Source organism: Conger conger, chromosome 3 (genome assembly GCF_963514075.1).
Source record: "Conger conger chromosome 3, fConCon1.1, whole genome shotgun sequence".
Classification (NCBI taxonomy): Eukaryota; Metazoa; Chordata; class Actinopteri; order Anguilliformes; family Congridae; genus Conger; species Conger conger.
In genome coordinates, this window is record NC_083762.1 from 54,597,606 (window position 1) to 54,741,784 (window position 144,179).

General features: G+C 40.7%; 3 protein-coding genes across 8 annotated transcripts; 1 reads left to right on the plus strand and 2 right to left on the minus strand.

Annotated features, from left to right (window-relative positions):
* Positions 1–8,276: 8,276 nt before the first annotated feature.
* LOC133124503 (DDB1- and CUL4-associated factor 6-like) lies at positions 8,277–47,557 on the plus strand. 6 transcript variants are annotated; one of them, XM_061235767.1, is made up of 19 exons: positions 8,277–8,640; positions 14,757–14,818; positions 24,109–24,201; positions 24,548–24,736; positions 24,987–25,100; positions 26,530–26,665; positions 27,304–27,515; positions 30,515–30,608; positions 32,240–32,356; positions 33,729–34,058; positions 35,740–35,884; positions 37,463–37,542; positions 38,398–38,680; positions 39,559–39,600; positions 41,839–41,977; positions 42,627–42,783; positions 43,331–43,419; positions 43,976–44,081; positions 45,655–47,557. In XM_061235767.1, exons 1-19 carry the CDS (start codon positions 8,553–8,555, stop codon positions 45,711–45,713), a joined length of 2,535 nt encoding a protein of 844 aa, XP_061091751.1. In that variant the 5' UTR covers positions 8,277–8,552; the 3' UTR covers positions 45,714–47,557. The 6 variants fall into 6 exon arrangements, with proteins under 6 accessions (XP_061091751.1, XP_061091754.1, XP_061091753.1 ...); XM_061235770.1 differs by having other exon boundaries at positions 37,469–37,542; XM_061235769.1 differs by having other exon boundaries at positions 35,743–35,884.
* Positions 47,558–48,129: 572 nt separating this feature from the next.
* On the minus strand, positions 48,130–63,199 carry gpr161a (G protein-coupled receptor 161a). The gene is made up of 6 exons (XM_061236524.1): positions 62,989–63,199; positions 60,444–60,849; positions 56,010–56,731; positions 53,156–53,263; positions 48,961–49,086; positions 48,130–48,730 (listed from the first exon to the last, which is right to left on the minus strand). Exons 2-6 carry the CDS (start codon positions 60,803–60,805, stop codon positions 48,432–48,434), a joined length of 1,617 nt encoding a protein of 538 aa, XP_061092508.1. The 5' UTR covers positions 60,806–60,849; positions 62,989–63,199; the 3' UTR covers positions 48,130–48,431.
* Positions 63,200–71,822: 8,623 nt separating this feature from the next.
* Positions 71,823–91,439, minus strand: LOC133124523 (coiled-coil domain-containing protein 80-like). The gene is made up of 7 exons (XM_061235801.1): positions 88,852–91,439; positions 87,717–87,873; positions 83,478–83,614; positions 78,439–78,590; positions 77,371–77,474; positions 74,194–74,277; positions 71,823–72,599 (listed from the first exon to the last, which is right to left on the minus strand). The coding sequence occupies exons 1-7, from the start codon at positions 90,868–90,870 to the stop codon at positions 72,289–72,291; spliced, it is 2,964 nt and encodes a 987-aa protein (XP_061091785.1). The 5' UTR covers positions 90,871–91,439; the 3' UTR covers positions 71,823–72,288.
* Positions 91,440–144,179: the final 52,740 nt, after the last annotated feature.

The window sequence follows — 144,179 nt, forward strand, 5'->3', positions numbered from 1 at the left end:
ACGGCACGAAGTGGCAGAATGGAGGGGTCTTGCTGGTGTATAGGTCTCGATGTCTGTTGTTCAGTGTGCCAGCAGTTTCCAAATGGCTTGCTTTTCTCCCAAAGACAGCTCTCTGGTCTTCATGTTGCTTTATCTTTTCTAACACAAATGCAGTCAAGCAAAATCCAAGGCTAAAACCAGGAGTAGACATTCAGAACTTTTTATTGTTTAACCAATAGATATCTAACAGAACACATCTGGGGAAACAAGAAATGCCTGTCAGTCACATGTTCTAATAATTTGCTCTCCTAAAATGTGGTGGTCTGATACAAAAGGTGATATGTTCTAAGTTGTTTACCAAAACTCAATAAAAATACTAGGAAATAAAAACTGAAATTCGGATCATGTACATCTTTTGACCTTAAACTCAGTTGTCTTCAAAAACAAAGAAATCGACCTTTGAATACCTTTGGAAGGGACTGTGTACTGTGGGGAGCAAGAATTTGGGCACCCCTGATTTAAATGTCTGTTACAATGAATCTGTATGTGATCGAAAGTAAACCTGAACCTGAGCAAACCTTGTGTATATTGATGGGTAAATAAAGACATTTTTTATAGTAAATCTACAACACAATTAAGTGTACAAAAAGTCAAGGGGTCTGAATACTTTCTGAAGCCACTGTATTTCTATGAGGAGAGAATCCGGCACGGATGATGTCACAGATGAAAGAACTCCGACTCTGCTGCGGCACACACTAGCCTTCACAGTGCAACTTGTGATGAGTCATCCTCTGTTACCAGGGCAACCGCCAATGGTGGTTTTGCCTGTTCAATTACCCCTGTCAGGCGATGCCACAGCTCCCTCCCTCTGCTAAAATGAAGGGTGAACACGGAGAACATTAACTATGTTAACGTAGGGAAGTATCATTTTTGTTTCACTTGGAATGACTCTGATTAAATGGATCTACATAGTAATGAGTTTGTAAAACCTGTTCTTGTGGATTCACCTTGTTGTGGATTGATTTTCTCCAAAAGCAAATTCTTGGCTGTATGTATGCTGCTTCTCCATTCCACGGCTTGAATTCCTAGCCATTAAAATAGTAGTATTGCAGTTGTACCAGATTTCCATGTGCATTATTTTTATAAAAGCAAATCAATAAACTCAGAAATGATGATAATAATAATTATGTGGATGTGTGCATTATTTCAATAACCTTCATGAACATTGTGTAAGATTAAGGAGGGCACTATATTTGTAATCAGTGATTTATTTTCATATTTCATAATTATTTCCCTGGGTATTATTCTGTGACAGAGGAAGAAAAGATATTTGAATAATGTTTCTGCCTTGTTTCTGTATTACACATAAAATGTTTGGGCAGGACACCATTACCGTCTTTTCTTTCTGTGGTATTTTCGGACAATAGCGGCCAGAGGCAGTTATGTCCATTTTAGAAACAAATACCTATTTTACAAAATCAAACACATTCGGCAGCATCAAAAAACACAAAGCTGCATGCTGTCTGATGACTTTACTGACTACTATGACATGTTATCCACCTGAGATAATCTTTTGTGACTTACCCATCATGAGGACAAATTAGCAGATAGTTATTTGGTTGGATAATGTGGAATACAAGATTTTTCTCAGAGGTCACCTCAAACGGTATGTGATTTTACCAAATGCTTACTGTGTGCAGTATTCACATCAAATGGAATTTGAGTTAGAACCATATGAAGTTTGTTGTAAAACATGCCTGATTATACTGCATGTTAGTATTCACAATCCAAAGACCATTGCATGATAATTCTGTGTAGAAAGCAATACAGCAGATTTCCCCCTTTGTACAGGGTGTGTAGATTATAGTAGAGTCTCAAGTAGAGTAATTCTACCACCTAGTGGTCTCACCCTAGTATAGACCTGTTGACTGCTATCCAAAGACATGTTAAATTAATGATGTCATTTATTGAACAATACAAATGTTGACAGTGCAGTACATACAATTATGTGTTTTTATTTGTGATAGTTTTCTTAAGATTTTGGTCCATTGCCAGTCCATCGCAGGGCACACACACCATTCACTCATACCCACTCTCCAATCAGCCTAACCTGCATGTCTTTGGACTGTGGGAGGAAACCGGAAACCCACGCGAACACGGGGAGAACATGCAAACTGACTGGGATTGGAACTCAGGACCTGTAATTCAGTGGAAATGAAAGGAAATTAACTTTGAAAGGAGCATACTTTGAGCATACCCAAACCCATCTGCATTTATACTATTCCTGTATATGCTCCCAGTTCTTCAAAAAATAAAAACAGCTCATAGTGATGGATATTGCCATTAGTGTGGTCCAGTCAGTAGGACTGTGTGAGAAACCCAAATTTTATGATTACATAAGACCCAAGATTACCCAGGGTTGTGATGTGGTAAATGACCCTAGCATGGGTTTTAGGAACACTGAGGAAGAGGTTGCCATTCACTTTCGGTAATGTAAGGGATGAACAATGAGGTATGAGGAAATAATTTTTTGACAGGGTGGTGCATTTACCAACCCGAAGGGCGATTATTTCCTCATAAGTAACTTGTTCATATGGTATTGTCCCGCTCATACTATGGCTAACATGCTAAAGTAATGTCATTTTTTAAAAGCTGAAAAAGACAGGAAATTCAACCCAAAAACTATGTTTTAAAGAACAGATAATGATTGGCAAAAGCCAAAAAACACATGAAATTCAAAGAACCGAGACCATTATCTTGACCTTTGCACTGACAAGGCTTCCAACACACAATGCATTAATACCTGTTATGGGTACTGTGACTATGGTGGTCTACTTCAAACAACAGGCTGCTGATGATTCGATCAAATATTATCTTTGAATAAAACCAAATAGATTATTTTCGGAGGAATGCAGGACTTAAAGAGTTCATAAATTTCTAGAAATCAGGTATGTATTTAATTGTATTTAAATATTTAATGTATTTAAGGCGGTAGGTATTTAATTGCTATATGTACTTAAAATGTACCAAATATGTCTTTTTACTTTCTAGTAATTCATGTTCTGTAAAATAAAGTAAAAGAGGTAATCACTACCAAATTACATAAGTACACAGTGTATATCTGAACTAATGGTAGCAGCCATGAAAATCAATGATGTTGAGACAAGAGAACATTTGTTGTAACTTCAGGCATAGTTTATACTTTTAAATTGTATTAGTTTATTTTTTTAAATGTAAAGTTCTATTTTAAATGGTAAATTGTCAGTATTTATAAAGTGCTTTCCAAAGTGCCGTACAATTGATGCTTCCCATTCACCTGTTCACCTATTCACACACACTCACACAGCCAACAGGCTGCCATGCAAGGCACAACTGGGAGCAACTGAGTGTTAGGTGTCTTGCTCAGAGACACATTGACACACCCAGGGTGGGATCAAACCAGCAAACCTATGACTGCCAGATGACTGCTCTTAAGAGGGCAGTCATCAAAATAAGACACGTCTCAATGAGTCCTCCCTGTTTAAATGAATAAATAAAAACAAATTGTATTGTTAGTCACCACAGTAATTGTCCTTTCCCCCCCAGGTTGTGTAAAGTATTTGGGCTCTTGAAAAGTGCATGTAAATAAAATTTTCATTAGTATTATTATGTCTATCATCATTATAACATTATTATATGAGGAAGATATGATTTAGCAGTGCAACCCACATGAATATTTTGTGTGGGCTCACATAGAAACTTCATCATGCAGCAAGACAATGACTCAAAACACGCTGCCAATACATCAAATGACTTCATTAAGGAGAAAATGTGGAAGGTTTTAGACTGGCCAAGTCAATCACCAGACCTTAACCCAATTGAGCATGCATTTCACCTCCTCAAGAGGAGATTGAAGGAAAACATGCTAACAACAACGGAAAGAGGCTACAGTAAAAGCCTGGGTATTAGTTTAGTGATGTCACATGGGTCACAGGCTTGATGCAGTTTTTGCAAGCATATATGCGACGACGTTTCATATATATGAACCAGCCGCCTCCAACCAACTCTCTTCCTTCCTCTCTCAGAATAACCTGCTGGACCCCCACCAGTCCGGCTTCAGACCTGGCCACTCGACAGAGACTGCACTCCTCTCTGTCAACGAGTCCCTTCAGGCTGCACGAGCAACCTCTCTCTCCTCTGTCCTGATCCTTCTTGACCTCTCTGCGGCGTTCGACACGGTCAACCACTCCATCCTCTTAGCCTCCCTGGCATCTACAGGGATCTGTGGCACAGCCTTAGAGTGGATCCAATCTTATCTCTCTGGCCGGTCCTCCCAGGTGTCCTGGGCTGGAGGAGTGTCAAACCCTTGCCCCCTTGTTACAGGAGTCCCCCAGGGCTCAGTCCTCGGACCCCTCCTCTTCTCCATCTACACGAGATCCCTTGGCCCCGTTATCCCTGCTCATGGCATCTTCTATCATTGTTATGCCGATGACACCCAACTCTTTCTCTCCTTCCCCCCATCAGACACACAGGTCTCTACCCGTATCTCCGCCTGCCTGAGAGACATCCAGAGCTGGATGGGCAACCACCATCTAAAGCTCAACCCAGATAAGACGGAGGTGATCTTCATCCCTGCTTTAACCTCTCCCTTCTCTGATTTCTCCATCTCACTAGGGGATACCACAGTGACCTCATCCCCTAGTGCAAGAAACCTTGGAGTGGTGATGGACAACAGGGTATCCTTCTCCAAGAACATCGCTACGGTGACCTGGGCGTGCAGGTTCTTCCTGTACAACATCCGGAGAATCCGACCCTTTCTCACCACCTACTCCACTCAGCTCCTTGTTCAAGCAATGGTCCTGTCCCACCTGGACTATTGCAATTCTCTGCTGGCTGGCCTCCCAGCATCTGCCATCAGACCCCTACAACTCATCCAGAATGCTGAAGCCCATCTGGTATTCAATGTTCCCAGACATTCACATGTCACCCCCCTGCTCAGCAACCTCCACTGGCTGCCTGTTATGGCTCGCATCAAATTTAAAACTTTGGTGCTCGCGTACCAGGCAGTTAAAGGATCAGCCCCTGTGTATATTCAATCCCTTATCAAGACCTATACACCAACAAGACCCCTCCGTTCTCCCACTTTGTGCCGTCTGGCGCCTCCCCCTCGCCACACCTGCACTTCACGCTCACGACTGCTGTCTGTCCTGGTCCCACGGTGGTGGAATGACCTCCCGGTGAATGTCAGAACCTCCTTCAAGCGCAGACTGAAGACCCATCTCTTCAGGCTACACCTTTCCCTCCCCAACTCACAATCACTGTGATTAGCCTTAGACCGTAATGGCACTTATGTATAGATATTGTTACTTGTATAGGTATTGTTGTTTTTATTGGCTGTTGTTGTATTCTAGCTGCCAACAGTGGTATGCTAGTTTGAATGTTGATTGTACTCTTCAAGGGTTCTGAATTTCTGTATGTTTACACTAGGACTCGGAACTGTACTGTCCTCTCAGGTCTACTTTTGCACTTGTTCTTGTGATTGATTTGCACTTTGTTGTACGTCGCTCTGGATAAGAGCGTCTGCTAAATACCACGTAATGTAATGTAATGTAATATGCTACCAAATCTTACAATAGGTAATTTCGGACTCCTAACGGTCAAGAGAGGAACTGCAGCAACAAACAACCTCAAACCACAACACTGTTCCCACAGTCTACAAATATAATAACTTGTAATATAAAGCATTATTATATAGGTCAGTGTTCTTGTGCACTGTTTTGGAAAGCTGACAGTGACAAACGCTACAGAGCCTGCCGTCTTTTTGTAGTGTTCTTTTAAGAAAATGTTCGCCAAACAGGTGACTTTATGAAATCGTGACAATACTATTTATATTTTTTGTCTTTTTTAAGTTTTCACTTTAACTAACCAACTATATTATGAGCAAGCAAGTTCTTTGGCTAGCCGGCTATATCGCTAAGATATGATAGTCTACCACAAACAATGCAACTGTAACGTACAGTTTGAGAGAAGGTTTAGCTAAACACGGATGATTGAACATGTAAAGAGATAAAATGAACGTGTAGCTGCCTAAATTGCACTCCAGACAAGCGATCACTGAAACTCCATATACTATTGCTAGAAAACAATACCAGTTTGCTGTCAGTAACAACAAGAAAATTAGCTACTACTACTAGTTAGCTTCCCAGAATTAACAAATATCTACCTGAGGCACAACGCTTGAGCGCTATGCATCGCTACTATATTCGTATTGCCTAACTAGATATGTAGTTTTCGCTTGGATAATAAGCAATAAAAGCGCCAATTGGCTGCGGCGGTTAGAACCAATTTTCAACCAATGAGCTTGAATTGTTGTACAGCTGTACAATGTTTTGATACAGATTGACGGCCCGACAAATGTACACTTTGAAACCTGAATTTAAAGACTATAAACACAGGCAGAGGGTGATTCAACATGTCAATGAGCCTTTTTCAATAATAGGAAAGGATTGGTCTTGTAACAATGTTTTTTAAATCTTACCTAGTGTACATTTAAGTGTTATTTAGTTTCACTTACTTAAATACTCTTTGTTCCAATACTTTTGCTCACCTACAAATGTGGTGGTCTGATACCAAAGGTGCTATGTTCTAAGTAGCTTAACACATCACAGGTGTAAATACCATGAAATAAAAGCAGAAATTCTGAACTGTACCAAATACAACAACAAAGACGACATTGTCTATCCTGGGATGGCCAGTCTCATGGGACATAGCAACACATGCACGCAAATTGCGCTTGACAATCGATGGGAAACAAACATATCCTCTTTGGAAATCAAGTTTATAAGTTAGAATCATGCCCGATAAGTCAGATTTTTTTAATCGCACAAGTTGGGACAATAAATGAATACGGACACACTGTCGGTGGCATTAGGATGGTCCAGGTGCGAAAATTTTAGGAGTTTTAGGAGAGGGGATCTTGGCAATCCCTTTTTACGCACTGAAATCCCATTGCATTCAGTATATAGCTGTGTACTATAGCTAATGTAAGCTAGACATGAACACTTACTTTTTAAGTAGCCTAACTAACCACTGCATTACACTGTTGTAATGTGTGGTTATTTGCATTATTGTCACTTTCCTGTCAGCTTTGACCAGTCTGGCCATTCTCCTTTGATGTCTCCCATTAACAAGGCATTTCTGGCTGCAGAACTGCTGCTCCCTGGATGTGTTTTGTTTTTTGCACCATTCTTTGTAAATTCTAGAGACTAGTGTCCTTAAAAATCCCAGGAGATCAGCAGTTTCTGAGATACTCAAACCACCCTGTCTGCCACCAACAATCATTCCACAGTGAAAGTCACTTAGATCACATTTATTCCCCATTCTGATGGTTGATGTGAAGAGTAAGTTCCTGACCTGTATCTACATGATTGTATGCATTGCACTGCTACCACACAATTGGATGATTAGATAATCGCATGAATAAGTAGGTGTAATATAATAAAAATGTGCTTGGTGAGAGTATATTAAATTATTAGTCAGTGTGAGAAAAGGCCTCTTCCTGCTTTTGCCACCCCACACAGCTGGTGTGGAACCATTGGGTGCAGAGGTCACAGAAGACTCAGTGGATGTCTATGCCCTGGGTTCACTTTTTGGCAGGTGCAAGAAACTGTTTTGGCCACTGCTGCAGCCATGGGTGACCTGACCACTGACTCTGTCGGCCAGGGTCATCTGGGGGACACCAAACCTCCTGGCTGCCTCTAGCACCTTCAGTCCCGCCTGGCACTCCTCCATGGCCCTCTCCATGTACTCCAGCCTTCACTGGCCTCTTTTTCTTTACATTTGTATTCTTCGAATACAACAGAAATATATTATTATTATTTAGCTATTGTTGTTTTTGTTGTGGTTGTTGTTCATTTTTTTATATTTCTTTATTATAAATAACATAACTTATCTAGCTAATGTTACTTGACAGTACAATTGGAAGTCTGAAATGTATACTAAAAAGTGTACTTGTAAAAATAAAAACAAAATATACAATTTTGTTTTTACAAGTATATATATTTTTTACAAGTACAATTATTTTTTTAATAACCATAATCCATAATTGACGTGCATCGGCTTGCATGTAACAGTTTTTCATTTTGACTTGAATGACTGCTTAGACGTGGAGTGATTGAAATAGAACTGTAAACAAGCATTAGAAGTCATAACAGGTATTTTGTTTTCTTTATCATTGCTATTAACCAATCAGATTGCGAGATTTGTCCTGCCCGTTTTATAACCAGTAGTTTAGACGGCCTCTGGTGGTCATCCAGAATTCATAGAACCAAGTTACATCCGTAACTTGCGTTACTGAGAAATACTGGGCAAACGTTACCTCGCTATAGTTAGTTGGCTTACGATGCGAGTTGGAGCTAGGAGGGGATTTCAGACAGCCGGGTCAAAACAGTGTAGCAATAGCCAAGTGGAACAACATCGGAAAATAAGTAGGCTACCTGTGGAAAAGGCAAAGGATTGGAACCAAATGGATAGCTAACGTAGTAGCCAGTTTAGCTATTGTTTTCAGTGTGATTTTTAAAGAAGAATCAAGCACAATGCCTTGCTCCGGAAAATTGATTTGGGACGTAAGCAATCGCTCCATCGGGTGTAACGAACGAAATGCTGTCCGGAGTAACTATTTGGGTAAGACGAACATATTAAACTAAACAGCCTCCTGCTTGCTGCTGGTTTCTTGGTGGAGCTGAATTAGCTAACACAGAATGGGGTTTCAGCATATTGACAAAAGTCACATTTGAAATGAAGTCCATTATCAGCTACGTGTTTTAGATTATTAAAGTCAGAAACGTTCACCTTTAAGGATGGTCTTTAATACTCAATGGTCTTGGCGTCCCTACTTGTAAATTCGCGTACTTTATGCTAGACATAGGCTAGCTAGCTAGCTAACTTACGCTGTTATTTTGCTGCGCTGGTAAATAGCTAGCTGGTTATTTGAAGTTCTTAGGCTTGTTGGCAACTGTGACTTCGCTTCAGCTACCCTAACTTTGTTTGCCAGAGGCCAGTTTGTTTTCCTTGAGAGCTACGTGGTTAGTTGGCACCTGTTCAAAGTCTTGACAGACCTGGGTCAAAACTCCTGATCATATTCATCGTTCAGCGGTCTACTGTAAGTTAGCTGTAGGGTAGGCCAATATATGCACCCGAATGAGACCATGTTTTTCATCAGGGCAGGCTGCAGCTGTCTAGCAATCTTGGATAAATTATATCCGAATACATTAGCTGCTTAGCTGCCTGGCGTTTTACGAGCCAGCCCTCTATTTCAAAAGTTGAAACGCTTTTGAAATATTATAAGACACTTGACTAGCTAGGCGGTCTGATGAAACGCAGCTTGACCAACGGGGGGAAACGACCCCACGCCTACTAAAGCAAAGGCAGACGTACAAGTACTTGTGGGAGCTCTTTGATTTCGGAAGTATTAAACATTTGGTAGTGAACTATTTCTAGTTTGCTGTGTAGCTTGGTCGACTAACTCAGTCATGAATCCGGTTATTTTCGCCATATGTTACTTGCATAGAATTCATGTGAAGCCCCGGTTATGATGCTGTAGTCGACATAGCCTAATCCACTATACCCGTTTTGTTTACAGACATGTGTGATGCGCGGCCGGAATATAGCCTAGTTAGTCTACTAAATTACCCCACTATATTTCTCAGTATATTGCACCTTGGATCACAAACTCGTATCTGGATCGACAGCATAGCCTACCCTAATGCTTGTAGATCACGCTGTGCTATTTATTTTAAGTTTCAATGTTAACTGTTGGTTTGTTTGGCCAACTTTACACTTGGATGGAACGAGTTACATTTTGGCCTATAGGCAGTAGAGTTGCATGTGAGATAGCTTTGATAGGTTGTGAACTTCTTAGACCAGTGATTCTGCAGCAATGAGAGAATCACTGAGAATAATTGTGTTTGATTTTCACTCATTCATTCATTAATTCATTCATTCATTTATTATCGTAACCCGCTTATCCTGAACAGGGTCGCAGGGGGGCTGGAGCCTATTGGGCGAAAGGCAGGAATACACCCTGGACAGGTCGCCAGTCCATCGCAGGGCACACACACTATTCAATCACACACTCATACTTATGGGCTATTTAGACTCTCCAATCAGCCTAACCTGCATGTCTTTGGACTGTGGGAGGAAACCGGAGTACCCGGAGGAAACCCACGCAAACACGGGAAGAACTTGCAAACTCGAAGCCAGGACCTCCTTGCTGTGACAGGGAGTGATGATGACACGCCTGGAAGTGACTGAGAGGAAGCTGACGCAGTGGTTCACACAGGGCTCATTGATGCGCAAGTCCTTACGAAATTACAGGCCCTGTTCCTCAGCCCTGACCTGCAGGCTACATGTTGCAGTCAAGAATCTAGTAAAACCCTTGATTGCATCTAGTGAAGTCCTTATCTGTGTAGCCTACTAAATATGTTATAGTGGTTGGCACTATGTTTGGAAAAACTGTAAAATGTAACGCTTATTTCACACATTTTTGCAGGCTTTGTTTTTGGCCATAATGGATAGGTAAAGCTGATATAAATATTTTTTTTTGTGATACCATATTTTACATTACATTACATTATTGGCATTTGGCAGACGCTCTTATCCAGAGCTATGTACAGTTGATTAGACTAAGCAGGAGACAGTCCTCCCCTGTAGCAATGTGGGGTTAAGGGCCTTGCTCAAGGGCCCAACGGCTGTGCGGATCTTATTGTGGCTACACCGGGGATCGAACCACCGACCTTGCGGGTCTCAGTCATGTACCTTAACCACTGCGCTACAGGCCGCCCAATTTTCTTAGTGATACCATATTTTTGTATTTCTGAAAATAACTATGTTCCTCACTACTGTACGGCACACTGCATACGACTGTCTGCCAGTTGTCTATTCTGAGACAATGAATACCAAGCCTGACTTATGACCAGTTTTACCTTTTAGCTCAGAATGGATAAGGTTAGAATGTGGAGAGAGGATGTCTGATCCTAGATCAGCACCCATAATCTGAGATGCTTTATGACTACAGGCCCAGAGCTAAGCTCTCTTGCCCATCTGACATTACACAGACTATATCTAGCCTGTCAGTGCTGCATAGCATTACAGCTGTCAGACTTAATTGACGAAAAACACAAAGATGTCTGCAATCATACCAGGGAGATTGTGCTGAGGAATCTAAATTTAGAGTTGGGCCAGTGTGGGGCCCAGTGCTCATGATTTGTCGCCCCCAACAAAGGTTAAACATGTGCCTAACAGAAGGCCTGTCCTGTGGTAGGAATGTGATATTTTCACAACAGCATTCAACACTATGCCTATGTACTTGCTGCTAATTTCCACTTAAATTTGTTAATAAAAAAAAATAAAAAAAGACAAGCACATTTTTTTCCTCTTGAAATAGGCATGGAGCATTGCACACACCTGAATGGATTTCCATACAGAATCCATAAATCTTATCGTAAGTTTTATATGTACAGGTCTACTGCAAACATTAAATGTACTAAACTGCAATGAACTGATGCCTGCATCAAGGTCCTTTAAGGGCCGCTACTTTTCCCACAGTTTTTCGCACCATTCTCTGCAAACTCGTAAGAGACTGTTGTGCGTGAAAATCCCCGGAGATCAGCGCTTTCCAAGATATTCAAACCACCCTGTCTGGCACCAGCTCTGCCTGCGTGCCACCCAGTTTTTTGGTAATTGAACACAGGAGTTCAGTTCCAGTTGGGACCCCAGCCCCCAGCCACATATGCGTGTCAGTATTGCATGTAGTTCACACTTTTTCACATTCATTGCATACAGAGTTTTTCTGCAGAATGTTCTGATCAAATTAAACCAAATTATATTCTGCTCAGCACTGGCTTCTGTCCTTAAAGCTGGGGAAGGCAAATGTGATTCTATGATTATTATTTATAATAATAATAATAATAATTATTATTATTATTATTGGTATTAATTGGCATGCCTGTTTTCAGATTTGTGTGATTGGTGAGTGTATTGCCAAGGGTGGAGGGATTGTGGTCTTTGACAATTGAGGTCTTTTGCTCCTATGTAAAAATGCCTAAATGTCATTTTTAAACCCAGTTCAGGCCATAGATTTACAATGCGACAGGCAGTTGCTACATTTTGCAACATTCTAAAACATGTCACCTGCGATTAAACGTTGAATCGTCAGCAATGGCACTTCGATACTCACAAATGTTCAATCTGTATAATTCTAGAGACTGTTTTGGCCGTTGTAGAACATTTTATGAGCAGTTGATCATTTAATTAATTAATCTTGATTTTGAGGCATTCTTTGGTTCATTGCCTTGCAGAAAGGTCAATTTTTAGCCACTTTCGAGTTCCCCAGGTCAGGTGTGGCAGAGGGAAACCAGGCTGTGTGCTGTCAGGCACACTCAGATGTGCCATTCAATTGTGACAGCCCACCAGTATAATTCATCCCACCTCAGTTTCAGAATGAAGCCAGAATATTTTTTTTACTCTCATAATAAATAAAGTCAATAATACTAAATTATGATTGATTCTCTGGCTATCCTACATCATCTTGATTGTGGTCAATGGTTTAAACATTATTTCCAGCATAAAGTTACTAAAGGTGTCTGTATCCTGAATGTGAAGCCTACTGTTATGTCGATGGACTGCTACTGTCGTTATTGGCACTGGGTCATGAATTAGCCTATTAGCAGCTGGCCAAGTTTGATACAGTAGCTTCCTTCCTGAGGTAAGTCTCCATATTAAAGTTAAAGGCAATATATTCATTTTGTACTGATATTGATAGATCCTGCATTAACGTGTATAGAGTGTATATTGCTGTGATCTCATTCATGCCTACTGTATGTAATTCTGGCTAAAAGTGTAGAAGAAGTAGATAGCCTGCAGTATGTACGTATATGGGCCTATACATAATTATTAATATTTGTCCAAAAATAATTAAAGAGTCATGGCTAACTGCTGTGCATTCAGGCACTCAATGACCGTTACTCACCACCAAAGAAGGTATGTTTGGATAAAAAAGGGTGAAGCCTTTGTAGAGAAGAACACCTTGCCAACTGTACAGGAAATATTTTGCGAGTGGAAGGAAGAAGTCTTAAGAAATCAGTTGTATCGGTTGAATTTATCAAATAAAAATATGCTACCATGTTAATTCTATGAATATAATTGGGTATAAATAAGGCTTGTTCTGCACAAACTGAATATAAGATACAGGGCGATAGCATATTGTCAAATATCTGTGCCGATACCTTGATGGAGAACAGGCTGATCAATTTACTGTCTTTTGAGGCTTTCAGCAAATTCTAATGTTTTTTCTGATGATTTTCCTTACTTTTTTGCACTGAGAGGTTCAATTTAATAGTTGATACGTAATTGTAAATTTGCAAAAAATCCTTGGCTGCGAACTTTCATTAAATGATCTATTTGGCCATTAGCTCATTTTTGCACAAAAAAAGTATTGAATGTTTTATGGTAATTTTTTAAGTGTGTGATATGAAATGGCACATCATAGCAATACCAAAATCAGTAGTAGGCAAGCCCATTGTAGTAGACCTATGAAATAGCATTGAGATTGGTTTCAAAATGGGATATTGAGGGTTCAAAATGTGGGAAACAATCCCATTCATAAAAGCAAAAACATATTTCAGCTCAACTAAAATGCATTATTGCTGAATTCAATCCCCAAAAGAAGCATTCAGGCCTACTGTTCATGTGTAAAATTATTTTATGTCACTCGCTTTTAAGAGTGCTGTGCTTTGAGATTCTGTAAACCTGTGTGCTGTGGAAGTGAGGAAATGCTGCCATAGAACAGTAAATTTGATCACGTGATCACGATTAAAGTACCACCTCTGTGTTATTTTTAGCCAAGAAAAACCCTGACCTGGTATCCTTTCCCCTCCAGGAAACTGAAACTTGGCAGCAAATGAATCATTCTGCCTACATGACAGAAAGGCCTGCACATACATGTCACACCATTTTATCATCATTGGAAGATGTGTTCTAATAGGATCTTCCTTTCCCTTCTCTTACCTGTTGCAATCGATGCATGGAAGTTGCTCAAAGAACAATTCCTTCTTTGTAGGCAATCCTACGTAACAACCCTGTATTTGGATCACCTCACCCCTGCAATTGCCGAATCCTTCATCAGTTCTAACACTGAATTCGTCATCACCTGTCATAGTTCATTCTGCCATGCTGTGAAGCTATTATGTTTTTTGCTCCATCCAGGGTTTTGATCAAAGAAGCATAGCCCAAAAGCACAAGGCCAATCCACTTGTGGGCCTCATGGTTTTGGAAGCAGCCTGTACCGTAGTGGTTTAGGTACATGACTGGGACCCGCAAGGTCGGTGGGTCGATCGCCGGTGTGGCCACAATATGATCCACACAGCTGTGGGGCCCTTGAGCAAGGCCCTTAACCCTGCATTGCAGCAGGGGAGGACTGTCTCCTGCTTAGTCTAATCAACTGTCTGTCGGTCTGGATAAGAGCGTCTGCAAAATGCCATTGATGTAATGTAATGGAAGCTTGTAGCCCAGTTGCAGGCCCTATGGTTTTGGAAGTATACAGACCAGTTGTAGGCCCCTTGGTTTTGGAAGCGTATAAGTGTACAGCCCAGATGTAGGACCCATTGATTGTGTAAAGCCTTTTGGCCTGTCCAATCCAACATTAGGTTTACAGGTGACCCCTTTAGCTCTTATAACTGTGAGACTATATCACCCTTTTATTTGTGCTTTAATAATATTGTTTCTCATCCATTTTATTTCAGGAAGAAGAGAATTTGTTCAAAGACTCAAACTTGAAGCTACACTCAATGTACATGATGGCTGTGTGAGTATTTAAACAACATTGGTTTCCTTTGAACCTGTACTAATCCAGCAATGAACCAGCTAAACATTCCTGAGGGAGACTATATTGTAGGGCTGTTGCGTTTATTTCCTGAGAATGTATACAACATTTCACTTAATTGTCACAGACCAAATGGATTTTGTATATGTGCTAAACTGCTGGTTTATTTGTATTATAGCAGGTATTGTAGGTTGATGAACTCCTCTATATGACACTTTACCATGCATTCAAGACTCATGAATCCAACAAAATGGCCCTCCAGTTCAGATTTCCTAGTTGGAAATTGCCCATAATGTCTGAGCACCAAGTTTCCAACATTCAGAGACAGTCCCCTTCAAAAGAATTGGAACAGCATGAGATGACAAATCCAAATTCTTTCCTAGTATTTTTATCTAGATTTGTTAAACTACTTAGAACATATCACCTTTTGTATCAGACCACCCAATTTTTAGGTGAGCAAAGGTATTGGCACATGTGACTGACAGGTGTTTCTTGTTGCCCATATGTGCCCTGTTAGATTGACTGGTTAAACAAAAAAACGTTTTGAATGTCTACTATTGGTTTTAGCCTTGGGTTTTGCCATTGAAGACATTTGTGTTAGAAAACCAACCAGAGAGCTGTCTTTGGGAGAAAAACAAACCATTTTAAAGCTTATAAAAGAGGGGAAATCATTGGGGATAGCTTGTACAACAACTTGGATTGTCCTGAAAAGGAAAGAAACCGCTAGGAACATTGTGACAGCTGTGAAGAAAAACCCCGAAACATTGGTCAGTGACATCACAAACAGGGGTGAAGGTATCTCAATCAGCCAGCCGTAGAAAGTAGTAGTAGTAGTAGTAGTAGTAGTAAGAATGGGAAGGCGAGGCAATTTGCAAAGATTTGCGATGAGCCACAAAAGCTCTTGAACAAAGTTTTATGGACTGCTGAGACCAAGATTAACCTCTACCAAAGTGATGGAAAGGTGAAGTGTGGATAAAGAGGGATCTGCTCATGATCCAAAACATGCAAGCTCATCTGTGAAGCACGGTGGAGGAAGTGTCATGGCTTGGGCTTGCGTGGCTGCTTCTGGAGTGGGCTCACTAATCTTTATTGATGATGTAACTCATGAGGGTAGCAGCAGGATGAATTCAGAAGTCTAAAAAAAACATTCTGTCTGCCAATTTACAGAGAAAAAAGTTTTAGACTGACCAAGTCAGTCACCAGACCTTAACGCAATTGAGCATGCATTTCACCTCCTGAAGAGCAGATTGAAGGGAAACAAACTACAAAAGTAGACTAGAAGAGCGCAGCTTTTGATACAATTGACCGTACCATTTTAATCAATCGCCTCAAACTGGGTTGGTCTCTCAAAGAATCTGACCAACTGTTGGACTTCTATCAATCAAGATCAAGACTTCGATATTTCTAATTGGACCTCCCTCCCTTCGAACCCTTCTAAACCTAAGTGGGACACTCTTTTTAACAGACTTGGAGACTTAGTAATTTTAGATGCTGATTTAAGTTTTGAAATCAATATCAGCAAAGTGACTGAGACACATTCTTTTATCTGAGAAACATTGCCAAAATGCAGCCATTTTGAACACAGCAGGACGCTGAGAAATTAATGCTTTAATTTCTAGGAGGTTGGATTACTGTTATGCCCTATTCACTGGTCCTCCTACAGTAAATTCAAAAAAGTCAATAGAGACTACAGCTTATTCTGAACAGAGCATATTGCTCCTGTTTTAGCTACCCCACATTGGCTCCCTGATTATTCGTTTTTTATGTTTCTTTTAATAGTATACAAAGCGCTCAATGGTGTATCAGCTTCTTATACAGTGGTGTGAAAAAGTGTTTGCCCCCTTCCTGATTTCTTATTTTTTTGCATGTTTGTCACACTTAAATGTTTCAGATCATCAAACAAATTGAAATATTAGTCAAAGACAACACAAGTAAACACAAAATGCAGTTTTTAAATGAAGGTTTTTATTATTAAGGGAGAAAAAAAATCCAAACCTACATGGCCCTGTGTGAAAAAGTGATTGCCCCCCTGTTGAAACATAACTTAACTGTGGTTTATCAAACCTGAGTTCAATTTCTGTAGCCACGCCCAGGCCTGATTACTGCCACACCTGTTCTCAATCAAGAAATCACTTAAATAGGCTCTGCCTGACAAAGTGAAGTAGACCAAATGATCCTCAAAATCTAGACATCATGCCGAGATCTAAAGAAATTCAGGAACAAATGAGAAAGAAAGTAATTGAGATCTATCAGTCTGGAAAAGGTTATAAAGCCATTTCTAAAGCTTTGGGACTCCAGCGAACCACAGTGAGAGCCATTATCCACAAATGGCGAAAACATGGAACAGTGGTGAACCTTCCCAGGAGTGGCCGGCCGACCAAAATGACCCCAAGAGCGCAGCGACGACTCATCCAAAAGGTCACAAAAGACCCCACAACAACATCCAAAGAACTGCAGGCCTCACTTGCCTCAGTTAAGGTCAGTTTTCATGACTCCACCATAAGAAAGAGACTGGGCAAAAATGGCCTCCATGGCAGAGTTCCAAGACGAAAACCACTGCTGAGCAAAAAGAACATTAAGGCTCGTCTCAATTTTGCCAGAAAACATCTTGATGTTCCCCAAGACTTTTGGGAAAATACTCTGTGGTCTGATGAGACAAAAGTTGAACTTTTTGGAAGGTGTGTGTCCCATTACATCTGGTGTAAAAGTAACAGCGCATTTCAGAAAAAGAACATCATACCAACAGTAAAATATGGTGGTGGTAGTGTGATGGTCTGGGGCTGTTTTGCTGCTTCAGGACCTGGAAGACTTGCTATGATAAATGGAACCATGAATTCTGCTGTCTACCAAAAAATCCTGAAGGAGAATGTCCGGCCATCTGTTCGTGACCTCTGCAACGAACTTGGGTTCTGCAGCAGGACAATGATCCAAAACACACCAGCAAGTCCACCTCTGAATGGCTGAAGAAAAACAAAATGATGACTTTGGAGTGTCAAAGTCCTGACCTGAATCCTATTGAGATGCTGTGGCATGACCTTAAAAAGGCGGTTCATGCTCGATAACCCTCCAATGTGGCTGAATTACAACAATTCTGCAAAGATGAGTGGGCCAAAATTCCTCCACAGTGCTGTAAGAGACTCATTGCAAGTTATTGCAAACGCTTGATTGCAGTTGTTGCTGCTAAGGGTGGCCCAACCAGTTATTAGGTTTAGGGGGCAATCACTTTTTCACACAGGGCCATGTAGGTTTGGATTTTTTTTCTCCCTTAATAATAAAAACCTTCATTTAAAAACTGCATTTTGTGTTTACTTGTGTTGTCTTTGACTAATATTTAAATTTGTTTGATCTGAAACATTTATTGTGACAAAAATGCAAAAAAATAAAAAAAAAGAAATCAGGAAGGGGGCAAACACTTTTTCACACCACTGTATCTCTCTTTCACCCGGCAAGAACCCTTAGGTCTTCTCATGTTAGTTTTTTAAATGTGCCCAGTGTACTTCACAAAAAACCGGAGAAGCAGCTTTTTCCCACTATGCCCCAAAATTGTAGAATACCCTACCAAAGGATTATTATTCTTTTTTTTCATTTTATTATTTTACTCCATTTTATTTTAGTATTTTATATCCTTTATATTATTTTGTTTCACTATATAAAGCACTTTGAGCTGCATCTCTGTATGGAAGTTGCTACACAAATAAAGGTTATTATTACAATAAAATGTAATCATGATAATAATACAAAATGTAACTTTAGTTCATCTCACTCTAAAGGAACTATATTGTGTCATTCCATCACATCCTGTTTCACTAGAGAATGAAAATGAGGTAACAAGGGTGTCTCGGTGGCGCAGCCTGTAGAGCACTGACCGCATGCTCATTGCGAGCCGCGATGTCGGCGGTTCGAATCCGACTGTCTGACATTTGTCGCATGTCTTCCCCTCTCTCTCGCTCCCGCTCTTCCTGTCTCTCTATACTATATACTGTCCAATAAAGCTGAAAAAAGGCCTAAAAAATATATTTAAAAGAAAATGAGGTAACAAGCAAAATCTCTCATTCATCGGCATGGGAAAAGTCAAAGAACTGTCAAATGAAAAGAGCCAGATGGACCTTCATAAATCTGGTAATAGGTACAAAAAAAGGGTTAACATATACCATATGTTATGATTGTGGAAAAAAAAAAAACCCACATTACTTTACACATGTTGGACAATGTTGTTTTTTTTTTTTGTTCTGGACCTTACTGTAAGAACCATGATTGCATTTGTAACAGTTACTAACAACACTTTTCAGTACACTCCAAGCATTTTTTGTGTTCTGTTTTTAAATCTTAATTTGTCAAAAGAGAATGCATGATTTCCTGTCGGAGTATTCTATAGTAGCCATCTTGTGGTCATATGGTAGCTTAACACCTTTTTTTTTTTTTAATGCTCAGTATGTGTAGTTCAGGATGTTTATATAAAAAAATAAAAATAATTTTTTTTTTTTTCAATTCACGGTCACAAATTTGGGCAAAGTGGCAGCTCTACTGTAGTGTGTTTCTATGAGTGTGTGCATGCATGTCTTTCTCCAAATCCCTGTCTACAGTCGCTCAATGATGAGTCTGGCCGGGATGTTGTATTCTCCGTACAGAAAGAAAGCTCCTCCCTCTGTCTCCATCTGCTAGTGGTTCAAAACCAGAGCCCGACAGACTTCTATTGGCACAGAGAGTCCCTGGCCAATTATGCAATTGCCTGCTGGGAATTCCTGGCCTGTCACATGCTCGAGTTCAACCCATGCTAAGAAAGAAATGTCATTGCCAGTTGTGTGCTTGCCATAGAGAAACCCACACCAATCCCACAAAAATGTGCTAGGTAGAGAAGCCCTCTCCAGTCCCAATCTATCCTAAAGAGGAACCTTCATCAGTCACATACGCTGCCATTGAGGAATCCTCACCAACAACATACCTGTACTATATAAACTTTGCTAGGCTACAGTGCTGCCCGTAGGTATTTGGACAGTGATACAATTTCTGCTCTTTTACTCTAGCAAACTGGATTTGAAATTAAATAATGAGGTTAAAGTGCCGACTGTCACCTTTAATTTGAGGGTATTTACATCCATAGCAGGTAATCTGTGTCGGAATTGCATCCCTTTTTATACATAGACCCTCCATTTAGGGGACCAAAAGTAAGTATTCAGACCCCTTCACTTTTTTGAGCACTTTATTGTCTTGTAGAATTAATGGATACAATTGCCATTGTTGCCAACCAATCTACACTCAATAACCCATAATGACATTTTTAAAAATGTATTACATTTTTTTTAACTGGAAACTAATTTACATTAGTATTCAAACCCTTTGCTGTGGTACTCCAAATTGTGGTCAGGTGCATCCTGTTTGCTTTAATTATCCTTGATGTTTCTAGTACTTGGTTGGAGTCCCACTGTGGCAAATTGAATCAATTGAACATAGTTTAAAAAGGCACACACCTGTGTATATAGGGTCCCACAATTCACACCGCATGTCTGGCCAAAAACCAAGCCACAAAGTCAAGGAACTCTGTAGATCACCACAATAAAATTGTGGTGAGGCATAGATCAAGGCAAGGGTATAAAGCTTTGAGTATTCCCAGGAGCACAGTGGCCTCAATAATCGTGAAATGGAAGAAGTTTTGAACCACCAGGCTTCTTCCTAGAGTTGGCTGTCTAGCCAAACTGAGTAACCCGACGAGAAAAGCCTTGATCAGGGAGGTGACCAAGAACCCAACAGTAACTCTAACAGATCCTCTGCAGTGATGGGAGAACCTGCCAGACAGATGACCATCTCAGCAGCACTCCATCAATCAGGCTATTATGGTCAAGTGGCCACTCTTGAGTAAAAGGCATATGAGAGTCCGCTAAACAGCTCTGATGGCATGAGGAAAAAGATTCTTTCATCTCATCTCAGACAAAAATGGAACTCTTTGGGTGGAACTCCAAGCACTATGTTTGGCGAACACCAGGCACTGCTCATCACCTGGCTAATACCATCCCTATGGTGAAGCATGGTGGTGACAGCGTCATGCTATGGGGGTGCTTCTCGGTGCCAGGGACAGGAAGACTGGTCAGAATTGAGGGAGGGATGAATGCAGCCCAATGCAGAGAGATCCTTCAAGAACCTGCTACAGAGTGCTCAGACTGGGGCAACTGTTCAAATTGGGGGGGGGGGTGCTTTGGTTATTGGGCAGATCTGTCCACAAGACCTTTTTATGCAGCAATATAACATAAAATTTAGTCCAAAATGGACTGCACTGTATATTGCACAATCAGTACTCGTTCATTAACTTCTGCCATTTTAGCTCCATGTTATGATGCGGTTGTAAATCATTTCATCCGTCATGCGTCTTTTTCTTCAATTCAATTTTATTTACTTTTGTATAGCTCTTTTCACAGAAGACTGTCAAAAAGATGCTTTACAGAGTAACACAGAAGAAGATAATTAAACATCAGCCCTAAGCCCCCAATAGCATATGAGGTAAACGACTCCCTTAGCGGAGAAAAACCATCAAACAGGGCGAGAACTTCCCGACTGGGAGAAATCTTGGGAGGAACCCGGCTATAGGGGCGTGCCCATCCTCGGCTGGCCTATACGTTTAATGTATGAAACTAAGGTCCATTTGGAGGGATGATGGAGTTCAGAGGGTAGGGGGATGAATTTGTAGCTCCAGGATGTGGTGAGCCATGAGCTGGACCAGGGAGGAGCAGGGCTGCTGCAGTCCACAACCTCAGAGCGGGGTCCAGGGGGCCTGGGGGTGGCAGGAAAAATAAATAAAGGAGGATGTTAGGCGCTGAAATGTATTAGTACGTAGATTAACATTTCCTCATGCACAGAACAGAAAGCATGTACCACACGTATCTACCCGGTGACTAAGGTTGTAGCTAACCTCACTGGCACTGTTAAGGCCTACTCCGTGCCATCGGTCACGTATGGTTTTCTAAGTAACCACTAGCCTCATCCAGCACCCATCTCCAGAACTACAAAGCTATAACTGATTATAAGCCAGATTGTAAAGTTTGTAATCTTGATTTAAATACTTAAATACTCCCTTATACATTTTAGAAGGGTATTCCACAGTAGTGGGGCTCTCTATGAGAAACCGACTGGTGGTAGAGCTCTTTCTTCTCTTCAGAACTGGTAAACACCCTTCCAACAGCCAGCTATCACCTCACTCACAAGAACCATGTGTGCACAACCCTGAAATTTCCAGGCACTTAACGCATCTAATCTGTGGGGCGGCTCTGCTGTTGACCCTCACCTCCAGCGAATGTGATTAAACTGAGGCGGTGGTGTGTTGGAACATTTGTTGTTAACCCCCAGCGGTAAACGGACATGCCCAAGATGGCCGCCTTAAACACTATTGTGGCACGATAGCGCTGCAGCCACTTTACAGGCCTTCGAAGCCTGGACATCCCCAAGGGACACGAAATCAGAGTAGATTGAACATGACAGAGGAGAGAAGCTCTTTACTATTTAGGGCCTTGTCTCTCCGCTTCCCCCACCCAAGACTTTGATAAATTGCAGTGACAGTGACACTTAAATGTTGCTATCTCTGTTGTTTCAGGCTCACAATAACTGTGTTGGTCTAAATTTGAACACACCCAATTGCAGTTTCAAGCACATTTGCGCTATGCGTTCTCTTTAAGCTGTTTAGAAAGACCTATGTAAGCAAGCCTGTCAGGCATTGAATTCTACTACACACAACTCTCATGCGCACATGCACACATACAAAAACATGCAAACTACACACGCTCACATACATGAACATATGTATACATACCGTGATAGTGTCCATTTATTTATTTGCCTCTGTACTCCACAATTCGAGATCTGAATACAAAAATGGTTAAAGTGCACAGTGTCCGATTTTAATAAAGGCCATTTTTATAAATTTTGGTTTCACTATGTAGAAACGACAGCATTTATATATAGTCCCTCCAGTTCAGGGCACTATAATGTTTGGGATCCAATTATGTAAATGAAAGTAGTCATCTTTCGTATTTTCTTGCATATCCTTTGCATGCAATGTGACATACATGAATCACAGAATTCAAGTAATCACCGGTTGCTGGGGGTCTTCTCTGGTGATGCCCTGCTAGACCTGTATTAGAGCCATCTTCAGCTCTTGCTTGTTTTGGGAGCTAGCATATGAATTTTTTAGTTGGCTAGGTAAGCAGTGTTTGGATAATTAACTTTGGTCACTTTTGCTCTGTTTGTTTGTGTCTTTGTTCCAAAATAAAATAAAATAAATAATAATAAAAAAATTGGCCCTCGTCCTTATCTTTGTTGTACAGGTGGCAGTTGAAATTGTACTTCCCTCTAGGGTCTTACAGCGAACTTATCCCTGGTTATGGGTATGCACTTTGTTGTACGTCGCTCTGGATAAGAGCGTCTGCCAAATGCCAATAATTTAATGTAATGTAAAGGCAAGCTCAATTGAGATCAGATCGGGTGATTGATTTTTAGCTTTGATTGGATCTTGGGCAGTACCTTCTTTCCTCTATACTTTGCTCTTGGTCATCCTGTTTTTGTGGCTAGCCCCTGGTTTGCATCTTGCAGTTTAGCCTCCGTATTTCTGTTCATAAAGTCTTCTGCGGACAGTGGTAATTGACAAATCCACACCTGACTCCTGAAGAGTGTTTCTGATCTGTCAGACCGGTGTTTGGGGATTTTTCTTTATTGTGGAGACAATTCTTCTGTGGGCTGTGGAGGTCTTCCTTGTTCTGCCAGTCCCTTTGTAATTAGTAAGCTCATCAGTGCTCTCATTATTCTCAATTATGTTCCAAACTGTAGGTAGGTTGGTTTGGCTGATGTCTTTAACTGTTTTATTCTTGTTTCTCAGTCTCATAATGGCTTCTTTGACTTTTACTTGCACAACTTTGGTCCTCATGTTGATAAACAGCAAAAAATAATTGTTTCTAAAGGTGATTGAAAGACTAGGTGCTGAGAGAGCGCTCTTATACCTGCGTTAAGGAGGCAATTAAACACACTTGAGCAAGCCATGTGTCCCAAACACCGCTGATATTTCTACATGGCGAAACCAACATGTATGAAAATACCCTTTAATAAAATCTGAGAATGTGCACTTTAACAACATTAATTAATTTTGTGGTTCCAAATCTAAAATTGTGGCAAATGAAGACATACTGTGTCTTTGTCCAAAACATTATGGAGGGCACTGGAGAAACACACTGCAAGTAAACCCTTATATATAAACCCAGACAATAACAAACACTTTTCTCCTGTTTCCTTTCTAGGTAAACACAATATGTTGGAATGATACTGGAGAGTACATCCTCTCTGGATCTGACGATACAAATTTAGTCATCTCAAACCCTTACAACAGAAAGGTAAGACTCCTGCTTTACACCATGCAAGATGGTACAGCCACAATTCTATCTGTTCACATATTCAAAATTCAGTAATGCCCCCAGCAAAAATGACAAAATATAATGAATTATATTTTATTAAAATAACTAGCAAGTGGCAATCCATCTCACTTTCCATTCCAAGTAACTACTGTCCCCCCTAGGCCAGAATTTAGGCTTTCAATAGTCTTAAGTAGCCTTACAAGTGTCTACTTGACCATTATTTTTCATAGCTGAGGTTCCCAAAAGCTGAATTCTTGCTTGTGCTGAGAATATCTGGAAGCTTCCACGCAGGTGTCCCTCTGATACTTATCCCCCTTTCACTCAGCAGGTGAAAGCAACCATTCGGTCGGGACACCGGGCAAACATCTTCAGTGCAAAGTTTATGCCGTGCACCAGCGATCAGCAGATAGTGTCCTGCTCAGGAGATGGCGTCATCTACTACACCAACACGGAGAAGAGCTCTGAGCTCAACAAACAGTGCCAATTCACCTGCCACTACGGCACAGCCTATGAGGTGGGCAGACATCGCAGCCATTAGTCTGATGTTGCTGGTGTGGCAAGAGCGGCAGTTTTAGATCAGCTGTTCTCAATCTCAGTCCTGTGGTCGTTTTGTTTATGCTGGTTTTTGTAGCAGGCAGTATCTTGATTGATACTAGGATACTAAGTTTGGCATCGTGGCATCAGTTGGTATCAAGGCGAAGGTATGGGCACAGATAGTAGTTGTGCCCAAGTCATTTAAACCAGTCTCCCTGTTCTATTGGTAGATCATGACCGTGCCGAATGACCCGTACACCTTCCTGTCATGCGGGGAAGATGGCACAGTCCGGTGGTTTGATGTCCGGACGAAAACTAGCTGCACAAAAGAAAACTGCAAAGATGTAAGTGCCGCACTACATATTTTCTTCTTGTGTGTGTATTGGACTCGAATGTAGAGGCAGCCAATGTCGGCTGGCAGTAGGAACATGCCTGTGATTGAATGAGCCAAACTGTGTCCTTTCTGTTAAGTCGAGCAGCCTCCGTAGCCCTGTCTTGTGTGAGCATGCAGAGGCTGCAGGGTGTCCTAAGGAAACCTTTATGTTTATGATGCTTTTACGAGCTGCACTATGACTTTCCACAGGATGTCTTGCACTCCTTCCCGGATGTAGTTACATTTGAGTAGGCATTTAGTAGACTCTGATTTGCAGCCACTGAGTTGCAAGCAAAGTCCCTAACTGCTATACAGTACCATCATCTTTTATGTCCCAGAGCAGGGTCCTCTCCCATACTAAAATGGAATATCGCAATATTATATTACAAAGGTGTTAGTACACTACAATTAAAAGGGGGAATGTATTTATTTACACAACTTGCCACTTTCATGTACTGCAATATATTTTGAAAGAATGCACTGCTGTGAAATACTTTCCAAAATGATTGGCACCCTTGATAAAGGCCTCATAAAATAACAATCCTCAAATAAATTGAAGAAGTATTTTCTTTTGTACTAATGCTTTTGCGTTGGAAGAATTCCTTGCTCTTGCGTTGGAATTAAGTCATTTGACCATAAATGGTCCTGTCCCAAGAAACCTTGAAGGAGCAACTATCGAGGTTAGAAGCAAAGCAGTTGTGCAGCAGATCTCCAAGCTAGTCTAACCTTGCCAAAGCTGCAGAGAGGTCAAGGAGGATTAGAATGGAGGAGAAAGGAGCTGCCTTTGCAGCATGGTGGTCCTCACTGACCACAAGAAGCCAGACTGATATAGGAGGATCTAGGAGGTCATCCTGAGAGGGAAAAGGAGATAATTGGTTTAAAAAGGCACATTCAGGATTTTTGGAGACAGGAATAATGTTCAAACTGCAACCTAAATTTATAAGATATTTTGGTATATTCCATTACCATGAAGGGCTTTGACAAAATTTAGCCATGGTGCAGAACCATCTCTCTCCCTTTGAACTAAACAAGCCTCTGGGATTTGTTTGTGGCTTTTCTTTTTTAAATCCTTGCCAAAATCAGTGTTCAGCATTTTTTCTTACAGTTGGGTGTGTGCATGCCTTACATAAATTGAATACTCTGCTGTATTGAATAAGCTGTGTGGACACTTATGTGAATGTGTGAACAAAATATGATATATACATTTCACAGCAGTGTATTTTTGAAAAAATACGTTACAACATCCAGATAAAATACATGTTTCTTGTTATATAACCAATGTTATGTTGGTGTATTTTATTTCAATATATATTTTCAGTGTATACCCTTTTGGTGATGGTAATCCCCAGGTTAGCTCAGGTTCAGTGAACTTTTCTGCTTTTCTCTATTTCTGAAAAAAGGACATTCTCATCAACTGCCGGCGGGCCGCTACCTCGATATCGATCTGCCCCCTGGTACCCTATTACCTGGCTGTCGGGTGCTCAGACAGCTCGGTGAGAATCTATGACAGACGAATGCTGGGAACCAGAGCAACCGGTAAGGACCAAGCTTTTAAGGTTCTGTCCAAATGCTTTTTATTTTGGTTTAACGCATCTGTTATTTTAGCTTTAGCCTGGTTTTATTGTATTTATTGTATTTTTTTTTATTTTATGTTTTGGCTTTGTTTTTTTTTTTTGGCTTTGATTTTATGGTCTATGGTAGCTTTCATTGTAACTTTAAATAGCTTTCATCATGATTATATTCATCATTAAAGCAAATTGTGTTTATTGTAATACGATTCCCTTCAAGCATTTCACAAGCATCTCACAGACAACACAGACCTTGCAATAAAATGAAAGAGTTTGAGGCAAGGGAATTATCTAAATATGTGTATACACTCTTCCTTAATTTTAAAGGTTTAAAAGATACTTATTCACACTCCAAATTACTCAATACACACACACAACACATTGATTTTGAAATCACAATAAGTTATCAGAGGTATGGTTTTCAGATATCATATGGACTTGTTTGTCATCAAGTAATTTGTCTGAATTTTAGGAGCGCCGCCTAATAAAGGCGGGCATTGTGTGTATCATTCTCTGGGTGTTTTATCTTATCGTCGACATGGTGTCCATTGCCATAAGGGTCTCTGTAATGATCACCCCTAACCCCCACCCCCCCTGGCTGTATAGGGAATTACACAGGGCGCGGGATGATGGGCATGTGCACGCGTTTTGTGCCGACGCACCTGTCCAGCAAGTCTTGTCGCGTAACCTCGCTGTGCTACAGTGGAGACAGCCGGGAGATCCTGGTCAGCTACTCCTCAGACTACATCTACCTGTTCGACCCCAAAGATGACCTGGCCCGGGAGCTCAAGGGACCATCTGAGGAGAGGAGAGAAGAGGTGGGCCATACTTTGTTTTATAACAGAAGTCCTTTATTGAGCGTTCTGCATGGTGCCTTTGGAGCCATCTTGGCATGACTCCTAGGGAGAGGAGCTGCAGTACTAAATCATCTCCATTTATAGACAATTTGTTTAACTGCAGACTGATGAACATCTAAAGGCGTTGAGATTACTTAACCATTTCCAGTTTTGTGCAAATCAAGAATTCAGAGATCTCTTTTTGTGAGGCATGGTTCATATCAGCAGATGCTTCTTGTGAAAAGCAAACTCAAAAGAGGTAGGAATTTTTCCAAAGTAGCTCTAACCCACAAGTCCAATCTTATTTAATTGATTGAACTCCAGGTTTGCAATCTCCTGACTCCAATTAGCGTTTGTTGAAGTCATTAAGGGTTCACATACTTTTTCTAACCTACACTGTGAATGCTTGAATAATATACTGTATACAATATGGACAAGAACAATGCAATAATTATTGTTGATGTTAGTGTTATTAGTTGAAATAGATTGTGTTTTTTCATTAGTGTAACTTTGTTGAAAATCAGACCATATTTTAAGACAAATATCAACATAAATGCAGATAATTCTTTTGGACATATCTTGCTTTTCTTCTCCAAGAAAGGGGGATGCCCTTGTGTAACATGCAGATGTTTTTCTGGCTGGCATTTTCTCCCATTTTTGTTGAGAGCTTTTTTGAGAGGCTGTGTTTAATGTGCTGAATGCCTCTAGGGTGGTTTAGGTGAAAGGGTTGACCTAATGTGGCCTTGAGGAGAGCGCTGTACATCCAGTCTTATTTCCTGCCTAGCATCAGGAATAATAAAATGGCAGTAGGATAGTCACATCAAGGCCTTACGCTTGGACACCTATCACAGAGTGCATAGCTGAGTACTTCTGGATGCCCACAGGGATAGTAAAGTAAAGTTGCTCCTTTTCCTGCTCCTAGTTCTACCCATTTGGAGAGGTTATAAAAACAAGCGAGGTGAAGACAGGGTAATTGACAGATTGTGAAATAGGTGAATGGAATGTCAGTTTGAAGCCATGTCAGTTACAGACGTGGCATGCTTTCCTAAACAAATACTTCCGCAAAGAATGTATTCCTGTTTTCTCCCTGAAAGGAAAGTTTGGGAGTTCCTAACTTGTATTACTAGCTCCTAGAAGGAACATCTAACGTGTTGGACAGTCCTTAAATATGACAACCTCGATCGACTTCTGGGTCAGGAGCAAGGAAAAATACGCAATTGGAATGAGCTCATGGTGTTGTGAGTTGTCAAGAAAGCTCAATTTTCTACTTAAATTCAGTCAATTCAGTCATTTCAGAAAATGAATTGAAATTGAATTTTCAGTTTATTTAGATATGGACATGGGCAATCCTGATGGAAGGAGGACAGCCGGGAAAGGATGAAGGATAGAGACAGGATGAAGGGGGAGATGGCAGGACGTTAAAACCCAGGGTTCATACTTGGAAGGGTGGAATGAGGTCACTATAGCAGGGATACTCCAAGCCTTGGCCCCATAAGACGGCAGAGTGCACATGAGAACTTTTGTGTCAACAGTGCCAACAGTCTTTCTCAGCTGGTGGGGGAAGTTGAAGCATTGGTCTATTTCAGTTGTCTGGTGTGCTTAAGTTCATATTCACTGCCTGATCTCAAAATGGACTTTTTTGACAGAGTGAAGCATCAATTCCCTCTTGTTGTCTGAATCCGCTAAAGCCAGATGCATTGCCTGGCAGGCAATAGAAAGGGTACCTCCAAATGCAACTCCTGCACATGGAGTCTCTCCTCAGTCTCCCTCCCTCCCTAATGACTCAGTGACAGCTGCAACCCCCATGTCGCGTGAGCGAGATGTGGTGGAAAGCTCTGCCCCTCTGACTTCAGCCGGATTGCCCCGGCTCAAGATTCCTTTCCAAAAACAGCTGCGGGCACATTCTGCTCTGTGGACAGGAATAGCCTGACATAGGAAACAACACTTGAGCCAAGGGACACACTCTTAGCACCCCCCCCCCCCCATCCTCCACCCCCCTGTGCACCTGGGCTGATGTGTGCTCACTGTTTATGTAAAATGGCTGCATCACCTGGGCTGATAGTTCAGGACAGATTAGCTCCTTTAGACTTAACTAATTTAGGATCACCGGATAAGAAGTGTAATATAAATGCAATCCACTATTACCCTTATTCACCCTGAGACTGTGTTGAGCAGTCCTGTGCTCACCCTGAAACTGAGAGGGATTGTGATTCTCCAGGTGTTTTCTCTGTCCTTGACTGGAGCTGTTTCTGGTGACTCTGTCCTATGGCTGTGCAGGGGTACTAACAAGATTAATGAGGTCCCATAGCAGACTTGACATCAGTCCACGCACAGGTGGGGAACAGGGACAAATTCCCACTCTGGGTCACGTTTCTCCTGACTGTGGCAAACCACCCCACACCGAATCAGGAGCACGCTCTGTTCCCCAGCCCCATAATGGCCTAATGTGAAATAATGTGTTGTGATGCACAGGACCCTAACCCTCAACCATCGGCTTCTTACACAGAATTAATTCCATCCATTTCAGATTTCAGTTACGGAGTGTCATGAATTTTAGTCTTCACAGATGTAGATGGGAGAATGAAGTACATGAGGTATTTAGAAGTAATTCTGGCAAGAGAGGTTTTAAGTTATGAGAAACATTTGCAGGTGAATCACAGGTGAGAATAGGGCATGATGGTGTAGAAAAGCTCAGAGGTGTGGACTTTGGGAATAGGCGTGACTTGAGCATTAGGGATGTGAGTGGCATATACGTGAGGAAAGGTGCTGTGATTTTTAAGGATGTTTGGTGTGGCTATGACACCACAAGGAAATGTGTGGTGTGGTTGATGAAATGTTGTTTGGCCTAGGTATGGCATTTGTATAAAGGGAGAAGAGGTGCTGGGGTTGACAGGATGTTGTAATTTGGTCTGGCTGTGATGTGTGTGTAAGGAGAGACGGGAAGATTCAGTGACAGGTTGTTGTTTTTTCCCGTTGGTCAGCTGCGTCAGCCGCCTGTTAAACGGCTGAGACTGCGAGGAGACTGGTCTGACACAGGACCCCGAGCTCGGCCCGAGAGCGAGAGAGAGAGAGACGGTAAGCCATGTCCTCATACACACAGATACACAGACACGCGCACACACACACACACACACACACACACACACACACACACACACACACACACACACACACACACACACACACACACACACACACACACACACACACACACACACACACACCCACTCTCATACTGTTTATGTATAGTACTGTGCAAAGGCAAAAAAATTTAAAATATTCATTTCAAGATCACTGAACAGTTAAAAACTAAAACAAATATTTGTTGTGACCATACTTCGCCTTTAAAATCAATTTTGTTGGGTACACTGTCCTCCAGTTTCAGAAGAAAATCAACTGGTAGGTTATACCAAACATGTTTGAGAATGTGCCACAGTTCTTCTGTTGATTTTGTCTGGCTCACTTGCTTCTGGCTCTCAAGGAAATCCCAAACAGCCTTGATCAATTTATCTGAAAAGTGGTTTATTACTTATTATGTTGCTTTATTTAACGAAATCCAAAAATTATGTATTTCTGTAACGTAGATTTTTATATAAAATCTGGGGTGCCTAAGACTTTTCCACAGTACTGTGTATATATAGTGGGAAAAAAGGATGCATATAATAAACAACATGGTTAATTATCTATATTTTATGTTCAAACATACAGGACATGTATGTTATTGGCACCCCTAACAATTATTATAGATAAAATCTAAGTGAAATTGGTAAGACAATTTTACTTTAATTTAGTTAATTTTCTAAATCTAACAAAACTATATTATGTCATTCCATAATTTTCTGTTTCATTAGAGTATAACAAATGAAGTAACAAGCATGGGGAAAAGCTAAAGTACTGTTAATTCAGAAGACGCAGATGGTAATTGACCATCAGAAGTCGGGTAATGGGTACCAAAAAAATACTTACGATTAAACACACCACTTAGCATGTAAGGGAAATAATAAAATGGCGTTAAACATATGGAATGGTTGTAAACTTGCCAGGAAGAGGATGTAAGAGCTTATTATCCTCACGGACCGTAAGGAAGATGGTGTGGGAGGCCATAAGTAACCCAAGTAATGCAGTTTCAGAATTGCAGAGATTGGTTGTGTCTTGGGGTCAACACTCTAAAAATGCCACCAGCATACCAGAAAACTCTTTAGAAGGGTGGCACAAAGACAGCCCTTACTGAGCACAATAAACAAAACCAAGCATCTGGAGTTTTCCAAGCCTCATTGGAATTATGACTGGAAGAGAGTGGTCAGATAAGACCAAAATTTTACGTGTTAGCTATAGACACCTTCGTCAGGTTTGGCGGCAAAATGGAATGCATACAAGGGACTATTTATGATCAATGGCACAATTAATTCAACAGTGTGCTTGGAAATATTCATCTTAATCTCAATGGCCATCTCAGTTTCCAATGAGATCACAAATTATACAAAAAGACTCATGGCTGTCATCTTTGCCTGCGGTGTTTGAACAAAGTATTAAATCAGAGGTGCCAATAATTGCAGAACCTGTTTTTGAATACTGGCATTTAACTAAATTTTCATCTAACCATAAGCAGGATCTTCTGTGCTGTTTTTAAAAATCCTTACCTTTTTATTTGAGCTTCATGAGATCCCTGTCATCGTGTGTCATTGAGCTGTTTTTGTTTCCACCAGGAGAACAAGGTCCCAACGTATCCCTGATGCAGAGAATGTCAGATATGTTGTCTCGCTGGTTTGAGGAGGCCAGCGAAGCCCAGAGCAGCAGGGGCCGTCCGCAAACTCGTCCCAGGGGTAATCCACTTCTTTTTTACTGATCTCACTTCCTGACTGCACGCAACAATAATAAAATAGGGATAGGACAGTAACCACAATCAGAAAGTACACCTGTAATAACCAATAGAACAACATTGATAGTGATTGGTGAATATATTTCTGGGCACCCTGTGGGTATCAGGGAAGTAGTAGCTGCCAGTCACTGTCTGTGTTTTCTTGTTTGTTACCATTGTGATTTGAGGAGTGTCTTTCTATATACTGTAGTAAGGTTATGTCACAGCTGTTTTATCCCAATTTTAATACCATTTCCTACACTCGTGGTTGGATTACCATATTTTATGAGAGTAAAATTAATTGGCAAGACCACACCAGAATAAAAACAAAAAAGAGAGGTTTCAGTTAGTACGCGATGTGCTCCCGAATGCAGACAGTGCAGACAGGAGGCGAGTGTGATATTTTTGTCAGATAATTTATTGAAATGTATTCACATACCATGTGCTCCTGAATTATTGGCAGCCTTAATAAAAAGGGACAAAAAAGGCTATATAAAATATACAACATGGATAATCTATATTTTATGTTGAAACATATGGGAAAATGATATACTTCCATTTCAACTTATGATATACTTTCATGCTTCAAAGTTTCTTAATTAGTAATCTTATTTTTGCTGAAAACATTATTGGCACCTAAATAAAATCTAGCGAAGTGAATACAAAAAGTAGTTATGTCCAGCCCCTACGTTTGTATTCAGTAGGAGTGGTAACCAGTGGCATTGTCTGACACTCGCCCATGGACTGCAAGTACACACCCATTGTAGTCTTTACTAAAGCAGGTACCTGGGGCATACACAGTAGTTTGGGACTATGGATTGTTCTTAATCACGTGACAATTTCCTTGACGATGACATGTTGGAGCATGTCCATAGCAACCCATTCATTTTTGCAGTAATACACAGGGGTTAAGGTAGGCCTCGATGACATGGCCTCCGTTACAAAACATATTATGATGGTGCCCAGTCAACATAATCTTTCATTTAAAGGTTGGATGGTTGACCTGTAACAGAAGAAAACAAATATTTAAGAGGGGAACTTCACTGCTGCTGCAGCCCTCTGCATGCCCTCTGTAGTGCTGGGTTGCACCAAGAAAGCTACTCTTCTACGAATACAATATCAATTTAGGGTAAAATTTAAAAAGTCACATCAGTAAACTTGACCTTGCTCATAAATGTCATGGTAAATATGATGAGCAGCTTGGTGGATTAAACTACTACCAGCTAAGCGGCACTTTCTGCTTTTCCAGAGATAACGTTAGCACCTTACTATTCTCCAAGCCTTTCCACGTGAGACAGAAAACAAGTAACTGAAATCTGGATTATTTTAATTCTCAGGTGCTGCAGTTCCACCAGCAGGGGCTGCCGCTACCCTGGAGCCCACCCCTCAGGAACTCATTCCGCCCACCCTAGGGCCAGTGGAGACGGAGGCTCCTACCGAGCCCCTCCCCAAATCATCATCATCATCATCATCATCATCATCACCACCCTCTGCCTCTGCCTCCACTGCGACCATGACTGCTATGCGCCCCTCCACGTCCTCTTCCTCAGAGAGCTCCGCATCCACCTCCACAACCCAGGAGAACCCCACCTCCTCCTCTTCCCAGTCCTCTGATATCAAAAGCCAGGATGTCTCTTCTGCCACGCCTGCCTCCCAAACGCAGTCTGGTAAGGCCCGGAGAAGACCCGCTGGTCACCTGCTTCACGCTGGTCGATCTCTCTCCCAGCCCCCAGCCTGCCCCCTGACATCTGTAGGGCCTCTTGTGCTGATCAGGTGCTCTCACCTGATATCTGCAGTTTTTATAAACAAAATGAATCCCTGGGATTTTTTTGGAAGTGCAAAAACTTCTGTCCAGATGCACTTCAGCCCAGCTGCTGTTACGATGCAGGGGTGTCAAACTGCAGTCCTGGAGGGCCGCAATGTCTGCGAGTTTTTGTGGTTTCCTTTCAACCAGCAGCCAAATAAGGCCTTGAGAACAAGGTATGTTGACTCTTCCATTCAGCACTCGTGCTGAAACGCACCAAAAACCAGCAGACACTGTGGCCCTCCAGGACTGTCACCCCGATACAACTGAATAGATAATAGATTTGTGCTCAACAGGCAAGACAGTTATCGACAGAACAGCATTTTCCCATGTTAAAGATTCTTATATTTAGTTTGGAGTTATTGCCAAGTGACTGTTACGTGAGGTTAACCCACCATGTCAGCCTGCAGCATGAGTTTATAACAAAGCAGACATCAATGGTTTCAAACGTGCTAATAGTGCCACCTGCTGAGGGATTTTCACACCTCTTTTCAGAGCATTGCACTTGGTGGAAGACAATGTATGTGACGTTTTGCTTTTTTTTTTAGGCAGATTTTAGAACATTTCACTGAGGTGAGATATGTTCTAATTGGATGCAGAACTGTATTTTAGGCCTACACTCTTCAACCAACCTCAGCTCAAATCTTTAGTTTCCAGTATCTGCTACATATTGCTATGCTTAATGGTCAAACCCTCTTTTCTCAGTGTTCTACTGAAATGGGTTAAGTGTCTCTGCACATACACTCAGTAGCCACTTTATTTGTTGTTTATTAGACTATTAGATTTGCTAGACTTTTTTGTACTTATTGGTCTTCTGTTGTAGCCCATCCACTTCGAGGTTCGATGTGTGGTGTGTTCAGAGACGCTGACTGTACAGGTCTACCCAGTAAAGTGGTCCCTGAGTGTATATGAAATGTTACATTGTGTGCGCAGGCTTCTGCATCTCCTGCCATTGTTCATGTGGACACTGAGCCCACAAAGCCCCGGCCATCTCTTTTTCAACATTTTCCGTTTATTATACTCTAATCACCCTTCCTCATTTCACAGGATTCACAAAAAAAAAACTGTGCTGCTTGCAACTTCTCTTTTCATTTAGTTTCCTTTTTAATCTTTCTTTTTTCCTGTCATCTGATGGTACATATTTAGACTTTTTATTTCTTCTCATTTTCTCATTTTTAAACACTGTTATGCAATATATATTCATTTTATCCTCAAACTGAATGTCATGACTATCTGTCTTGATATTGAGCTTCAAAGCATTCACATCCTACACAACATAGATCAAAATGTGTCACCCTAAAATTACTCTATATGTACAATATCAAAATCCTATAAAATTGTGCTATAAACAACATATTTATGACACCAACTCATTTTTGTCAAAAATGTCATGCCTAAGGTCTCGATATATTGTTGTATATTCCACTTCCGTCAGGAAAATTATGTACTTTCGTATTCTTTTTGTGTTCTTTTTTTTTTTTGGTAGTTCTGGGAGGAGGTTGAAGAGGAAGCGGTCATGTGGTGTGATCCTGTGCTTGTTCCAGTAGGTTCTGTGGGTGGGGCAGTGAGCTCTAGCAGTGGGTTGCCGTGCAGCGGGAGGCCCAGTACAGGAGAACCTGTCCTCAGCCTACACTACAGCACAGAGGGAACCACCACCAGCACCATCAAACTGAACTTCACAGATGAATGGTGAGGACTGCCCCCACCATAATGTAGGCCCAAAAACACACCTGTCCATACACAGACTACAGTAGTGTTCCCCAGTCACTCAGGGACCGACACAATCCACTGCAGAGCTGGATCAAATATTAACTGTTTTGGATTAAAATACCACACTGTGCTTGTTTGATCTTGCTTGGTGCAATTGGACCAGAAGGATCAAGGATCCAAGGATCAGAAGGCAGGATTTGCACTTTGTGAGATTTCATAGGTTCCAATGCACCAGACAAGCACCAGAAAAGTATTTGAGTCCAAAACAATTACGTATTTGACCCAGATCCAATCCACTGACCAGAACAGTCTACACTCACTCAGGATCCAGCACACTGACCTCAACCCGTTTTTTATTGGAACAATACGCCATGAATTTTACATGCGCAACTCTGTCATAACATAACGCTCAATAGCCTTCTGTTCAATAGCCACCAATCTTGCCGACCAAAACACTGACCCAAGTACTGTTCATCATCATCTTCAGACAACAAAAGTTGCAAGGTTTAGTTTGGAACTTCAGTGTCATTGTGCTTTTGGAATTTTGGTAATATAATTCACAGCCTAATCCCACAATGAGAAACGTAATGACTAGGACCATGAGCAGCCATTGAATAGTTTGCATTGTTTACTGACCCTTGTGCAATTTATTTCGGTCAAAGATTATACAATAAACAATGTAAGCATGGTATTGGAAACAAACATTGTATTTTTTCAAGAGAAAAGCTTGCCAAGTTTAATAGAGTTTGATTGTTACTTGCAACTGTCACATTAAAACCACCTTTTCCATTTTCTTTCCCACGATTTCAGAATAGAAAGCTAATTTTCTAGCTGAGTAGGGTTTCCCTTAACAGATAATTACCAAATTTGATTAGATTCACTGACAGGAAAAAATGAAAGTCTTCAGTTATTTTGATAAACAAGGAAATTAATTGTTTCTTTAACAAGCTTTTAGCAAAAAGGCCTGACTGCATGCTGACCCCTACATGAAAGGTAAAATGAAATTTAAATCTGAGCAGTGACCCTTCCCTCTTAGGAGATAAGTGGAGCAAAACCATGCCAAGAAAATGGCGGCTCCTGATGGCCCAACACCCAAGAGATTTTTAGTTGTTTTTTTCCTTTAATTAGTCACCAGCCTAGTTTATTTGTATGTGGCAGAAGTGAAAAGCAATTTCCCATCAATTTCATTAAATTATTTTCTTTATTTCGCCAAACTAATTAAATATCTTTGGTTCTTAAAGCGGTCATTTTAAGCCTACTGCAATTCAGACTTCATGCTCTATACAACATTTAATAAAATCTTAAAGGTTGAATTTTTTTATTTGGTCATATATTATTAATTGTGAAATATATATTTCATATGTATGAAAAATGCATTTGTATGTTGTTAAATATTTGTACATTTGCTTGTTTTAACATTTTGATCATTTATTTTTGTTCCAGTGTATTGTCTGTATATTTCATTTGTTTAAGGCTATTGTGGGAGGGTTATGTGAGTGAAGAGCTTTTCTGCATGTGACCCTGTCATGTGACCCTGTCCTCTGTTCTCTCTGAAAGGAGCAGCAGGCCCTCCAGTTCCAGGCCAGCTGAGGTGGGGCCCAGCCAGACACTGCTGGCTCCTGAGAGCTTAGAGCCAGGTAAGGTCGGGCCCAGCCAAACACTGCTGGCTCCAGAGAGCTTAGAGCCAGGTGAGTCCCTGCCTGGGAGATGTGCAGGGAACAGCACCCCCTGGTGGTACAGATTATTTCTGTGAGCTCTGTTGGTACAGGGTCTTATTTGTTTTCCTTTGCAATAACATAATTTTGCTGGCAAACTATTATTTTATTATTTTTTTCCCCTGTAGCTTACTACTACTGTATGTGGTTACATGTGAGCAAATTGTCATGCTCAAATTGTCATGTGAGCAAATTGTCGTCCATCCATCCATCCATTATCTGAACCCGCTTATCCTGATCAGGGTCGCAGGGGGGCTGGAGCCTATCCCAGCATACATTGGGCGAAAGGCAGGAATACACCCTGGACAGGTCGCCAGTCCATCGCAGGGCACACGCACCATTCACTCACACACTCATGCCTACGGGCAATTTAGACTCTCCAATTGGCCTAAGCTGCATGTCTTTGGACTGTGGGAGGAAACCGGAGTACCCGGAGGAAACCCACGCAGACACGGGGAGAACATGCAAACTCCACACAGAGAGGCCCCGGCCGACGGGGATTCGAACCCAGGACCTCCTTGCTGTGAGGCAGCAGTGCTACCCACTGCACCATCCGTGCCGCCACGCAAATTGTCATGTCAATACGTAATTGTTTTGGGTTCAAATACTTTTCTGTGTATTTTGCTTGAAATATTTCTAATACTTACCTTTATGTAAACATAAAATGAACATTTAAATACCTCTGTTGCTTCTTCATCAGGATAGACTGGGAGAGATGCTGTTGTTCCTGATGGGCTGGTATGAGGCTAAATGATTGAACTGTGTGTTTTCCCATAGCTGCGATCTCGTCGGAACCTGTCAGGCAGAGTGGTTCAGGTCAAGAAGGCAGAAGTGTCCAGAGTGGCCAGAGCAGGCCGGTAGAAGCCTCCGGTTCTTTGGCCCAAAATGTGGCCGAGGCCACACCCGCTCCCCACACACCCACACCCACACCCACACCCACTGCGGCGGGCCCCGTGGGAGCCGCTTCAGGGAGTACCCGCACCAACCACGACTCAGACGACAGTGACGACGACCCCATTCTCATACCCGCCACCAGGTACCGCGCAGGACAGGGGCAGAGGTATGTCTCACCGCTGCGGAAGAGCAAAGACACTGAAATAAAGGTTGCTTTTAAAATGCAGCTGCGCCATTCCGTGTCAACTCAAATGAAGTGCACCGCAGCATCTCTTCAATTTAACATTTTTTGTGTGGTGGTAAAAAAAAAAAAAAAAGGGTTATCTTATACAGAGAGTATCTGCTTGAGCCTTCCGGCCTTCATCAGAGGTTTCTTTAGAGATAAAATAGTGATCATGCTATCTCTACCCATCATTACCCTGTTTGACGTGGCTGAACCACACCTATATAACACCTGATATTGTTATACAGTATATTATGCTATGAGTGGCAAGTTCTCCAATATGTTTGGTAAAACCTACCAAGTCGTTTTCTTCTAAAACTGCAGGACAGTGTACCGAAGAGAATTGATGCAGTTTTAAAGGCAAATGGTGATTTTATTTGAGTAATTTTATTTACAATGGTTTCATTATTTTAGAAAGCATCCTTGCTTTACACATTTTTTTATTTTTTTTCCAATAGTTATTATTAATGTTCCATAGTGCCACACTCATAAAAAAATTGACATTATTTCTCTATGACTTAATTATAAGGGGAGACTTTTTACTTGAGTTGTGTAAATATGGTCTCTGCTGGAATCAGGTGCGCTTCTGTTGGAGTTGGCGGGATCTGGGTGTTCTGTGCCCATGGCTGTCCAATTCCTGTGTTCCGTTATTGCAAATTATTGGTCTTAATATGCTAATTTATTTGAAAAATAAAACCAATATATATCTTTTTTTTGTTCAATTACCTATCATTCATTGTATTGTCATTTATTCATAACCTGTGTGTGTTAGTTTTTATTATCTTCTTACCATCATAAGTTCACACTCTGTTCCTCGATAGATTTAATTTCAGAGGATCAGCAGTAGGAGAGAGACTTATAAGGTAACGTTAGCATCTCTGCTACTAAATCATGTTACTAAAACTTAACTGGTAGGAGTGATTTCCGTATTAATCTCTTGAGTAACTAGTCGCATTTGCGACAACCCTGAATTGGCCTGACTTTTTTTTTTTAATGAGCTGGAATCAGCAGTGTGTGCGTTTGTGTGAGTTGTAACGGCACTTAAACAGAACACTTAACTGCAGCATGTGTGACGCAAAGGCAGTCTCAGAAGTTGGAAGCAAAGGAAGCTAGCAAGGCTTGACAGAACCCTGCCACCTACATGCATAAAACAGTACCATACTCCTACAGAACCCTGCCACCTACATGCATAAGACAGTACCATACTCCTACAGAACCCTGCCACCTACATTCATAACACAGTACCATACTCCTACAGAACCTTGCCACCTAGTACATGCATAACACAGTACCATACTCCTACAGAACCCTGCCACCTAGTACATGCATAACACAGTACCATACTCCTACAGAACCCTGCCAGCTACATGCATAACACAGTACCATACTCCTACAGACCCCTGCCACCTACATTCATAACACAGTACCATACTCCTACAGAATCCGGCCACCTACATTCATAACACAGTACCATACTCCTACAGAACCTTGCCTCCTAGTACATGCATAATACAGTACCATACTCCTACAGAACCCTGCCAGCTACATTCATAAGACAGTACCATACTCCTACAGAACCCTGCCACCTACATTCATAACACAGTACCATACTCCTACAGAACCTTGCCACCTAGTACATGCATAACACAGTACCATACTCCTTCAGAACCCTGCCACCTACATTCATAACACAGTACCATACTCCTACAGAACCTTGCCACCTAGTACATGCATAACACAGTACCATACTCCTACAGAACCCTGCCACCTAGTACATGCATAACACAGTACCATACTCCTACAGAACCCTGCCAGCTACATGCATAACACAGTACCATACTCCTACAGACCCCTGCCACCTACATTCATAACACAGTACCATACTCCTACAGAATCCGGCCACCTACATTCATAACACAGTACCATACTCCTACAGAACCTTGCCTCCTAGTACATGCATAATACAGTACCATACTCCTACAGAATCCGGCCACCTACATTCATAACACAGTACCATACTCCTACAGAACCTTGCCTCCTAGTACATGCATAACTCAGTACCGTACTCCTACAGAACCCTGCCAGCTACATGCGTAACACAGTACCATAATAGTAACCATGTTGGTTATGTCATTTTCAGGCTTGTGCTAAGAAAAGGGGTGATACTTAAGAAGTTAAAGCAGTTGATGATGTTGATGGGCCTCCCCTTGTTAGTTTGGTCTGATTTTGGTCTCTAATTGTAAGGTGAAAATAGAATGTTGACAGTTTAAATGTGTAGCTATTGTTGTTTCTCTCAACCAGGCCGAAGCATCCATAATGCAGAATTTCGATGCATTTGATTGGATGAGTGGCAGTGTTTACTTGGTGTATTCACAGTTTTTGGTCCATTGCATGCTGTTATGCTTTCGCATGCTTTCACTAGATCTGACCTTTTGTGCAGACATGAATGTATTTTGGCTTGAGGCCAGAAGACCGAGATTTATTATGATTTTTCTCTGCATGTTGTGTCTTTTCAATTTTGATGTCTCTCATACGTATCTTGCCTTCTGCCATTTAGTTTGACGCAACTGACAGAATTTCACGTTTCTAATTTAAGTTTTCAAGTCTTAAGACTACACACTGCCACTCGAATAGGGCAGACACGTTGTTTCCAGATGCAGTGGTTCAGTTTTCCTTACCTGTTCTTACAAAAGTGAAGTGATCTTTGTGGAGTTGGGGTTTTGTGCTTTGCTTGCCATTACTTTTCCTAAGCAGTGAATCATGTTAGCGCCGCCCCCGTTTTTCCGAACCTCACTGATTCACACCAGACCAGATGAATCTCCTTTGACATTGTATCTCGCCATTTTTGGGAGTGATATAACATAATTGTCAGATATTTTGTGATAAGGGGTCGCCTACCTTTATGCTGGCCCCAGCCACCACTGTCAAATCGGAAAAGAAGTGCGAGCAGAAAATGGAAACGTGAGCAAAAGCAGTTGTGTTTGGATGAGAGGTCCATGGATTGACATTTCCCCCAGAAGCTCGCAAACTCCAGTTGTTATCGGAGCTATTGCAGTTTATTAAGCATCTGGAGCTAAAAAGCTAATTTACTTCCCCCACAGGCGTTCCGCGGCCGCTCGGATCCAGGAGCTTTTCCGCCGGAGAAAAGAGAGGAGGGAGATGGAGGAGAGCGAGACCCAGAACATCCGTAGGCCCTCCATCAAAATGGCCTACAAGGGCCACCGTAACTCTAGGACAATGGTAAACTGCTATGCTACTTCCTCTTTACAGTACATGCTTACAATACATACTTGTATCATTCAATTATAACTAATTAAAACAGTACTGCCTATAGAACAGACGGGCAACATGGCTCAGGCAGTAAGAGCAGTTGTCTGGCAGTCGGAGGGTTGCTGGTTCGATCCCCTGCCCGGGCTGTGTCAAAGTGTCCCTGAGCAAGACACCTAACCCTTCTATGCCATTTTTGGGGTGTCAATTATGCTAATTCACAATTCTCATGCACACTCACTCATTTACAAACATTAATCATGTTTATGTGATCATTTTGGCCAGTCTGATCTCCAAAGCCAAAAACAAAAGCCAAAGTGTATAAAAAAATATGTTTTAATAAAAACTGAGAATGTACACTTTCACCACATGAATTGTTTGATTACAAATCTAAAACTGGCGTACGGAGCCAAATAAAGATTCGTTTTTTTTTTGCACCTGTACCAAACATTATGACGCTCCGTACATTTCCACATGTCACATGCATATCATTATTTGAATTTTACATTTTGTTTCATGTTGCTGTTCATTTCAAGGTCAGGTCTTTGTGGTGCTTTTCGAGAGGAGTAGCATGGGTTTTCTTAGGTGGTGTATACTTCACCCTCTTAATTGTCTGCCGTAGATTAAAGAGTCCTGTTTTTGGGGGGACAACTTTGTCATGAGTGGCTCGGACTGTGGGCACATCTTCATATGGGACCGGCGCACAGCTGAACACCTGATGCTCCTGGAGGCTGACAACCACGTGGTCAACTGTCTGCAACCCCACCCCTATGATCCCAGTGAGTGCTCCCACAATGCACCGCTTCACACCATAAAGGAAAACTTCTAATTCTATACCTTTTGTTGACCCCTCTACTGTTCAATTATTATAATTTATTTTATTTTTAAAATATTTTTGGACATCTTTTGAAAATGTTGTATGCCTCTAAATTTATGGGTGTGCTTTTTGTGAATGGGGTTTGAATATGTGTTTGATAATAAATTAAAGGAAATGGATATCTGGAATGCTTTGATATAAATGTTGATTTTGTAATGTTTTGGCCATATTATCAGTTAACCGATCAGGTTGCTGGGAAAATGTTTTCCGATCTTATAGGGTGAACTTCCCCTTCCTGCCTTAATATTTCCCATTATAACCTTACAAAAGGGAGCTCCAGTTAGCCTGCATCAGAGCATACGTTGTCAATATATTTTAAAGTAGAGTAGTAATTCTTTTAAGGTGAATGCTGTGATGTTTTTAAACCGGCAATGAAGTAGTGCTAGGCCATTTTCACTGTGATACCATTTTTAATCTAATCTTATTTAATTGTTTTTGGTTCATTCCAGTTCTTGCCTCTTCTGGAATAGACTACAATATCAAGATCTGGTCCCCGCTTGAACAGTCACCATCATTTAACAGGGTTCTTGCTGACGAGGTACAGTCCCCTGCCTGGAATATTGATCTCACACTTCAGTTCCCGCTCGGTCAGATTGTGGGGCAACTGCATTCTCAGAAGCGTTCACAAACCACTTGTACTTTATGTGGTTTTTATACATTCAATTAATTTTTATATCCATTTATTCAAACAGATAATTTTTTGTACACCTTAAGGCTACTCTTAAGGCCCATCCACACCAAGAACTATAAGCATAATGATATGGATGTCAGCATCTACACTGATGAACGATAACGTTCTGTAAATGGTCTCAGCTCTGTCATCTGCCATTTCGCATGTGACACCCTGTAAATTTGGTGGGATTTTGATTGGCTGTCAGTGTTTTATCGTTCATGCAGCTGGAAAAAAACGCTCTATAAGTGATCCCAACGATAGCGTTCCTCACTGTCGTTGTCATTATAGTTGTGGTATGGACTCCACCGTCAACTTGAGTTATTTTAAAACTACGTATTTATAGTTATCATTATAGTTATGGTTCTTTGTGTCGATGGGCCTTAAAAGTAATTTATTAAATATTATTTCCTCTGTCTCTCAGGTGATTACACGCAATGAGCTGATGCTAGAGGAGACAAGGAACACAATCACCGTCCCTGCTTCATTCATGCTGCGAATGCTGGCCTCCCTCAATCACATCAGGGCAGGTCAGTGTACCCTCAGCTCCTGCTCCCTGCTCTCTCTTGTCTTCCTGCCAGGCTTCAATCCTAGTTTCAATCCTGGAAAATTGAGTAAAATGACAGGAGCTTCATGTGTTGCATTCAACAAGGGCTCTCCTGTTTGAGCGCGGGTACAGACAGGTTCAGTCTCGCCTTGCCCGAGCGGGGTCACTTGGTCAACTTACCTCAGTCAAAATAACCAAGACGTTGCCCAGCATTGAATCACACAGTGCTCTATTGTAGAAAGACAGCTGCCGGGAGCAAAGGTATGCGTCACGCAGAAGATGTTTCTGCATCCCAAGCAGCAACACAGCAGTGTCTATCTGCCTTTAAGACAGTGTTTATAAAACTTTGGGTCGGGAAAACACACATAAAAGATGTCTATTTTATATCATGCACTTTCAAATGATGTTCACACGCCTTGAAGACACATAGAAGAAATATTGTATAAACATCTGGCAACTTTGGTTACATGGACACCTGCTAATTATTATGTGGGTAGTGGGCTCAAAGTTTGGGAACCACTATATACCACCATATAGCTCACCTTCACCTTCTGCAATTCAGTCAATTTACTGAGATGTGCTGTTTCAGCAGTTGGTGGTGATTCACAGTAATACACTGGACTTTGATTCATCCTGCACTGCATAAGCCTCCCAAAGCTCCCAAGCTTTACTGGTTCAGTGACCCTTTAACAGGCAACGTGACTAGCAATTCACCCTGAGAGAACCTTGAGAGATTTAGCAATGTATGCGCATAAAGCACCCTGGCTGGGTTCGATTCCAATTCAACACATTCCCTTCCCTTGCGGTCTTCCCTTGAGAAGCATTTCCTGATTAAATTTGTGGCGTGCAACAAGCAAACTTAACAGGTGCTCTGTAAGGGAGGGCAGACGATGAACAAACCAAAACCGAACCGAACTGAACCAAACCGCCCTCACATGCTGAATGGGATGTAACCTTGTCTCCGTGCTGAAGTATTTTCTATTTCCCTCAGATAACTTTGGAATGTTCATGAATAATTCATAACGAACACCCTAGCTTATTTTGAGTGATAATAAAACACATAAGCTTGTTTTATTAAACACTAGTGAGGATTTCTTAAATCTCACTTAAAACACAGAAAAATAAATAAAACATGTCAGCTGAAGTATCTGACAAAGTTCAGTTCTCAGTTTTTTATCCCCCCTCCCATTCATCAACATGCGCTTATGTTTTATTCCGAACCTCCGGAACTCCTACAAAAATATTGCCTCTTCTGTTTGGAAGGGCACCGATTTCCTTTCTTGCTGGCAGTGTGCATTTTATACCCTTGCGGGAGGGAGGATAAACGAGGGAGCCAGGGAATATTGCTCCTACCTCTTTCATAACTCGGAACCAAACCCCACTTAGCGTGGCCTCCCGATTTTATCCTGGCATTTTGAAACAAGGGAAGAGTACTTCAGGAAGAAATCGTACAATTTGGAATCGAACCCAGCCCGATTCATAAGTTGATTCAACTGTGCTTTTGCATTTAGCTTTCAGGGCACCTTACCCTAACCCCCCACCTTTTTCCTCTTCAGATCGATTGGAAGGAGATCGCTCGGAAGGTTCCGGACAGGAGAACGAGGACGAGCAGTAGTAAATAGTCTGTCTTTTTATTATTTATTTTGCTATGTCACTTTTTTTCCCCCCCATCTCTTACCATGAGTGCAATTTTTCATGTTTTTTTTTTTATTTTATGGTTTGCATCTGGGACTAATACGTGTGAATGCAATCAAGGCAATATAAAATAATATGGAATGTATGATGCTTCAGGGTGTTCAACGTGCAATATTTTTTTCAAGAGCAAATGTTTTAAACTGGATCAGTGTTAAGGTGCAAGCTTTTTTTCCATGTGAAACTCATGTTTGCATACATGAAGTTATGCTTGTAAACAGGTTTTTCCACTCTGCTTTCAGTAAACATTTTTTTCATTTTGAAACTACTTGCCTGCTTTTTCACAAAGTATGCTTAAAGGTACAATAGGTAATTTCGGACTCCTAATGGTCAAGAGAGGAATTGCAGCAACAAACAACCTCAAACCTATGAATATAACAGGTAATATAAAGCGTTATCATACAGTTCATTGTTCTCGTGCACTGTTTTGGAAAGCTGACAGTGACAAACGCAACAGAGCCTGTTGTCTTTTCATAGTGTTTGCCAAAGAGGTGACTTCATGAAAAGTTGACTTTGGTGTGCTACACAATACTATTTATATTTTTAAGTTTTCACTTTAGCTAACCAACTATATTATGAGCAAGCAAGTTATTTGGCTATGTAACTAGCTGGCTATATAACTAAGATATGATAGTCTACCACCAACGATGCAATTGTAACAGTTTGAGAGAAATACAGGTTTAGCTAAACACGGATGATTGAACACGTAGAGATAAAAGGAATGTGTAGCTGCCCAAATTGCACTCCAGACAAGACTGAAACTCTGTATACTATTGCTTATCAAGTTAGAAAGCAATACCAGTTCGCTATCAGTAACAACAAGCAAATTAGCTATTACTAGCTATAACTTCCCAAATTTACAAATATCCACCTGAGGCACAAAGCTTGTGCTACTATGTTCGTATTGCCTCAGGTGGATATTTGTAAATTTGTCAAGCTAACTATAGCTAATTTGCTTGTCACTACCAATAACGAACTGGCATTGTTTTATGTATATATATGTAGTCTTTGTTTGGATAATAAGCAATGGTATACAGAGTTTCAGTGATCGCTTGTCTGGAGTGCAATTTGGGCAGCTAACAATGAGAATAAGCCCCCACACCATTGGCTGTGGCAGTTAGAACCAATTTTCAACCAATGAGCTTGAATTACTGTACAGCTGTATTGTGTACAGCTGTAATGTTTTGGTACAGAGCGACGGCCCGTATATTTTGAAACCTGAATTTAAGGACTATAAACACAGGCAGAGGGTGAGTCAACATGTCAGTGAGCCTTTTTCCATGACTTGAAGGGATTTACAATGGGGTTGTAACAATATTTTAACACAAAACTCTTACCTATTGTACCTTTACAAAATTCGAATGCGTTTCTGTTACTACAAATACTTTTTCCTGTACCTTTACCCAAATTTCAGGAAATGGTTTTATTTGCATCGTCTTTGACTGTTGACTTTTGGTGATCAGCATTGCTCATCACAACAGAAGATGGCAAACCATTTATAAAGAGTTCTTATCCAGAGCAATTTCCACAATACACATTTTTGTTCATTTATTTTTTTTAACATACAGTCCATTTATACAGATGGATATTTCTCTTAATTTATGTTAAGTACCTTGCTCAAGGGAAATCACACCCGCAACTTTTGATTTGCATGTTCCAAAACCTTTTTACTGCACTGCCAGCCTTACTCCTTGCCAAAGTACCGTATGAGTGAAGAACCGTGATTATATGGACAAATAAAAGGATTGAGTGCTTTGTATTTTTCAAGTGTTTGGACTGCGTGGGTGTGTGCGCCGGTGTCAGTGTGTGTAATACTGTATAAGGCACTTCTGCACCGGTACCTAAAATATTTTAGTACAAAACATTTCAGTGAAAATCCTTACATCAGAAACGTTGTCCTGAACATGAGAAACAAAATGTGAATAGTTCACGGCCTACACTACTGTAGGCAATGTCTGTTTCACAATATATAATGCAGTACTGTGCTTTTAAAAGAGCAAATAAAACTCAAGTATTTGTATTTTGAAACCAGGATTCGCTATTTTGCAATCACTTTAGCCATCAGTCAACGATCAGGCTGTGGGTTTAAATCCGGAGACCTGATCCACAAGGAAATACAGTCATGCAACCTTGAAAATACATCTGTGGAAGAAGGTAGGTACTCGATACCCATTTTGTTTCCTCAAGGATACTATAAAAAAAGACAAACTAGATCCTACACACTGGAGTGCAATTGTAACAATGCACAAATGGGGGAAAATATCTCCCCCCCCCCCCCCCCCTAACTAGCAACATGGATAAACATGTATGCTTGGTCCACCACGACGTTCACAGCCCTCTTTGTCTCGCGAAGGCTACAAGACGATGGCACACCGCAACATTCTGCATAGCACTGTGATGTGCCAATTGGAATACGTTGATCTAGACTAGCAATCACACAATCCATACATTAGTTCTGTGTAGGGTTCACAATCCTAACTGCTACAGCTGAGCCAAAGCTCACTTTCCTGAAATACTTAAGGGTGCTAACCCTGACAGCATGTTCTGCTGCCGATATAGACTCAAGTTTCCTCAGATGGAAGAATAGTTCCAAGGAAACTAATGTTATTACACATTTGCACGCACACAGACGAAACAAAGACTAGGCACAGATTTCTTCAATGTCGTCTTCCTCGTCCTCGTCCTTGTCATCGTTGACTATTCCTTCATCGATGCTCTCCAGCCTCAATCTCTGGCCGTCCAGGTATCGGGGGCCCCTTAGGGGCGCACCTGTGAGTGCCAGAGTGGTCCGTGCTGAAATCAAGGCCCCAGACAGGACCTCCTCCCCGAATAGCTGAACTTTGACATCGCTCTCGATGGCCTTGGCCAAGCAGGATGCAAAACTGTCCAGAGACTTGTGGATCTCCGCCTTCACTTGAATTGTAGAGGAACTACAATTTTCTAATGATAAAAAAAAAACATCAATTATGAATAACAATTTAAAGCTTTCTTTGTTCAGATTGACCAAGGCAAGAAGCCATGCTTCAATCATGTACCTTAGAATACATTCATATGTACCAAAATGTAACTTCAAATGTTAAATTCAGCTACAAATTCATCTCCCAGCAAGTGGAAGTTTCATACTGAGGTCTGACCCTACGCAGAAACTTTGTCCTGATGTTAGTGGGTACCTTTGGAATGCTGGTCCACCTGGTCCTCGAAGGTGACTGAGCTTCTCCTCTTGCCAGTCAAGAGGCTGTAGTGGGGGGCGTGGGAGTTGTCTGAGGAAAAATTCTCCAGAAGCATGACGTCTGTTCCTGCATGCAAGCATCGACAAAGCCCTTAGACCCCTGCCCTCATGGTGTGCAGTACAGGAACATACTCAAACATTACATATTTAGTAGATGTGCATAGACAAACATTGCACAACAAGCAGAGCTCATGGCACGCCATCAGTCTAATTACTGATAGTAGAACAGTCTATAAACAATAACGTTAGGCAATGTTGATGCAAGGGGGTGGTTGAGGTAGTGCTTTAAGTAACAGGTGGGTTTCAGGATAGGGTGTTAGATGAAGCATAGTTACAGCTAGTTACACCAGAATTGATGCTCAGGGGTCGGTGTTAGCCAAGCCAAGAAGCAGTGCAAGCGGTTGCGTTTTCAGTTTGTACCGGAATATTCCAGTGACTTGGCTAAAAAGCAAGGAAGACAGCAGCGAGGAGACAGAGAGCCTGTGCTGTTCTCTCTCTGTTGTTTACATATCAACAATGAGGCCCACTGCACACTTCCCTTGTAACACACCCTGCTAATCGCACCGTGCCAAACATGAGCTGTGCACAAAGAATCCGGGCCGGGTGCCACTGGCGCGGGTGACTGCGCCTGAACATAGGGGCTTGTCCCGTTTTCAGCCGACACTGCTTGTTTTATCGGGACACAGCCACAGTGAATCACGTTTACAAAGGAAGGACTGGACATTTTTGGATTTCAACGTTGCTCTGAAAAGAAAAATATTCAAGGCACTGCCGTTCAATGAATACGTATGGTTTTACTACTGCTTTGCTAATCAGTCATTTTTCAAATGAAATTGTGTCCAGGAAAAGATAGTCTTCCAATTTAGCATTTTAATACAATTCACAAAGTGCTTCACCAACATGACATCACAGAGAGAGACCTTGTAGTGAACTTTTCAAGCTTGAGGCAAGGGAAACATGAAATGGATGCATCTTTCAAGATAAAAGTTTAAAAGATAGGAACAAGATATTGACAGGTCAACTTACAGAGTGCAATTCGGAGTACGAAGTACCTGCATGCGTAGCCTACAGCCTCATTTTGAAATCGTAAACAATGGGAAGTAGCCGCGAGCATGGTTGGTGATACATATAGCCTACTTTTCGTAACACAAGAACAGGGTTCTTCTTGCACATATTATCAGGCATAATAATAATACAATCTTAGCAGCTCCTTTGCACCAAGTATGGAATTACATTCATCACACTCTTGGTGTTTGTATCGTCACATGCAGAAAAGTACATACACATTTTTGTATTATATAATGTAATTAAAGTTTATGTATTACAATTGGGTTCTTCATGCCCCCAAATAAATATTTTATTGTCTTCTAATCTACAAGTGAACCAGCATTGATGTATGCAGCTAATCAGCTTACTGAACCAGGGTAACTAGTGGACACAAATGCCTGCATAAATACCAGGCCTCCAGGACTGCAGTAAAACAACTTAGCAAGTATGCCTCACTCTCTTTCCCCCTACTCTTTCAATGGTATTTAGATGATACACTGAGTCACCGGGTGCCTGAGAAATCACCTCAGGCAAGTTGAGGCATGTGTCTCACAGATGCTCATGACGATGATGAACTCAATACAGCTGCTCCTGTCTATCTGTGAAAAGGCTCCTCTAACCTCTGAGGGCTCTGGAGCAGAGGTCAGAGGTCACTGACCAGTGTGGACTGAGAAGCCTGGTTTAACAGCTTCATTTTAATTCTGCACAGGTCACTTAAAATTGTATATTTTTTTAACTTAAAAATGGCTGCACATGCGCAGATGATTGTTTTAAATCTCAGAATTAATTACAAGTCACTGAAAACATGACTGCTAATGTTTCTTTAATGTTTAGGGAATGTTATCATAAGGCCTTTTCACACATGGAACCTGCAATATTGCCCAGTTCAATTATCCGGGTTAGTTGTTTTTCCCCAGTTCCATCTAGGGCTCCTATATGGAAAGGTTCCGTGTCGAGTCTGTTTAAAAATGATATGACCATTCTGGATATAATGGCAAGGCAGTACATTATGTATAATTAATCACAAAAATGTTTTATGTTAAATATTTGCATTTGCTGAAAGCCTCAAAAATCTTTTAATTGATTAGCTCTAATGCTAGCATCAGCCAGCTCTCCATCAAGATATCAGCACAGATCTCTGACAACTGACAAATCAACCTTAAAGTTTTGCAATATGCATGAAATTAGCCAAAGTTATTGAGAAAATAAATAAATGTTGTAAAGAAAATCTATTCTTCAAGTCCTTCCTCCCCATTTATTATCGGTGAATGCAATCTACTGGCAAAAAGTTTTTTTGCCATTCATCTTGCTTAGTAAAATCGCACGTTCTTTCATGTGTAATGAGAAATATTCTGTATCAGCCAGTCAGCTAGGTAGCAAGGTAGAACTACTTTTAAAAGCCTAACTATAGGGTAGCTAGCTAGTTAACAAGCTGGCATTACCGCTGATACAATGTTACTATTAGTATTTTTTTCAAGAAGGTATTTGTAGATTCCCTTGAAAACAAATTCTCATTAGCATGTCAAGGATAAAGATAACAAATAAATAATTTTGGCCCTTGCATGGGAGTGGGATAAGCTGGTGAAGGTATTGGGCTTTTCACACCTCTATCATTCATGTCCATGGTCATTAAAATTTCAGAATAGGTGCACAGGAGCTTGTAAAAAGCAGAATTACTGAGTATAATAACTGCACTGAGTAGGCTAAAACTCGAAACCCTCCCAAACATGGGCTGAAGTAAAAAGGTTGTACTCCGTACAGTTATCCAGCAATATGTATGCTTATATTGATTTATAATTCTGCATTTTAACACAGCCAATTGCCAAATGTTGGGAGACAATGTAGCCTTAATCCAAAGCGATTTATAAGTGCATAGGTTCTTCCACAAGTTAAAGCATCACATCCATTTTTTTAATAAATTTTTTTTGGGATTAGACAAGAGGGATATCGAAAGGAGTGATTAAGGATTGTATGTAAGGTGGGGCAGTCCCCTTAGCAGCCTGAAATGCCAACACTAGGGCCTTGAAACAGATACGTGCGGCAAGGGAGGACAGCAAGGGAAGGGAATGTGTTTTAGTGCAACTGAATCCAGCCATCGTTAATTTAAAGCATAGATACAAGGTGTTGATACCGTACACACCTTGTAACTTGTAAAAAATATGGACCAAGTGCCTGTTACGTCACCCACTGATGTAACGAAAAAGCGTTTTGAAGCCTGGGGAATCAAGTTTACCGGCGGCATGTTGTACAATTTGGAGACTGTGCAGGAGGGAAGCCGATGCGGCTCCTCCACTAAACGTGTGAGAATGACGTAATCTGTTCCTGAAGAGTATTGCTGTATTCTCCTAATAACACAATAACTTAAAGAAAATTGGCACATGGGGAGGCATTAGAAGAAGAAAAAACTGATTGCGACTACATTTTCTGACTAAATTATTGACTTTGTATTTTGACCGCAATTGTACCATTGACTTTGCATTGAAAACAGGCGAATGGCCTATACTATAGTGAGCACCGTCTCTCAGCATGACCATTACATTACATTATTGGCATTTGGCAGATGCTCTTATCCAGAGCGACGTAGTTGATTAGACTAAGCAGGAGACAATCCTCCCCTGGAGCAATGCAGGGTTAAGGGCCTTGCTCAAGGGCCCAACGGCTGTGTGGATTTTATTATGGAAGAAAAAGAAGAAAAGCAGCTCATAATCTCCTCATAACGACTTTAGCTAGCTTCAAAGAGCCTAGATAAAATTGTCTCAAATTAGCAGTAATCGGACAACTGAGGAGACATTTTTCCATTTCAGTTCAAGAGTGGAAGGAATTTTTCCATCCATCCCAATAAACATCAAATCCAGGATTGTGTGTGTGTGTGTGTGTGTGTGTGTGTGTGTGTGTGTGTGTGTGTGCGCGGTGTGCGCGGTGTGTGAGTGTGTGTGTGTCGGTGGGTGTGTGTGTGTGCGTGTGAGTGTGTGTTTGTGTGTGCGTGTGTGTGTGGTGTGTGTGTGTGTGCGTGCGGTGTGTGAGTGTGTGTGTGTGTGTCGGTGGGTGTGTGTGTGTGTGTGTGTGTAGGTGGTAGTGCATGAACCCACCAGAGTCTTGCGAGAAGCTGAACCCGGTGTCTCCTGTGCTGCTGCTGTGGCCCAGGAGCTGACCTCCACCTGCCAGTATCGCCGTCAGGTGTGGAGACATACCCAAATCTACAAGACAAAATCACAGTCAGCCACATACCAAGACACACTCAAGTTACATAGGACATGACAGACGCAGTCAATCACATAACACAACACGCTCAACCAAATAAACAGCCACAGTCAGGTCGAGACTGCGTCTGCGTCGATGTAACGAACTGTGAGGCTAACGTGACGCCTGAATGACACCAGATGCATCCCGTACGCGTACACGAAGGGAAACAACACGTCCCAGGGATTTTGTCACAAAACAAGCATTCTTCAACACTCAGTCCACCAGTGTTTTCTCGAGGTAAACTGTCTTTAGAGACATGGTTTGCAATCCAGCCACATAACACAACACACTCAGCCAGAAACAGCTATAACCAGACGGGCAAGACAATATAAGAGTCCATCAGCCAGACCGCTACATGCCATTATGGATAGCAGTCAGTCAGACAACTCTAGCTTTGGGCAGTATCCAGATTTTCACACAGATTTTCGCTCAGGTATAGGCTAGATATTCCATTCCAAGTCATATACTTCAGTGACATGCTCCTTGCATAGTGTGTATTGGAACCACATTGTACAACTGTTTCCGTAGAAACATTATCACAATAAGGGGGGGCCCTACACAATGCACTCAATGCCTGCACAAACTCAGATGTACACAGTGGTAAAATGTGTCCATTTAGCAACGTAAACAGCTGTCCTGGAAGGCGCCAGCTGTACCTTGTTTATGCAAAAAAGAGAAACAAACCTTAAAAAGGCAGATATGATAAAACATGCACTGACTTTAAATACAAGGCTAAAGTTAGCATATTGCTAACGTAAAATGAGGGCTTCATATTCTATCAAAAAAAAAATGCGATGCAATATATTGCAAATGTGTAGACTTTTTTGTAAAATACATTTCAGTGCAAGTTTTAAAAATATACATTTCTGAAAGCAGCATCTGCAATATTGCTTTCAAAATTGAATTGGAAACTACACCCAGGATGGATCAATGGATGGTTACACTAAATTCTGACCATCTGAATGTCGCAGCAGAGTAAGCAATGTTTTTTCTTCAACTGTCCAGTTTTGGTGAGGATTGATGGATTGTGTGTTCAGAGATATAACTCTTCTGCATACCACTGTTGTCCTGCGTGGTTATCTCAGTTACTTCTGTGAGCTTGAACCAGTTTAGTCATTCTCCTCGGACCTCTCTCGGACGCCATTTTCGCCGCTCCTGTTGCACATCCAGTCCTTTTTTTTTTTTTTTTGCATTCTGGGTAAAGTCTGGAACCAACAATCATTCCACTGTCAAAGTCACAATTGACCATATCTGCTTTTATGCATTGAATTGTTGCCACATGATTGCCACATGATTGGCTGATTAGATATTTGCATCAATGCGACCTTTCCCCAGGAAAAAAAAAACACTCAGTGAGCACTTTATTAGGTAGACCTTTACACCAGCTTGTTAATTTAATCAGCCAATCATGTGGCAGAAATGCCTTGTTAATGAGAGAGGTCATAGGAGGGCCAGACTGGTCAAAGTTGACAGGAAGGTGACAGTAACGTAAATAGCCATGCATTACAACAGTGGTATGCAGAAGAGAATCTCTTAACACACAACGTGTCAAACCTATGCTTTAGGCTACAGCAGCAGAAGACTTAATAAGTCTAAAAAACCTCTAAAGTCTAAACTCTAATAAATACCCAAGTGCTCACTGATTGTATATATCATTTAAATTACACTGTTTCCCACTCCCACCGCAATATAGTCCACAGCACATGTCATCACCATATGATGACCTAATGTGTTTTTCAAACGCGTCTGTTTGTCATTGTCAGCATCTGCAGAGGTCTCATTCAGCAAAAAAACATTTCAATGGAGCTCAGAACAAACACTGAAACTACCTAAATCCTTTTAGGACAATGGCAGGACTTAAAAGACTGGACTGAATGACTGGACCTGGAAAAACTAGGTCAACATGTGGTGTTTTGCATGTCGACACAGCAAATTGGCTCCACCAATTACTTATTTTAAATTTTAACGGAGGAAAAAGTAAATTAATGTCAGGACAGGGCGACAGCTGCCTTATGTTCTCAGGAATGCTAGATGATTGTCACTGGGGGCTTTTGTTTGCTTGCTTTTTTTGGGGCCAAGGAATATTTTTGCCTTTCAGGCTTTTATGGGGCCTACACAAAAATGCCATTCATCCGCATTCCTTTGATGTGGTTTCCCCTGGAAGTTAAGACTTCTCAGGGCAGGAATTCTCAAATAGCTTCGAAACAACAGTAGGCTGAGGGGACCCTTGCTGATAAATGCAAGTTAAGAAAAGTTTTTCAGTTAAGAAAATCTAAATAGTCCACAAAATTTTCACAGGTGGACCGCTTTATTTTCTCAGAAGAAAAAAAACAATTTTGGTCCCTGTTTAAATTATGGCCTTCCCTTCTAGTCTTGTCTGTCTAAGACCGTTCCCTTCCGGCACTTCACTCTAATTATCCAGCCATTATACCCAAGCAGATGGCAGGCGAGACAAATTCACACCCATCTCTGTGATGCACAAAGTTGGTCGAAGAGAAAATGGCTCCACTCTGCTAAACAGATCAGGATCCATTTAGTTTTAATTCAGTCATTGCAGGGAATTACCTTAAATTCAGCAATTTAATAATCCCACTGGAACATTACTCCGATATTAATTCATTGAATTAAAAACTGAAAACGGAATTGAGTCCAACCCTTACCACACGTCTCGGACTAACACCGGCCTGACCCCCATCTCACCTGTGATGCGGTTGGATATGCTGAACAGCCGTGACGTCCGGTGCCTCGTGACGAAGGACTCGCGGTAGTAGCGGTCTCCAAAGCACATGCCCAGGAGCTCCTTCCGCACAGTCTTGTTCCACAGCCCGTATATGAGCGGGTGGCAGATGGCGCTGGTGAATGACAGCCAGGTCACCAGGGTCTCCAGGCGGGGCGAGACGCTGCCCTTCCCCCAAAGGGCCTCGGTGCTAATGACGGCCACGTAGGGGCCCCACGTCACCAGGAACGTCCCCAGGACCACCAGGATGGTGACGAAGGCCTTGCACTGGCTGCCCGAATACACCAGGCTTTTCCTGCTGCTGTTGGACGAGGTGGAAGTGTTGGAGTTCTTGCGGCCATTCTTCTGGGCCCCGCCCGACTCCTCTTGGGCCACCACCACCGTGCCACAGTGGACCTTGCGGGCCTTGACCCGGGCCACCCGGAAGATGACCGCGTAGCAGACCAGCATGGCGCCGAAGGGCAGCAGGCTGCACCAGGCTACCCAGAAGGCCGTGTAGCTGGCCTCGCGGTGCCAGGCGGCCGTGCACGTCCGCTTGAAGCGGTCAAACTCGAAGGCCGACCAGCCGAAGAGCGGGGGCAGGCAGCCAACCAGGGAGTGCAGCCAAACGTAGACGATGGCGACCGCCGCCCGGTTTCCAGTGATCTTCATGGGGTAGACCATGGGGTACAGCACAGCGTAGTACCTACCCAAACACAAAACTGAACTGAAGGCTTTTCAACAGCAGTTAAAAGCAGACACAAAGACATGATTTATATTCTATACTGATTCAAGTAAAACAACTGCAGGTTTGGTAGAAGTATGCATATTTTAGGGTATAGCTGTTTGTAAAAATTTCCCACGTGACATGATCTATGTTCTTGCATAATCATCGGATGACATTGCTAAATGTTAACACAGAGAGCTAACTGCAGGAGATGGAGGGGGGAGGGGAATTGGGCTCTGGGGGCAGGGTTAGGGAATTTTCAAAAAACCTGTGTGACTGGTCTTTGCAAATGTTTTTGGCCATTCTATAAACTAAAACCAGGAAGAGGACACTGATGCGTGTGGGCCTTTAATATGCAGTGAGTTTACATAGTTCCTTTACAGTATAAATACTGTGATAAATGCTTCATTTATTACTACATTTTTAATTCAAGAGTTAATCCAACATTTTAACATACACTTGGGTCTACACGAATGTATTTGCTTATAAAGTTGGTTGTGTGTTCAGAAAGTCTGGGAACAAACTCCAAACAGACATACACATATAGTACCTGAGGACAGCAATGGCTTTCAGCAATGGCTGATAGCACATGGTCTACCAGAGCTGTCAATCATTCTGGCAGCTAAGAAGCAAACCAGCATTCCTAAAGAGAAGATTACAGTTTCCTCACAAACAAGGGGAAATTCTAGCTTTTACTAAGCAGAGTAGGGGCCAGTTTCATGGACACATGTTCAGCATAGTCTTAGACTAATATAATTTCTGAATGGATTTTCTCCTTACTCAATGAGTCCAGGACTACGCTTAATCTTTGTTTGTGAAAGTGGCCCGTAAGTGTTCTCAGTCTGTAAAGTGTATGTTAAACAAATACATAAATTCACGATCACATTTGCACAACCTACTATATTATTTCATGCAGCAAATTCATTTGCATCATGAGTTTGATTCCAGGTGGATGAGGATTTATTTTAATTGTTCCACCAAGGGAGATTTTCCCTGCAATTGTTGCCCTTGTCCTGCTTTGGTGGAAAGCTTATTGGGAAAATGTTTTGTGAAAAATGATCTAAACAAATACATTTTACTTGATTTTATAAAGGGGAAAGAGAAATGCAATTACTCAATGTATCATGTGGTGAACAGACTTCTTGTAGTGCCAATATTACATATAATGGTAAATGGCAGGCATTTATATAGCGCCTTTATCCAAGGCACTGTACAATTGATGCTTCTCCATTCACCCATTCATACACACACTCACACACCAACAGCGATTGGCTGCCATGCAAGGCCCCGACCAGCTCGTCAGGAGCATTTGGGGGTTAGGTGTCTTGCTCAGGGACACTTTGACACAGACCGGGCGGGGGATCGAACCAGCAACCCTCCGACTGCCAGACGACTGCTCTTACTGCCTGAGCCATGTCACCATGTTCAACAAGCAAACTGTTTTAAATTGATATCTATTAAAAATTTGCAGCTCAGTGGTTTCTTTGGATAAAGTTATGTACCAACTAAACTCACGTAATAACCAATAACCAGATTAAGTGAAAAGTCTATTGTGGTCATTAGTTCATTAAACGTGAGCTCTCAAAGAGCTCCCAAAATTTTTTAAATAGCATACCCAATACAGTACAATTGACAAGATAAGCAATCTATTGTTTGTAAGGAGTCTTCACTCCTGCTGTAGAACGCTAGGATGTACATCCAGAATGTGAACGGTGGTTTCATTAAAATGGAGAAAAACAAAAAGAAATTAAATAAGCTTAAAAACACCCCATTGTAGATCAGTGCTTAAAAACAATTTCCATTGAAAGTACTACCCCTAGAGGAAAAATGCAAGCTACAAATGTAACAATGGTTCTATGAATTCTGGATGACCGCCAGAGGAAGTCTGAACTACTGGATATATTCCACCTTGTGCCGTGCACAGGTCGAGTAACGTATACCAACAAAGTCACGTATGACGTGGGGTGACCTGTACTGCGTAACGTGCCCCACAAAATCCCAGGTTGCCCTGACTATACAATTTTCCCGCCCAAGATTCTGAGTGACAGAAAACTCTGGCGGTCATCCACAATTTATGGAACCATGGTTACATCCGTAAATTGCATTCAGCCAGAGGCAGTCTAAACTCTAGGATGACTCATACCAGTAAGGTCATGAAGAAGCAGCACACGCCTAAGATAAGGCTGTCAGAATTACAGCCCCCACAGCACGTGAAGAATATGTGGGTGCATCTGGGGAACACGTATGGTGACGGCCAGGTAGCTGCAGCATGTGGGGCCCCTTTGGAGATGGCCCATGACGTGAAATACTCCTATGAAGGCAAGGAGAAACCCTTGCTCCTATTTCAGAGATCATATCCACTATTCAGTTTGGAGAGTGTAAGGCCCTCTCTGGATCCACTATAGCAGAGGAAGGGCTGGTCAGCCTTCCGTAGCCTAAAGTTGTACTTATGCAGCACTTGAGTGCTTTAATCGATATGATAAACCATTTCATCATCCATGTTACATAAAGGAGGATGGTCGCTATCTCAACAGCCTGTTTGACGTGGCTAGCCAATAGAAACTTAGGAAGGAATGCCGGGTGGAGTGTCACTCCTGAACCCTCTGGAATCCACCGCAACCACCTTTGGTCCCCTGATAAGACATGGGGTTTGGCAACACGCTTAGCAGTGGTAATAGCAGGAAATTATCTTGGGTGACAACCATTGAGATTCATCCTTGACATGGGCTCAAATGAGGTACACAGAAAATCAAGTGGTGAGGGAAGCCTGACGACATCATTTTTTTATTTCTTATTAGCCAGTGGTCGGATGGGGAACAAACACACTCTAGGCTGACCGCAACACTGATGCTGGTAGCTAGCTAGGTAGCTGCAATGGCTGTAACTGAAGAGGACTGCTTACTGGTCACTTTTGCTCTGTTGTTTGTTTCGTTTCTTTGTTAAAAAAAAAATAAAAAAAATTGGCCTTATCTTTGTTGTACAGGTAGCAGTTGAAATTGTACTTCCCTCTAGGGTCTTTCAGCGAACTTATCCCTGGTTATGGGTATGCACTTTGTTGTACGTCGCTCTGGATAAGAGCGTCTGCCAAATGCCAATCATGTAATGTAATGTAGTTGTCTTAAAACAGCTAGCAATGAGAGAATGGAGAGGGTAGGTGTTCGCAATTGCAGCTCCAACAGCAGTTGTGAAGCTGTAGTCAAAGTTTATCAGACAGAGATCTAGTGGAAGACCTGTGAGTAGAAACCACGAGTACTGAAAAGGAGCAGAAGGTGGAGCGACCTGGGCCTTTGTGGGGTATGTTACGTACATCCACATTCCCAGACCAGAAGTTGTAAATGTATAATCACAAAAGCCCTACAAGTAAGTTAACTATACTGATCTAGAACCATAGCATAATGTAATTGTACATCCTTAACCCTTTCAGTCCTAACAGAGCCATATGGTAGTCTCAGCCTTTTAAACCAACCAGAATGACTGCTATACTATTATTTTTAGCCCCTATTAAAACCCTACTAAATTTTCTCTACTTTCTCAACCAAAGCCAAAACCCCTTCATTGGGCTTGGGACTGTAAGGGTTAAAGACATCCATATAGCCAGATACAGAAAAATATCAGATGCCAAAAGAAAAACCTGAATTGGGGATGCAAGCATCAGTGTGAAAAGGTGTGCTGCTCGCGACCCGCCCCATACCTGTCTATGGCGATGGCCCCCAGGGTGAGCATGCTGGCCGAACTGATGAGCAGGTAGAGCAGGGCGGTGAAGTTACACCACACCACCCCGAACATCCACTCGCGCCGCACCGAGCTGGCGGCCACGAAGGGCAGGACCAGCACCGAGAGCAGGAGGTTGGACAGCGTCAGGCTGAAGACAAACTTGTTGCTGGGCGTCAGCAGGTAGGGCTTTTTGTACAGGGTCACCACGATGAGCAGGTTGCCCAGGCACACGAGGAGGGCGATAGCCACGATGAAGACGGACTCCACCACCGCTTCGTTGCCGTCGGTGACGCCCGCCGAGACATTCCCCGCCGACGTCCCATTCCTGCTGCCGTTCATTGTGGGAGACCGGGACTCCGGAGCCAGGGGGACGTGCTGGGCATCTGGCAAGGGATGGCGAACAAGAAGCACTCCCATGTCATTTAGGGAACTTTTATCCAATAGCCACATAACAGCTCGTAGTTGTTACCTACAATCCATGTATACACCTGGAGATATTGCTTAAGTAATTCAAGTTAGGTGCCTTGCATAAGGGTACAACCCCACCTGCTAACCTTGCAAACCTTCAATCAGTTATTATTATCCCTATAAAATGTCAGACAATCACAACCCACCTACACACTGATGAGGGTGTTCCATTAGCACACCTGCTTGCAATATGCAATAACATGTAGTGGAAAAACTGAGGGTATATTTGCAGACGTCTGGACAATGGCTAATATTGTGGGAGCCATACAGAGGCACTTGCTGACCTAATATGTTCCATTACAGAGTTTGCTTGAAATTCTCCAATGGAATACAATGCAGCCACTTTTCACATCAATGCTTCTTTAGCCCTACCAAGATCAAAGGATTCAAAAGAAAGAAAAAGGGTATTTTTCCAAACTTTAGGTATTTTCATCCACAAAAACTAGTACAGCAAAGACCTTCAGTGTCACCAGTCTTCCTCAGTCACAACCCTATCATTGCCTACTTTGATGTTAAATTCCCTAATTAGGGAACACCACTTCCTGTGTACAGACAGCTAATAATTAAAACAGCTACACTTATTTATCAGAAAATTAAGTATCTGTGTGATTGAAAACAAATATATAAACTATATGGTTACTACGTCTCAAAGTTAACTCAAACAAAGTTTTTGCCTTGGTCTCTTTGGGTGTGGTCTAATTTCACTTTGTACAAATTCCCTTCATGTGTATGCAAAAAACAAGGATGGTAATGTTGCACTCAGTCTCTACTATTTTTTCTAGATGCAGTTTGTTCCTATACGTTTCATTTTATTGTTCAATTCCTTCATAATATAGTACCGGCAAATTTTCTGTATTATTCCTTGGTGGTGCAATTGGTTGAACACTGCCGTTTAAATGATAATTTTGGAGATTAGCCTCCAATGAATCACATGACTGGCAATGTCTACAGATTCTACACTGTATAGGTGTGTACATATTACATAGGTTACAGGCCTAATCAACTGCTTCTGAATAAAATGTAGTTCGACTTGTCAAGCCTGTGATAAGCCGCTAATATAAACACGTAAACTTGTATACAGTTGTCTAGGCTTGTATTTTAAATAGGCTACAATTTATTTGGGTTGAGGATTTAAATGGCAATAATAGTAATAGTATAATAATAATAGTAATAATAGTATCAAAAATAATTTGGCCACAAAACTATGTAGTATGTTGTGAACTGGTTTGTACGCGAATTTATTTTGAAGTATGTGTTTGTTACTGGAATTCTGCGTTCATTCTATAGGTTGGCGTCATGGCATTCTTGCCCTAAGGATTTCACAAATTGTCAGCTACTATATTTGGAAGTCGATTATCTATTTTACCCGACAGTTCTCCCTAAATGTTGCAGGGCCTCATTTTTTTAATGGCCCGGGGATTTCCTGAAGTCTCGCCAACCGATTCCTCTGAAACCGATACAAATAAACTGAACAGAGAAAGTCTTCCCCCTTTCAAATAAATGGCTATGAACTGGAATATTACGGTTACGGTAGGCCTACCTTTGGTAGGCTATTTAAATGTTTTGAACTTATACACACGTGTTTGATGTATTTACCACGATTTTTGTTTACGATAACCTACGTGCTAACAACATGTGGCATTTAACAGTAGACTGCCCTTACCCATTCAATAACATATAAAACAATTAAAGATCAATAAATAAATACAAATGTATAAAGAAATACAATGTACAGTCACAGCATTCGTGTTTGAATTACGAGACTGAGGAATTTATATTCGGTGAAACATTAATCCTATTTGAGTCGAGTGTGAACAAACATGCAATGTTAACGTACGGGTTTCACACAATACACTCCGTTATCCAACTGTCAGTGTTAAATTTCGCTCGGGAAAAGTAATGTTTATATGCAACTTATGTATCCTAGTTTAAAACGTATTTAGCCCGATTCAATGCCCACATTTATTAGTTCAGAGCGAAAACGTGGATCACTTGCAAAAACTTTCCCTTCTTTGTCCGCACGATAGCCATCCTCTTTTCCACAGTTCACTTACCTCGTACGCGCTGTAGCAAACTTGCATCTCCTCTCGAACAAGACTTATACAAGCTGGCTTATTTTAATTCCTTAGTGGCTCTGCGCTATTAGAATATACATTTATTTTGTTCATGTACAGCAAACTCTATATTTTAATGCGCTGATTTAAATCAAGACAGGCTGCTCCTAGCAACAATGGCGTCCGAGTCTCAACTCCGTCTCCCTTTCAGTTCTCCCTCCTAGGCGAGTTCCCCCATCTCAACGACGCGCAGCTAGTGGGTGGTCTGGTATGGCTGCAGCAAACTAGCAAGAAAGCTATCTGATTTGCCCCGGGGTACCAAGACAAACAGGCCATTCCATAGGAAGCGTGCTTTGAAATGTCCCGTTAGAGGTAAGGCATTATTATGTCACTTAGTTAAGGTTAACCACGTTATAGGTACTTTAGCTACTTGGGCTATTCCGCAATTTATTTAATCATGGATAAAACACTAGCGATTGTGCTTAAGTTTAATTTTTATTTAAATATTATATTGACCAGTGCGTGCGATTGCATGTTTAAATCAACTTCAATAATGTTATAGTTACAAGTTTTAGTTACAACCTCGGAGGCAAGTAGTAGTTTCAGCACTCTGGACCACCAGGATAGATCAAACGTTCCCGCAGTAAACTTTACCCTTGTCACGTGCATTTATCTCAACCTATCAGATATAAGAATATAAATAGTTTTTCTCATCGCAGACAATCCGCACTCGTTGTTGATTGGCTTTGACTGTAATTTCTCGCAAGCAGGCTAATCATGAGTACGTTGTGTATTCGAAGAGTTTTACGAATTTAACGACTGCTAAAGGGTATGCCCGCGATCATTTTTCTTACTTCAAAATTATGTTTAATTCAGATATACTCTTACTGATCACTTTATTAGGAACACCTGTACGCCTACCTATTCATGCGATTATGTAATCAGCTAATCGTGTGGCAGCAGTGCAATGCATAAAATCATGCAGATACGGGTCAGGAGTTAATGTTTCCATCGTAAATGGAAACCGGCAATCTACTGGGATTTTCAAGCATAACAGTCTCTACAGTTTATTCAGAATGCTGCGAAAAACGAAAAAAAATTCGTTTCGGCGGCAGTTCTGCGGATGGAAATGCTTTGTTGGAGGTCAATGGAGAATGGCCAGACTGGTTCGAGCTGACAGAAATGCTATGTTATCTCAAATAACTACTCTGTACAGGTGAGCAGACAAGCATCTCAGAATGCACAACACATCAAACCTTGAGGCGGATGGGCTACAGCAGAAGACCACATTGCGTTCCACTTCTGTCAGCCAAGAACAGAAAGTTGAGACTACAGTGGGCACAGGCTCACCAAAACTGGACAGATCAAGCCTGGAAAAACGTAGTGTGGTCTGATGAATCTCCGTTTATGCTGAGGCATACAGATGGTAGGGTCAGAATTTGGCACCAACAGCATGAATCCTGGGACCCAACCTGCCTTGTTTTCTTGGCCTTCCCAGTCACCGGATCTGAATCCAATTGAACACCTTTGGGATGTGGTACAATAGCAGCATGAATGTGCAGCTGACAAATCTGCAAACATGTCAACATGCAGCAGAATCTCAAAGGAATGTTTTCAGCATCTTGTGGAATCCATGTCACAAAGAATTGAGGCTGTTCTGAGAGCACAGGGAGACCCTACGCAGTATTAGAATATTGTACCTAATAAAGTGATCTGTGAGTGTATACTGAGCTACTGAGTGTATACTAACTACTTACTCTGAGTGTATATTAACTACGTCATTCATTAATCAGGATTCCAGTCTATTAATTTCTGCTTTAATATTAAGCTTATAAGACAAATATTAATTCATTCATTCATTATCCTTACCCACTTATCCTGAACAGGGTCGCTGGAGCCTATCCCAGCATACATTGGGCGAAAGGCAGGAATACACCCTGGACAGGTCGCCAGTCCATCGCAGGGCACACACACCATTCACTGACACACTCATACACTCATACCTACGGGCAATTTAGACTCTCCAATCCACCTAACCTGCATGTCTTTGGACAGTGGGAAGAAACCGGAGTACCCGGAGGAAACCCACGCAGACATGGGGAGAACATGCAAACTCCACACAGAGAGGCCCCAGCCAACGGGGATTCGAACCCAGGACCTCCTTGCTACCCATTGCACCATCCGCCGCCTTAGACAAATATGACAAGGAAATATTGTACACATGCATTTATTTCCTGATATGAAAAAACATAATCATGCATAGTATATATTGGTGATACATACATCATGTAATAACATAACATAACAAGGCATTCAGCCCACCAACAGTCTTTTCCTACCATTTCGTACCAACTGCTTAGTGGTGCAGTATGTAAAATATAAACAGGGCAGCTGTAAGGGGGGAATGAGATACTATTGTCCAAGGCTCCGGAAAGAATATCATGATGTTGTCCCAGGCCTGGCAATTTCACTAAGTAGCCCTGCGTATAATGCCACGATATGTCATGTAGTATTGATTCAGGTCTTTGCTATTGGTATGTGAAAACTGGTAGGAATCACAAAGAAACTATTGCTCCAAAATAAAAATTGATACACAACTTTGGTAAAAATAACGGCATACAAAATAATTTAGTAAATTATTTAGCTATATAAAATAAAAACTCAGATTCCATACCACAATTTTATTTAAATTCAATACAAGCACAGCTCATCATCCAAAATACAGAAATGACCACAACATGAATGGAATCAATCTTTCTTAGGCAGGCAGTGTCTGCTTTACATATCTATTATTTTATCTACTATGTAAGGACTTATCATTATAGATTAAACCACAATATGGCATGTGCCCCTACAGCTTTAAAGGCCCACTCCGTAATTTTGGTTGCTCAGAAAATGGCTTACCACGAGCAAAAAGACAAAAATATGGCACAATAGTATAGAATTATATCTCCTAATAAAAATAACGGTAAAGATCTTCATAAAAAACAGTTCAGAAGGATGTAAAATCGAATCAATGTAATATGTTAAATAAGTGTCAACACTATTTCCTTGTTTATCTTCTGTCTTCCAAGTTTTTTTGATGTATTTTCTTTATTTTATTTGCACACTTTTGGAAACTGATAACGAGGAGAGTGCAGGGTAGATAAGAAACCTAAGAGGGCTTATCCAGTTATGTCCCGTGTTGTATAACAAATCATTATAAGCAAGGACTTTTGTATCTAGCAGAGTAAGGAAAGCAAACAATTGACTAACTAATAAGTAGTAAGGAAACCAGAAAATTATTCAAATAAAAAATATACATATATACCCTCAGCTATCACTTTATTCGGTAGACCTGTACACTAGCTTGGTAATACAAATATTTAATCAGCCAATCATGTTGCAGCAACTAAATGCATAAAAGCATGCTGACGTGGTCAAGAGCTTCAGCTGTTTTTCTGACCAAATGTCAGAATGGGAAAGAAAATGTGTTCTAAGTGACTTAGACCGTGGAATGTTGGTGCCAGACCGGGTGGTTTGAGTATCTCTGAAACTGCTCATCTCCTGGGATTTTTCACGCACAACAGTCTCTAGAGTTTGCAGAGAATGGTGCAAAAAACAGAAACATCCAGTGAGCAGCAGTTCTGCGGGCAGAAATGCGTTGTTAATGAGAGAGGTCAGAAGAGAAGGGGCAGAGTGGTCGAAGCTGACAGGAAGGTGAGAGTAATGCAAATAACCACACATTACAACAGTGGAATGCAGAAGAGCATCTCTGAACACACAACGCATCAAACCTCTAAGTGGATAGACTACAGCAGCAGAAGACTTAATAAGTCAAAAAAAATAAGTGTAATAAATACCTAATAAAGTTCTAACTGAGTGTATATACACCCCCAGTAAAAACTTTGAAATCACCTTGCCCTTTTCTGCTTTTTCTGATTTAATATTTTATTTTCTCTGTTTGTGATAAAACAATTCACACTTGCTCCAAGTGCAGGCTCAGGTCTTTATTTTAGGGTATTCTTATACATTTTGGTTTCACCATGCAGTAATTACCGCAAATGTTATATATACAGTAGTCCCTAATTTAAATGTTTGAGACAAATTAAAGTAATAAAAGAGTAAAAAAGCTTTGTATTTGGTTGCATATCCTTTGCATGCCATGACTTCCTGATGCCCATGACCTATCAATATCATCAGAGTCTGGATGTTTTATTTTCAGGTTGTCCTACATGTGATACAAAACTATTTTCATTTGAATGGATCTCTATGGGAATTGGGTGGTGGGAATAGATTCAGCTCTAAATTACACTGATACAGTATGGAACACATTTGTTGTCAAAAGAGCTTTAAGTCATCAAGGTATCAAATGAGCCTCAAACGATCATGCTGCTGCCAGATATGCAGTAGATACTATAATTGTAGATTCTAACTCCCCTGTTGAGCTCAGTGGAAGAAATATTCAAGAGAAACAACCCTCGATGAAACAACCCACTGAAAATCAGAAAAAGCTGAAAAGGGCAAGGTGATTCCAAACTTTTGACCGGGGGTGTATATGCAGCACCAACTGAATACCCCACTGACAGGATTTTGGCAAAGCTCTCAAAAGTTCTTCTTGTGATAATTGTGCGCCTTTTGACGTGCCCTGAACCGAGAGAACATGCCAGCCACCAGACACTCCCACCTTTTTGCGAGGGAACCACATATGCCTCTGGCCACTTAAAGAAGTAGTCCATGGCCACCAGCACATAACAGTTCTCTCTGCCCATGACCGGGAATGGATCCAGGATGTCTACCAACACCATCACCATCACGCTCCACTACACTGCTGCTAGAGTGGCTTCTTTGCTGTGCAGGCCTAGCAGTAGTGGCAGTAGCTTTCCATGTCCCTCCTGCTCCAGCCCCAGTAGAACGGCTGGTGGAGCCAGTGCAGGGTCTTATTCACCCCAAAGTGGCCAACCCCAGGCTCCCCATGGACACACTGCAGCACTCTGGACTGGTGGCACCACGGCTGCAGCCAGTCAATACCCATTATTTTGTAGCATGTGGGGTGGCAAAACAAGCATGGGAGGGCCTCACCTTCTCTGCCTTTTGGAAATCCACAGGTGAACAAATCAGGGTAAATTCAGTATTAGTTTCACAGCAAGGGTCCAGTGAACCAAAACCATATTTTAGAATTCCAAAAACATATCAGAAATGATAGAATGCCCATTGTTTACTTAGAATTTCTCAATTTTTGTCTGGTTCGCCATTGCTTACTTGTACAAAAGTATTTACTGTATGCATAGGAATGTTTGCATAGGAATGCTACAATCTATGTTTTGTATAGGCTCTCTGAAACACGATTAGCCTACCTCTGACCACTGCGCTGCTTGTACTACTGCGAGTGCCATGGTGGTGGAGCCATAAGACTGCTCAACTCACACACTTCTGCAATCAAACTATGAGAGGAAAAGCAACAAAGTCTGTGTACCACTTTTATTAGTAAGTTGAACAGGATAACTGAATCAAATACAGAGTTTCTAAGTGCCACCATTGCAGGTGAGTTAACAAGCACCCCAGGCCCAGTCTCATGTGCGACTACTGTGACACATTGGACAATAGTGTCTGTCTACAAGCATGAAATCAAGGACACTTACAAACTTTTCACCACCAAAAATGTATATTCTGTCATAGCAATGAGATAAAGCCAAACAGTGACTGAAGGTATTCCAATACAGCTACAACAGGGTTGTTCCATTCATGTATAGATTAGCTTGGTAGGAAAATTGAGGACCAATCGAGATCAAATGAGCAAGATGCAAATAATTTTTCAGGTTGGAACAGGGCCAAAGTTGAAGCTCCACTTCTGACACCAATGTAATGATTTTGGCAAAAGACAAGCCCAGAGGATCCCTTCTTTGAACGCATGACAGATAAAACCTAACTGGCTATTTCACAGTCCAATCCCAGTACGAACTACATCGATACAAGGAAGTAATTTATGATCAAACTACACAATAAGTGGCAGCTAGCAGGTCAACCAGCTGCTATTACAATGCATTACATGTCAACATGAAATTGGGAAATGGCAATGACCGTTCTGGCCATTCTGTTGCATGTTTGATTGATGAGGTGCAAGTGCCCTTACTGCACAGAACAACCATGGGATCCTAAGGCAGCTGGTTGGCTCATCCCATTAATTAGAATGAGAATTGTCCTTTAAATATTGCATGAATTATGAATTTCCCTTCTGCTTAATGTTCATAACAAGTATTAACAAGTATTAAAGATGTCACACCAACATAAAAGTCTCTGCATAATATTTCCTGGTCACTACTCCGTACTGCGTCCTCATTTCCAAGTCCCTGATTAGTCCATTTTTGAGGAAGGAGATTGTGGAGGGAACAAGTGATCATCAGAAGGCAGCCTTCAGCCGACATAAAATCAAATTAAATTTGCTGTGAAGGTTTGTAGGAGTTTGATTACATGAGTGTGATATTTGTTAAGATGTTATGTGCGAGACTTGGAGTCTTTAAATAGGATTGTCACTGTCTCAGTAATGTGTACAGTATATGGTTGTGCCAGGGCGGCACGGATGGTGCAGTGGGTAGCACTGCCGCCTCACAGCAAGGAGGTCCTGGGTTCGAATCCCCGTCGGCCAGGGCCTCTCTGTGTGGAGTTTGCATGTTCTCCCCGTGTCTGCGTGGGTTTCCTCTGGGTACTCCGGTTTCCTCCCACAGTCCAAAGACATGCATGTTAGGCTGATTGGAGAGTCTAAATTGCCCGTAGGTATGAGTGTGTGAGTGAATGGAGTGTGTGCCCTGCGATGGACTGGCAACCTGTCCAGGGTGTATTCCTGCCTTTCGCCCAATGTATGCTGGGATAGGCTCCAGCCCCCCTGCGACCCTGTTCAGGATAAGCAGGTTCGGATAATGGATGGATGGATATGGTTGTGCCTTGCCTACACATATTAGCGATGACACTCCTAACTGTAATGGCATTCCTGTGTTCAGCGCCTCCAATTCTTTTAGTCAGCATAGGTATTTTTATTGTACAGTAGATTAAAAATCTAACAGATTAGCATATTCAGACATCTGCCTACTCAGGGTCATTAATCTGATGTGTGTACAACAAGGTGAACATTAGCTATTGTTATATACTGGCAGCGTGAACAGGCAGCATGCGGTGAAACAAAATGGTTCCAATAATATGCAGAGTGAACAAGTTCACAATCATTTGGCTGATATTCATTCATTTTAATGTATGTATTTAATGTATTTAATGTAAATGTTCCTAACTTTAGAAAAAACCCTTGGGTAATCCTTGAATCTTAAATCAACTTCACTCAGTAAACAAAATGAAAAACAGATTGAAATCTTTGAGAAGTGTAAAAACTGTTACAGTTGTATACGTAGGAACAGAAAATATTTTAAATATTGGTCAATTGAAAATATTGGTAAATAGTCCTGAATGATCTTCTTCTGGTTTGTGCACTAATGTGGAACTCTCCAGGAGGCACATATATAGGCACATATATAAAATGGCAACCATATACAGTATATTCAGTAAGCTCCATAATGTTTGGGGCAAATACATAATTTAAAATGTACAATTTTAGATTTAGAATCAACACATGGTTAAAGTGCAGCTTATTAAATGTTAGAAGATCTCTACAGTTCTTCTACCCTGAATATCCAAAGAAGTACCCAAACACCTGTCCAACAGATCAGAAACACTCTTCAGGAGGTAGGTGTGAATGCAAGCCAATAGTACCTAAATAGTAGTACCTAAAACAGCCTGTAGAGTTCTGGAAAAAGGTCTTGTGGACAGCCAAAGGAACTGTCTTGAAACTGCGGAGGCCTACAATCCAAAGGCACACCCGTCATCTGTGAAACATGGTGGTTTGGGTATTATATTTTGGGCATGTATGGCTGCTTCAGGTACTGGTTAACTTGTCTTCACTGATGATGTAACTGCTGAGAGCAGCAGCACAAATTCTGAAGTGAATAGAAGCACCACATTTGCTCAAGTTGAACTAAATGCCTCCAAACTCATTAGATGGCATTTTCTACTACAGCACGACAATGATCCTGAACTAAAACAAGAAAGGAGTTTTTCAAAGCCAAAAACTGGAAGATTCTTGACTGGCCCAGTCATGCATAATTGAACACACTCAATATTTTGTGTATATGTGAACTCATAAAGTCATAAGAATTATAATTCACATGAATGTATTAGAAAAATATATTGCAATATGTGAAAGTGAAGTGTGTATCTTTTCTGATCCTGAGAATATATTTTAACATATTCTATTAGTGATTGATTAATTAATGCTACTCAATTCAAATTAAATTCATATTCTGTTTGCACATACTGTTGCAATCCTTCCTGTGACATCTGGATTGTTGGCACTAACATTTGTTAAAATTGAGGTTGAAATGAATTACATAAAGCCATTTGCAGTCACAATTAGTATATTAAATCCTTTTCAATGCCTAAATAATACACCTAAATAGCAATTAAATGTAAATGTTGACATTTTTGATTGGATAATGCCTGCATATATTTTGAAATAAATCCTGTGTTTATGCTAAACTTGCAGAATACACTTATAAATACACCAGGGGGCAGTGTTGCATACAAAGTGTGCAACTCACTTCAAGATTCACCAGTACAATTCAGAGAGTATTTGTCTGGACCTCATAAATCCTAACAAACATTTTGTGAAATGTACAGTGGCAGTGCCTAGATTATTATATTTAATCAATTCCCTCATTATTTCTATGCATGAGTACCTGAAATCACCAAAAATAACTGAAAAACATATATAATAAGCAGTAGTTTATGTAGTTTAGTAAAATGTAGTTTATTTGTCATATATCAGAACTGTATGTATATAAATAAGAACATAAGCAGCAACAGTGACCTTAAAGTAAACAGAAACATTTTCATGTTGTATTTTGGTTCCAACAATATCTATCCGGTGACAAAGCTGGTTCTGATTCCCAAATTAAATTGCTTCAGGTGAAGCAGATAACCAATAAATACATTATGCAATATAAAAAGGAAGATGTCCAAACAAAATCTCATTTATCTACAATAGGAATTCCTGTTAAAATAGCCACTTTTAGGCTTGGAATGAACAAAGAAATCAATTAAAACAACAACAATCCATTCCCAAGTTCAAACAACTTACTGCCAGATTGGTACTGACAAATGAGAAAGGAAATAATGGAATAATTTCAGCCCTGTTCATATCTTAACTGAACATACAAAAAAAAATCACAAGGTGTAGGGAGAGGAGAGAAGCTTTGGGTAAATGTTATACCTTTCCCCTCAGTAACCGTATCCTTGACGATAGCCTTCGTGGTAGCCATGGTGATGGTAACCGTAGCCGCCGTACTCATCCTCCGGGCAGCGCATGCCCAGCGATTGCTGGATGGCCATCTCCTGTCTGCGCAGCTGCATGGAGTCCACCAGGTCGTAGATGATGGCCATAGAATACATGGGGGAAGGGTACCAAGACTTGACGTTCCCGTCCTTCCCCACCAGAAGCATGGAGAAGTACTCCGGGCTGATCTGAAAGTAGTTCCTGATGTCCCTCACCAGAGCGGCAGAAAGACCTTCACGGTCCACCGTCGAGCTTCCTGCATGAGCAAGCAGAAATGTTATATCGAGAGATACAACTTTTTTCCCCCTGCTTAGAGTATTCGTGCCCCATGGAGCTATGGATAGCTGGGGTTCAGGAGCAGTACCACACCTCAGTCACCCCCTGAGCCATTTCTTTCAGGAAAAAAAGCAATAACAGATACTGAATCTGCAGCTATCTATCTGCTCTCACGGGAGCTTACAGTCTTCTGAGTGATAGCAGCTGCTAAGTATCTGAGTACTTTCTACTAGGGATTTTCCACCAAAACATTACATGAATATCTTAAAACAGAAACATAACTGTATGAACAATGGAGATAATCATTGCCTTTAGAAACCTTTCGCTCTTTGCAATATGAAACCCCACCACCAACGTTCAGAGGAAATATTCCAGACCTTAGATACCACAACTCATCTTTTGTTGCAAAACATTCAGTGAGCTTCCTGTTCAGTAGATGGAACATTCTAAATGTAACAGAATTGATGAAATCAGAATGCTTGTAAACAAAGGTTGCTAAGATACTTCCGGGTGGCCACTCAGCTGTGGAATGAAGTAACGTCACTTAAAAATGGACTGAAACAGAGCTGTGTAGAAACAGTTAGCCAGTTAACTTTGCTGAAATTTTATTGTGTTTGGGACTGTAATGCCAAATGTAATCTGGCACACGGTAGGTTGGGCTTTTTCCGATTATTAATGTCGGAAAGGGAGGATAACCGAGATCCTACAGTCCGTTTACAGGGCGGCCTCAGGTGCTTGGCACAGTCAATGACAGTTGACACAGAGACGCCCAACATAAGTTTCAAAGTGTTAGAAACATAGGGGAAAAAACAAAAAACAAAACCGGAACTAATTGTATTGTTCATGTCCTTCACAAACGTTGTTGGCAGCTGACTTTAGCTAATAAACACCAGATACTCATCGGCACAGAGAAACACTGGGATGATAACTTTACAAACATGAAACAATGAAACGTTAAAATCGGCCTTGCCTGTTGTAAAACGAGTTAGCTAGTTTTGGTGGTAATGTTATAGTAGGAGGGTTTCCAATAACACTATCTTGCTAGTTTATTCATGTTAATGATATTGGCTAACTAATGTTAGGGGGTAAATGGTAAATGGCAGGCATTTATATAGCGCCTTTATCCAAAGCGCTGTACAATTGATGCTTCTCATTCACCCATTCATACACACACTCACACACCGACGGCAATTGGCTGCCATGCAAGGCACCGACCAGCTCGTCAGGAGCATTTGGGGGTTAGGGGTCTTGCTCAGGGACACTTCGACACAGCCCGGGCAGGGGATGGAACCAGCAACCCTCCGACTGCCAGACAACTGCTCTTGTTGCCCCAGGGGGGGAGGCTGACATCTAACATTAACGTTACATTTTTACTTTTATATTACAACATTGACTTTATGTGTTTGTACCTTGGTTAAATGACACAGAAAACGCTGTCTGCTATTCACATTCCTCAACCTTATCCACCCAGAACTAAGTTCTTTGCTGTTGTGACGTCATGGTGAGTTCATCTATATTCTGCCTTTCGAACAAGCCCAAGGTTCTACCCAATCACGAGATCACAGAACTCTTACCGTTGATTGGATAGAGCTCCAGGACTCCTCCCATGTCCACTGTGTCCACACCAACCAGCTTCAGAACTGAAATGTGGCGCAGGCCTGTAAATAATGATGGGAATGAGCACCCCACAACAATCAGGACAGACAAGTCTTACCAAAGACTTCCACCTGAAAAGTCAATTATAACTACATACAAACCTTGAACTATGAGTATTTATTCTGGAGTAAATATCGTCAACACACACTACATTTATGCTACACTATTCCCTCAAATCCAGCTGTTACACGAAACAAAAAAAAATATATACAATTATTGCTCCAAACTATGTATGTTTGTAGGTTTATATAATGACTCATGATGTTTGTAGCAATACTTGAATTCCTCTGTTCTGTGCTTAAACTGTATCTGAACACTTCTCTCACTGTGGACATGAGCATCTGCCAAATCACTAAACTTCAGTGGTAACACACAAATCTCAGAACAGCCACAGAAGTTCATCTTAATTTGCATGGTGTTGTGTTCTATGAAGAACTCAGTGATGGTTGGTAGTCAGCTTTCAATTTCCATTGTTTCATTCTTTGGTCCTCGTATAACCACACCGCTGATTATAATAATTGTGTTATTCGGTATGTCCGGACCCATGTTGAGAAACCTGTTTTTTATCAGGAAAACTCAACATAATTATAAACAACTATTTTCATTTGGCTGCAAGCCAATAATACGTTTCAGCAGCCCACCAGGCTTGAAAACAGAATTTTCCTCCCATATATTTAACCGCTTTGACTGTTTTCTTTTTCTTTTTTTTTTGCACCATTCTCTGAGACTTGTGTGTGAAAATCCTAGGAGATCAGCAGTTTCTGAGATACTCAAACCACCCAATCTGGCACTAACTATCATCCCATGGTCAAAGTCACTTGGATCACATTTCTTCCCCATTCTGATGTTTGGTCTGAACAACAACTGAACCTCTTGAACATGTATACATGCTTTTAAGCACCGAGGTGTTGAAGCATGATAGACAGCCAATTAGATATTTACAAATAAATCATTAATATTTACTTATTTATTAACAAGCTTGTGTACAGGTCAACGTAATAAAGCGGTAACTAATGTTGCACCTTTCATTCAATCAATGTGCAGTATTTGTTTTTTAAGAACGCATCTCGGCTCAGCTGAGTTGCTTAAGCACAAACATTCCTATGCACCACTTTAATGCTGTTTAACAACAGATGCTAAAAAGATTATTCAAGAAGTGGTCAGTTGGACACATGCTGTTACCGTTGGAAAGCTGTGTGAACACTTTGACGGTGACAGCCTGTCTGTTAAGAGAGATAAATGGCAAAGCAGTGGAAAGCCCAGGACAGACGGAATAAGAAGCAGTGTTTGGGTTGAAAGATCCCCTGATCTTTTCCAAATGGGAGAAGAATTTCTAGAATACTTTCGCACTTGGCTTCTGACCCCTGAACAGGAAAACAAGTGCTTGGACTAAGGTGTGGCTGCATGGTGGAAGTTAGAGCTGGGAACAAAACCATCCCAAACTGGGTGTGGTGCATGCAAGACAAACACTTCATAATCGCTGCCATGAATTCTTTATAAAATGTGGGCTGAATGCTGAATTTAGACACAGTTTAGCACACATTTTTCCATGTGTCTAATTTGTATTGGCAAAGGATTGCACATATTTGGTCCTTTTTAATGGTAGGTGGTTGAATTAACAAAATGACTAGCAATAAAAACTACAATTGGAAAGGTTTTTTTTTGTATATCGCAGGCCTGGCTGAAATCCAGCACTGACATCAAGGTCAGAAGCAGTAAGCAGCTTTGTTTCTCCCTACCCCGGGTTGCTACATGAACTGAGAAAACTATTAAGAAATGTACTGTAGCTGACACCTTTGTATGTTTGGACTTTAAGATTTAAATTATTCAAACACTGTAAATGCATACAGCCAGTTTGTGCCAATAGAAAGAGGTACTGGTACCCACGTTTGCATGTCTCACTCTCCTCCACGCTATTCACCAATTGAGTGACTTTGATATTGCTTTGATATGAATTGCTCAATCAAAAGAAATCAAAACTAATTTTGCACATGTATTCACAAAAAATTCTTTCATTGGAATCGTGTGATGAAGTTACATAATTTAGGGCAGGATGAGTAACTGTGAATGCTGTATATGCACTCACAGAGCACTTTATTAGGAACATTTTTACTTTATTACACCTACTTATTCATGCGATTATCAAAACAGCCAATTGTGTGGCAGCAGTGCAATGCATATAATCATGTACATACGGGTCAGGAGCTTCAGTTAATGTGATCTTAGTGACTTTGACCGCAGAATGACTGTTGATGGCAGACAGGGTGGTTTGAGTATCTCAGAAACTCCTGATCTCCTAGGATTTTCACGCACACTAGTCTCTAGAGTTTGCAAATAATGGTGCAAAAAAACAAAAAATCCAGGGAGCAGCAGTTCTGCAGACAGAATGCCTTGTTAATGAGAGACGTCAGACCTGACAGGAAGGTAACAGGAAGGTAACACAAAATGGTAACACAAATAACCGCACATCACAACAGTGGTATGCAGAAGAGCATCTCTGAACACACAACGCATCATAACTCTTAAGTGGATAGGCTACAGCAGTAGTGCTGCTAAAAAGTGTAATAAATACCTAATAAAGTGCTCACTGAGTGTATACATGAATGACAGGTTTATAACTCTGCAAAGATAACGCCTCTAACTTATTTTCAGTTTTTCACTGAAATGGAGACAGCGTAAACTGAATAGACTATATGAAATGCGTGAAATGTAACTGATGAAAGCAGTCTGAACCGATGAGAGCAGCTCGCACAAGTAATCGAAGCCTTCTTTGTGGAATTGATGTTTAATAGGAGACATATGCGTGAGAAAAAGTGCACTGTGCTAAATGGAGAAACAGAGGAAATGGAGAAGCATGCTGAATTCATTGCGAGTGATTAGGTTACTTTAAAAAAATATATTGCACTTTGTGTTTCTTTAAATATATTCTCTGTTGCACTTTTCCCAGCATGTTTAATATGCCTTAATATGCATTTTCCCTACAGCAAAACAGAACCAAAATAAATCGATTCAGTTGTGTAAAACAAATGAAATACAGCGTATTTGAAGTGTGTTTGAAGACAATAAACATTTCATAGTATATTGCACGAACTCACCTAGGTTGCAGGCCTGACTGGTCAGGGCATAAAGCTGCTGCTGATAGGCCCATTCTTCATCGTTGGGAGCAGATATAACGAATATCCTGCGTCTCCAGCGGAACCTGAATGCACACAGTCCAATCAGAGAGCGGAGCACCATCACAACCAATGAAAATGTGACATGCCTTCATTGCAGGCTGCTGTATTGCATTATACAAGATTACCCTGAGCTACTGCTGCAATTGATTAGCCATTTGAGAACATTTTATGCTCAGTCACAACCTATCTATCATACAGGATAATAGTAAAAATGGGAATAACAACCTAAATACATAGCCATTTGAGGCATTCTAGGTTTTTCCATAAAGCGAGTTAGAAGTGGTTTCAAGTCAGTGGACTACCTGCTTCTAGTAAAAGCTTAAACATCATGCATGCAGTGTGTTATTCCATAACTGTAGATGACAGATGAGTCAGGTTTAGGAGTTTGGAAGGAGATCAATTAAGTGCTCTACCCTTTTTGAGATTATGGTACAAATATGTCTAGACCAGAACGTGCCACTCATGACATATATATCTAGAGTTTATAACGCACGTGCCACTCATGACAGCTCACTGACATCTCTTTAACTGTAATGGGTTACTACATCTGGTTTAATTCTGGCTCCTCTCACCCTCATGCACGTCAATATCAAACCCAGTTTTAGCTCCTTGGGTTCCAGCCACTGACCTCCAGAAAATCATAACTCCCTTGCTTATTGGCAAACCAGACATTCCAGTTGGCTCAGGCTTTGTCTTGATAAAGTTTTGCACCCAACTTATCCGTACAGCCAGAAATATGTCTGTATTGCTTGATCATTTCTAAGGGTGTAGAGGTGGTTATCAGGAGAGCCACAGTGTTGTTTAAATTCCACTTTAAATTCACAGGGACTGCAGAGAATTATCTCCTCAAAACCTGACATAGACCACCTGAGCCTTGATGCTAACAAGCTTTGCCAATTCATAGCTAGTAGTTGCCCAGAAGGCTGGCAGTCATATAACAGTCCACTCCCGTAGTACTGCAAGGTACTGTAGTTTCTTTTGCAGTACCTTGACAAGAAGTTTTCCAGAGATCTGGGCTTATCTTCTTTCTTGCAGGACACGCCATCTCTCTTCTGTTGCTCCATCTCTTTGATGCGTGATGAGAACGTGTCAATATAATCAAACACGGCCTTCATGGCTATGGGCACTTCATAGTATTGCTGCAAAGAACAAATAATATATAATATATAAATAATATAAAGGTATGACCAGCACTTAATATTCCTTACACCTTTTTCTTGCAATCTTTTTCGTTTGTTATTCTTGCTCTGTACTCCTACACATTGAATTTGAAATGAAACAAAGAATATGAGGTTAAGGTACAGACTGACAGCTTTAATTTGCAGGTACATACATTCCATAATTGGTGAACTATGAAGGAACCGCAGCAATTTATATAGATAGTCCTCCCATTTTTGGGGGACCAAAAGTAACTGGGAAATTGGCTGCTCAGTGGTTTCCTGGCGATATATGTGTTGGATCATTAGACCATGCACAACAAAACTAAGAAAAGCTCTAGAGTTGATTCCAGGTGTGGAGTTTGCATTTTGATTTTGTTTCTGTTGTCTCTTAACATGAGGTTCAAAGAAGCATCAATGCCAGTAAAGCAGACCATCGTGGGGTGAAAAAGTCTAAATAAACCTGGTAGAATATGGAAGACCACTGCAGTGGATGACTAAAAAATACTTGTGTCAAAGATTAAAACAAAGAGAAGACTACACCAGCATCACCTAGGAGGGTTCACTGCGCGATGCAAACCACTGATAATCCTTAAGAACAGTAAGTGTAAGAAATCGGTCTCTGATGCAAATATGTCTGCTGGCCACACGCTCCCTGGATCATATCATAATTACAATACAGTTGGTACACACTGATTAATGGTAGTATAGTGGCTGGGCGTAAGAGACTAAGAACTACTCAAGTCAACAGACATGCTACAATCACCACAGGATTGAATACAGCCTACTTGATAGTTTTTGCAGATTCACTACATCCTTTCTATTCTTGTGTAAAATAGCATTCCTGATCAATGCTGGGAATGCGATAAAAAGTAATCTCTGCAAAAGTTCTGGGCTCAGACTGACTCTGCTGAATCCAGAATATGTTTAATGTATTTCTGACAACTGCTGTTACAGTAAATCAACATCATTTTAATCATGTTCGGGAGACCATCCTGTTTTTCTTAAAGAAGGTTAGAGTTTGCTAAAATGTACATTAAAACAGTTGAATTCAAACAAACTCTTATGAGATGAGTATGAACATTTACCAGAGTGATTGAAAAAGAAGGATGGAGAAAATACCCCTTTTCAAAGAAAGAGGCACCCCCTCAGGCTTGGGCATGTAGGACTGCCACTAAATCTGGCTCGCTTGTGTTTATTATTGATTACAGCAGCAGGATGAATTCTGAAGTGTAACATTTTATCTGCTCAGATGTAACCAAATGCCTCAAAACTCATTGGATTGGACTTTGCCTTGCAGCAGGACAATGCCGGACCCTAACATACTGCTAAAGCTATTTCAAGGGCCAAAAAATGTAATGATCTTAACTGCCCAAGTCAATCCCCTAACCTGAATCCAAGTGAACGTGTTTCACTTGTTGAAGGCTGAAGGTAAAAATTGTCAAGAAGATATGTAGTGTCTGGTGAGGTCTATGGGTTGCAGACTTCAGGCAGTCATAGAATGCAAAGTATTTGCTGCCGAGTACTAAATATGCTGACTTTATTTTAAATGATGTTAAATTACTTTCAGCTCCCAAAAATGAAGGGACTATGTATACAAGGGCTGTAATTCCTACTAGTACAATCCTACAACTTTCATTTCAAATCCAATGTGTTGGAGTATAGAGACAAAACCCAAAAATTGTATCACTGTCCAAATATTTAGTGGATCACACCTGACAACACCGCCACTCCCGCTGCCCTCTCATCCTCCTTCTCCTTCTCGCACACTCCCCGGCCTTCCGGCCGTGGCGGTGGTACTGGTCTTTTAATTTCCCCCTCGTGGAAATTTTCTGTTCTCCCCCTCTCTGACCTGTCCATATCCACTTTTGAATTCCATTCTGTTGCAGTATCCTACCCTACTAACCTTTTCATTGCAGTTATCTACCGTCCTCCAGGGCCCCTGGGAAACTTCCTTGATGAGCTAGACACCCTTCTCAGCTCCTTCCCTGAGGATGGCACCCCACTGATTCTCCTTGGAGACTTCAACATCCACCTAGAAGCCTCCCAGTCTGCCGCCTTCCTACCGCTAATCCACTCCTTCGGCCTCTCCCTGCAACACTCTCCTCCAACCCACAAGGCGGGCAATGTCCTAGACCTTGTCTTTGTAAGGAACTGCTCATGCTCCGATTTCACGGTTACCCCTCTGCATACATCTGATCACCACTTCATCTCATTCTCCCTCCCTCTTCCTCCCCATCCTCCTCCCCCTCCTCCCACCCACACTTCCTCAGCCCGCCGTAACCTCCGCTCCCTCTCACCCTCTTCCTTTGCCAGCACCATCACCGCCTCACTCCCCCCTCCCGAATCCTTCTCCAAACTCCCCGCTGACTCTGCATCTGCCACCCTCCTTTCATCTCTCTCCTCCGCCTTTGACTCTCTCTGTCCCCCTGTCTCAAAACCACCTCGCACATCCCCTCCCAGTCCTTGGATATCTGACACCCTCCGTACCTCCAGGGCCAGCCTCCGCGCAGCGGAGAGGAAGTGGGGGAAATCCAGAGACGCTTCCGACCTCATGACTTACCAGTCTCTCCTGGCGGCATTCTCTTCCGATGTCACTGCCGCCAAAGCAAAATACTATCAAACGCAAATTCAGAACTCTGCTTCTAACCCCCGGAAACTTTTCTCCATTTTCTCCTCTCTCCTCAACGCACCGCCTCCTCCTCCTCAGTCCTCCTTCGCTGCTGATGACTTTGCTGATTTCTTCGATGAGAAGGTCACAGTCATCCGCAGATCATTTACAACCACCGCCCCCCTCACTGTGCCCTTCCCCCCCTCTAGGCCCATCCCTTCCTTTTCCACTTTCTCCCCCCTTACGGACTCTGATGTTTCTCAACTCCTGCTCTGCCACCGCCCTACAACCTGTGCCCATGACCCTATCCCCTCTTCTCTTCTCCAAACTATCACACCTGACATTCTCCCATTTGTCACCTCCCTTGTCAACTCCTCCCTGTCTTCCGGCTGTTTTCCGGCATACTCCAAGAGGGCCCACATCACTCCGCTGCTAAAAAAGCCTACCCTGGATCCCTCCATCATCCAGAACTACCGCCCGGTATCTCTTCTTCCTTTCCTTTCTAAAACTATAGAACGAGCCGCTTCTACTCAACTTTCTTCCTTCTTTTCTAACAACAACCTGCTAGACCCCCATCAGTCTGGCTTCAGATCGGGCCACTCGACAGAGACTGCGCTCCTCTCCGTCAGTGAGTCACTTCATGCCGCACGAGCAGCCTCCCTCTCCTCTATCCTCATTCTTCTAGATCTCTCTGCTGCCTTCGACACTGTGGATCACTCCATCCTCCTGTCTGCCCTGTCGGCAACGGGCATCTGTGGCACAGCCCTGGACTGGATTGAGTCCTACCTCTCTGGTCGCTCCTTCCAGGTTGCCTGGGCTGGTTCGGTATCGACACCTCGGCCCCTCGCCACAGGACTTCCCCAGGGCTCAGTCCTTCGCCCAATTCTTTTTTCTCTCTACACTCGCTCCCTTGGCCCTGTGATCACTGCACATGGGCTATCCTACCACTGCTATGCGGACGATACCCAACTCTTCGTCTCGTTCCCGCCATCTGATACGCAGGTTTCAGCCCGTATCTCTGCTTGCCTGAGGGACATCCAGAGCTGGATGGACAACCACCATCTAAAGCTCAACCCAGGTAAAACTGAAATGATATTCATCCCTGCTAATACCTCTCCCCCTCTGGATCTCTCCATTTCTCTCGGGGATACCACACTCACGCCGTCACCCAGTGCAAGGAACCTCGGTGTGGTGATGGACAGCAGACTGTCCCTTTCCGAGAACATTGCGGCGGTGACCCGGTCTTGCAGGTTCTTCCTATACAACATACGGAGAATCCGCCCCTTTCTCACCCCCTACTCGACCCAGCTCCTGGTCCAAGCGATGGTTCTGTCCCGCCTGGACTACTGCAATTCCCTCTTGGCTGGCCTCCCAGCGTCCGCCATCAGACCCCTCCAACTCATCCAGAACGCAGCAGCTCGTCTGGTCTTCAACCTTCCCAAATACTCACACGTCACCCCCCTGCTTACTTCCCTCCACTGGCTGCCTGTCATGGCTCGCATCAAATTCAAAACATTGGTGCTAGCCTTCCAAGCAGTTAAAGGGTCTTCCCCAGCTTATCTGCAAAAAATCATCAGACCCTACACCCCTGCCAGACCTCTTCGTTCAGCCTCCACAGGCCGCTTGGCACCTCCCCCTCTCAGAACCTCCACCTCACGCTCACGACTACTGTCTGTTCTGGCTCCACGGTGGTGGAACGAACTCCCCGTTGAGGTCAGAACTATAGAATCTCTCCCCACCTTCAAGCGCAAGCTGAAGACGCACCTCTTCAAGCAGCACCTCTCCCCATCCCTCCCTACCTCCCTGTGAACCTTAATTGTTGTCTCTGTGACTTGCTTTGTGTATCGGTATTTTTAGTTGGCTAGGTAAGCAGTGTTTGGATAGTTAACTTTGGTGACTTTTGCTCTGTTTTGTTTGTTTGTTCAAAAAAAAAAAAAAAAAAAAAAAAAAAAATGTCCTTATCTTTGTTGTACAGGTAGCAGTTGAAATTGTACTTACCTCTAGGGTCTTTCAGCGAACTTATCCCTGGTTATGGGTAAGCACTTTGTTGTACGTCGCTCTGGATAAGAGCGTCTGCCAAATGCCAATAATGTAATGTAATGTAATGTAGTGACTGCACTGTTTAACCCAGGTACCTTTTCAAATTAATTTCCCTGCATATTCACTGATCCACTAAGAATCCTTCAAATATTCACAAATGAGACAACACAATGCCCTGAGATTCAGAAGAAGGAGACCAAAGCTGGGAAAGGACCAACCTTCACTTTCATGTCGAAGTCAGTCAGCACCATGAAAAACTCATCATACGTCATCCCAAATTCCTTCCGCAGTTCGACAATCAGGTCCTGGTTCATCAAGTCCTCCTGCCGCAAGCCTTTCATTGGTTTGTCATTCTCTAGGAAGTAGGAAAAAAAGAGAGAGCTTCAAAGTCATCCAAACATTAATATTCCACAAAATGTGAAACTCATCCGTGTCGTGACCCTTGGCCAATCAAAGATGTGTGTTTTTTTGGGGGGAAAGTGCGTTCTACTCTGAATAAGAAACTGCAGTCTAACTTCTTAAGACTGCTGTAGAAAATGGGAGGGGTTGCACCCAGTCCTATCAGCATTGTTCAGCCCCCCTCAGTCACCCCACTCCCAATGCTAAGAATTTCTCACAGCGAACCCTAATGGACATGCCTGATACAGACAGGAAGTAATGACAGGAAATACCATTTCAAAATGATCTTGGAAAAAAGTAAAACACGTTTTTTTTAATCTAAAGTAAATCTGAAGTAAATCTGAAGGTGGTCTGTCTGGATTGCATCCATTACCACTTGCCAGGGCTCCTCCGCTGTCTGGTGTTATGACCGTCTAAGTGTCTGCTGAACCTTAGGCCTGTGTCTCTATTTTTTGCCTGGGTCATCATGACTTAAAATTACAGCTTTCATGTGAGTCTAACATGCTTCAGAAAATATGCAACTACCAGATAAGCAGACAACTATAAAAACTATTCATTAGGGCTGTCTACATGCAATGTAGTGGAAAGAGGATTTCTATGGAAATTGGCGGCTGGTGATACTAGCGGGTAAGACAGATTACTTTGATAATTGTACTGAATCTTCTTTTTAGAGTTTTGTATCATTAAAGTGAGCCTCAATTAAAAAAACCTCAAAATACAGAGAATGGTAATTGAATAATATCTCTCATTTGGTTCCCATTTGAAATTGGTTACATTTTATGTTCTGTGCAGGTCAAAATGGCTGAGGCCTTTGTTTACAAAGGGTTCTCTGGCTGGTTCTCTGGCTCTTCACTGCATGTACAGTATGAGAGTGTTACTGTTGCAAGCTTAGCATGAAATTACATAACCACAGTTACATTGAAAAGAATGAGACTGAAATAAATCTCTGATCTTATTTAATCAAATTATTTAATGTTGAGAAATATCCTGAATGTAATTTAATGAGTTTATATGGTATTTGTCTCATACACTCACTGATCACTTTATTAGGAACACCAGTACACCTACTTATTCATGCGATTATCTAATCAGCGAATCGCATGGTAGCAGTGCAATGCATAAAATCATGCAGATACGGGTCAGGAGCTTCAGTTAATGTTCACATAAACTATCATAATGGGGAAAATTGATTTAAGTGACTTTGACTGTGGAATGATTATTGATGCCAGAAAGGGTGGTTTGAGTATCTCTGAAACTACTAATCTCCAGGGATTTTCACGCACAAGAGTGTCTAGCAGAGAAAAACAGAAAACATCAAGTGAGAGTAATGCAAATAACCACACATTACAACAGTGGTATGCAAAAGAGAATCTCTGAACATACAACGCGTGAAACCTCTAAGTGGATAGGCTACAGCAGCAGAAGACTTAATAAGTCTTATTAAAAACTAAGTCTAATAAATACCTAATAAAGTGCTCACTGAGTGTATTTCTGCTTGCAAGCCACGAAGAGACATTCAATATAAACCCTAGTGTTTATACACAAACAATGCACCTATCCAACCCATCTTGACTGTATAATGCATGGGTATAATGACTGTATCATTAGTACGAGGTAATCACAGTACTAACTTTCATAATTCTGATACTGTGGGCCCACTGTACTGTAGTCACTGACCAACAGTCCAAATTAAGCCCCCAGAATGCAAAATGAGCCAGGGATAGCTATCATTAGTTCCCCTGAGACCAGCCAAATTTCTCAACCAATCATGGCTCTCTTTTTTCAGATGATGTGAGAGACTATACTGTTTCACTCCTTCCATTGCTGCAACACTGGACCTCCCGCATTTCAGAATATGTGACTCATACCCGTGTGTGTCTGAAGAATACTTTTTTAGACTTTTTTCATATTAAAATATTTTCCATCATTCTAACGCAGTCAGAGGTATTCTTATATATGGATCCCCATGGAATGATGAGTTTTCAAATATTCCTAAGTAATTGGGCTCTAAGCAAATACAACTTTTACATTTAACATTTTTTCATACTTTTACACAGTATTTTTGTATAATACTTCAGACATGTATCTAGTGCATAAACATATTTATGGCAACTTATTTTTTAAAACTCAATTTTAAATAGGACATAAAAAAATGTCAGTTAGAACCTTCTAATTCTTAGCTCATCATACTGGAAAATATAATTCCAAAACAACTGACTCCAACATAACAATGCAATTCATCGGTTGAATATATTCTTCTGATAACTTTCAATTATATTATCCAGGTTTAATAACACAAGAAAAATAAACTACCAACAAACAAAAGACGATATTATATTAGAAACATCTGGAAACTCCACCACAGGCCGCTTGGCACCTCCCCCTCTCAGAACCTCCACCTCACGCTCACGACTACTGTCTGTTCTGGCTCCACGGTGGTGGAACGAACTCCCCGTTGAGGTCAGAACTATAGAATCTCTCCCCACCTTCAAGCGCAAGCTGAAGACACACCTCTTCAAGCAGCACCTCTCCCCATCCCTCCCTATCTCCCTGTGAACCTTAATTGTTGTCTCTGTGACTTGCTTTGTGTATCGGTATTTTTAGTTGGCTAGGTAAGCAGTGTTTGGATAGTTAACTTTGGTCACTTTTGCTCTGTTTGTTTGTTTGTTTGTTCAAAAAAAAAAAAAAAAAAAAAAATGGCCCTTGTCCTTATCTTTGTTGTACAGGTAGCAGTTGAAATTGTACTTCCCTCTAGGGTCTTTCAGCGAACTTATCCCTGGTTATGGGTATGCACTTTGTTGTACGTCGCTCTGGATAAGAGCGTCTGCCAAATGCCAATAATGTAATGTAATGTAATGTAATGTAATGAAACTACAATGAGGAGAAATGGGTTTGCCATTCAAATCAAATATGCCCCAGCTATGAGACCTATTTGGAAAGTAAAGTCTAAGATCTACTGTTTACCTACTACTTTGTCTGTTGGAAGCACAACTATTTCCTTCCAGTATGATGAACTGGCAAGGTAATTCTGCTAAGCTCTTTTTCCCCTCAGTTTCAAGTCAGGCATCTTGCCTGGACACTTGGTAGACAGTGTGATTCATTTCAGGCTGTGCTGTAATGCTAGCATCACTATGTCATTGTCTGCATGCCTTCAGGGGGCAATGCCAACTCTCAGGTCAACCAACTCTTCCTGCTCTATATGTGAATTATATTATCCTCCCCCTGTCACCCTGAACACATCTGTGGGAGGGTGGGGCTGGATTTCTCCCTGCAGTGATATGAAGATCTACCTCAGTCAGAAGACCAAGTGATCTGGGAAGGCTAAATACACTATACTATTTACTATGGGGGGTTGTAGTATTAGCGGGTCTGGATCTTGTTAAATAAAGAAAATAAATCAAGATGTATAGGGTCTATTTTGACAATCTGTAGATGATAATACCTAGCAACTCTGATGTTTCTGTGCAATTTGTCCCTGATATTATAGCGGGGAACCACTCAATCATCAATATAAAAAGACTATGCTAACTGGAATTCATGCTCTTGGTTTCACGGAATTGCATTATAATGCTAATCGGATGACTGGTTTTCTGATCACTATCTGGTAAACCTACACTTTTATTACTGGTACTTTTGTAACTTAGACAAACAAATAAATCTATACTGTAATAGGTTAGTTTACTACCATGATAAACATAAGCAAAATAATATCAATTGAACTAGTTATAGTGGATTTTATAAATAGAAAAGTAAATGATTGCACATAGAAATTACTTTTCCGATTTCGAGCAGAGCTGCTTGAATATTAGTCCAGCAGTCTAGTGGCTAGTTTCATACAGATTAAATTTAGTCCCGGATTAAATTGAGTTTTGTATGGAGAATCTCCATTCAGAATTGAATTGAGTTATTTAGGACGAGACGTGATCTGTATCTGGGAAACTGGCCCCAAAGATGTTGCAGAGTGAGTCACGGTTAAAGAAAATCTATCTAAAAAATCTTTCAAAAATCCACAAATACATAAAGCGTCACAGAACTTGAAAATATCAGATCACTCTTACCCAATTGGTAATGGTCGATTTTCATGGTGCTGTTGGTAAAGGTGCCGAAAATGGTGATGATGGAGACTTTCCTGATGGCCATCTCACACACATGCTCCAGGTATTCATCCCTCTGCTGTGCGTACATGCCATTCTCGTCCTGAGGAGTGGTGATCACCTGAAGGAAAAGCTTTGGGTCAGACACACTGAGAAAGCCATGAACTATAACTTAAACTAGCAGTATACTCTCAGAAAAAGTGGTCCCAAAAGGCTTGAACCCAATATAATACAAGGATTCATTGTTGGGCAGAATGGTTTTCACACTGAAAATGTCACACTTTTCACACCTAACATACAGGTTTCCATAAATAAGTAAAGAGGGTTCCCCTATGGAGACAAGCCAAAGAACTGAGTGTAGTCATGGGATAATGCTTTCACAAAGAAAACAAAAAGACAGAAAATATCAATAACTGACAGGTTTGAACCAATCATTGCATCATTACTTTGGTGTAGAGAGCAATACCTCTTCATTAGTTAAAACTGATCAGGCTCACTCACTGACTACTCATTATAGAGAACAGAAAAACCCCCATCAGTAGTGAATGGCAGTGGGGTTTGGGGTTCATTTGATTCAGGAAATGACCTGCCATTTTAATCACAATTTAAAAAATGCTCACAAAGGTAAATTATATATAATATAATATCCTGAATTGAATGAAATGGAGTTGAATCCACCCCGATACTAGTTTATTGTGTGCCACATCTGAAGATCATAAGAAGAAAAGTGAAGGGCCAACATTTAACATAGGATGGTGACAAAATGGAGATTGTCTCCTGGCACAGTACATTCAGGGACAATGTTTTCTATACGAAATGAGGCAAACCAGATAACATTGGTGGACACTGTAGTACAGAACAGTATAATATTAAGTGGAAGCTCATGTCACACACTTTCCATTTAAAAACCACATAATATCCTCTAACATAATAGTTGCTACGAAACGCTTTTGCATGTTTGCATGTGCATGTTTTCTAACTACAAAAAGGTATTGGTAGGTTTACAAATGTAGTTATCAAATGCTAAATATGTGAAATGGGCTTTTATAAATTAATATCTTCCAACATACTGAACCACAACAAAAGAAAAAAAACTTACAATAAGCCGTCTTCTGTTTTCAAAATAGTTGAGAAAGGAGGCCAAAGCTCCCATGGAGGTCGGCAGCTTCTTTGACGGCTCCTGGAACTCGTCTTTACCCTGGTTCTTCTTGGAGGTCTTTTTGTTGCGCCCGTCTCCCTTCCCCTCTTTAGCCTTCTTCTCTGCTTTATCCCTTTTGGTCGCCTTGTCAGGCTTCTTCTTCTTCTTTTCGGCTTTGTCATGTCTACCCTTGCCCCTCCTTGTTGGCAGAACCTCTGCCTCTGTGTCCTCCAGGGTTGCCTCTGTGGGCAGTTCTACTTCATACCTGTCCTCATACTCATTTGTGAGAACTTTCTCTCCTTTCCTCTTTGTTGGCTTTTCTTTGGGCTGTCTGGGCCGTGCCACAGAATCGCCTGATGATTTATGTCCATCATCTTTTTTGTCAGTGTGGTTTTCTACATAGATCCCGGTGTAGGTCTGGGTATGGTACACAGAGGTGGGGTAGGGGGTCGTTTTTTGCTTCTGTCTTCCTCTACCTTGATTGTGGTGATGAGGCTGAGCTGTGGATTTTGGGGCAGGTGCCCAGTAGGGTTCTGTCTGGGCTCTGGTAGGCATCTGGGAGGTAGTGGAAGCAGTGGTGGTGGCTGCTGTTGTTGTCGTGGGACGAGTAGTGGTGGTTGTTGGGCGTGTTGTTGTGGTTGGGCGTGTAGTAGTGGTGGTTTGCTTTGTTGTTGTTGTTGTGGTTGTGGTGGTAGTTGTTGGCTTTGTTGTTGTTGTGGTTGTGGTGGTAGTCGTTGGTCTTGTTGTCGTGGTTGTGGTTGTGGTGGTAGTTGTTGGCCTTGTTGTCATGGTTGTGGTGGTAGTTGTTGGCCTTGTTGTCGTGGTTGTGGTAGTCGTAGGCTTTGTTGTTGTGGTGGTTGTTTTAATAGTAGTTGTGGTGGTCGGCCTTGTAGTTGTGGTGGTGGTTGGCCTAACTGTGGTGGTTGAGACAGGGGCGATTTGAACAGGCCGACGGATAGGCTTACGGAACCCTTTTCTTTCTGGCCTCCTCTCCACTGGTGTTTCCATTTGTGGATTTGATGCAAAAGTTTCGGTTTCTGTCCCAGAACCATTACTGTCCACCACCTGGCCCTCTACACCAGCCCCCTTGCACTTCTGTATAAACCCCTTTTGCCTGTTCTTCTCCACCTTACGCATGGGTGCCTGGTCAATCCTCTCATACATGGCCTCCAGCCTGACTGGGTATGGGTATCGTTCCTCCACCTGCAGTGTCTTCTTCAGCAGCACCATCCCAAACTTCCCCTTCTCCAACTTGAGAAAGTTCATCAGCCTTGGGATCAGCACAGTGTCCAGAGGCTCCTCCACCACCTTCCCTTCCTCTGTGATACGTCTCACTTTTCCTCCCATTTCTCCCACCTGATGGAACATGACAATTTGCTGCACATGCCTCTCAGCTAACTCACAGTACACATCTGGTTTCAGCAGGCTCATCATCAGCCGGTAGTAACCATCAGACTCGTGTGGAGCAGAGATGATTAGCACACGGTTTTTCCCTGCAAAGCTTGCTAAGAGGCTGGGTGAACCAGTACCACCTGCTACACGGCCTGGCCTTGGTTGACCCCCAACAACACCATCAGCCTGAACCATGGCAGTCTGACTCTGGTGCCTTTGCAGATTCGGTCTCCTGCCTGTCAACATCCGTCTAGGCTGGCCAATTAATAAAGAACCTGAACTCTGATCTTGCTGCATTTCTTTTGCTCTTTCTAAATTCCTGGAGGTGGTCAAGGAAAGCAATGAATGAGCTTCTCCACTCTCCGTTAGAATTGGTGTGAGAGAATGTGATTGGTCTTTGTTTACCCTGGCGCTACGAATGGCCAGCCGTCTAGGTTTTGAGCGCATGTCAGGCGAACCCTTTTCAGCTGCATCTCCTGTCCAAGTTAGCAAAAGCAGCGCTACACCCAGCGCTAATATCTGCTTCATTTTCAGTGTTGTCTCAGGGAAAACTCCACCGCAGAAGAATAAAATCCAATCGTGGTTCATACGTTTGAGCTTTAAAAAAACATATTGAGCGCAAAAAAGTAAAAATAAAAAAAAAGCGGTAATTCCACAGTAGAAGTAGAATGGCTTTGCGGCAAAACACTATTCTATATTCTTGTTATTACAACGTGACATGTCGATGCAAACACTAGCTTATAGCAAATAATGACCCACCAGAAACAGCCTAAATTTAGGTTATGGCATAAGACAACAATACAACAAGGATGTCAGTTCAATTCCAAAAAACGAGTTATCCAGGAACGTAAATAATTTTACAATGAAAACTCACAGCCAATTAAGTTATCAGCGGCAACATTTGGAAATCATGTTCCTTTTAAAAGTTGCACAAAACAATAGATATCAATTGCATTCAAGTTCATGCTTGAAAAATTAAACTGCAGTCAATTCTCACTTCACTGTCGACCGTAACCGTTTTAGTCCAAAACAAATTTGCCCAGTCAAGTTCTTGTACTTATTAGACATTAATTCCTTGAATAAGAGAGCATAGTTCCGCTTGTTTTTCGAGCAGAGATATACATTGTCTCCAAAGCGAAATCAATCCTGGGGGAAAGACGGTAGAGTCTCCGATCCTTTTCCTCTGCCACTGGAAGCAAGCCCATACGCGTCAGGGAAACCACAGCCACTGGAACTTTTGCCGAGCAGAAGTACAGACCAACCACTGGAGAGAATTGGTAGAGAAAACCCCGGCATTGCGCATCTCACCAAGTTCGACACCGCCTCTTTTAGTTTGTAAAGTGTCCTCGGGGATTTGTGTTCATACACAGAAATCTCGCAAGATACAAATTACATACAGACAACTGTATGCGCCTCGTTTCTGGTAATGACTACCTGGGATTTAAATACAAAAGAATGTATATAGGCCTATATTTTCTTAGAAAAGAGGTCAAACTATTTATTTAGATTCTAAAGATAAAATAGTAGGTATGTTATAGCCTATCTGGAGTTTCATATTACAAACTTTAGCAGTCTGATTTATTACTAAAATAACGCAATGCAATAGTGCAATTTCATTATTTTAGGAATGAAACAAAGAAATGGAAAAATGCATTTTACACACATATATAGTGGGCTGCAGAATGATATTTTTGTAGTACTGTACTGTACTGGGCGGCACGGATGGCGCAGTGGGTAGCACTGCCGCCTCACAGCAAGGAGGTCCTGGGTTCGAATCCCCGTCGGCCGGGGCCTCTCTGTGCGGAGTTTGCATGTTCTCCCCGTGTCTGCGTGGGTTTCCTCCGGGTACTCCGGTTTCCTCCCACAGTCCAAAGACATGCAGGTTAGGCTGATTGGAGAGTCTAAATTGCCCGTAGGTATGAGTGTGTGAGTGAATGGTGTGTGTGCCCTGCGATGGACTGGCGACCTGTCCAGGGTGTATTCCTGCCTTTCGCCCAATGTATGCTGGGATAGGCTCCAGCCCCCCTGCAACCCTGATCAGGATAAGCGGGTTCAGATAATGGATGGATGGATGGATGGATGTATTAAAAATAAAAGTGTATAGTTTTCCTATATGTTTGAACATAACATATAGATTATTATCTGTGTTGTTTACAGCCTTTTTCCTTCATTTTTATCAAGGGTGCCAATAATGAAGCCTACTATATATATATAGCAGCCGCTTCCCTGAGTTAAGGTAAATTGATTAACTTAAACTTGGCTCTTAACCTTGAGCGCTCCTCTACAGTTCCCAAGGTGGAGAATAAATTAACTGGGAGAAGCACACTGAAATACATAAGCAGATTTGAACTACTGCTACAACTTTTTGCATTTTTTTGCATTTTTTGCACTGAAAAGCATTTTCCCCTATCATGCATTGCATGTATGAAAACAATTTAATTATTTGGCACATCGAACATTTGGTTTGGGGATAATATTTTGCTAGTATGCACAAGCTTGGAGCGATGGGGTCATCCCTCCTCATGTTTTCTTTTTTTTTTTGAGCAAGAGAGAGCGAGATTCTTAGATACAACAAAGATGGGGCAGCTGGAAGTAATGAAAATACCTCATCTGTCCCCACCATTGATGCTGAAATAATTAAAACACTCCTTGGGAACATTGCGTTTAATGCCAGCTTCCAACCAGCACCCTAGGATGACACTTACAAACATTTGGAAGTAGCCTAAGTTATATAACTGGAATAAATAGGGATAATGTGCATTGTCCTAAAATGGTCCAATAGTCCAATACAATATCCTATGCTTGCAGTTGGATATATTAGGCTATCAGTTATTAAAATCATGTACAAAGCTAATCTTTTCCTAGCTGGGCGGATAGAACCTCTCTACTGATCATATTTACACTGTACATGTAGACAGGAAGCACAATTTCCTTGCAAGGGAAAAAATGATTACATTAGTTTCTGTCATCTCATCTAAACACAAGTACTGATTCAGATCCAGAAACCGGAATCAGGTTATCTGCGCACCAACACTGGATACATTCTTTATAAATGAGTGTTTATCATCATGGGAGTTTAATGTTGGAAAAGGCATGTAGACAGCTGGTCTGGGATTTCAAGGTTCTGACGGAGATATGTGAGACAGAATTAGTATAAAAGGTGACAGACAGTCATTAGTAGACCAAATGTTTGTTCTCTCTCCCTCTTTCACTTTCTCTCTGTCTCTCTCTGTCTCTCTCTCTCAGTGGTTGTATGCATGTGTATTGTGCAATTGTTTTTCAAAAAGTATGTTTAATATTACTTTCAGTTGAAACTCATTTCCTTTGGCCATGCAACCTCCTCCACTCAAGGAAATTGTAGCCTGATAGCCTCAGCGTTACTAAATGGGTCCTTGGGAGTGAATACACAGTGTAAAATGAATGTGTTAATATAGCATACCTTTGCTGTATAAACTGCTTTGGAATTACTTGATGTGTATTTTCTTGCTCTAGACAACAAACCCCCAAATGCGATACCTGCCATTAGAAAGCCAGCAGGTCACCAGTGACTCGTGTATCTAAAATATCCTTTTGCAGACACTGTAAAGGCCAATAAAAAATTTACACTGAAAATAAAATAATATCTAAATACTCCAGAAAGTGAACTATCCCTTTAAATAAATTCTGATAGAGAGCAATTAGCTTATATAATACATTGTTATGCCTTGTGGATTCATAAACACTATTCACAATGAGCATTATTTTAATAGATGGTACCTATGGCAACATGAGACATTACATTTTATTACAATTGTGCTAATATGCTCCACTAAAACATTTGAGAAAGAACCATTTAGTCAAGACACCAAAGTTAAAAAAAATAGCTAAATAAAGAAGACCAATACAAACTGAAATTCTTTATTCAAAGTAATACAAGGGTATTGCTACGGGAAACATTTGAACCATAGGGGGTTAGGGGGCTGTATATCTTATTAAATGTGTTTTTCTCTGCCAGTAACTCCCTTTTGCAAAAGTGGACTGCTCTCTCCGTTTTACTTCAGCTGAACTCTGCCCCCTCCCCCCGTCACCAGGGAGTTGTATTCCTACATGCAGTGTTTTTTGTTAGACTGCACCCCCTGCCTTTTTCTACATCAGTTTAATTTTGGACATTGGATATCAAATTGGAGATGGGCCATTCCCTGTCTGTTGGCAACTTGCTCTATGCTGAATTGATCTATTTGGCAGATTTGCAAACAAATTGCATTATTTGGAAAATATAGTAGCAGCAGTGTACGTTCTTGCAATCCTGCAATATCTGAAACCGGAAAGTGGAGATTTGTAGATTTGCCCAGAAATTGTGAAATGTTACAATATTGTGATGATGTATTTAAATGCAATATATTCTTCGTATGTTCTATTCCCATGAGGAATGAGTCTGTGCCACTGCACTGTAGGCTACTACTGAACGGTATGGATTAGAGCTAATAAACAGTTAAATGGGAGCAGTGGTTTGGCAGCGATTGTGATTATTCCTACAGTATAGAGCTCAGCCTGCTTCACCAGCTGGCTCTCTTCAGATGTTTTATTTCATATGCTATTCTGAAATTTAAATAAATAGTTCCTGTTGATTTCAGAATGATCCAAGCATTGTGTTAGGCAGTGTGACAGTGTGAGAAACCATAATTATCTGTATTTGAATGTTTTATGTATTTGTGGCAAGACCTTTGCTCTGATGTGCTCCTTATGTTACTCTGGTCCTAATTTACTATATATGTAGAGCAGAAAGATGTATAATAAAGTTCTTCAGCCCATTTGGTTTCAATAGCAAGGAAGATCATACATGCAGAATCAGTAGACAGCCACAAAAAGTTTCATAGATTCAAAATCTTAAGGACATTAAGATCTCCACATGCACAGTGTCAAGCTATCTTTTTTCTTTTGAAGATATAAGATGTATCATGCCTGGTTAAAAAAACTGTTTACTTCAAAACTGTCAGCATAGACAGCAGTAGAAATTGTTTTAATTTCATTATAAAATGGTGTTGTCAGGAACCCGGGGAGGGGGAACCAAACACAGACTCAAGGGTGACAAAAACCCAAAATGGAGTCAAATCCAGGCAGAAAAACTAAAACCAAAAGATCATAATCAGGGAGCAGAAAAACAAAAATTGGGAAGCTTGAAGGCAAGAAACCAAAAAGAGAGTGAAATCCAGGCAGAAAAACAAAACCCAAACAGAAAAACATGGTGGCAAAAAGAAAGAATCGTGAAACCAGGATACAAGAGAAGACTCAGGAAACTGGAGAAGACAACCTCGCAATGAGAAGCTGAAAAGGACAGGTATAAATACAAAACTGATTGAACAGACAACGAGAAACAGGTGAGAGGCAAGATAGAAAGACAGGAAGGAAATCTATATAAGGAATGGGATGCGGAGACACTAAATGAAGAACAGGTGAGATGGAAATGCATGGGAAGACAGATTATGGTGGTCACAGAGGGAAAGAAGGAATGAAAACACTAAGATACAGAAACATAGAACCTGACAGGTGTAGGAATAACCTAGATGAAGAGACTGAGTGAGACGGGTGCGTGGGGGTTGGACCCAAAATGCACGACTCAGAAACAATGGGTAGATAAAGTCCCGTCAGGGCTTTATTCGGGACGAATCCCAGGAGAGTGGTCAAAACAAGCAAAGTCCATACACGAAGATCCAGCCAAACAAATAGTAAACAAACAAAAAGCACGGTGCCGAGGGAAGAGGCGAACTCGTAGTCGGTAGAGGTGCAGGGAGGTCCGGTAGCAGGAGAGCTGTCAGCGAGGCAGAAGTACAGGCGGACGGCAGGCAGAGGCGTAGTCGAAGGTGAAGCAGAAGTCGAAACCATAAAACAAACATCGAGGCAAAGGTACAAAATCGGTAGGGGAGGATGTGGTAAAAAACAAACGATGGTCAGCAAAACAGAAATCAATAATCGGTGGTCGGTAAACAGGCTTGGATCGTAACGTGTAATCAATAACGGTAAATGCTCAAGAGTTGCGTAGATAAACCAGAGGCAGACAATTTCGCGAAGAGCAGTAGTGCGACTGGGGTATAAATGCGGGTGTAGACAGGTGTAGACAATTAGTTAGAGAGCAGCAAGGAAATGAAAAACAGATGCGATAGATGACAAGTTTAACAAGGTAATTAGTAATCATTAGTAATAAACCTATCCTGCCCTAGCATTAGTAAATTAGTAAATGACATGCACGAGAACCGTAAGGTAACATGAACACATGATTAGTTTGTTAGTTCTACCCAATCCTGATCTAGCATTAGTAGTTTTAGTAAATAGACAAATGGAAACAATTAGGGTGTGAATGACAGAAAGAGAGAGAGAGAAAAGGCGGAACGCAAGGTTTGCGGAAAGACATGTGAAAGTGTATGTTTAACAGTAACCAGTCGAAACATGCCACAAAACGAAACTAAGACGATAACCACTCAACATAACAAGGTAATAAAATCGTAACGAAACATAACTAGACATGACGAGAAAATAAATCGTAACAAGAAATAAACTAAACAACATGACGAACCTAGACTAACATAATACATGATAAGACAATACGAGACTCAGACAAAATGAATAAACATAAAACATGGCAAGACAGACCTGAAACGTGACACGGGTCTCTATTTAATCAACATTCTGTAAATAAGAACTAAATATAATTGTGGCTTTTATCTTCACAAACCCTTTGGCAAGTTAATTTTTTTACAGGAACTTGAGACGCAACAGATATACACACTGATCATATAGAATGATCAGTTATGAGCAGGCAAAACAAAGGAAAGGTGACAGAGGTTGTTGGAGCCATGGTCTTCACCTCTTCACACCATACCGTGACTCCCCTGCGGGAGTACCCTAGAGATCTATTGCCACTTATTTCACCTGTTTCAATCTTTTAGCCCCTTGTTGTACTTCGCAGTTGAATCTAGGACAGTTGCAGGTGTATTTGTATTAATATTGTATTTGCATTTGTATCTATCTTGGTATTGTAGGTGCTAACCTAATCTTTAACTGATTTGGCATATTTGCCATGTGGACTAGATTTATTATTCATGGCTGTACAACTGATTCTATGTAAATTGCATCTTATCCAACCTGTTATGTAGTTTGTCCTTAGTATGCACTTGTTTTCTATGTTGCTGTGGATATGAGCGTCAGCTAAATAAAATGTAATGTAATGTTAGCATTGTGGAACAGATCCTGTGAGCCTTGAGCAGAATAAAGTATTAAATCGACTCTGCTATTGTAAACAGAACATTTGATTTGATCTCTGTTAGACTTGTACACAGTAAACACTGCTTGAGTTGAATACTGAAGGTTTTATTCTATAGCCAATGTGTCAAAATAGATTTACGGCTTTTGAAAGGCTGGCAGACACATTTGGAAAAGAGAAGGAATCCTGTAGGCCACCCTGTTATAAATTATTAATTGTAGTGGTGTGGTAAATTAACAGAAACACTACACTACAGTTACATAATTATCCCCTACAGTTACATAATTATGTATTTCAGCTTATTATGGCATGGTAGCATAATGTACCCGCAGTGCACGCTAAAATATCCATCCATCCATCCATTATCTTAACCCGGTTATCCTGAACAGGGTCGCAGGGGGGCTGGAGCCTATCCCAGCATACATTGGGCGAAAGGCAGGAATACACCCTGGACAGGTCACCAGTCACTGCAGGGCACACACACCATTCACTCACACATACATGGGCAATTTAGACTCTCCAATCAGCCTAACCTGCATGTCTTTGGACTGTGGGAGGAAATCGGAGTACCTGGAGGAAACCCACACGAACACGGGGAGAACATGCAAACTCCACACAGAGGCCCCGGCCGACTGGGATTTGAACCCAGTACCTCCTTCCTGTGAGGCGGCAGTGCTACCCACTGCACCAACCGTGCTGTCCAACAATAAAATATTCAGTGTTAAATACAATAAAAGAGTTGGGGAGACTGAGAACCAACCAAACACTTTTAGGTTTTCGCCTAGTTAAAAAAAAATATACACACATAATACATGTCTTTGCTATGACTACAGATCATCAGTACATTTCTTGGACAGTCCTAGAGATTACAGTTCAGTTCGAAAGCAACGGGACTGGAACTGATCTAACGTGCCCCGGCTATGGGGCAAGTTGAAACAGTTCCGGGGCAAGTTGAAATAGCTTCCAAGCAACAACTTTAGCAAGTGCTAAATCGGACTGAATAAATGCATGGTCTATGTGCAATATACAACATTCCATTAAAAGTTATTGTAGCTGATGCATTTATGTTGGAACACTGTGTTTCAACGTTCCCCTGGCTGTGCCAGTTGTACTCCATGTGTCAAAACCATACATACTTATAACCCACAAGACAGTGAGTTAAATTACGCATATTTGGAGTCTGCGGTGGTCACAGATCATCAGTTATTCTAAAAATATTTACTGGAAAAACATTACTTTCATGGTGTTAAAACACAGATTTATTCATTACTCTAGATTAAGTTTTCAAATTGTCCAGCCGCTCACACATGAGAAGTGCGTTGCTATAATACAGCAGTGAAAATGACCCCATCATTCTTGCGCAAATGCAACTATGCAACTATGCAAAATGTTTAAACATGTCCCGTTTTCGGTCATCATGCAGATGTGGTCAAGAGGTTCAGCTGTTTTTCAGACCAAATGTCAGAATGGGGAAGACATGTGATCTAAGTGACTTTGACTGTGGAATGATTGTTGGTGCCATACAAGGTAGTTTTAGTATCTCAAAAATTCTCTGTTCTCCTGGGATTTCCATGCACAACAGTCTCTAGAGGTCGCAGAGAATTCTGCGAAAAGCGAAAAACATCCAGTGAGCAGGAGTTCTGCAGGCAGAAACGCATTATTAATAAGGGAGGTCAGAGGAGAAGGGCCAGACTGGTCGAAGTTGACAGGAAGCTGACAGTAATGCAAATAACCACCCAGAAGAGCATCTCTGAAAACAAAACTTGTCAAACCCACAAGTGGATAGGCAACAGCAACAGAAGACATAAGATAATAAGTCTAAAAATAAGTCTAAATAAATACCTAATAAAGTGCTCACAGAATGTATGTTAGAGTTAAATGAACTCTGGGCATTTCACTGTTGGAACCTTGGCATCAAAGCTACAGGTAATTTTATTGTCATTATTAGAATGGAAAGTAAGTACAACACAATGCAGAGGCTTGTTATGAAAACTTGAAAATGAAAGCACAATGCTTTAGAACACCAGAGGCTCCATAGACTGCACTGAGATTATTTTACTGTGACAACCTCATCAGTGAACACATACTGTGACTTTTCTTGGTTAATCATAGTCTCTTCTGTTCATGTTTATTGAGTCTGAGGTGAAATCAATTGAATTAACATGGGAAAATGCACTGATGGCCAGTTCGACTTAACTCGATTGATCATATTCACTGATCTGTGTCTCCCCTCTGCTTTAGAAAGGTCAGAATGAGGGGACATGACTTGTAATACAATCAAAAAGGGGCGGTCTGGAACTGTTCAAAGTCAAACATTGGAATGGAATTCCTGTCTAAAACTGCTAATGTGCAACAGACTGCTCAGTAAATCTCTAAAAATGTGGTATCAAAGCATTTGTTCTCAACTTTTTTGGTCAGTTTAATTCTCATAAGACTCCATATGTATAGTCTGATCCAGTACTCTTATTATCATAAACTGGAAATGTGATGAAATCAATAATATTCTAATAATCTATCCCTGACAATGTTTTGTTTTGTGCATGTCTGTGTGTATTTATTTTGAGGAGTTGGACTCACTTTGGCAACGACATCTGTAGAGTAAAAGAAACAAAAAAGTTAGTGTTGATATTGCTAAGGGTTAAGCAAAATGTAATGGAAAACTATTTGTGACAAAATATAATTAGCAAGGAAAAGTATTTACCTTAAAAGTTAGCTTAATATTTAGCATTAGTACTGATCCATTATTGAAATTCAGAAAATAAATCACTGACTCAAAGTCAAAGTATTGAGTCAGTTTCAATTATGTCAATTCACAAAATCAATTAAAGTTAAATCATTCAAATAAATAATTGAATAATTACAGTGTGAGTTGAAATTTGTAAATGTATGGCCCTCCTGTAAAACAATGCTGGGACTGAGAGCAACAACTAATCTATTGAAGTGAATTTACATTCTGCCCTTCTACTCGCAACAGTAGCTATACGTAAGGATTCAAGTAGGCCAGCCTTTCACTGCAAAATTAATTATTTTAAAAAAAGCTAGAATTCTATAACAATGTATCTCTTGATGAATAAGAAATAAAAGTTTGTAGCACACATGATGTCCTATTCCCATAAACTGCACTGAGAAGACATGAGATAGCCTGGCCAATGCAAAATGCTGCGTGGTGAATGAACACACCGTGTATAATAAAAATGAACACGAATGCATGTGGAATGTGCATTATCTGGCATCTGGCCCGGAGGGTACAATCCCTGGCACTCACACACTAATGTCCCTGCAAGGCTGTGAAATTCCTACCTCACAATGTCAGTTCAGTCTCCCCAAACTGGAATAAAAGAGAGGAGTGAACAGGCCCCGTTTAATTTGAAACATGTTTGTAGGGGAGTTGGGAAAACATACACAGTTTATATTTCACCACATAGCTCAGAAGCTTGTTCTGGCAAATAGCCGAGGTAAGGTCTAAATGCTCTCAAAGATTGCAGTAGCTAAATCTGAGCTCATGCAGAAGTTCCAGGACTCACTAGTTAATTTTCTCTAGGTTTTCTTACAAGGCTCATCACACATCCCAGTTTCCATTGCATCACAACAGAAAAGGTTAATTAATTCTGAAATGAGTGGATTTAGAAAAACAACTGCGTCCAAATAAGTCCAACTCTGCTCCAGTTACTGGTAACTTGCTTTCTTGCCAGGTAACGTAAAGTAACTGGAAATGACTTTTCTTTTTTCACATTGTCTCCCTTTTTCTTATAGTCCCCCTAAACAAATGCGTTGTATCATCACGGAAGTCAGAGTGTAAGGTCAGCCATACGACAGTACCCCTGGAGCCATTATGGGATTCAGTGCCCAATATACCCTCCAGACCATGCCTGGGGCTGAACCAGTTGTCAGTCAGCCTCTCTACCTCTACCCATTGTTATACTGTAATACTCATAAGCAAGGACATAGTTTAGTATAAAGTTGTGGTTTATTGAAAATGAAAATTGGCTGAGCGTATTACTGTTTTCAAAGTTGATCGTGGGGCTCATGGAACCTCCCTCTCCAATCACTGGAGCACCCAACGGAGATGATTATTCTTGATGCTCCACTCCGTTTTGGTTTGAACTCTGGCTATGAACAGTTAACAGAACCTAGCTCTCTTTGGATCTTAGGCACAACTGCTGTTGTGACAGGAAGTGATGTCATGAAAGAAATGTGTGGGGGAAAGGAAGTTACAGCAACGGGCAGCAAATTCTGTTAATTATCAGACAATGGAGACATAAGCCAAGATGACCAAAGAGGGTGTTTTTCAAGTATAGTTGACATCTGCATTTCATTGTGTGGTGAACACGTGGATTCTCAGCTCTGCACAGCCTCTAAGTCGACACATCTGGGAGTAGCATTTAGGTCACTGGACAAAACTGGATGGATTTAAGATCCATTCCCAGCCAGGAAACTGCTGTTTGTATCTCACCATCATACAATGTAGCTCATCTTAATCATCACTGGACACATTTCCACTGAACACAAACTGTGCATCTGAATATCACAGCATTACCAAGCTTCGTTCATTTTAGCAGATGAAGAAACATGCAAAATAAATGAATAATAACAACGAGGCTCAAGCCCACAGGAGAGTATCCAACATTTGTGTAGCATTCCAAGCCCCACCAGTTTATTTTAATCACATGACACATTCTGGGGCTCTGTGTGATGTTCCCTTCCAGCAGAACATGCAAGGATATATCTGAGACAATGTTGATATGACTGAAAACAATGTTGGTAAAACAACAGAAAGTTAATATCACCAGTCACTGTGAGATGTTTTTCTTCCCAAAAGAGCTTCTGATAACATTGTGATGAGGTTTTGCACAGGCTGGTGTATTATTGATTATGAGGGCCCTTTCCTTCTCTGGAATTTTAAAGGTTGGCATCTCTCCTACTCAGCCATTTTAGCCTTTTCTAGCTTTAATATTTTTACCGAACAATATATTAAATACAAAACAGGAGTAATCTGTGCTTTAAGAAACAGGAGGTTTCCTTTCTTGGTATATCTAAATCTGTGGTCATGAGTATACCTACTAGTTTCAAGTTTTGTATTGCTTTATTATTTCTTATCAACATCACTGAATGCTTTATACAGTTCCCTCCAAAAGTATTGGAACAACAAAGCAAATTCCTTTGTGTTTGCAATACACAGAATACATTTGGGGTTGAGATAAAAAGATGAACACGAGACAAGAATTCCGAATTTCAGCTTTAATTTCCTGGTATTGGAACAGAGAGTATTTAAGTAAATGAAAGTAAATAACACTTTCATGACCCATTAACATCACCAAACTGTTGCAGTCTTCTTTTGTGATGCTTTTTGCAGGCTTTTTTTTCAACCTCAGTTGTTATTTGTATCAGGGGGTTTTCCCTTCAATATCCTCTTCAGAAGGTAAAATACATGCTCAATAGGGTTATGGTCTGGTGATTGACTTGGCCAGTCTAAAACCTTCTACTTTTTCACCCTAATGAAGTCCTTTGTTGTGTTGGCAGTGTGTTTTGGTTCATTGTCTTGCTGCATGATGAAGTTCCTTGGATGCCTTTTCTGTAAGTTGGCAGACTTTTGAATTCATCCTGCTGCTACCATCATGAGTTACATTATCAATAAAGATTAGCAAGCCCGAGCCATGACACTTCCTCCACCATGCGTCACAGGTGAGCTGAGTATGTTTCTTAGTTTCTTTCTCCACACTTTGGCCTTTCAATCACTTTGGGAGAGGTTCATCTTGGTGTCATCAGTCCATAAAACTATGTTCCAGAACCTTTGTGGCACACTTCTGCAAATTGTAATTTCGCGTTCTGATTCTTACTACTGATGAGTAGCCAGTCAATGTCTGTTGCTCAGTACACCAGCAGTTTCATACTTTTTGAGGACATTCCAAACTGTAGCACAAGCTATCCGAAATGCTTGAGCAATGGCTCTGATCGATTTCACCTCTTTTCTAAGCTTCAAAATGGCTTGCTTTACTCCCACAGACAGCACTCTGGTCTTCATGTTGGTTTATCTTTTCTAACGCAGTCTTCACAGGCAAAACAGTGGGATGACATGCAGGTATGTGTGCCAGAGTGGGGTGACATGCAGGTATGTGTGTGTGTGTGTGTGTGTGTGTGTGTGCGTTTGAGTGAATTCAACATTTTACATTCATTTAATTATTGGGCTTATTTCTCCAATTCACAGACACATGTTCTATTTCCTTTACCGTTAAGACCACAATTGAGTCTTTTCACAGCAAACAGCCAAAGCTAATATTGAGATAGCCTCAGTGGGATGGAGGCCCAGTCATTCAGTTCAAAGAGACCTGCACTAAGCCAACCTCAAGCATTCAGGAAACAATTGATGTTCCATCAAATTAAGTTTCATATACCTTGTGCTTGTGTTGAGCCCTGTACAGTTACACATAACATTGAGCTTTGTGGCATTTCTTTTTTTCAAAATGATCCTTACAGTGCAGAAATGAAACCACCATTTCAAAGAGGGACATCCACCAGATATGTACAAGGTAACTGGCCCTGCCAATCTGGTCAGAACCTGTGTCTTCTGTTTTTCTTTTGTTACAGACATGAATATAATGCTGAAATCATGGCTGTACAAACTTATAAAAACTATTCATGCTGAATGCTTTTAAGACTATATATACTGTATCATCTGAAGTCACAATGTACTTTTTAATTTGAATGTTTTGTTGAGGGACAAATCATGTTTATTTGCATTTTGTCCCATCAAGAACAATGACTAAATGCAATAATGTGAACACCACCATCGGCACCCACAGGCAGAGTTTTGAATGCACCATAATGCTTTGACTTTCAAAGATTAATTGTGGGATTCCACTGTTTAGACTGTGTCAGTTAGGCGTTTCCTGTGTGCACAAAGGAACATTGTTGTGACTTTTAGACGGAAACAAGTGAGGGGTTTAGACTAAAACATGTCTCTTGAGAATGCAGGGATTAGATTCAGTCTCTTAACTCAAGCATTGCATGGCTAGTCATGAACAGAGGTGGGTAGTAACATGTTACATTTACTCTGTTAGATTTACTTAGGTATCAGGGGCAAGGCCACTTAGCCTTTGCTGGGGCCAATTTTTTGAGGTCACATGCCAGGGCAGAAAAGCCAAAAAAACATGATTTATTTCTTTTTCATTTTAAATAATAATTTATTGTTGTTTCATATATGTTTAGTCATTCAGTACAAATTGTATGCATAAAAAACCAAAAAAAAACCAGACTAATCAGAGTCACTGGAGTCACCGCTACTTTTTTGGCATGGTTTCTAAAAGAAAAGTAATGCTGTTGTGAACTTTCAGTGGGTTAAAATCCTGCCCTTTACTATGCTTTTGCCTATCTATAGGGGTGGGTTATATAGACTACTGACTATATTTTGACTTATTCATATTTATATATATAGTAGTGCGCAAAAGTTTTGGGCAGGTGTGAAGAAATGCTCTAAAATAGGAATGCTTTCCAACAGAGAAATGTTAACAGTTTAATTTTATCAATTAACAAAATGCATAAACAGAAGAAGTGAATGAACAGGAGAAAAATCTAAATCAAATCAATATTTGGTGTGACCACCCTTTGCCTTCAAAACAGCATCAATTCTTCTCGGCAGGTAGGTTGTTCCAAACATCTTGGAGAACTAGCCACAGTTCTTCACTTTGCATCTTGTTAATTGTTAAAAGTAATTCTTACAAAGCATTCTTACTTTACAGCATTTTTTCACACCTGCCTAAAACTTTTGCACAGTACTGTATATTTTGGTTATACATTAAGTTGACTTATTTAAGATACAGTGGCCAATAAATGTATTTCTAATTCATTGAGATTAAGAAACACCTTTTCTCATGTTCTATGAGACACCCTACATTATATCAACTGGTTTTATGGAATGCACTGTGTTTACACTTACTTAGTTGACATAGCAACGCCTCAGCCTCTCACCATCTGGATTTGTGTTGAAGGTGGCGCTAGTGTTGCTGTTTAAGTTACGTAAATCCAATTCATTTCCGTCTCAATATTCATGAAATAAACTTAACACACATTCCAGATACATTCTATAATTTCAATAGCATTTATATAACACTGATATTATGAATCGATTACATGTTAACTAGCTAACTTACAACCATCAGTAAATCTAGCTAATGTTAGCTAACGATTAGACTTGCAAAATAGATTAAAGCTAGCTGATGAATAATTATTATTCACACAAAAATTACAATTGCCCAACGTTAGTTAGAGCTATGTCTGTTGCGGCTGCTGGTGAAATTACTGCCTAAACATTCTTTATTTGAGTTTTGAGGCTGAAAGTTAGCAGAACCTTTTGACACAGTTTTAGCCAGTCACTAATGTTTCATAAGATGTATTCTTACTGTAAAAAGTCCCGACTTTTGTGAAGGACAACATTGCTGTAGTTGCTGCTATGGTAAGCAGTTTTTTCACTAATGTCAGCTAACTATAACTTAGCTATCACCACAAAAAATGTATGATCAGTCCTTGTAATATTGTTTGCTAAAATCTAAAACCTAGGACTTCATTGTCTAATTAAAATAAACATGTCACAATTGTAATAGTACATTTTTTAATCTGCGAGCTCTTTGTTAGGACTGGCTTGCACCAGTTGTTTCAGTTCAAACGTAGCCTAGTTATAACTTCATTTCCTACTAAGTTCTGATTTACGCATTGCTAAAATAAAAGGAAATACACCACGGCCTCCCCGTGTTCACGTGGGTTTCCTCCAGGTACTCTGGTTTCCTCCCACAGTCCAAAGACATGCAGGATAGGCTGATTGGAGAGACTAAATTGCCCGTAGTGGGGGAGTGAATGGTGTGTGTGCCCTGCCTTTTGCCCAATGTATGCTGGGATAGGCTCCAGCCCCCCTGCGATCCTGTTCAGGATAAGTGGGTTAAGATAATGGCTGGATGGATGGAATAAGCTAATAATGTAACAACTAAATAGCCTACACTCAGCTGGTGTAATATAGTCACTCACTAATGGTAATACAGAATAAACATCATTTATTTTCCGCACACAGCATTTTTCAGAAACACCATGCCACCATTTTTCAACTCGGTAATCAAGTAGTGCTTTCATGGATATGATATTACAGTGGCAATCTAGCCAACTAGCTACGATGCCAACAGCAGTCGGTAACTTCACCGCGAGGAGAGAAAGTTTTCATTATTGATAATCCACTCGTCTTAGTAATGACCTTACCTCCAAACCAGCAGTTAGGATGTAATCTATGTAATCATGGTGCCAAAACATTTATTAGGTGATGTTGGAAGTTGGAACTAGATGAGTTGTATGAGAGAATGTACAGGTAAACCTCGATTTAAGAACGTTCTAATGACAAATTTTCACATTAACGAACACAACATTTTAGGGACATTTTTTTCATTAAACGAATGGACTGCTCACTTTAACTAAATTTAACATGGAGAAAAACTTGCTACATTGCAAATGTACCCAACTCAATGCTGCCCTCTAGGGCTTGAAACGTTTTTACTGGAATTAAATGGTAGTCTAATTAGCAGTTCCAGGATTTACTCAATTTAACAGTTACTCCAGCCAAAAAGCAGAAGTCACCTCAATATGAAAATGGAGATTACATTTAAGCATGGAAGAGAGGTAGACTTCATTTGCAAACTGAATATTAATTCTGCCTGTGTATTGAGCAACTAGCTCGCTAAGCAGATGTTTAAATTCCTACTTTCCAGTCGTTGCGATTGCACTGATCATTTCATTTCTATACAGTGACGGGTGGCTGAGAGGAACGTCACAATAGCCGACATCCATGCACATTGCCGGCCATAGGCACAACGTTGGCAGCCATTTTTTGGTTACAAACTTAAAATGTGTTTTTTAAACAGAATTTGCAGTTTCAGTCATTACTTTAATTTAATAACCACACTAATGTTCCGATGGTTTACCAATGAATGAAAATAGGCCTAAAGATTATTGTTATTATTATTTTTCTTTATTGTTATCAACTGTTATCAACTGCCCGGAACGTATCCCTATTAAATCAATGATAAATGCTGTTTGGTTTCCCAGGAATGTAACCCCTTTGTGAATCGAGGTATACCTGTATTAATAATGAAATATATGCTGTTGGAATACCCTGCTCAGCCTGTGGTGAGTGACTCCAAGTGAGAGCTTTTCTAACTTAGCTACTTAATAGGGTAGAGCCTAAGCCCTTGGTGCCCCATTGCTAGCTGAACCACTCTGTAGGAGTCCTCATGGAGGACTTTCATTGACTGAGCCACGCTTTAGGGCCCAGGCTGAAAGCTGTCCGGACTAGCCTGCTATGTTGTGTCGCTTTACTGGATGAGCCTCGTCAGTCTATTGTGTATCACAGCAAAAAGATCAGGTTACTCTTAATTACTCTTAATTAATCCAGGCATCTCACTGGCCTCCCTTCAGACACTCTCACTGTGTCAGTGAAAACCGAGAGCCACTCAACGTTCCAGGAACAGAAAGTGCTACTTGCATTTCACAGGAGCCTTTTTCGCACCTTGTCTGAAACAGTGCCGTGGTTTTAGCACTTGCTGCATAACATCATCTGCTATCCCAGAGATCTGGAACCGGCATACTCTTTTCCTCCTCAACCCACTTCCTCACTGTTTCTCACAGAGGTACCAACTATCACAAACAAAAAGTGTCAAAAAAAATGTTTTTCTACGATCTGCAAACGATCATGCAAACAGCAATGCACAAAATGTGTAAAATGAACCAGCATTCATTCATTTTTTTCAGGGTGCAATTTTGAATCACTATGGTAACAGGATATACCGTTTGAAAGCATGAAAACTCACGGTTCTATCTGTATAACCTATTTTAACATGCCATTACTTTAGTGACAACAGTTCCTTATTTTTCATAACATGTGGGTGGTAAAACAAGTGTGGGGGGACCTCACCTTCTCTGCATTTGGGAAATCCACAGACTACAATAAATAAGGTAATGTCACTGTCCTTTTCACGACAAGTGTCCAGCGGACCAAATGCATAATAGTTTCTCATTCGAAAAACAGTTTTTGAGATTTTATGCCAAAAAAGGTTGACATTTTACAACAAAAATTTTTATTTTGCGATGCCTACATCTAAATAGAGGACTCCCTTTGGAGCATGTGCTGTTCCCCAAGGAATCTCTCATTTGAGTGAATATTTATGAGGAAGACATTGGAAACACCATTGACAACACAATAGAGGGCATTTTAAGTGATGCGACCCCATTTTATATGGGTGAGCATCTAAATTCATTCTCAAAATATGTTATTATTGTTCAGAATGCTTATAAATAAAGAGCCAGCCTGCTTTTAAATAATAAATAGTGTGAAATTACGGAATGTATTTGACTTGTTAATGGGGGTTGGGTATTTGACAAACACGTCAATCAATGGGCCTCAATGAATATATTAGTATACAAGATGGTATTATTGCGAGTATTGTAATTTATTTTTTTATCTTCTCGACCTTTTGCTATCTGACGATAGCTGCAAGGAGAGGAAATGCTCATCCTCATTTTTGGTGATTGTCTTCAAATTTGAAAGTATTCAAATTCAAATTTGAGTATTGTGACTTATTGTGCTCTATTGTGTGCACCAGCCACATCTACAACAATCTGTATCCAGCCAAAAGCAGAATATCTTTTCAGTGAGAAAAAAAGCTTTCACTGTGTTTCACTTGAGCTTCTGTAACTTCGCTTTAGTAATATTTTGAGTAATTCTGACCAAAAAAAATTAAATAAGGATTTGGGTTCAAGAATTGTAACCATTTTATTTTGGGTATGTCATTTTTAAGCTTGTGTCAAGAAAAGGGGCATACTTAAGGGGTTAAAGTGATTATCATATGCCATATTTGCTGCAGCAGCATTTACAACAAAACAAATACAACAATATGTTAGATATAATAGAACTCTATAGAACGCTCACCTCGAATAGGTTAATATTGTATGGTACTTATAACTTGGTCAAAAACGGACAACATTCACAACAGCTTCTAGGTCTCTAGCTACTGTCTAAATAAATTCTTCCTGAATGAGGTATTTCGATCAGGGATCAGGACAGCCACTCCCAATCTCAGTGTAGTAGTGTTTTGCATGCGGAATGTGGTGATATATTCAGAAACCGCAAATTTTATTTTACCTCCCAACCGTGCGTGTCAATCATTAAATGCAATAACACTGAATTAGGGTCTACGACCCCTTCAATAATAAAAGTAAGCGTCATACCACTATAACATCAAATAGCTATGTTATCGATAGACATTTCAAAAGGTTATAGGGTAAGACCATTCCAGAGGGTAATATTGGGGTCCAATACCAAAATACCAAACGGCAATTTTTTTGGAGAGAGTTCCCCTTTAAATCGTGTTTCACTTTGTGTCTGTTTTTGTTAAGCACAAACATGTGGAGTCCTTCGTTTTAATGTGACTTCTGGGTTAGGTCAGGTATCTCAGGAAAATGCAAAGAATGCCCCAGGGTCTTCAACTGCATTGCTGGAACATCATGAAAGTCGTTAATAAAATAACACAACTCTTGCACATTAATATGAACTACATTAGCCATTCGGATGGTACAAACATTTACATGTATTGGTAAACATACAGTAGAAATCAATATCCTGAAGCCTCTGCCCATTTGGCTAGGTTTTACACTGAACTTCATTTCACCTGAACAGAAATGAAAAATGAGGATTTATTCTAGTGAATTTGAGATGACCTGTGACATATTCGTTGGCAGTTTATAACGACTGTTTCCCTCTGTTGATAACGGCTTTCAGTATCTATTTTTAACTGTGTATCAACAAAGTTTCAGTGAAAGGTTTATCATAGCTCCCTCTTCCCTGACATTGAAGCCTTGCAAAACCATCCTGATGTCATGGTTTTTATATTCGACTTGTTTATTTGAAGGCTATTTCAGATAAAATACATTGAAGTCTTCAGGTAATGGTTTTTGAATGCTTTCATAAGACATTTTGAACTCAGTGTAAACCAATGCATTTCAGAATATTTGGAAACAGCTTGCAGCAGTCTCCAAGGTTTGATGCATCAAATTGTGAGTCCAGAGTTAATAGCAAGACTAATCTGATCAACCAACCCATAGCCATTGTTACCCATCCTAACTGCTGCTCATGTAGACAAAAACTCTAAAAACCATTCTGTGGAGGCATGGTGTAATATATTGAAAGCTAGAAAAATATGCTGCAAGTGGTTTGGCCTCCTAATCATTCTTACTGGCTACACAGTGTCTAACATTACCTATACACTTTGATTCCACTGGTTGTTACTGGCATAAAATACTTGAGCTCTTGGTTCACCTACAGTATGTGGTTAAATCAATATTTTAAAAGGAAGTCTCTTTCAACCAATCAACATTGGTTTGCTGTAATTCATTTAAGAATCAAGGAATCCTGCTTCCTGGGTTTGAGTTTTTACAGGAAGTTAATTCTGGCCTGATTTCAGTAAACGTGCTGAAATTTTTAGTCGCATTCAATAGCAGGTTTTCACCAGAATAACTTATTATTTAGCATATTGACCAATCATCTGAATTAACCTGGCAGACTATTTTTGAAAAGAAAAAAAATTCAATTAACTGGAAGGAAAAGTAATGTTGATTGATTGGCACTCAATATACCTACTTTTAATCACATGCACTAGTTAAGTGTGCAGTGTGTGATGTGAATACCAGTCAGCTTTTCCATTCAGTTTCTCCTTTTTATACCACAAATATAAAGAGTTTGCCAGCAGGCACAGTGTCAACATCTAAGACTGACACGATTTGCTGACTTGTAATGTGGATGTAACTGAAAACAAGCCACGTTCATTCACTTGAAAGAATAATGTGAGAGCCAGTCTGGGTCCAAGCTACATGCCTGGTTCTGATATAAAACAGCTTTTTTTAGCTGTCTGATCTTGAACATGAAAGATGTGTGAATTCAATATGTTTTTTAGATTTTTTGGTCTCAGAAAAGGTAAGCTTTAATAAGCAACCTCACTCTAAATGTATTCTTCATTTTTATTTAAAATAGAATTATACCAGTGTATGCTATTTAATGCAGGTTGTTTAGCAATTTAATGAAACATTCTCTAACAGCCTTAATTTGTGAGGCCCAAAGCACAAAAGACCAAAACCTAATCTTTTAGCTATTACAGGATAGTTGGCAACCCTACTGAGGAGTCTGTCGACTCTGGCAGTTCTTCCAATAAGCAAGTACAGGCTGTCCATTACCATTAAAAGAGGTTTTAGGAAAGCCTCAGAGGCTGTGCAGAAGTAATTTGTGGTGCTCTACAAGGCCTTTTTCAACACTGACCAGAATGACCAAACTCAGTGTTTTGAGAGACTGGGGGGAAGGGTAACAACTGCCAGGTTTACTGTGAGGGGGTGTGAGCAATAATGCAAATGCTCTGACAGCTTTTTAGGGACAGAGGAGTTATAAATGGGCTTTTTTGGGATGCAATGTTTCAATATTCCATTTTCCAGATCAGATTGAATATTGTGCATACTTCTGTACATACAGGGGCAAATATATGTATGTATACATTGAAATGGCTCAAGAGTGGATTTAACCAACCGGAACATTTTCTAAAAAATTGTTCTGTGATTGGGAAGTAAATCACACCCTAAAATGTTGGTATGAGACATCCTACATCTTGGCTGTGGGACAGTATGCTTGGCAGAGCTGTAAGAGCTTCTGTACATGTACATTATTGGAAACAATATTGTTATATATGTGCCTGGCAGTGACACATTTTCTGGCCATATTACATTGCCTACATTTTGTACATCTACAATTAAGCAATATAGTGAAGAGGAAAACAGTATTGTACAGTTTCATTTTATGTTATTGGATTTTATTGAACACAGCATAGTTGGAACATAGAAAAAAACATTTTCATCTTACTGTGTGTTTCATCTGTATCATGTCTGACTCAGCTCTGCATTGCTACTACAGTATATTGAGAGTGCTTTAACTGCACAGTGATGAGAAACAGATTGCTCAAGGATGAGAGAAGGGAAATATCTAGAAGATTTCCATGTTGTTATTGGCATTATTTATTTTTACAAACGGGCCAATCTACCATTAAAAATGGTTTCAAGTTCCTCTTGAAAGGAACTTGAAACTTGAATCCTTGAAGATTTTACAAAGAGGCAGATGCAGGGAAATATTTAGAAGATTGGCATGTTTTAATGTCAAGCTTTTTTTCAGGTCAGTTTACAAAAAAGCTTCAGGTGTAGTTCCTATTTAACATACAGTATACTGAATAAATTAAAGTACCTTTCTTTAAGGTATGGGAGCATATCGCCACAGAATCAGAATGAAACCAACTGTGACTGAGGTCAAAATACAAGCTTGCACACTGCAGCTAGAAGCCTTAGAAGTATGAAGATCTGTTAAACACTATTCCAGAACCAAGGTATGCAAAATCAAGAATGCATGAAAATGTGCTCTTTTATACTTTGGAGAACAGAAACCAATAGTGCTATAATTTATTCATACTTTTCTTTTCCAGAATTTCTTTCCGATGAAGAAGAAAACAGTAACCACATATTTTTTAGGTTCAAATATTATCCTCATCAGTTATTAATGTCATCAGTTAATACATAATAGGTTAAAATGGGGGCGACATGGCTCAGGCAGTAAGAGCAGTTGTCTGGCAGTCGGAGGGTTGCCGGTTCGATCCCCCGGCTCAGGCAGTAAGAGCAGTTGTCTGGCAGTCGGAGGGTTGCCGGTTCGATCCCCCGCCCGGGCTGTGTCGAAGTGTCCCTGAGCAAGACACCTAACCCCCAAATGCTCCTGACGAGCTGGGTGGCGCCTTGCATGGCAGCCAATCGCCGTCGGTATGTCGGTGTGTCGGTGTGTCGGTGTGTGAGTGTGTGTATGAATGGGTGAATGAGAAGCATCAATTGTACAGCGCTTTGGATAAAGGTGCTATATAAATGGTAACCATTTACCATACATATTTTGTTTTTCTCTGCATTCAGCAAGCATGAATAAATAACAAACAACTTGCTAGCCTTTTATGCAATACAGTAGTATATGAAGGCTGATAAATGATACTTAGCACACATACTAAGTGTATAGGTAAAAATTTATGCCAAGATAATTACGTCACGGTGTGTTCCATATAAACAAGTATGCAAGGCTGTACCAAGTGGAGTATGTATAGCATGTAGTGTGCTTGATTACAAAAGTACAGTGCCATCTACTGTAGCTGGAACCATGGAAATAAATTATCATGACCATGTACAGTACCTTGTGACAACTTCTGTCATAAGTGTTGCATCACATTTGCATATCTCTGTAGCTCAGAGACATCTGGTCTTTTGTTACCCTAAAATATAGGGTGTATTTGCAGTTTTTTTACTTTCACTTTGATTGGCAACCATGGAACACTAAATTCTGTAGAATTGTTGATACTCATATATATTGAGGAGGATTTTGAGATGGTTTATATCCTCTCACAACCTCATGCCATGGTTTAAATGCTATCCATCCAATTTGGTTCAAGTTTGCCCTATTGATCTAGCATCTGCTATCCATCCAGCAGCCATACCATCATGCACTGTGCTAATGCTGAATGGCTGAAGCTGAGTGTGGGCCTCGACTCACTCACACATGCATGCAATATGAGTGACACAAGCAATGGTTGGCAAACTTTTGCCAACTTCAGCAAACTTCATAAACATCCCTGTATATTTACTCAGACCCCCAGAGTCCTGATATTTCTCTGTGTCGTACTTTTTTTTTTTTTTTACAGCTGGTCACTAGGGCAACGCACAATTTATTTACGCCACAGTTCAAGGAGACCCTCAACAGTTCTGAGGTATCCCTCGTGGTGAGAGAGCTCTGTGGTTCTTCTCTACTGTGGGAATACATCTCTCCCTGCCTGTAATATACAGATTGCTGCCTACTGGGCCTGTGTCTTTGAGGAGCCTGGTTAGGAGGAACCGCTACATTTGGCCTGTGTTCAGTTAAACAGGCTGGAAGTCCGCCAAGGCAATTCAATGAGTGAATCCAGCATACAGACCCTGGAAAGTACTTGCTTATTTGGCAGAGCACCAGGCAATATGATGCTTGGCCTTTTGAAAGCAAACCCAGCACTGCTTGTGAGTATTAGGCTACTTGCAAAAACTAGATATCACAGCATGTGTTGTTTTTCTCTTGGTTTTTTTTTACATTTGGTAATGAATCTGCAACTTATCGTGAACATTAGTTTAAAGAACAATAACATTCATGTTCGTTCAGAAACCAAATCCGATGTGATCATATGGATCAGGCAAGGGCACCTGTGTGCTCTGTGCAAAATGCATGTCTTATGCAGTAGCAACCTGGCATCATCATGATTCAGCTCTAGCATAAAATCCCTGCAAGGGTCAAAATCAATGTAAAACACAGGCAAAGACCTCACAGTGAATACATTTACCACCTTAAATACTGTATGTCTCCTCCCAGACTGTACAGCAGACCTTTGTCAGGAAAGTGCCAGCTCTCTGAGGTACAAACAGGTTTTTACTTGGACAGTGGTGAACAGTAATGTTCAGCCAATGGTTGTACTAGAATTTTCCATTGCCATGGATACAGAACAAAGGCTGGCTTTTTCTCCAGGAGCTTGGCAGAACAGCTCTGCAAATTTTAATAGTTGTACTTTAAATTAGTCTCCATTTTAATAAAATGGGGTAAAATATTCCATGTCTCTCATGAATTAGCTCTTGTGAATCTCAGCTGTTGAAAATGCTAGATTGTGTCCATTGGCATGATATAGGTCTCTAAATCACCTCATAATCTGTTGTCTTGTGTGCTTAAAATACAATGAGCATTTAAGCTTTAATCAAATCTGTAGTAGCCTAATGCTGATCTAAGAAATTAGAAACGGCCACAGATAAGAAAGAAATTGGAACTGCGAAAGCAAAAAACCAACAAACAAAAAACCTGACCGTTCACCCTGAGGCTCAAATGCTGTCTCAGGTTATAGCCTGGTTCAAAACATCTGTTTACTGCTACGGTACGATGCACAGTCAGGGGTCAGTGGGGTGCAAAAATTTGGACACCCCTGGTTTAAATGTCTATTACAATGAATCTGTATGTGAGTTAAACATGAGACCTTTGTGTCATTTTTAAAGCAAGATTGATTTTTATTTTCATTTTTTACTGTTTATAAATGATTTTAAAAAAAGGAAAAAGCTGAGCTAGAGGTGTTCTGCCAGGAAGAATGGGGAAAAATTCCAAAAGCGAGAATTGAAAGACTCTTAGCTGGCTACAGGAAGCATTTATAAGCTGTTATAGTTGCCTGAGGAGGAGTTACAAAGTACTAACTGACAGGTTCCCAAATTTTTGCACAGGTCCTTTTTACTAAAAATTTTTTTTTATTTTGAAACTGTAAAAACATTAAATAAAAAGTAATCTTGCTTTAAAATTTGAAGTCAGGTTTGCCATGGGTGCTCAAATTTTTGCACACCACTGTACGGTACATGCTTATTCTACTGTATTTCACATGTGGTGGTGAGCCTCACAGGACACAATCTTGAAATGCCTCTGTGAATCTTAAAACCCCTGATCCTGAAAGACTGCCCTGAGCCTCCTCTCCCACACTGGGTGGCATTTGTTTTCAGAAAGCCTCAGAGGCTAAGCTGGAGTGTTTTGCATGCTACACAAGGCCCTTTTCAACGCTGACCAGATGTACCGTGTCAGCTGACTGACGTAATGGTGCTACATCAGGATACATTTTACATTTTGTGTGAGACATTTTGAGCACACTACCAAATTATTTTTGTTCTCCCTCATCTTGACTTCCAATTGTTCTACTGTATATAAACTGTGTGGGAGTTGATTTAACTCACATCATTTTTGCTGTGTACTTCAGTTAATTTAGTGATGGCCATCCCTGCTGACTAAATCCCTCCCTTCCCTGGGTAATGCTACGGCCAATAATGCATTGTAGCGTGATGATTGGCCACAATCAGCATTGGTGTGGTTAGTCAGCACCTTCCATGATCTCACCATTTCTCATAACCAGTGTCTTAATGTACGACTTGTCTGCTTCACAAACGCTAGATGCCAATTGCCATGCCCAAGCATATGCTTTCCTCTTGTAGGCATTTTCTTTATTCTTTATTTTTGTTAGCAATGTATTTATTTAAGGCAACACCTACTGCATTTTAGTGGTCCGGCTGTGTGAATTGGGATGATGGGATAAAGTGTAATTTTGAACACCCAAGTGTTTTGATTGGGCAAAGACCTTTGTGTGAAGAGATTAAAGAAGAATGGAAGAAGATGGTGGGGAATCTCTCGAACGACTGAGGAGGATGATGCGGTTGCTGAGTTCTCTGTACCTCTGTACTCTGTTCTCTGTACCTTTCTTGGGCTATGCTCTTTCATTATCCCATTGTATCTATCCTTTTTTATTTGTTTCCATCTTTTTTCATGTGTACTGTATGACACTAATGAGTTTTGCACGCTTGAACTTTAGCAGATAGGATGTGTCTATACACTTCAGAATTCAATTCATTCATTTTTGCAGTTATATCATCAATGTAGATAAGTGAACAAGTACCTTCAATAGCCATACATGCCTAGGCCATAACACCCCCACCATATGTTTCACAGATGAGGTGGTATGCTTTGGATCTTGGGCAGTTCCTTCTCTCCTCCATACTTTGCTCTTTCCATCACTCTGATATAAGTTCATCTTTGTATCCTCTGTCCACAAGACTTTTTCCAGAACTGTGGTTGCTCTTTTAGGTACTTCTTGGCAAACTAACCATTGTGTTTTTGCAGCTAACCAGTGGTTTGCACCTTGCAGTGCAGCCTCTGTATTTATGTTCATGAAGTCTTCTGCGGACAGTGGTCATTGACAAATCCTCAGGTGTTTGGGGATTTTTCTTTATTATGGAGAGAATTCTGTCATCTGTCATCAGCTGTGGCGGTCTTCCTTGGCATGCCAGTTATTGTGCGACTTTCATTGGCACAACTTTGGTTTTCATGTTCATAAACAGCAATAATAGTTTCGAAAGGTGATAAAAAGACTAGAGGCGCTGAGAGGTCTCTTATACCTGCATAAAGAGGCAATTAAACACACCTGAGAAATTAGAAACACCTGTGAAGCCATGTGTCCCAAACAGTATGGTGCCCTGAAATGGGGGAACTATGTATAAAAAATGCTGTCAGGTGAAACCAAACCATGTAATAAAAGTAGAGAATCTGCACCCTAAGCACATATGCATTGTTTGATTACAAATCTGATTACAAATTTTGGAATTCAGAACCAAATCAAGAAAAAGTCTTTGTCCCAAACATTATGCAGCAGACTGTTTTTTGTATGGTCATTTCAATCCCGCAGCCACCTTGGAACCGTAGTCATAACTCATAGACAGCATAACAGAATTAAATGTGCAAAAGTCCATGAAATGAAAAGGCCACAAAACGTACTCAAAAAGGCCATCATCGCTGACCTCATTTTCAAAGATTTACAACCATTGGTGAACCATTACTCAAGCAAAATAATTGTACTGCTAACTGTCACAATACTATTAATGCTGGAATAACCTAGAGGAGCCAGAAACAAAAGTTCCACAGGAAATAAAGCAAGATCCAGACCATTTTCAGTGTCCAAATCCTCCTTGGGTCTCACTGTCAGATTCAGGTGACCTTGGGAGCAGATAAATCAGTATTAAAATATGAGAAGTTGAGAAGTTTTGGACTCAGCTATCTGGCTACGATGTCTATCTCTTTCTCTGTTATATACCAGCTTTTTGGGTTGGGAACTGGCAGATTACTCAATTATTACTTCACCACTTAGTCTTTACATGCCAGAGGAAGCATGCTTTGGAGTGGCTCGCCGCTTCCGTTTTTCCACAACTGAAATAAATGTATGCAGGAGATTTCACTTCTGCTGACATCGATCAGATTTTTTCTTCAATTCAACTACAGTTTTAAATAAATTCTCACCTCTCTGTCCTTCCAGTCAAAGCTCCAGCACTTTGGCAGTCACATGGAACCCTAAAACCCAGAGAGAGGACTTTAACCAAATGGCGCACGGGATTAGGTTATTCCAGCGTTTTGTTATTTCCTATGTTTTCATCTGAGTTTACCCCCTCAGCGGCGTGTCTTTCGGTATCGCACTGGAAATCTGAGAACTTTATTATCCCGGAGCAGCAGCCCGACCTCACAGTGCCTCCCAACAAAAAAAAAAGAGTCAGGGAATAAGCAGATTTCTGGAGCCTTACCTCATCTTAAAGAAATCGCTGCAGCTGGACTAACAAGCCAAGCTTCAGATGATGTTCTCTGATTGCATTATTAATGGGATTATTAATTTCAGTTATCGCCGTATCTCATATAATCAACAGGCCAAGCTCGGTGATGTCATTTTGCTGTTTAAGCAACTCAACATTAACTGCATATGAATGACTGATTTCAAGATTGCATTTATTTATTTTAGCATGTGCTTAATCATTAATTTAATTAAAAACAGAATTATAGATTACATTACATTAATTTTGCAGATGATCATAGCCATATCCACTTCAGTAATATGAGCAACAGAGCTGGCTAGCAACATTCCCAGACAAGCTAGTGTACATGCAACATCACCAAAACCATTAAATCAAGCTTACCTAAATGCTAACCTAGGACCATAGCTAACTGTGTACCATCATAGGCTGTGCCCATTATCATGTATACACTCACCAAGCACTTTGCCTTTTACATTATTACTTTATTACACCTACTTATTAATGTGATTATCAGCCAATTGTGTGGCAGCAGTGCAATGCAAACAATCATGTAAATACGGATCAGGAGCTTCAGTTAATGTTCACATCAACCATCCGAATGGGGTAAAAATCTGATCTCAGTGACTTTGACTGTGGAATGTGCCAGGCAGGGTGGTATGAGTATCTCAGAAACTGCTGATCACCTGGGATTTTCATGCACAACAGTCTCTAGAGTTTGCAGAGAATGGTGTGAAAAACAAAAAACACCCAGTGTATGCGGGGAGAAACACCTTGTTTTCGAGAGAAGTCAGATGTTATGTTCCTGTGTTCTGTCTGTTAGTTTATTATCGTTATTCTTGTAATTTATTATTTTTCATATTCATGTCTGGTGTTCTGTTTATATTCATTAGTCTTTGTACTCGTCTTTCCCTGTGATGTCTCAGTCTGAATGTTTACGAGCCCAGTCACTCCCCTGTCTGCGTGCCCCACTATTACGGTGTTTACGGTAGTTCCGGGGTTCAACCTTCCTTCCAATCTTGCATTCCTTATTTCCTGCTTTCTCTCCAGTTCATATTTGTACATAGCACTAATATCCTAATCCCAACTAACATATAATTTGTACAGTACTAATTATACTAACACACTAATATGTTCGTCAAACTAACAAACTAACATTCAATAGTTTTGGGTATTTGTAATTTAAATCACTTAACTAACTTACTAACGAATCTCATGTTTCAATTCTGTTCTGTAACTTCGTCTCCCTATTCTATCACTGATTACTGGCTTAGTTTCAGCGAAGTATCCGCATCTGTCTCTCCATATCTCTGCATCTCCAGATTCTGTGCAATTGTCTACTCTCTAGTCCGGAGCCGTTTGTATTACGTGTCTTTGTGAATCCAGTCCATGTCTTTGTTTCCTCCTCGTTACTGTGCTATTACCCTTTCATGTGTCTCACCTGATGTTTATTTGTTAGACTGCCCTCACTCCCATGCCCTGCCTAGTTTACCTCATTCCCCTGTGTATTTATAGTCCCAAGCCCTTTTCTCCCATCCCCCAGTTCTAGCCTCCTTGTTCCCGAGCCCTTGTTCCCTAGCCCTTGTTCCTGAGTCCTTGCCCTTGTGGCATTCCGCCTTGTATATCTGTATTTCCTGTTTTGACCCCTGCCTGCTTCCCTGGACTCTTCTTTGGTTGTTGTGAATATCTGTACTGCTGCCTTGTTGGACTGACCCCCTGGTTTTTGACCTTGGCCTGTTTTTTGACTCTGCTCTGTCTGCCCCTGCTTTTGCAATTAAACCTGCCATTTTTTCTGCACCTCGTCTGCTTTTAGTTCTTCTGTTCCCGCCGGCGTAACATCAGAAGAGAATGGCCGGACTGGTCAAAGATGACAGGAAGGTAACAGTTATGCAAATAACTACACATTGTAATAGTGGTATGCAGAAGAGCATCTCTGAACACACAGTGCGTCAAACCTCTAAGTCAGGAGTGTCAAACTCCAGTCCTTGAGGGCCGCAGTGTCTGCTGGTTTTTGGTGTGTTTCAGCATCAGTGATAAATGTAAGTCTTTCATTGGCTAAAGAGTCCACACACGTTGTTCTCAAGGCCTTAATTGGCTGCTGATTGAAAGGAAACTAAGGAAACCTGCAGACACTGCGGCCCTCCAGGACTGGATGTTGACACCCCTGCTCTTAGTGGGTAGGCTACAGTGGCAGAAGTATTAATAAGTCAAATAATAAGTCTGATAAATACCTAACACATTTTTTTAATGTTTTTATTTTGGGGAGGGGGCTCTAGATAGAAAAAAGATACACATTTTATCTTTTCTTTCCTTTGCCCATCATTTGATAGTGACTTGGTAATGGTAAAAGTATCTCAATTAAGTACTGTTGTCTTCATCTGTGAGACTTTCAGCAGATGAAACACAGTCAGTCCTTAAATGAAAACAGCTTGTTCAGGGCTGGCTTCAGCCTGAGTGAGTAGGGAATAATCTCTCAGGTTTTGGCAGTTACAGTTATGTGGAAATCCACTGTGCTGTAACCACTCATGTTTGTATGCTTGAAGTTCAACTATGGCAGGATGTTGCTTTTTTCTTTCTTAAACACACATGCACACACAAACACAATCAAACAAATAAAACTTCTTGCGTCATATACATGTTCCATTATTCTTAAAAATGGAACATGCATATCCTGCCCACTTGTGTGCTTGTGTTACTGCCCAGTACACATCTCGAAGGTTAGCAGACAAGTAGATGTTGCAAAAAAGTTGATAACTCAAAATGTAAGCTTATATATGTCAACCCAAATGGCTGCAATATTAAATATTCAAACTCCATGTAAAGTGCCAATGTCCTTAATTCCTTAAACTGCCAGGTCAGTACATGATGCTAATGATTTTCAGACTTCAGTCTGTCAGTCATAGGCATTGTTTAATTTCAAATTCAATGTATACGTAAATTGTGTCACTGTCCAAATAGTTATGGACTGCACTATATTACTCATTCCGCTCAGATTGAAATCCTGCCAAAATGTATAAATAGATCATGAATGTCAAATTATTTTTTTAATTCAAGCATCTATAAATGACCATGATAAATCTGTAGAATAACAGAGAATTAGAAATGTAGGACCTCAGGTTGCGTTAATGTATTATAGTGTTTTGATATTGGGGTGGGAATTCGACATGCTCAGCCCCACATTGGATGCCAATGTGAAGCCTAGCCCATGATTCCTCTTCTTTTGTGTGCATCCACAAACAACATTTCCTAGAAAAGAACTTGCTTTATAACAGGAAATTTAAGCTCCATGTGAATTGTGTGATATGGTTGAAATACAAAGTTGTGGTTATCGCCTAGAATCACCTTTCTGACCTAAGTTTTCCATTCAACTGCATGCTTAACATTTGATTTACATTTCTTCCTGTAAAGGTCTTAAAACCACACAGCCAACATTTTTGGATGCACAGATTTCTATTGCATTTTCTGGCTCTGCACATGTAGGAAGAGGCATGCTGTTTTACCCTGAGAGAGGCATAAAATGGTTTCCTTGCAGTGGTGGACTGGGAAAGATGGTTGATGACATCACCACTGTTCACTACAGCAACAACTGAAGCCTTTTAAACCATTACTTTTTCCTTTGAAAAAGGCACTAATGCCTTTCAGCCGAGGACTTTGTCAAAGGTTGTGTAAACACAGGCTCGTGACTGCGAAACGTCTGAAATAGGGATGGGGTCTCTGAATGAGACTCCCTCACTCTAAGCTCTGTTCCAGACTGATAAAGACCCCCTCCCCACCTCCTGTGTGACCTTAGCTGGCCCCTTATGTTGAGCTAGACTGTCTCCTCTCGTATATCTCTCTGCCTGTATATCTATATCTTATGTAAACAGGCCTCTCGCATGCCATTCCCTCCTGGCATCTAGTTCCTATACTGCTCCTATACTTAATCCCCTCGGCACTGTATGGCCACCATGCTGCCAGACCAAATGCTTAACCTTACAGATGTGGCAAAAGAAGACGTGACTCTGCTTCTGACTTAGCAATGAGGCATGTTTCTGTGTTCTTAGTTTCTGCAAAAGTTGAAAATGAGAAAAAAAGCCACTGGAATTCCTCTCTGTGTGCGATCCATTTCCTGTATGTGAAGTTAGAACCAATGGGAGAGGGTTTGGGGAAGAGAGGGACTCACATACAGTGTTCTAAAAAAGCCTCACAAACAAAAAAGCTTAATTTCAATGAGGTTTTCTCTGAAGTCTGTTCTCTTTGCATGTTGAATAATGACTGGGGAACAACACTTTTTAGGCTTTTGCTTAATTAAAAAATATATACATATTAGAGCAAATATTTGTCATTCAGAAGGAAGATGCATGTCTTGATCACCGGTACAGTTCCAGGACATTCCTGGTGATTCTAATTCGTAATTAAAATGAAAGGATTGTTAAAATTGCATTATGCTATTCTTTTGTTAAAGATGGATGTACGAAAAAGAAACACAGTGGTGTGAAAAAGTGTTTGCCCCCTTCCTGATTTCTTATTTTTTTGCATGTTTGTCACACTTAAATGTTTCAGATCATCAAACAAATTTAAATATTAGTCAAAGACAACACAAGTAAACACAAAATGCAGTTTTTAAATGAAGGTTTTTATTATTAAGGGAGAAAAAAAATCCAAACCTATATGGCCCTGTGTGAAAAAGTGATTGCCCCCTAAACCTAATAACTGGTTGGGCCACCCTTAGCAGCAACAACTGCAATCAAGCGTTTGCGATAACTTGCAATGAGTCTCTTACAGCGCTGTGGAGGAATTTTGGCCCACACATCTTTGCAGAATTGTTGTAATTCAGCCACATTGGAGGGTTTTCGAGCATGAACTGCCTTTTTAAGGTCATGCCACAGCATCTCAATAGGATTCAGGTCAGGACTTTGACTAGGCCACTCCAAAGTCTTCATTTTGTTTTTCTTCAGCCATTCAGAGGTGGACTTGCTGGTGTGTTTTGGATCATTGTCCTGCTGCAGAACCCAAGTTCGTTTCAGCTTGAGGTCACGAACAGTTGGCCGGACATTCTCCTTCAGGATTTTTTGGTAGACAGCAGAATTCATGGTTCCATTTATCACAGCAAGTCTTCCAGGTCCTGAAGCAGCAAAACAGCCCCAGACCATCACACTACCACCACCATATTTTACTGTTGGTATGATGTTCTTTTTCTGAAATGCGGTGTTACTGTTACGCCAGATGTAATGGGACACACACCTTCCAAAAAGTTCAACTTTTGTCTCGTCAGACCACAGAGTATTTTCCCAAAAGTCTTGGGGATCATCAAGATGTTTTCTGGCAAAATTGAGACGAGCCTTAGTGTTCTTTTTGCTCAGCAGTGGTTTTCGTCTTGGAACTCTGCCATGCAGGCCATTTTTGCCCAGTCTCTTTCTTATGGTGGAGTCATGAACACTGACCTTAACTTAGGCAAGTGAGGCCTGCAGTTCTTTGGATGTTGTTGTGGGGTCTTTTGTGACCTCTTGGATGAGTCGTCACTGCGCTCTTGGGGTAATTTTGGTCGGCCGGCCACTCCTGGGAAGGTTCACCACTGTTCCATGTTTTCGCCTTTTGTGGATAATGCCTCTCACTGTGGTTCGCTGGAGTCCCAAAGCTTTATAAATGGCTTTATAACCTTTTCCAGACTGATAGATCTCAATTACTTTCTTTCTCATTTGTTCCTGAATTTCTTTAGATCTCGGCATGATGTCTAGCTTTTGAGGATCATTTGGTCTACTTCACTTTGTCAGGCAGGTCCTATTTAAGTGATTTCTTGATTGAGAACAGGTATGGCAGTAATCAGGCCTGGGTGTGGCTAGAGAAATTGAACTCAGGTTTGATAAACCACAGTTAAGTTAAGTTAAGTGCAATCACTTTTTCACACAGGGCCATGTAGGTTTGGATTTTTTTTTCTCCCTTAATAATAAAAACCTTCATTTAAAAACTGCATTTTGTGTTTACTTGTGTTGTCTTTGACTAATATTTAAATTTGTTTGATGATCTGAAACATTTAAGTGTGAGAAACATGCAAAAAAAAAAAAAAGAAATCAGGAAGGGGGCAAACACTTTTTCACACCACTGTAAATGCCATACCAGAGGAATCACAGTCTACAATGAGAATAGCCGCAAACAATAAAAAACTAAAATAAATACAGGAATTGAAATTATAAAGAAAAGAAAAACAACAATTGAACAATACAATGTAAGTGATTAATTTTCCTGCTTGTGGGATTTATATCAAAGACAAGCTGAACAGCATACGATCCACAAAAACTGTTACTTGGATTTTGAGTAGGCTGATCATGCGCACATAGCATGATAATTGTGAAAGCCCAGGAAAATAAGAACTCGGCAATGCCATAGACTGGGCTGTGACTTGGGCCTTAGTCCTGGGTTAAGCAGGTTGGTGACGAAAGGGTGAAATGCGGGTGGGTGAAAATGTTAAACCAAAATGGCAATGAGCTGCTTGAACTTAACTGACAACTCAAGCAGCAGCTCTCCTTCCCACTTCAGCATGCAGCGAGTCCCAAAATTACGGCCCTTAGTCTTTAGACGGGTACTTCACAATATGGTCAGAACTTGCCAACTGCAGTATGCTAATCTATAGATGTACCTTGCGATAAGAGCCCAGCGAAATACAATAACATCAAATTTCTGTTTAGTTTCCTTTAAAATGTAAATTCCCAAGTTAAACAATACAACATTAGCATAAGTCCCCAGAAACACTGCATGAAATCACTATGTAATGTGATAGCAGACTTTTTGCTGACCTTTGTCTCTTCTTTTAAAAAACCAGCATAAGACTTCCAGTAACAACTGCAAACCCCAGTCAGTTCATTGGGGAATAAACTGATGAAACTTGATGTAGTCATCCTCCTCCATATGAGGGCCCAGTCTATGATTCACACACAGACAGACACAAACAAACACACACTGGCACACACACATTTCTGAAAATGGAACATTCTGCCCAGGAGAAGGATGTCTGGTTCACATAAAGAGACTCCTGTAAAACAAAAATAGATGGGTGATTTCAGACTTTTAATTGAATCATGTAACCTATAAAACTGCCCCATAAACCCTTCAATGCAAAAGTGCTAAAACAGTCATAGTTGAAAAATAAACTATATCTGATTCATGATGTTAAACCCAAGACCATACATCTACAAGACATGAGACCTGAAAAAAATATTTTGCAAAGGAAAAATATCTGTTTATGTAATAACTGTAGAACTCAGTCTTTTTCTGAAGCACACACAAACATACAGACTCAACAATATAAAAACGACATAACAAATGTGCAAGTTTGTAAAAAAAAGACAGAAAGTGAATGTTTCATGTTATATTTCTATGTATAATGACACCATTGTTTGGCAAAGTGCCTCCTATACCTTCAGAATGTGGCAAAGAAATGCTCAGCTGTCTTGGCCTGTGTGCCTGTCCTTATTCCTGATTAGTTCATTTCCCAGTTTCTCCTTTTCTATGTATTCTGTGTTTCATGTTTTCCCTTTCTCCTGGTCGTGTGTCTCCATCCCTCGCACCTGATATGTTACCTCATGTGTTATCGTCTCACCTGTTTCTCGTGGTTTCGTCTTTAGTGTTGTATACAAACCTACCTATTTTTTTTTTTACCCTGCCAGTTCCGGATTCCCTTCCTGTTACCTGCCTGCTCCTCCATCCTGCCCCGGATTCGACCCTCGTCGGCTCTGGACCTCATTCTCTGCCCTGGACTTTGTTCACTGCCCTGCACTCCTGCCTGCCTTACCAATCTCCTGCCCTTCATATTCTGTGCCCTGTTTGTTTGGACTCTGACCCGTTGCTGTATTTGACCTGTTTCTGTGGAACTCTTACTAAAATCTGCCGTTTACTACATCCCTGGGTCTGCGATTGGTTCCGATCGGTTCCCCTGTAACTTACAACTAAGTTTTACAGGTCTCTGTATTAATGGGTTACATTGGATTCCCTGTTCAAGTTAACAAAGAGTGGAAAGTTGTTGTTTTTTTGCAATACCCATGTGAAACAGGGTTTTTCAGACAGGTCTTGTCTGAAAAAAATTATCCTATACATTTTTATGCACTAGTCTAAGACTAAGCGACTTCACATCTTCTTTCTGCCCATGCATTATTGTTAATCATCATGTTCGGAACAAAAACTCTTGATCAGGTTATGAAGCCAGCGGCTATATAGAGGAGCATATATAAAACGGGCAAAGCCCGATCTTCTGCTTATCTATTGTGCCGAGATGAAGCAGTCTGTCAGAGATGCGGCCCTGGTTTGAGTTCTCTGGCTCCCAGACAATTACAGATTTTTATCCAAAATATTCTAGCCCAGTCTCCACTGTAATGAGAACATCAACTATGATTACAACCCAGCCTGGCCAAACATCACAACAGTATTTACCTGTGGATTGAGACAAGAGTAAAAGTATACAATATATCTGCAACTCAGTGATGGCCTTGAATTGTCAGTGACTGCTTACTTCACAGCTATTCATTCAGTCCTTCAGTGACGAGATGCCAGTATCACTTTCTCATGACAACCTGTTGACTGCTGAGCATTAAGACAACATGAAAACCTATTGTGTTTTTCTGGAATCTAAGAGCATGGGCCAAACCGTGACTTGAAAGTCACCCTCCCCCCAACACTAATACATTCTGTCACATTTGTGGTGTGAAACAGAAGCCAGCTTCACAAAAGAAGGAAAAGGAAGAGGAAGGCAGGACTGTCCGGAGATTAGAGCCGAGCTACTGCCGACTGGAAGGTGGGCAGGTACCCGAAACTCTGAAAGCAAGGTGGCATCTGGAAGCGAATCATCATCTGGAAGCTGGGCGCTCACATTGAAGTGATATCAGCAGACAGATACCAGCGATGTGGCTCCTGCTTCAGGAAATCTGCAGCTGCCCCCAAAGGGCAGAGCCAGGGGGCGGCGCTCACGGCAGCATAGTGCTGCTTTCTCATGTTTCGCGGTAAACCTCCACGGAAAACAGTCGCTGCACATGCCGGAGCATATGGTGTTGAGTGGAATGAACTTTCACCCTGAACTGGTAGAGATCACAAGGGCCTCATTGCAGTGTTTTTAAGTGTCAGTGTTTTTTGTTTTAAATAAGATTTTTAGTACACTAAATATACTATGTAGTCCTCTCGAGATTGTATGGTGAGTTGGTTAAGGTTTACAAAACCACTCTTTTGTCCCAAATACTTCCTCATATGTGTTGATTTCATGCAAGAAAAGAGACAAACATGTCAAGACATCAACAAAATAGCCATAGACAGTAATGTTCTGTTCACACATTTTGTCCGTGTATATCTATATGCGTGAGAGTGTCATACAGACCTTTATAGGTCTATTACTGGACTTCTCTATAAAGTTAACAGACTGAGTAGACATATCTAGCTTTGTATACAGCTATATGAAATTCTTGATTCTGTCTGTTTTTTATTGTATTGATGCAGCTGAGATGGAAGGAGGTGTGTCGCTCGTGTCAGCTTGAAGTAGGAAATGAGTCTCTGGAAACAGGAAATATGGCTCTAAGGGTTGGCAGGTCAGTGCAAGCAATTGTACTGCAGTGCCCTCTCATGGTTACATACAGAATAGCTGAAGTGTGTTAATACCAGCAACTTCACTCACATCAAATCATAATCAATCAATGCGTAATTATATTTTTAAAAATTATCAGTTTTAATATAGGAAAACAATAAGTCATTAGTGTATATACCTGATAATTACATTAGTAAAGCATATTATACATTATTGCATGCAGTTGGATTCAGATTCTTCTTGGGGAAGAATTTCTCCATAGCCCCCAAAAGGTGACTATGTAAATATGCTTAAAGGAACCTTTACATTTGAAGTAAGGTTGAAGCTAATTTGAAGCCAGATATTACACAAAAGTACTACTGTCTTTCCTACTGTGGCAAATTTTGTGTTCTGGAAAATTGTGCTGACAGAATATAGAAAGCTGTCTGAACAAGTGAGTAGATGAGCCTTGCGAAAAGACTTGCTGAATTCCTCCTCAACTGTGTGATGTTAAGAGCTGAGATCATGTTCCTTGAAGGATCAGAAGCTCCCACCGGGGACCCATTTTCCCATATCTGTGTTCCATAGTGGTACTGAATGTTATTTGTTGCAAATTATTTCACCGAATATAGCTAAACAGCTGTACATATAACTGCTGTATTGATAGAGAAAGATTACTTTCTTTGATTTTATGGCTCACTGTCACTCTCCTCTTCCATAGAATCAGGACAGAGCATCACAGTTGGTGCCATCAATATTCATTCTAGCACTTGACCAGATAGCAAGTGACTCTAGACTGCATCTGCCCCAAAGTCAGCCCTTGCTATCTGGGACTCTCTTGTTGTAACATTGGTAACACTTTTTTTTGCGCTCAGTTTCTGCTAAGTCATTGAAAATCTTTGTATGAGTTTGTACATCTTTATATAACTGTATAACTTGTAGCTAGCTGACTGAATATACAGTATAACTAGCATACAGTCATACAGTTAGCACACAGGCTACCAGACAAGCTGATGGTCAATTTAACAACTTGATCTGTATCTTGTGTGCACAAGATAAAAATATACTGAAATATATGAAACCAAATTATATTACAAAGATATTTTAACATTTCATAATATATCGGCAATTGATGTGAAATGCAGTATCATTATACATTTGGAAAGGTCCATACAAATTGCAATACATTACAATTCCACAAGGAATCCTCAACTTGCATGTTTTTTCTACATGTTTTTAATGCCATATTACGGTCTAGGGGCCAAATGCATGGTGGTTTGATTAAGAACGCCCTCTTCCACCAGTGGGGGGCAGTGTGGTATGCTCTGCCCTGGTGCATGACAAATAACAATGACCTGACCCCATTGAGGGTTTAGGTCCTACAGAGAGATGCCTTCATAAGTGAAAGCTTCCTTAAATTGCAGGTTGTCACAGGCACCTTAGTGGTGGTCATCAGGAAAAAAGAAAAGTAAATTTTAATCACCCCTTCTCCTGTCATCCTGAAAACTGCCTGGTTCTTGCTCCGACTCGCCCACACACAAAGCATAATCGCTTATACAACAGCTCTAAAAATGTGCAGAACCAGACTGATGTGTGTGAACCAGCTGAAAAAATGTTAGGAGCTTCTTCGGAAGATTCTCAGTGTCCTAAATTCCTATCAAATTCCTAACCTGGTTTTGCCAAACCAGCCATCCGATCCTCCCCTTCCTCACGACTTTCCACTCCATCTCTGTTGATGTGTGTGATGTTCTTTCTGACAGAAAATGGCTGCTGTGAATCACCTGCTGGTGATCAGTGGAGTGGGTCACCATTTGCTATTTTTTTGTATTCAGCTTGAGATCAGCAAGGAAATGAGACCCAAGAAACTAGGAGAAGTGAGTTAACTGTGAATCTACTGATTTAATTGATCAGTTATATGTTGATTAACAAATAAAAGCAAATGTTTTATATAAAAAAAACATTATAGAAATGGCATCCATCACCATTACCCAGCAAAGTAGTATTATTTTACATTTGGTTGCAAAGATTTTCTCTCTAAAATATTTATTTTTCCCTGAATTACAGTGCAGATGTAACCTGAGAAACATTTTCTGATAAAAGTATTGAAACATTTCATAAGCAGACTGAGGGTGGTGTTGTTGTTCATTGTAGCTTTTCTGCCGTGGCAAAAGAAAAGAGGTTTGGCCCCTGCTAGAATTCCCGATTATGATTTACTATGTGTGGAGAGATACAGTATACAGTATACAAATATTAAGAAGCATTACATTTAAATATTTGTACAAAGTATGAGATCACATTTTTAACTTTAATTATTAATACCATAATATATGATTAAAGGGTTAATTTTTCAGACTGGTTTTTTGATATTTTGCAACCGATTTGTTCAGACTGTTTCTATGACAACTTTCAGGGACTTGCTGCTCCTTCAGACTCATTTTTATTCAGAATCTCTGACTCACTGGATAAGAATTCAAAGCCAGAATTCAAATACATTTCACACGAAAGATTGCCCACAATGACTTTGCAAATCAATGTTAAGTCTGTGTAAACAGGAAGATACAGATACCATGACATTTTAACTTCTTAGTCACTAAGTACTGTTTAATGCCAAACAGCATTCAGTCTAAACTGTAAAAGTGAATCAATATCCAGTACTTATACTGTATCTATTCCCTATGCCTTCATAATTTGTTACAAATAATAATTATTTATCACTGGACATCAAACATATCCTGCTTTCTTTTAAGCTAATCAGGAGGAACACATTTCTGTGGGAAATACACTGTATTTCCTTGTAATAGTGCAGATAAAGGTTCTTACAAAAACAAGACAACTCATTTTCACAATGAAGGTCTTATTGACAATATCAACAGCAAATGATGAAAAAATGACTAATCTTTTGATTGTGCATTATTATCCAGTTGGCACCGCTAGCCAGTCATTTGATCAGCTGCTTTCCACAGTAATTGTTTATGAACTTACCACCTGATGAAAGCTCTGATATTTTCAACTTTGGGAGCTGCTTTGGCTAACATTTTCTGTCAAGCGTCAATGATGCAATGTAATCATTAATTACTTTAGTACATAATATGTAATAATAAGTTTACAAAACTTGAGAAATATGACATTTGACAATATTTACAATAATTTGTCTGTACTAACCACAGTCATAGCAAAAGTCATTTTATTTATTGCTTGCTAATCTCACAAAGCTTGAAAAGGAGTAACTACCATCATAACATAACATAAGAAACACCTCTCTTACCTCTTTCAACCAAAGTTACAATGAAGCCGTTCGAAGCTGAAGTTTGTGATTAAGTTTGTGCATAAAGTCTTTACTAGGTCCTTAGTTACCATGAGGGAACCAGGGATTGCCATTCTCCAAGAAGCTTGCAAACACCAGTGGCAACTTGGGGTATTGCAGTTGAGTAAGCATCTGGTGCCAAAAAGAAAATTGACCCATTGAATACCATTCAATACCACAAAGTAATATTATTTTGGGCAGTGCTTTTAAATTCTAAAATGTCTTTGTGCTGAACGAATTACTCTCCAAGGACCGTTTTCTTGCTGAGAAGAACATATCAAATGTATTTCATTCCAATTTGGTCTGCATGGTTTTACGACATAGTGCGCCCCATTTATCAAACATGAGCCAAACATAAATCCTTTGGATATACATTCACACAAATAATGTGGGACTTATCAACGTTTTCCGATTTTTTAATGGGATCCGAACGGACTTCACGAGTGCCCTCAGCTGTTCGTATTGTGTGCGGAACTGAAAGTGAATGATTGTAAAGCTTGATTTGTGCTTTTATCATTATTCAGATCATACATAAATTTGCACACAGATTTACAAAAATATTGAGAAATGAGGCCCAATGTATTCTTCAAAGGAATTCCCTGAGTCTTCTTCTAACTCTTCTATCCAATCCAGCATAGTCATGTTGTTACTCACAGGTTTGCAGTGATGTGGAAGCCTTGCTTGCTAGTTTTCCAAACTAACCATCTAAATTCCAAACATGTTCCGCAGCTCAGGTAAAACTGCTCTGTACGTTCGTCGTCTAGTGAGGGAGACACTAGTTACTTCAGGAGAACCTTTACTGAACACAACTTTACTGAACCCAGCACACATGTATACACATAATGTTGGCTCCCAATTGCACACTCATTTACTTCCTGCTTCTGATAAGTGCTCTTAATTCTTAATGTTTTGATAGGAATGAAGGCAGGATTATAATTCTATGTGTCATTGCAGAGACAGTTTTCTATCTTAAACAGAAGGGGGGTGAGTCATTGCAAGAATTTTCTTTGGCACTAATGGACCAAGTGGTGACTAGTGCTGTTCTCAACACTAAAGTGGTGTTCTATGATCATTTTGCGAAGGGGTTTGAGATCATACAATATATTATGGAGGGAACTAGTGAGGGAGACAGTACCCCTGGTCATCATTGCTGGATCTCCGTAAAAAGGCCATTCAGTGGGTTGAAAAAGGGCAACACTCTAGAGATCGCTACAGTATGTATGTACTAGTCCCCGAGTATGTGAAGCTCAAGCAGTTAGCTGAACTTAAGAAGCTGGTGAGCGATGTTACAACATTGAGGCCCAGTTGGATATGATTACAACTAACATGGAACTACCAGGGACAAACAACTAACAGGATAAGGGGCACACGTCAAGGGAACAGGTTCAGATGCACTTCTGATGGGTAGACAATTTATTTAAGCTGTAACTAACCTGGACATATAGCCTGCTGCTGACAGCAAAGTACTCCAGTCAGTCAGCCAATTCGCAGCTGAAGTGCCCTACTAGGGAACAGTCAAGCCAGACAGAAAACTAGACCCTTACCCTGTAATGCAGACACACCAGGAAATATGTATCTATCATTTGGTTGGGTCTTGTCCAGCCAGTCCTTAATAGAAGGTATTCACGTCCCATGTCTTATGGTCACCACAGTCACAGTGTTTCTTTAACAGCCATTTTTCTCTACTGAGTGGATGAGTGGTGTATCATTGTAGTTGACTTAGGTATAAGGTGCCAATGGGCTGGATATATATGTGGGACAAATGGAAATGACAGTAATGCAAATGTTTTTGTTACACAGGTTCAAAATTGGGCCATTTTGATTGTGAAAGATCTCCCCAATTCCTGTTTTCAGAGCCAGAAGAGAAATATTCTGTACGTGAACACAATTATGAACTGTAATCATGGCTTGTTTTCACAGCATGGAGCTGAGCTTTTTCAGACCTCACTATGCAGTCAGCTAGCCGGGCCTGGAAACATGCACTTTTTTTGTTGAAAATATATTGGCTTATGAAGTAAGAGTCCAACTTAGATGACACTCTTCCTGAGGGGTTCTTGATTTCTCCCTCCCTGGTTGCTCCAGAGAGTGTTATTAACCCGGACACCAATGGTAGCACTGATGTTGCCTCGTAGAGTAATTGGATTGGTGCTATAAAGCCCCTCACCAGCCATGGTCCCCACGCAGACCTTTTTTTTAGCCCCCTGGGTTGGGAGCTTCAATGGCGAATCTCGACAAGGTGAAATGAATGAAATTAACTTTTGTTTCTATTTGGATGATTAAGTTCTCAAGATTTTATCATACAGACACAACAAAAATATTGACAGTGCAACTTCTCTGTCTGTTTGAGGGAATATTCAGTAATGTGCACCCTCATAAATTCTGACACTGTTCTGAATTTAGAAAGAAATATAAGCTACGATTCTCACCCTTGCAGCTCAAAATAGTAGCCTACTTCTCTGTGTCTGTTTGTATTAGTAGTAGGCTAGTAGGTAGAGGCATTCTCAGTTTGTACATATTGTAAATATGTCACATTTCCTAACAATTTTGGTTTTATTTTATTTAGAGATAAAGATGCTGAACAGGAAATACTGAATATTTCACCATTAGCTGAGGATCAAATTCAAGTGTTGGCTATTTTATATGATCCTCTTGGCATTATGCATGCTGTGTAGTAGTGTAGCCAGGATTGCAAAAAAAAATATTGAGTGAGATCACACGGTTAGCAAAGTCACTTGAGATCTAACCCTGGGTTTCCTGTACTACAAAGCTAAGTTACTTTAAATGTGGTTATATCGCCAGGCAACGCCTGCTGTGCTAAGCGGCTAACCTGGTTTGGGGCAGGTTAAATTCAGGCTGTTGGCTTGAAACAAAACAAAAGCACCGCGTTTTGACCAAGAAACTCCATGGACATCTCTCCAGGACATTCCCATAGAGCTTGTGGTGCCTTCGTTGGGTGGGGACCAAATTCATCAGCTGTCTTTCTCTCTGGTTACACTGTATAAAAAATATAAGCTAGATTCTCAATGAAGAGAATACAGTAGCCGACATAATGAAAGCTTCTTGTGCCCTGCCCGTCAATATCTACTTCCTTTAGAGATTCTTAAGTTTAAGAATGAAACAATATGGCACAAGATGTTTTTGTATGGGGAATGCAGTCACGGTTAAAGGGTGTGGTTAGGCACGACGCGAAGCGGAGTGATCTTGAGAAAACCGCATTTAATATTCTGAGATAACACTGATTCATTTGTGATGTCGGTGGGGAAAATAATAGAATCAGAATTTTACAGAAGTGCAACTGTAAAATTGTACTTCTTGACAGGAATAGGCTGTCATGCAACGTAACAATTTAGTTGATCATCGTATTTTATTGGAATCATGGAATCATTTATTGTGTTGTTGTGTTCATAGCTATTTAGCTATGTTATGAAATATTGATTTGATGAACTATTGATCATAGAGATTTACAATGTACATGCCCACTTGGAAAGGGCTTTTGTTTGTGACAGTCCAACACTCCTTGTGCTGTTGAACTGTATCTGCAAGGTTTTTTCTCAAGATACACTTGGTCTGGTCTGTCTTTTCTCATGCTCGTTAACTCTCGTTTAACTCGTTTAAGGCTATCTAGTCTTTTTTAAATGTCAGCCTATAAGAATTACAGACACATTTTGTCCCACCTGCTTCATTTGCATCCTTGCAAACATGTGCTGTATTGGCAACTAGTTTACTAGTGGGCTGTACCCTGTGCACTCCACATGTTAACATGTTACATAAAAAGATTCAACTAGTTCACTAGTTACGTAGTACAACAGCAAGTTTTCCTTACACGTTCACTAGTTCAAGGCAGTTTTTCCAACTAGTTCCATTCCATTCTGAATGTTGATATTTAAGTGTACGTGGTCATGAGTTGCACTTCTCCGTAATATGATGTGCCTAGTTCAGAATTAGTTGCACACTTTGCATAACTATTATGAAACTAGTTCCAGTGCGCATTTTTGATAACAAGCATTTTATGTTCACTAGTTAGAGGTGATTGCGTGAGTATGGCATTATCTGTATCTGTATCCGTATCTGTTCAACCAACTAAATTATCCTTATCTGTACTCAGAAGTGGGTGTGATGTAACCTGGAAGTGGTTCCAGGTCCAGGAACAGTCCCCCGTACTACATTGCGATTTGCAGTAATTGTAAACATTGTAAAGCCTTTATCCGGTTAATCTTAACAGTAATTAAAAACCGAAACCATCTATATAAAACAATGCTCATGTGCTTGAACAAATTTAGAAGGAACACTTTTGGCTGAGCCTGTCCGTTCGTATCAGCACCGCTATCTGCATTGCCGTCGAATTTCAAATTTCAGTCTTGGTAGTAATATTAGCCTAGAAGGGAGTATTTTTCACGAATGAGAGAGCTGTGTACTGTGTGTTTGTGTGTGTGTGTGTGCGTGCATGTCTGTATGTGTGACTGCATGCAAGGCTCAAGCTGAGGTAGGCTAACAATTAACATAACAGAACATAAGGTAATGCAGAGGTCAGGCCATTCCGCCCAGCATGCTCCTACCCCTAAGTGCACCGACTGCCTAGTTTGCCCAAAAGCTAAATATAATCTAACACCGTATCAAGCCTAGTCTTGAAAACCCCCAGTGTTTCTGCCTCCACTACATGTACTGGCAAGCTATTCCACACATTGACCACTCGCTGTGTGAAAGAATACTTCCAAATATCTGCATGGTATTTCTCCTTTGCCAATTTCCATCCTAGGTCTATCTTCATAACTATTATCTTTTATACGTGGAATCAATCTGGTTACCCTTCTCTGAACCTTTTTCTAGTGCCTCTATATCTTTCTTATAGTGCGGTCCCCAGAACTGCACACAGTACTCTAAGTGTGGTATAACAAAAGTATTGTATAAGGTGAGTATAACTTCCTTGGACTTATGCTCAATACTCCTGGCAATATATTCTAGCATCCTATTGGCCTTTTTTTACAGCTACCGCACATTGACTAGAACCAGAAAAGCTTTGGTCAGCTATGAACCCCAAGTCTTTTTCAACTTCAGCACTATGTAATTTTGTACGCCCCGTAAAATAATCCTGCCTTATAATTTTATTTCCGACGTGTATAACTTTACATTTAGTTGTATTGAATTTAATTTGCCAGGTTTCCGCCAACTTCTGGATTCTGTTTAAATCTTCCTGGATTACTTTAGATTACTTTATTTTAGACTCCACACTGTTAGCAAAACCACCTAATTTTGTGTAAATAAATCTTGAAATTTAACTAAATTACTTTCAATACCTACGTCAAGGTGTTATGACTAGGAATTACACCCACTGACATTCCTTGTTTTCTTTTAGTTTTCCCCTTATTTTGTTTTGGCACTTGTTGCTGTGATGTCAGGCAGCGGGACACACCCCTGATCCACATGTGATTTAGGTTGGACTCCTAAGTTATGTGAGGACGGTGAACGCAATCAGAGATTGGGTTTTGGTGAAGACAGTTCAATATCCTGCTTAGGAAAAAAAAAAACAATTGATGGTTGCAGCACGTCGTCAGCGAATTAGAGGCAAGAATTCCGCATGTTGTATCACGTGGACATCATCCGCGCCCAATGATTTTGTTTTGCTTGGTTTTTATTTTGTCTCTTTTATATTCACTACAACTTCAAAAATGTAACTATCTGCGAAAGCACCCAGAGAGCACGGCAAGAATAAGAGGGCCGTTTTCCAACAGAACAGAGTTACCTGTGGAAATAGTGTATGTGTCCCGTGCCCTTTTGTTTTATTCTTTTTCCTGTAGGCCCACAGCACACACCTTAGGTTAGGAATCTCTCGGTAATTAAGTCTAATGAGAAGCATTACAGTTTGGCCTGCACCTTATAGGCTTAATTTGATTAATATGTTTCTCAATAGAGAGGGATTCGTAAACACACAGTCATTTATGTAAATGAGCACCGATCCCTATGGGACTCCACTTCCCACAATACCCTGCTCGGATAAAGCCCCTCCTACTACTACTCTTTGTGTTCTATCCTGTAGCCAATTAGGAACCCACTTTGAAATGGCTCCTATAATTTTTTACCGTCCTCATTTTGAAAATTATTTTATCATGTGCTACCTTATCAAATGCTTTTTGGAAATCTAGATATACAATAACATAAGCTGCTATCATCAACTTCCTCAAAGAATGCCAAATGGTTTGTCAGGCATGACCTACCCTTTCAAAAACCATGCTGGCTATCCCTTAGAATGTTATTATTTTCAATAAATAATTCCAGTTTGTCCCTAATGTCCAGTATTTTACATGTGATACAGTCCCCTTTCTTATATATTGGTATTATATTAACTTCATTATTCATCTGGTATTTCTCCAGTTCCAAAATACTGTCTAAAAATACTTCAAAATTATCTCACTTAACTCTTTGAGTACCCTTGAGAATATGCCATCTGGGCCTGCTGCCTTATTTGTCTTTAGTTTATGTAATTTATCCAGTGTTTCTTTATCTCAATATTGGCTAAGACATTCTTAGTATTGAGTATGCCTTCCGGCCTACTTGTAACCTCCTCTCTGATAGAACTCTCAACAAAGTAGCCAATTAAGGCATCTGCAGTATCTTTATTCTTATACAGCAGTTATTTTCAGTTATATTTGTTATTCTTAATGTACTTGACCTCCTCTATAATTTTCCTTTTCCCACGACAGTATTGAAAGAAGCGTTTGGGATTGCATTTTGCATCATCTGAGATTTGCCTTTCACATTGCCTTTTGGCTAACCATTGCACGCATATTACAATATTCAGCTTTATTACTCTCAGTGCTGTCCTTTTTATATATCTTATACAGTTTTTTTCAGTTTATATATGGCTGTATTCATCCACTTTTCTCAACTTACTTTTCTGCACCTTGGGAATTAATTTATGCTGTGCATCAAGTATAACTCTTTTGAACCTGCTCCACTTTTTATTCACAGTCATGCAATCAAGAACTTGCTCCCAGTCCACATTCCTTAAATTTGATCGCATCTTTTTTAAAGTTGGTACGCCTAAAATGAAAAATCCTGGACTTGGAGGTGCCCCTCTTAATTTGTCAAAATACTTCTAAACTTATTGTGGAATGGTCACTTGTTCCAAGTGGATCCATTACCTCTATCCTGCAAATTCTGTCTGAATCATTATATATCATTAGATCTAAAATCGATTGCCCTCTTGTAGGCTGACTGACCTACTATGTCAAAAAAAGGTCATTTATAACATCAAAAAATTCCTCCTCGCTTTTCCCTGTCCAGTCACCAAATTCCAGTTAATGTTTGGGTCTCCCATGATAATATTTTTAAAGAGCTTTGTATTCAAACTACTATATGAGGCTGGCGGTCAGTAACACACTCCAATGACCCTCATCTTCCTCCCCAATAAACTTAATACAAATCTCCACAGATAAATTTTCCTTTAGCCAACTGCCAAATCAGTGCTGCTGACAAATGATAACTGTCGACAACTGATGAACAATACACAAAATAAAAAATCATCAAGTATGATGCTATGACAAGATACTAGTTAAGTAGTTACATCCTTAATCTACAATTGGAACAAGTTCACACAGCACTCTTTTTACATGCACAAGTGAGAAGTGAGGAAAATGCCAGCAGGCAGTCATTTTGACTTATCTAAGCGGGAGGAACCAGGGAGGAACTGGGGCGACATTGGCTCAGGCGGTAAGAGCAGTTGCCTGGCAGGTGGCTGGTTCATACCCGTCCTGGGTGGGTCAAAGTGTCCCTGAGCAAGGTTGGTACCTTGCATGACAGCCAATCGCCATTGGTGTGTGAGTGTGTGGATGAATAGGTGAGTGAGAAGCATCAATTGTACAGCACTTTGGATGAAGGCACTATATAAATGCAAACAATTTACCATTTATTTTGTTATGCATGTATGTATAGCTACTGCCACCAATGTAAAAAATAAATAAAGCAGGCCAATTCCCTGATCACAGATAATGATTCCATTACTTGTACAACACTCGTACTCGGACAAAAGTCAATAATCATTACGGGTACTTGTCTAAAACAAGTACTCGACTCACCCCTACCACTAGTTGCCATGTATTGCTTACTAGTTGCACAAAAATGATTACTAGCGAACAAATATTATCAACAAGTTGAGTAGTGCATTTTCATGCAAGTGTACTAGTGGAATTGTGTACTCAACTAGTTAACTTGTTTACTAGTGAGCATTTTGCGTACCGAAGCAAAAAATGGCAACTAATGGGCATAAAATGCTTGATTCACTGGAACTCATTTCATAATTGTCTAACTACTTACGAAAAGTGTGCAGAGGCAAAATACGTTATGGAAAAGTGCGACTAGTGGCCAAAATACTTAACAGGCAAAATACTTAACTTAACTGTCACAATGGAATGTAAATAGTTGGAAAAACTGCCTTGAACTAGTGAACCTGAAAGGAAAACATATCTTATCACTCGTAAACTATTTGCCAATGCAGCACAACGTGTTAGCTAGGATGCAAATGAAAAAATGAAAAAAATTTGTCTCAAATTCTTATAGGCTGTCATTTAAAATTCGGCTAGGCAGCCTTAAAATGCTCATTTTGGATGGTAATTATTCCATTTAAGTTTGAAAATATATTATCACGATCAAGTGAGTGTAACATCAAGCGAGTGTTCATCATAACCAATATTAGCTTAGCTAAATAGTTACAATCACTACAACACAATAAATACTTCCAATAAAATGTGATAATCAACTAAATTGTTACACTGCACGACAACCTATTCCTGTGAAAAAGAATTCTACCGAGTTGCACTATTTTCCCCACCGACATCACAAATTAATCATTGCATTATCATGGGATATTAAACAGGGTTTTCCTCAGGATCATGGCATGGGATTTCTGCCGAAGTTTGATATTGATTAGGCTCGTTAAATCTATAATAGCTTAGACTCTATCCAATATCTACAATCCAATTTTTGCCTGTATTGGATTTTGACTAAAATAATCTGAGATGACCAACCAGGATTGACACTATAGGGCTAGGATGACCTCAATGGCAATCCTCCCACCATAAAAAAATGGAATTTATTTTGATGGGTTAATTTGTAATATTGAGAAAGTGTGAGAAAATCCCTTGAATTTAGCATGCCAAAAACTTCATCCAATCATATTAAAATAGGAAACTTCCTTATACACCCCTTATACATAACGCAACTAGTTGCACACATTTCTCGCAACTAGTTAACTCATGAGCACGTGGGTTAGAAGCCTATGTTCCTTTCTAAATTCAGAACAGTGTACATTACTGAATATTCCCTCAAACACACAGAGGAGTTGGCAAAAAAACAATATTTTAATTGTGTTTTTAATTATGATAAAATCTTGCGAACTTCAGCATTCAAATAGAAATAAAAGTTAATTTCATTAATCTCACCTTTTGCCAGTGAAACTCCCGACCTAGGGGGTTAAATAAAAGCTCTACGTGGGGACCATGACTGGTGAGGGGCTTTACAGCACAGATCCAATTACTCTACGGGGCAACATCAGTGCTACCATTGGTGTCTGGGTTAATAACACTGTCTGGAGCAACCAGGGAGGGAGAAATCAAGAACCCCTCAGGAAGAGTGCCATCTGAGTTGGACTCGTACTTCATATGCCATCAAGGAGTTCACAGCCTGAACAAAGTGCATGTTTCCAGGCCCGGCTAGCTGACTGCATAGAGAGGTCTGAAAAAGCTCAGCTCCATGCTGTGAAAACAAGCCATGATTACAGTTCATAATTGTGTTCACACACAGAATATTTCTCTTCAGGCTCTGAAAACAGGAATTGGGGAGATCTTTCACAATCAAAATGGCCCAATTTTGAACCTGTGTAACAAAAACATTTGCAATACTGTAATTTCCATTTGTCCCACATATATATCCAGCCCATTGGCACCTTATACCCGAGTCAACTACAATGATAGGCCACTCATCCACTCAGAGGAGAAAAATGGCTGTTAAAGAAACACTGTGACTGTGGTGACCATAGACCCTGTGTACAGTGGCCCACAGACAACATCTCAGAAAAACGGTTCTTGAAAAACACGGGAAGCGGCTGTCGGTTGAAGGAAAACATCCCTTGATCTACGGAAAAAGGCCCTTGTCTATGGAAAATGGCCCTCAATCGATGGAAAAAGTCCTTTGATGTACTTTCAACTGTTAAAATAACTAAAATTACTTAATTTAACCATCTGTTGCCTACAACAGTAGCCCCGTTGGCAAGCTAGCTAGCTAACGTTAGCCACATTAATGTTATTGTAGCAGTGGCTATTGTGTGCACGTTCAATACTATAGCTGTTGCTATTTTGTGGCTAGTTAGCTAGCCACCATTATCTTCGTGGGCACCGCAATGTTTCTTTACAATTCAGAGACATTCCCTCGAGAGTGACCCGGAACCGGAAGTAACCAACAATTTGAAGTCACATTCAGTCACGTTACAATTCAGTAAATATGGACATTCCTGAGATATGTATTCAAGTATGTCAAGTAGGCCACGTTAATGTTGCAGTTTCCGCTCACGGAAATTCAGTTTTTTTTGGGTTTAAGCACCTAGTTGAAGCTTAACCATGGTGTCCACGACAGTGGATAGATATTTAGAAGCCATTTGTAATTATTTAATGTTTACATGCCCAAACCACTAGTGGATGTACTCCCTCCTGAAAAAAAAACAGCTCAAGCTAGGTATTTAAACAGCTGGTAGCTGGTTGACCAGTTCAGACCAGCTTCCAGCTCGACGTGGTTTCCCTAGTTGACCAGTTCAGACCAACTCCCAGCTTGACATGGTATGACCAGCAAAAGCTATGTTTTGAAACAGCTGGTTGACCAGCTACCAGCTGTTTAAAAACCTAGCTTAACCCTTTCATGCATGAATTATTAAAACAGAACGTTCACATTTCTATATTATAAATCCTTTTTTGATTGACCAGCAAAAGCTATGTTTTGAAACAGCTGGTTGACCAGCTACCAGCTGTTTAAAAACCTAGCTTAACCCTTTCATGCATGAATTATTAAAACAGAACGTTCACATTTCTATATTATAAATCCTTTTTTGATTGGTCTTATGTGATATTCTAATATTTTGAGATACTGGATTTTTGATTTTCATGAAATGTAAGCTGTAATCATTAAGATTAAAACAAAACCAGGCTTGGAATATTTCCCTTTATGTGTAATGAATCTAGAATATATGAAAGTTCCACTTTTTGAATTAAATTACGGGAAAAAAACTTTTCCACGATATTCTAATTTTTTTAGATGCACCTGTAATATCCATCCATCCATCCATTATCTGAACCCGCTTATCCTGATCAGGGTCGCAGGGGGGCTGGAGCCTATCCCAGCATACATTGGGCAAAAGGCAGGAATACACCCTGGACAGGTCGCCAGTCCATCGCAGGGCACACACACCATTCACTCACACACTCATACACTCATACCTACGGGCAATTTAGACTCTCCAATCAGCCTAACCTGCATGTCTTTGGACTGTGGGAGGAAACCGGCGTACCCGGAGGAAACCCACGCAGACACGGGGAGAACATGCAAACTCCGCACAGAGAGGCCCCGGCCGACGGGGATTCGAACCTAGGACCTCCTTGCTGTGAGGCAGCAGTGCTACCCACTGCACCATCCGTGCCGCCTCACCTGTAATATATGAACACTTTATAACTGTACAGTTGAACCCAATCAAATGACTAACACAGTATATGTTTGTTTAAATAAAACATCTAAGTGAAGAAGTATCACTATTTTGAGTAAAACCTGCTAAATATATACTCAGTGAGCACTTTATTAGGTATTTATTAGACTTATTTTTTAGACTTCAACTGCTGTAGTCTATTCAATGAGAGTTATTATGCATTGTGTGTTCAGAGATGTTCTTCTGCATGCCACTGTTGTAATGTGTGGTTCCTGTCAGTTTTGACCAGTCTGGCCATTCTCCTCTGATGTCTCTCATTAACAAAGCTTTTCTGTCTGCAGACCTGCGGCTCACTGGAATTGTTTTGTTTTTTTGCACCATTCTTTGCAAACTCTAGAGACTAGTGTGCTTGAAAATACCAGGAGATCAGCAGTTTCTGAGATACTCAAACCACCCTGTCTGCCACCAACAATCAGTCCATGGTCAAAGTCACTTAGATCCCATTTTTCCCTATTCTGATGGTTGCACTGCACTGCTGCCACACAATTAATCACATGAATAAGTATGTGTAATAAAGCAAAAAAGGTTCCTAATAAAGTGCTGATGCTTGAATATACAGTGCCGTTTAATGCATGGTGTCCAGTATAGCAATTTCGATGAAAGTATTTGTTACGTATTAACTGATTCTTACCTATCTGGGTATCTTAAAATAAAAGCATTTAACAGATATAACTGAGTTGTAAACAAATATTGTGGTGCCTACGAAGATTACAGTGGACAGCTAACTGGCCACAAAATAGCAACAGCTATACTAATGAACTCGCACACAATAGACACTGCTGCAATTGTTAATGTAGTTAATGTTAGTTAGCTAGCTAGCTTGCCAACGCAGCTACTGTTG

Excerpts from the sequence above, each read along its gene's own strand:
- LOC133124503 (XM_061235767.1), top strand. The coding sequence starts at position 8,553 with ATGCCTTGCTCCGGAAAATTGATTTGGGACGTAAGCAATCGCTCCATC. Across the intron at positions 24,737-24,986 it reads ACTACGGCACAGCCTATGAG|ATCATGACCGTGCCGAATGA; the intron begins GTGGGCAGACAT and ends TTCTATTGGTAG. Across the intron at positions 34,059-35,739 it reads TGCCTCCCAAACGCAGTCTG|TAGGTTCTGTGGGTGGGGCA; the intron begins GTAAGGCCCGGA and ends TGCTTGTTCCAG.
- gpr161a (XM_061236524.1), bottom strand. The coding sequence starts at position 60,805 with ATGAACGGCAGCAGGAATGGGACGTCGGCGGGGAATGTCTCGGCGGGC. Across the intron at positions 49,087-53,155 it reads CAGCTTCTCGCAAGACTCTG|GAACAGACGTCATGCTTCTG; the intron begins GTGGGTTCATGC and ends GCTTGCATGCAG. Across the intron at positions 48,731-48,960 it reads GGTGGACCAGCATTCCAAAG|AAAATTGTAGTTCCTCTACA; the intron begins GTACCCACTAAC and ends TTTTATCATTAG.
- LOC133124523 (XM_061235801.1), bottom strand. The coding sequence starts at position 90,870 with ATGAACCACGATTGGATTTTATTCTTCTGCGGTGGAGTTTTCCCTGAG. Across the intron at positions 87,874-88,851 it reads AAAACAGAAGACGGCTTATT|GTGATCACCACTCCTCAGGA; the intron begins GTAAGTTTTTTT and ends CTTTTCCTTCAG. Across the intron at positions 83,615-87,716 it reads AATCGACCATTACCAATTGG|AGAATGACAAACCAATGAAA; the intron begins GTAAGAGTGATC and ends CCTACTTCCTAG.